This window comes from Eublepharis macularius, chromosome 11, assembly GCF_028583425.1.
Source record: "Eublepharis macularius isolate TG4126 chromosome 11, MPM_Emac_v1.0, whole genome shotgun sequence".
NCBI classification, from domain to species: domain Eukaryota; kingdom Metazoa; phylum Chordata; class Lepidosauria; order Squamata; family Eublepharidae; genus Eublepharis; species Eublepharis macularius.
The window spans coordinates 35998549-36120444 of record NC_072800.1 but is presented as its reverse complement, the minus strand read 5'-3'; the positions used below and the strand labels follow the sequence as shown (position 1 = coordinate 36120444).

Genomic DNA, 121896 nt, shown 5'->3' with positions numbered 1-121896 from the left:
AGTGACATCTAGAGGTCTACAAGAAATTCTGCCACAAAAGTCACCAAAGGAGAAGCCATCTCATTCAAACAAAAACAAGGGTTCTTCCGTGACCCCTTAAATATGTAACAATTTTACTCCAGCATAAATTTTTATTAGTGTCACACACATACTACTGCTCTCTTTCACCTTGTGACCTTTTAAGCCTAATGGATACACAATGTTGTTTCTTTGTACTTATGTGCATACATGTGGGGATCTTATTTGGCTGGAAAGGCAGTATAGAAATATAACAAACAAACAAACCTGCCAATGTTTCAGGCATCTTACAAACTGGGTTTTTGGTCCAAAAACTTGATGTCAACAAAGTTGTTTGACTTTAAGTTATTGTACAATTCTTCATTGTTGTTGTTTTTTCCCCATATTCTAATAATCACTATGAAGCAGTAGTTCTCAAAGTTTATGGACTTGTCAAGAGTGAGCTTAGGAAAAAAAATCAGGTACTTTTGGTATTGTATCCTTCCTGTTTTAATTTTTCCCGCTTAGCCTTCCTCTCCTATTTGGTCATGCCCTTTCATAAGGTCACAGAGCTTATGGCCGTTTCCACACATGTTGGATAATGCACTTTCAATGCACTTTAGCTATCCTTTGGAAGTGGATCTTTTGTTTCACACATGAAAATCCAGTTCCAAATGATCACTAAAGAAGAGCATTGAAAGTGCATTATCCAATGTGTGTGGAAGCAGCCCTAGAGAGTGAGAGAAACTCAGCTTTTCACCCACATTCCTTGAAAGGCCTGTGTGCCCTGAGGAGAAGGCTGGAGAATTCCAAGCCAGTAAGCTCCCGAGGAGACCACTAAGAGCCTGAATGAATTAAGATGTAATAGTGTTCTGAGTTTTAAACCTTTTCAGTAATTTAAAATTCATTATGCTAGCGGAAAAGCAGCACATCAGTGTAACAAACAAATAAGCAATTTGCTGAAATAAATCTGTATGAGGTACAATAAACACCTGACCCTCACTTCATTGACAATGCATACACTTCCAGTCTGGAGAAAATGGAGATCTGACGTTGTTCAGTGGAGCTGGGCAATCAGGGGCTCTGTTAGGCGGGTCAGGTACATACAGATACCTGCTGCCACTCTTCTGCAGGTAGAAGAAGAGCTGGGACGCTACAAGCCCTGGAGAGTGAGTGATTTCGAAGGGGGGGTCCTGAATAAAGGACTTTTCCCACATCTTGAGATCCTCTCTGAGACGGGGGAGCTTCAATCACTGCAGAGCCCTTTTTGAGCCAGGATCTGGCATAAGATCTTCATAATCCAGGGTTCTTTAAAAGAATTTGAACTACATTGAACGTAAGAAGCAGCACTGAAACCCACAAGGAGCAAAGCAAGGTAAAGATGGCTATCTGACCTTTTGGGACTAAATTAACAAGAAAGAATGTTAAAAAGTGGAAGTAACTTACTGATATTGCTGTAAACTGCTTGCTTGAAGAATTGTATGGAGAAAGAGTGGAGATTTTGCATGGAAATTGGAGGTTTTGAAGAGAAAAACAAGATTGTTTATGCGTGCTTGTGGTTTCTGAGTGCCGATAAGAACTGTGCTGGCTGGGAGGGGCACTGTGGAGAGAGCAACTAGAAGAGACATTGGTTGTTGGGGGTTTTCCGGGCTGTATTGCCGTGGTCTTGGCATTGTAGTTCCTGACGTTTCGCCAGCAGCTGTGGCTGGCATCTTCAGAGGTGTAGCACCAAAAGACAGAGATCTCTCAGTGTCACAGTGTGGAAAAGATGTAGGTCATTTGTATCTACTCAGGAGGGGTGGGGTTGAGCTGAGTCATTCTGTAAGAGTTTCCCAGGGTGTGGAATGCTAATGGCGGGAGGCTTCACTGTAACCTGAGGAGGTTCTTTTGCATATGGATTGGTGCTTGATGTGCTAATCTTCTCTGCAGGGCTATTGTCGGGTGTGGAGTGTTTTGTTGGCCTGGTGTTTTTCAGAACTGGAGCCCATGCTCTGTTCATTCTTAAGGTTTCTTCTTTCCTGTTGAAGTTTTGCTTATGCTTGTGAATTTCAATGGCTTCCCTGTGCAGTCTGACAAAGTAGTTGGAAGTGTTGTCCAGTATTTTGGTGTCCTGGAATAAGATACTGTGCCCTGTTTGAGTTAGGCTATGTTCAGCCACTGCTGATTTTTCAGGCTGTCCAAGTCTGCAGTGTCTTTCATGTTCTTTTATTCTTGTCTGGATGCTACGCTTTGTGGTCCCGATGTAAACTTGTCCACAGCTGCAGGGTATACGGTATACTCCTGCAGAGGTGAGGGGGTCTCTGCTGTCTTTTGCTGATCGTAGCATCTGTTGTATTTTTCGGGTGGGTCTGAATACTGCTTGAAGGTTATGCTTTTCCATAAGGGGAGGAAGAATTGAGGGAGTTTTTGAATCATCTCAACAACATCCACCTGAACATACAATTCACAATGGAGAAAGAAAGTGAGGGAAAACTCTCATTCCTGGATACCTTGGTCATCCGCAAAGCAAACTTTCAGTTAGGTCACAAGGTCTACAGGAAACCAACTCACACTGATCGGTACTTACACAAAAACTCCAATCACCACCCCCGACAGAAAAGAGGCATAATGAAAACATTAGTGGATCGTGCAAGACGGATATGTGAGCCGCGCTTTCTCAATGAGGAAATTAATCATCTAAACCACGCACTTCAGGCAAATGGCTACTCCAGAAATGAAATCCGAAGAGCAATCAAACCCAGGATGAATCAAACAACCAAGGAAAAACAGTCACCTACAGGAAAAGTGTTTTTGCCATATATCAAAGGAATTACTGATCAGATGGGAAAGCTTATGGAAAAGCATAACCTTCAAGCAGTATTCAGACCCACCCGAAAAATACAACAGATGCTACGATCAGCAAAAGACAGCAGAGACCCCCTCACCTCTGCAGGAGTATACCGTATACCCTGCAGCTGTGGACAAGTTTACATCGGGACCACAAAGCGTAGCATCCAGACAAGAATAAAAGAACATGAAAGACACTGCAGACTTGGACAGCCTGAAAAATCAGCAGTGGCTGAACATAGCCTAACTCAAACAGGGCACAGTATCTTATTCCAGGACACCAAAATACTGGACAACACTTCCAACTACTTTGTCAGACTGCACAGGGAAGCCATTGAAATTCACAAGCATAAGCAAAACTTCAACAGGAAAAAAGAAACCTTAAGAATGAACAGAGCATGGGCTCCAGTTCTGAAAAACACCAGGCCAACAAAACACTCCACACCCGACAATAGCCCTGCAGAGAAGATTAGCACATCAAGCACCAATCCATATGCAAAAGAACCTCCTCAGGTTACAGTGAAGCCTCCCGCCATTAGCATTCCACACCCTGGGAAACTCTTACAGAATGACTCAGCTCAACCCCACCCCTCCTGAGTAGATACAAATGACCTACATCTTTTCCACACTGTGACACTGAGAGATCTCTGTCTTTTGGTGCTACACCTCTGAAGATGCCAGCCACAGCTGCTGGCGAAACGTCAGGAACTACAATGCCAAGACCACGGCAATACAGCCCGGAAAACCCCCAACAACCATCGTTCTCCGGCCGTGAAAGCCTTCGACAATAGAAGAGACATTGACTGCATGCAGAGTTCTTTGCTTTCATCTGTATTTAGCCGTGTGTCTTTCCAGTCCATTCAACCAAGTAAGAAGACTTCTTCCATCCCAAGGAATCTTCCTCTGTTGGGAATGGCTTATCCTCCGATGGAAGAATCACTTCTGCTGCTCCACTGGGGGAAGGCTCCTTGAGCTTGAGCCGGCAGAGGGCTTCTGACTTGCTTGAGTTAACTGGTAGAATACAAGTTGTTGTTTGTTTTTTCCATAATTAATGGTTGAGGGAAGCATAACCATGCCACAGAACATCAGGTAAGCCCATTAGTGGCAAGCAGGGCTTTTTTTCAGCAGGAACGCGGTGGAAGGGAGTTCCGGCACCTCTTGAAAATGGTCACATGGCTGGTGGCCCCACCCCCTGATCTCCAGACAGAGGGGAGTTTAGATTGTCCTCCGTGCCACTGGAGTGGCATGGAGGGCAATCTAAACTCCCCTCTGTCTGGAGATCGGGGGTGGGGCCACCAGCCATGTGACCATTTTTGCCAAGGACAATTTAAACTTTAAAAAACTCCCCCCTTGTTCCAGCTGACCCAAAGTGACATCATTGTGCGGTCTTGAGTTCCACCACTGAGTTCCACCACCTCTTTCCCAGAAAAAAAGTCCTGGTGGCAAGTATGATCTAAATCTACATTTTTGGATTTCATGCCCAGGTATTGGGAGAAGGCAGTATGAGCAGGGTTAAAAGGGACATTTTTTTTTTGGAGAGGGCAATCTATGTCACAGTAGCTGTGTAGTAACAGACACACAGACTTTCTAGCAAGAAATCAGAAAAGCCACCCATCAACATACAGAAGCAAAGTGTTTTTTGACTGGCAAACAGCTGAGTTTTTGAAAGAGTGTTGTGTTGCTTTTGCCATATCATTGAGCTTGGGTCAGATCCTACATCAGTGATCGCCACCTTGCTTTCCCCCACAGAGTATCTCATTCTCAAAGCAAAAAGCCAATCCTGGCTTTCCTCCATCTCATCAGAGCAGAAACTGTTATGAAGAAGACATCCCTGCTATGTTCCAAAAGAGCACCCATTTGGAAACAGCCACCTCCCCATTTTTTGCAGAGCAACAAATGCCATTTGTGGCCCGTCCCAGATTAGCTTTGGCATGTTTTTTAAAATACAAAAACAGGTGATAGAGTGCAAAAGACTCACACAATAACAGTCGAAAGAATAGAAGCAGACCTTTTCTTATAATGCGCAACAGGCAGATGTCTCATATGCCTTGTATCAACACAATTATACGATACATTTCAGAGCATTTGGCTGTTTCTGTCTGAAATGGCAGGTTTTGCTTTGCAAGCCGTAGATGACTAGACTCCCTCTCTCTCTGAGGGTCAGTTCATAAATGCTTTTGCTTTACACATGAAGCAGTCCTGACTCTGAGTTGTTTTCAGAACACACCTCACTTAGATCTCGTTTACACATGCATGAGTGTTACTTGTCTGCAACATCAGGAAGGTGGCTTAATGTGTACGAATGAGCCATTTCAGAGTCAGGACAGATACATCTTTTGTGTCTCCTCAGCTGAAATGATTGCTTTTTAGTGGAGTCAGTTTATGCATTGTTGCTAGTCTTCAGAGGTCCTGAAATCAAGAGAAAGGACAATGATGGATGTGCATATGTTAAAGTGTGGTCCATGCAGGGCTTTTTTTTCAGCTGGAACGCGGTGGGACGGAGTTCTGGAACCTCTTGAAAATGGTCACGTGGCTGGTGGCCCCGCCCCCTGATCTCCAGACAGAGGGGAGTTTAGAACTCCCCTCTGTCTGGAGATCAGGGGACGGGGCCACCAGCCATGTGACCATTTTCTCTGAGGGCAACCCATTGAGTTCCATCACCTCTTTTCCCAGGAAAAAAAGCCCTGGGTCTATGAACAGAGCTACATTTGTGTGGGAGTCAGAGAAGCGTGGCCTATGAAAGCAGTTGCAGCAATTCCCGTAACCATGACCTTAAAAAAACCCCAACTATTGCCATGATTTCCCAGTCTCTGCCTGCTGCCTCTACTGAATCCAGATACCTCTGTGTACCATCAGGAGCATCCTCTTGGGTGTGGATAGCTTAGGACTGATGCTGCCACACGGGATTGGATCTGTGCAAACCAGCCCTTTGTTAAAATGAGTCAAGGTTTCACACAGAGCCTGTAAATCTCCTTACAGCACCGCATTTGAGAACTGTGGTTCTCCCCATGCACGCATCTGTATATAAGTTAATTTAAAATAATGCTAAGTAGCACTGGAACTCTCAAAAAACAGCTCTTTCTTATTCTCCCCAGAATATAATCGGTGCAGCCAGTCCAGCCTTAGGTGGCATCTCTTTGGCCATTGGTATCTCTACTGTTGCAATGGATGTGTAAGAGCGCTTGGATAGAAAAGCAAGGGAGGCTCAAAGAATAATCAGGTTTGTGAGGAATTTGAGCTCAAGTGATAAATATTGAGTTCAGAGGCTCCTATGGAAATAGGTTCAGCATCAAATTTTTCATTGCACACTCGTGGCTTCTCTTTGTAAGCAACAGGAAAAGAATGCAAAACTGCACAGAGCTTGCTGGAACTTGGCCAGTCCTGTTGACCCAGAAATCTATCCAGGGTGTGGGAGTCCAGTTCAAGTGCACACCCGGAGTCCCTGCCTGGAATGACATGAATGCAGACCATAATTTGCTTACGACTAATTGCCAGGGAGTCTGCTTCTGAAAAGAGGCTCCCTGTTTGTACAGGGAAGTGCTGTGCAGTGGCCTTGTGGCTGTTTACAGACTGAACAGATGGCATTACTTTGGAATTCTCCTTGAAGCAGGTCACGCCAAATGTGCACAACAGTCCAATGTGAGTCAGGAGACAGCTGTGTGCACATCCATTTCTGATTCATTTTAACAGTTGCTGTAGGTTGTCCATTTTCCACAATAAGGGCTTGGGTCACCAGATATGGCCCCTGACCCAACCTTACTGTAACAAATGGCTGAAAAGTGGGGGTGGCTCAGTGACAAACTAATTGCCTTTTTGCACACTGAAGCCTTCTCCTCAGCATACTGGCTAGCAATCTGTCAGTCTTGGTCTGGAGATCAGAGTCAGGGCCTTGGGCTGATAGACAGCCATCCCTTGTACACCCCCTCTTGTTTGTCCCATTTGTGCTACGGGCTAGAGGTAAATGATGGTGACACAGAGCCCATTCCACCAGAAACTTCCCCTGTCCCAGTGAACTATGCGGAAGGCATGCCAAAGCACATCCGGTCCCAAGGATGGCCACAAGGCATGTCATGCCGAAGCTAAGCAAGACTGGGTCCGTAACTGCTTGGATGCAAGACTGACTGGGGACCACACAGATAAACTTCCCTGAGCCTTCCAGAAGAAGTGTAACAATAAATGAGCATTTTTCTGCTGGAGCTTCAGCCCTCGCCAACAAACCCCTAGCATTCACAAGCACACTGGGGGCAGCTGATCCATTGAGGTAATTCAGGGCTCATTTTTAAAGCATGCATGATCATCAATCATCTTTAGGTGATCTATTATATAGTAAAAGATGGTTGGCTCCTCAATCCATCAGTGGAAAGCATTGAGTGCTGCCAGTCTTTCTGGCTCTTCTGTCCTATGAAGGTGGAACAGCAGCCATATGGGGTTGGCAGGGTGCCAAAGCACACCCTCCTGCCACTTGTATAAGGGGACTGTGCTGACCCAAGATCCAGAAAGAACAATTCTGCTCCCTTCCCCACTGCAGTTCCCCAACTTGTATGGCTATGACTCCACACAGGCCTTGCAAGTGCAGGAATAAACCATCGCAGAGTCAGAAATGGTTGCTAGGGGATGGGAGAGCCAGAAAGATTGGGGATCTTTGTGCTGTCCTCCCCCTTGTGCTTGCTTCAACCCAAAATTTACAGAACAACATAAGCACATTGTAGGTCCTGCCCCACTGGAACCTGCCTTTTACTGGATCTGGCTCTTGATCTAGCAAGGTCAGCAATGTGTACTCTGACAACAACTCTCTCGTAGATGGCTTTTACTACTTCCTGATCCCTTTTTATTAACGAGATGCCACATATTGAACCTGCAGCCCTCTGCATGCAAAACAAATGCTCTATTGCTGAACTGCAATCCCCTCCCAGGGGTCTTTCTGAGGTTTAATAGGAGAAGGGAGTCGTGTAGAACAGGAGGCAAGGATATTTTTGGCAGGGATACATGGCCGCTGCATTCTGTTTGCCCATCAAAATTTTGCATGAGGAATGATGCAAATTAAACAAAAAATATCACATACATTTGCTCAATTCATTTTGCTGCTGAGCACTTAAAAGAATGGGAAGGAGATAAAGGAGGCCAAAGAGGTACAGGAGGAAAGAACATGGTGTATAGGGGAAAGCAGGATCCTGAGAACCACAGAATGTACGCAATGTAGGTGTGGGGGGGGCAGTGAAAGAAATCTGCAAAAAGTCTGTGAGACAGCTAACACATCTATCCCTCCAGAATCCTAGCCAATAAAAACTCCTACTGAAATGTTCATGAGTATGGGTTAGATCCCACCTTAATTCCATGCATGACCCCCCCTTCCCCCACAAAGCTGCCTGAACTGCCCCCTAAAGTGCTGCCCCGGGGATAAGGACCCCCAGAAATAACGTAAGGGCGGAGTTCGCGTTTACCTCCATAATGCATGTGGATCTTTTGGACGAGATCCTAACCAATGCCATTTTAGTCGGTATGTTCCAAGTGGCTTTGCTATGTGTGTCTCTTTGTGCAGAGCTTTACACAGACCTTGCTTGTTATGATCTGTACTTTCTTTAGGGTGGATTTTGCTTTAAATCTCCCCCTTACACCCTCTGGGTAGTTTGCTGCCACCAGGAATATATTATTCCAAAATGTTTTATTTAAATTTTCCCTTTTGTAACGTGTTTGAGCGTCAGGCTCCTTCGTGGTTCTATGTGGCCCTGAGGATAGGAATGGGAAATAACTCTGGGATATAACAAAACAAAATAAAAGTTTATTTTTTTAAGAAGCGTATTGGTTACATAAAAGTAGTTCTTAGTTCTTCTAGTTGCTTCATCCAAACTCATTCACACAGATCCCTTGTAAGGCTTCACACACAGCCTCTTTCTCTAGGCTCTGTATTTCTCTCACAGAGAACTCCTCAGGCAGCACACAGCTAGCCTATTTCCTTTTCACTCTCAATCCTTTCTCTCTCAGGCGCACACACAGTTTGCCTGCTTCGAATAGAATGAATATATAGTCTCACAGACACACTCAGTTCAGGCTTCCACTCAGGTTGCCTTTCCCTCACAAATACATGAACACCCTCAGGCTGCACACAGCTCGCCTCTCTTGCCCTAACTGAATCTTTTTCTCTCCCTCAATAACTGAAAACCGCCTTCACTCCACCCACTCTGTCATCAACCAATCATATCACTCACTCATCTCTCTCTTTCACCCCCACTCTTCACCTATCTCACCAAACATTTAAAGACACATGCACCCATTTCTTGAAATCATTACATTGCTCCTCACTCTATTGTGGAATCGGTCCATAAGAGCTCAATAGGACAGTAGCATTCACAAGGACACTTGTATTTTTCTCCACAGAAGTTAATGGCAACTATCCATTTATGAAGGCAAAGCCAAAGGAATAGGGTTACAACCTGCTCCCTTTCCATTCCCCTGCACAACCCCACAGTTCAGCTTGGTCTCAGGCGGGTGTGACTGAATGTTGAAAACATGTGCATGTGTGTGCCTTGGCAGTGGGCACTCCTGTAACTAACTACACATAATCAACAAAAGTCACAAGAGCACAAGTCTGCAAGACGTGGCAGATCTGCAACGGTGGTGGAAGGCCAGCTGATACAGCACATAAGGTAAGGCTTTGCTTGCTGAAGACACACGGCATGAATGCTCAAGGGTTTGCCTGTCATTCAGAGCTCATCAAAATGCCACCAACAGTTGCACAGTACAGCATGACTTATACCTTTACAGTATGTGACAACAATCTTTACACGCAGGAACTAACTCAGTTGCAGCAAATTGCCTGTTTCTGTACTGCTTCTATTCTTGTACACTTCCCTATTTACAGTTCTTATCTAAGCAAAGGCATTTTCTACTTCAGGCCCTGCTATAGGAATCAAGAACATCTAACCAGTGGCAAAGCTGCAATTTTCATGGAGCTTTGTTTTTTTACCTTTTAAGTGCTTTGTCTAGACAAGAAACACTCCTACAGGAAGTGCAGGCTCTGCAGCCACGGTCTATGTATCCTAGAAATGATAATGATTCTTAAATGAATGCAGAAACATACAGCACCGGATTGGGATGCTGGTAAAGATGGTACCCGCAGGTTCTGTCCACCTAGACAGGCCTCCATATCTGAAAAGTTCCTTCCAAATCGCAAGAACTCAGAGAAAAGCAGTGGCGGGGGATCAAACAGCTTCTTGGCATTCAGTACGGTTAGCGGGAAAAGCAAATTAATTTCTGTAAGGAACAAACAGCATGAGAGTAATGTAATTATTGTGGAATCAGTCCTCCAATAAACACAGGAGCGCAGTCCAATATGTTGCATCAATGATTTGAAGCTTGTTCTTCAAAAGCTCATTTCTTGCATGCCTCTCAAATAGGATTTACCAAGTCCCATGGGCTCTTGTGCTTTCTGCTGGCCACAGCTGATACAGTAAGGGAACTGGAGACCCCTTGGCCGTCTTCCGATCCTTTTTTAGACCACTTCAGTCTGGTTTCCCATGAGAAAGGTGACAAGATTCTGCGGCTGTGAGTCCCACCACATGCTCCCTGGACCCCTGCCCTTTGTGGCTGATGAAGGCCAGTGCGGATGGGTTGGGGGCCCAACTGGAGGTTATTATTAATCGATCGCTGAACTCCAGGGTTTTTTCTGGAGAGTTGAAGGAAGCCATGGTGAAGTCTCTTCTGAAAAAACCCTACCGATCCATCGGACCCTACCGATCCATCAAATTACCGATCAGTCTCGAACTTCCCGTTTCTGGGTAAGGTGATTGAGCAGGCGGTGGTGGAACAGCTGCAGGTTTTCCTGAAGGATTCTTCTGTCCTGGACCCATTCCAGTCTGGCTTCTGCCCATGCCATGGGACGGAGACGGTTCTGGTTGCCCTCATGGATGAGCTTTGCAGGCATCTGGATCAAGGTGGGTTGATGGTGCTGGTTCTGTTGGATCTTTCATTAGCGTTTGACATGATCACCTATGAACTGTTGACCCACCACCTCATCGATGTGGGAATTCAAGGGACTGCCTTGCAGTGGCTTGTCTCCTTTCTCCACGGTCAGGGACAGAGGATGGTGCTTGGGGAGAGCTTATCCACACACCAACCATTGGTGTGCAGCGTCCCACAAGGGGCGACACTCTACCCTCTTTTATTCAATCTTTATGTGCACCTCCTTGCCCAATTGGTGCAAAGTTTCAGACTGGGTTGTCATCAATATGCGGATGACACCCAGTTGTATTTGTTGATTGGCAGCCAGCCTGACTTTGCCCCAGATGTCCTAGTGAGAGCTTTGGAGGCCGTAGCAGGATGGGTAAAGCAAAGCCGGCTGAAGTTGAATCTGGCAAAGATGAAGGCCCTGTACTTGGGCCAGGGGCTGCCAGATTTGGGAATCTGGTTCCTAGCCTTTGATGGGGCACCAATGGTGCCTGTCTCAGCAGTCCGGAGTCTCGGATACTGGACTCCTCCTTATCGATGGAAGGCCAGGTCACAGCAGTTGCCCAGTCTGCGTTTTTCCATCTTCGACAGGCCTGGCAGCTTGCGCCCTATCTATCAGTCCATGACTTAGCTACAGTGATCCATGCAACGGTCATCTCCAGGATAGACTAACTTGCTCTATGCAGGGCTTCCCTTGGGCTTGACCCGGAAATTACAGCGGGTCCAGAATGCTGCTGCATGCGTCCTGATGGGTACACCACACAGGGCACATATTACTCCAATCTTGCAGCAGCTGCACTGGCTTCCCATGGAGTTCCAGATCAAGTTCAAGGTTTTGGTGTTACCCATTAAAGCCCTAAACAGACTGGGACGAGCATACCTGAGGTTCCACCTCTCCCTGTATGTACCCTGGAGACCACTAATACAGGCAAACTTACTGGTGGTCCCTAGCCCCAAGGAGGCTGGCCTCGACCAGGGCCAAGGCCTTTTCAGTCCTGGCCGCAACGTGGTGGAGCTCTCTGTTGGAGGACAGCCGGGCCTGCCAAGATCTTACATCTTTTTGGCTGACCTGTAAAACAGAGATGTTCCGCCAGGCATATGGTCGAGGCCTGTCCTTGGTTACCTTGGGAGCCTCCCTACTGGTCTCTGCTGGGGGGCTATGACACCATCTGACCCCCTACAAGCGCAGTCACTGGAATGTTATAAACTGTGGCCCCCACTCTCCCCTCTTTTGTTTTTACATTATGTTTGGGAATTGGAGGAAAATTGGAGGGGGGCACCATCTGAGATGTTGACCGTATATGTATCATGGTTCTTGGATTTTTAATAGCATTTTAGTGTTTTAATGTGTATTAAGCATTTTATTGTACCCCACCCTGAGACTGTTCACGGGGAGGGAAGGCTAAACATTGAATTAAAAAAAGTTATACCAAAGTAGTACAGATCTCCCCCACCCTATTAACATAAGGTAATAGGAGCTCCATCCCAAATCTGTGTCTGTGAATCTGTCTGAAGAATCTGGAAATTCACAGTCAGCAGATGGGAAGCAGAGGCAGAAAGAACATTATTCTGGCCCATAATGCCTATTAGCATGAACATGCGGTCTGTCACCTGTTGCATGATGGTGATTGCTACGTGGTTGCAAATCAGTGTGCAGCCAGTGTCCAATGGAACCCACAGCTCTGTACAGTCAGACTCTTGCAGCAATCTCAGAAAGAAGACTCTACTTGTTCCTCCCTAGCAGGTTCTAATTCAGATATGAACGCACCACACGACACAAAACTGACTTTAGTTCATCCTGGCAAGAATGATCTTGGCTCTAATTTTGCAATTTGAAACAGCAAAATCAAAGTAAGAATGTCAGCAGGGCAGTAATTAGTTGATCACATTCACTCCCTTAAACATCTGCACAGTTGAAGGAGAACGAGAAATGCAACGAAACGTAACTCCACATAGTGCCTTCTTTTAATTTGACAGGAAGCAGATGACACAGGGAATCCGTTTACATGACTTAAGTAGTTTATGGATCAAGGTATGCTCCCCCTCCCCCGTCCAGCTTGTTCTATCCTTTATTTAAAATGATCATTTAGTCTACTTTAGGGCGTAGAAAGGAAATATAAGCATGAGAATTGAACGGAGGAGGAGTAAAAAATGGCATTACATGTTATTCCAATAAGCAAAAAGCCTGTTAGAGCACACAGTTCTAAAATGAATCCCACAATTTTTATGCCACTGGTCCATACGGTGCTTGCAAATGGCTACATATAGAAGTTTTGCTTAATTTTTGGGAATCTGAAATTCTAGGCTTTTACAATATTGCAATATTTACATCCCACCTATAGACAATAGGACCTTTGAGCACTTCCATGACAAACCCATCAAGAAATGTTAAGTCATGAAGAAAAGATTCCCTTTTAAGATGTTATTTGCAGGAAAGGTAAGATTCCAACGAAGTTACTGTCAACAAGAGTGTTTTGCAGAAAACAGTACCGGTTAGTATAGTGATAATTGCCAGCACTTTTCCTTTGTTCTGTTAAATCTACAGGACCTCTATGAAAGGTCTTTTGAGATTTAAGGCTTTCACGTTGCCTTGTTTTTAAAAAGCCAGGAATTGTTTATGAAAAAAATGAATTCAAAAGAATTATTTTTCTTCTTTAAGATGACAGAAGAAAGAAGTCTTATGGGGAAAAAACTGGTTTGATCTGCTCATCTCAGGCACCTGATGTGAGTATTTATACCTGGAAAAAGAGGAGACTGCCAGTTCCATCCCAAGCTGAGTTACACCATTCCACGGCCAATGATTTCAAGGGGACTTAGACGGGTGTAAGGCTGTTCAAGTCAGCGCTGTTAAATTAAAGTCTGGGACGTAAAGAGATGGTGGCCAATTCTTGACAGTCCTACCAAAGTCTGATCAAGGGGTGAGCATATTACTGCCCACTATTCTACCTTTAATGAAAAGGGGTATCAAAGATTGAGAAAACCATTAAATACAAGATCACAGCAGTTGACACATTAAAATGCGGAAGACCTCTAAATGAAATAGCTGTTCAGCATATCAGTGTTGCATCTCATATGTAAGCATTTGTGCTCTATTATTGTGCAGCCCTCCAGCCTGACTGTAGAGTGTGACTGCCCAAGAAGAGCAGCATTTGTACAGCAAATGGCCTCGAGACCACCACTGGAGAACGGAGTGGCTTGAAAATATAGCAATTAGGATAGAGCTTTTCAAATGTAGCTCCCACTGATGGCCGACTGCATGCTCTGATCAGAAGTTACCATCTATGGTGACTGATCCTATCAGACTGATGATGGCATGATCTACCAAGCAGTAACGGCCCATATCAAGTGAAGAATGGAAATTTATCCCCCAAGTATGACACACCCTTGTCCTGACTTGGTAGCATATTACAGGCATTTTGTGCAAAGTAACAAGACTTTGGAGAATGGAGCACTGGACACTCACTCTTCCCAAACAGACAGGTGCTGGTTTATCTCCCATGGGCCCCTTTTGTACTTATGGTTTAAACCGCCATTTATGAGCATTCGCCCCCATCGCACTGGCTTCGACATGGCACTTCCATGTTCCACACTGTCCGAGGTAGTTTCGATTTGGGCACTGGTTTTTCATTTTAGACTGGCTTTGAAGCCTCGGTGCAGTTGCAGGATTTCGGGGCTTTGCAATTCACATCACTCATTTTTTTAAAAAACTTTGAGCATGCGTAGTAACGTTGCAATGTTAGAACCCATCACCTACCTGTATTTTCTGATTGGGTTGTCCTATGCCCACTAGGGCTGTGCAATTCGGTATTCTGATTAGGTTAAAATACCGAATCAGGGCCATTTCGGGTTTTTTCAGTATTACTGAAACTTTTTCTGAATACTGAAAAATTTCGGTAATACTGAAACAGAGATTACCGAAACGATTCAGCCATTGTTTTTAATGAGAAAAACTTCTCCCAGCTTTCCGGGAATCTGGGGCAGGGCATTTTCTGTCCAAATCACACCAAACTTGGTGGAGACCTTCTGCTAACTCTCCTCTAACTACCCCCCAAGTTACAGAAAGATTGGACTTTGGGGGGCCATGTTATGCCCCCCCCCAAACAAGGTGCCCCATCCTCCTACAATCTCCATGGTTCTCTATGGGGAAAAACAAGTCATCTTTCTAGGTGGCTTGGGGTGGCATTTTACAAGCAAAATGCACCGAAATTTCAGGGGACCAGCTCCCCCCAGTCCTCCCACCCTCCACCAAGTTTCAGGTGGATTCCACCTTGGGGGGCCATTTTATGGCCTCCCAAAGGAGGTGCCCCTATCCACCTCCACTCCACTATTCCCTACGGGGGGAATAAGAGAGGCTTGTGTGGCTAGGGGTGGCATTTTGCATGCAAAGTGCCCCCAAACTTCAGGGGCCCATCTCCCACCTGTCCTCCCACCCTCTACCAAGGCCCAAGCTGATCCCACTTTGGGGGGCCATTTTATGGCCTCCCAAAGATGCTGCTCTTAGCCCCCCTTTCTCCATTATTTCCTATGAGGGAAATAAGACAGGCTTGTCTGGCTAGGGGTGGTATTTTGCATGCAAAATGCCCCCAACCTTCAGGATCCCATCTCCTACCTGTCCTCCCACCCTCCACCAAGGCCCAAGCTGATCCCACTTTGGGGGGCAATTTTATGCCCGCCACAAAGGTGGTTCTCCTGCCACACCACTTTGTCTTTCTACTGTGAGGAAGACTTCCACACCGCAGAAACACATGGGATTGGGGCTGCCAATGGCCACAGCCACAGTCCACCTGCACCCAAACTGCCAAATACCACACACCCCTCCCCAAAACCTAACCTCCCCTCTCCTGTGGCTAGCCACTTTCTATTGATTCCTGTTATGGGAAAATCTCCCACAGCAGGAACCCACGGAATGTGGCATCTGTGGCCACAGGTACAGTCCCCCTTTTAAATCCACCCTCCCACAGCCCCACAGTGACCCAAAGACACCCTCCCCAACATTCCCACACCGGCCCCTACCCCAGGAGCAGGGGGGGTCACACCAAAGGGAATGCCAACAGTATCTTACACAAAAATAACACAACTCACTTCACATAAGAGAATCACCCAAACACAACTGCTGTCAAAAACGGTGATGTGAGTTGTGTTATTTTGTGTAGTAGACTGCTTTCATGCCTTTTGGTGTGCCCTCCTACTGTGTAACCTAAAGCAGGTGAAGAAATAGTGTTTTTGAAAGCAATTGTGTTTTGGGTGATTCTTTAATGTGAAGTGAGTTTTTTTTTTGTAAGATACTGCTGGCATGCCCTTTGGTGTCCCCCCTGCTGTGCAACCTAAAGCTGTTCAAGAAATAAAGTGTTTTTGACAGGAATTGTGTTTTTGTGCTTCTTTAATGTGAAGTGAGATGTGTTATTTTTGTGTAAGATACTGCTGGCATGCCCTTTGGTGTGCCCCCCTGCTGTATAACCTACAGCTGTTAAAGAAATAAAGTGTTTTTGACAGGAATTGTCTTTTTGTGATTCTCTGATGTTAAGTGAGTTGTGTTATTTTTCTGTGTGGGGGACTGCTGGTGTAATGTGTCACAATGCTTTGCCTACTTGAACTTTGAAAGTGAGAAAATATTTTTTAAAAAAACTTTATTCAGTGTGTGTTTTATTCTTTGTTGTGCAGTTGGTTCCCATCATAGGGAACAATGGGGCTGGCTGGCCAGCCATCTCTGTAGGTGGTGTGGGAATTTGGGCGAGGGTGTCTGTGGTTCAGGTGCTCTTTCACAGGGACAAGCTCGCACTCCGGAGTGTGCCCACCATTGTGGCACCCCTGGGCTGTGCATAATTGCCCTGGGAAAGAGAGTTTAAAAGTTCCCGTCACAAAGAACAATGGGGGACGGCTGGCCAGCCTGCTCCAGGGGTAGTGGCCGGTGTGGGAATGTTGGGGAGGGTATCTTTGGGTCACTGTGGGGCTGTGGGAGGGTGGATTTAAAGGGGGGACTGTACCTGTGGCCACAGATGCCACATTCCATGGGTTCCTGCTGTGGGAGATTTTCCCATAACAGGAATCAATAGAAAGTGGCTAGCCACAGGAGAGGGGAGGTTAGGTTTTGGGGAGGGGTGTGTGGTATTTGGCAGTTTGGGTGCAGGTGGACTGTGGCTGTGGCCATTGGCAGCCCCAATCCCATGTGTTTCTGCGGTGTGGAAGTCTTCCTCACAGTAGAAAGACAAAGTGGTGTGGCAGGAGAACCACCTTTGTGGCGGGCATAAAATTGCCCCCCAAAGTGGGATCAGCTTGGGCCTTGGTGGAGGGTGGGAGGACAGGTAGGAGATGGGATCCTGAAGGTTGGGGGCATTTTGCATGCAAAATGCCACTCCTAGCCACACAAGCCTGTCTTATTTCCCCAACAGGAAATAATGGAGAAAGGGGGGCTAAGAGCAGCATCTTTGGGAGGCCATAAAATGGCCCCCCAAAGTGAGATCTGCTTGAGCCTTGGTGGAGGGTGGGAGGACAGGTAGGAGGAGGTCCTCTGAAGTTTGGGGGCATTTTGCATGCAAAATGCCACCCCTAGCCACACAAGCCTCTCTTATTCCCCCCATAGGGATTAGTGGAGTGGAGGTGGATAGGGGCACCTCCTTTGGGAGGCCATAAAATGGCCCCCCAAAGTGGGATCTGCCTGAAACTTGGTAGAGGGTGGGAGGACAGGTGGGAGCTGGTCCCCTGAAAGTTGGGTGCATTTTGCTTGCAAAATGCCACCCCACGCCACCTAGAAAGATGACTTGTTTTTCCCCATAGAGAACCATGGAGATTGTAGGAGGATGGGGCACCTTGTTTGGGGGGGCATAACATGCCCCCCCAAAGTCCAATCTTTCTGTAACTTGGGGGGTAGTTATAGGAGAGTTAGCAGAAGGTCTCCACCAAGTTTGGTGTGATTTGGACAGAAAATGCCCCGCCCCAGATTCCCGGAAAGCTGGGAGGTTTTCTCATTGAAAACAATGGCCGAAATCAAGCCGAAAAGTGAATACCGAATCGGCTTGCTGTTTCGGTATTCCCTGAATACCAAAACGGTTTCCTGATTCAGTTAAATCTGAATCAGGTTTAATGAAACAGGCAGGCCTTGCACACCCCTAATGCCCACTGGAGAGGCAATTGGTGGCAGAGTTCTGGGGGAAAATATGTACTTTTCCTGTTTGTTCCATTCTCATTTTTTTAAAAGCTAAGTCAGGAAAGAGTTAAAATGCAGCTGGTTCATTCCCTCCCTGCAGCTTCCCTGCTGCTTTGTTTTGCAGGGAGGGAAAAGCAGCCATTTAACCCTTTCCTGGCTTTTAAAGCCAGGAGGAAAGGGCAGTAACATGACAGCGCTTTCCTAGCTTTAAAAAAAAAATAAAAGAGTGAGCTCATAACGCTGAGGGAGTAAAGGAAAAGCAGCCATGTAACCCTTTCCTGGCTTTTAAAGCCAGGAGGGAATCAGCAGCAGCTTTACAAACCATTCCTGGTTTTAAAAAGAAAAGAGTGTGCGCATACCCTAGGAGGAGGAAGGGAAAAGCAGCCTTTTAACCCTTTCCTGACTTTTAAAGCCAGCAGGGAATAAGCAGCAAGGTTATGAATGGTTCCTGGCTTTGAAAAAAAAATTAAGAGAGTGCATGCAAACCCAGGAGGAAGGAAGCCAGTGGAGAAGCAGCCTTATGACCTTTACCTCGCTTTACTGATAAAAATGGCGGACAAGGAGATCAGAGAGCTGAGGAGGGTGGGAGTGGTTAATTTCACACAGACCAATCAGCTCCCAAGGAAAAGGGGGGAAGAGAAGGAAAAAAGGGGACAAAAGAGTTCACACTGACATAAATTGGGCCAGCTGCAACTTGGCAGCAGCTTCAAAAATAACATTGTGGTATGCTCGCAGGGAGAAAAATCAGGGATGTTGCGGACAAAGAGCGGTACTGCATCCCATGATTACCTTTCAAGCGTGAAATCCCTGCAAACATGGGACATGGGGCAGATACTGAAATGCTTTAAAGTCCCAGTGTGAAAGGCACTATAGATTCAAAGCACCTTTACATTTGCATGTGGACAAAATACTAACGTTATACATTTGATCAAAAAGAATAAGGAAGAAATGTTCAGGAAGGATATTCAAAACAATCTATTGGATGCTCTTTGTATACAATATTTATGACTAAGACACTATAAGCAAAACTGGTAACCATTTCCTATGCATGGCAATAGCTAAGGCTATTTACTTCTTGCACAGATATAAATGGTTTTGTGCCACTGTGCCCGGCTATTCTGTTGATTCAGTTTAACACAGTATTTGATCCTACATTTGTTGACAACAAAATTGTTAGATCTATTCTGCCCAGCATCTGTAAAGTTAGCGCTTTCAGTTTACAAAAAACGTTATGTAAATAACGAGTGTTCTTATTATTCAAATACTATTTGATTATACTGAAATGTGTTGCATGAAATTTCCCTCAGTCAAATGCAATGAGTTTTGCTCAATCTTTTGGAACACTTTGGAACACTACCAAAGGAATGAGTATGTTTGGGCATGATTCAGCCAAAGTTAAGCACTTTTAAGTTGCCACTTCAGACTGAACATTCCTGATCTTCTCATTATGGCCTGGAGAAGGAGGCTGTACAGCAGGCACACCTGGGCTCTTTGCCCCTCTTGTAAATTCCCCTTCTCATGTAAGCCTTTACTGTGGTACAGCATGACTCCAGCTGTGGAATTAGCTATGGCAAGGGTAACCAGGGTCATTGTTAACCAGCTTCTAACCAACAAGCACATGTGCGGCTGTAACATTACATCACTATTAAACTAAACTATAGGAAGGAAAAGGGAGTTTAAATAGGAGAGGAGAGAGGGAATAAATGCTGGTATCCCAAGCTTGCTTAGGGCTGCTTCCACAGGGGGATGATTTCCAATGCAGCAGCTATGGAATGTCTGCAGTGGGTGATTCTCTGTTTTTTCCTCCCTCTTCCCTTGGCCCATCCCCACTTCCAGCCTCCAGCGGGATTTTGCCAGCTTTTAAAAGAACTGATAGTACGTATGTCACTATCAACTGTCTTTTAAGCAGCAAAAAGCACATCAGTGGCAGGGAAGGAAAATGGTGTCCGATGTGAGTGAGGAGATTTGGAAATCCACAGCTTCCTATATACATGTGGACAAATCCAGTTTGACTCTGATCTTTCTGGAAAGACTGCAGTAAAACAGGCTGGGAAACATCAGGGAAAAACCTCTGGAAACCACACAACATGATGAAAGGAGCATGCTGGAGTATGACATCGTGAGTGTGATCTGAAAAAAACCCACTCCAGTTTGACATCTGCACTGGGCCTCACTGACCTCAGTGACAGAGTTAAACACGTTCTTCAGTCTTGTCTACTGAAATCAATATGATTTAGAAGTGCTTCTCTTTGACCGGACCACACTTTGCATTAGGACACTCATCATTTGCTATCTTACCATGTAAACCTTGTGTTGTTTTTTTTTTTAAAGAAAGAGATCTAAAACAGAAAGTGCAGATTGCATTTATTCTCTGCATGGATGGTCCTCAGTAAGGTCACGCGAGTACTTAACACACCAACCAAATAATTCCTACATTCAAATCACATTCAGGTCAGTGAAATGTTAATTCTTCTGTACAAACAATAATAATAATAATAATAATAAAAACAACAAAAAGACAAGTCAGCAAGAAAAAACTAGTTCTAAGTTAACATTGGCAGAATGCTACCAAGACAACGCCATAGAAACCTCACTGAAGCAGGAGTGAAATTCAGGCCACTTCATTGCAAAGCTCATCACAGATTTTTGAAAAATATTGTTGCTTTCTTTCTTTTTCTTATCTTTTTAAACGTTGGGTTTAGGAGCCAGATTTTCCAGTGTGATGTGCTAATTTTAAAAAAAAATGCTAATGCAGAAGCATAAGACCCCACCTGGTAGGATAAAATATATATTTAATTTCCTTTGAAAATTACTGCTGACTGACACCCATTTGCTGGTGATCGGCTTCTGCCTCCTCTTCTTCCACATCTGCGTTATATTCTTCAAATGCATCATCATCTACATCTGGAAGCCCCAATAGCTATTGGAAAAGAAGAAGGAAATATACAAGGTGTAATGCAAAATAGCATAATTAGGCAAAATATCTAAGATGAGTTACAGTTTGTGTGTTATATTTGTAGCACTATGTAAGTTAATTTAAACCCAGGGAAGGGTGGCAGTAAGTTAGTGGCTTATAGCAGCGAGGACTAAGTCATACTTCATGCAGCAATTAACCTGGCCATTTTACGTTATGTTACAGCCAATCCTAGTTCTTTAGAAATATAAAAGGCCATAGAAAAGTAACCCATGATCTGTGGCACAATGTATCTTCAGGCCCTACTCCCATATTCCACGCCAATGCTGTCAGTAATATCGTACACTGGCATAATACCCTATATTATACAGTTTAGTATATAGTGCTCAAAGATGGCTGAAATGGGAATGCTACAGACTACATAGTGGAAATTACGACCCACTGTTGGAAATAGGATATCTTAAAGTATGTATAAGAATGGCAATTCAAGACCATCTGCTTTGACACCAGCTTGCCCACCAGCTGAAGGGTTTTTCCTTTGAGGCCCCTGTTGCACCAATACAGATAAAAGCACATGACAATAATCAATACTAAGCAATACTATGCCATGTACTTGTATTCTAGATGAACTTTCAAACTTTGCATGAACCGTCTGTGTGTTTTTTTCTAAGTGTTAGGTAATTCTAACAGGTTGTGCTTTAATCTTTTGACAGTTAATTAAAATAGTGGTCTCTATCGAGATTAATGTTCCTCTATCAGATTCAACCAATAGTGATCTCTTAACTTTTTCTGACATTTCTCAGAGATTTATAGTTTTGTTTTGCAAGTTTGAGTATAATGTCATTTTTTACCATTTGGAAGGTTATACAATAGAAACTAAATATTCAATGAAGCATCAGATCAATTATCGTTTGTTTGTGGTATCACGTGATCTTAGATATTTGCATATGATGACTTATAAAGATGCAAATTCAGATAGAATGGCAGAGCTCTGATGGAAGGAATCTCTTGAGAGAATTTAGGTGAGAATTTATCTTTACCTATGCATTTCCTAGAAACTCTGATTATGTTAAACTTGGAATTTATTAAGAAATGTTAGCAAACTTATTTTGTATTGCCTTTCTGTGTTCTGTTTTTATAGGATTTATATTAATAACCATTTATATTTTAATTACTTGCTTCATTAAAAAACTAGGGTGTATTTTCAATAAAGTGCAATAAACTCTAGACAGGTGATAAGGAGTTGTAAAGCAATATCGAACCCTATATAAAATAAATGTACTGATAAACAGGTGGTTTAAAGAACTTAGCTGTTTGACAGGTCTGAAAACTAATTGCTGAAAGCTTTCCAAGAGAAAGATACATCTTTCTTTTGGCTAGTGGAAGCTTGGTTCAGACACAGGCAAAAGCTCGTTACAGCCCCCATCTCTCCGCACAACTCCATGTGAAATTTCCCAACAGCTGTGCCAGGAAGCGACTCCACCACAAAAGTTCCTGTATGGCCAAACTCTCCGTGGTATTTGACAAATATATCAAACACCACATCATTCCTCATACGGGTGGAGAACCATTTTGGTTTGTCTCCTGTCCCAGCTGGGAATCTCCATTTGGAGAAAACAGAAATTGGAGGAGGGGAAGCAAAGCCATTTACCAGAACTATGCCATTTACACAAGATAAACTAGACTTTCTGAGAACTCATAATGAAAGCATTTTGAATGTCTGGAAGATTAGACCCGAACTGCTGGTATAAATAAGGTGAAGGCAAACAATCGCTTACAGGTCTGAATGATTTGAAGACTTTTTCCAGGATTTCATGGAGCGTCTTTTTGCCACAAGAAGAGATGTAGTCCTGAGCCAACTGCAGGAAAGGCAGACAATCTTCACTTTCACTCCACACGTGCTGAAAGATAAAAATGAGTTGAGGTAGTGGGGGGAGGGGGGGGAGTTTCAACTTACGCAAGACTGTTTCCAGATTCTGAAAAGGGGGGAGGAAGGAGACATTTTGTCCTGACCAGGATAGCCCAGGCAAGCCCAATCTCATCAGATCTTGGAAGCTAAGCAGGGTTGGCCTGGGTTATGGATGGGAGACCTCCAACAAAACTGCAGAGCCAGGCAATGGCAAACCACCTCTGTTAGTATCTTGCCATGAATACTCCATCTGGGGTTGCCATAAATCAGCTATGACTTGACAGCACTCTCCACACTCCACCACAGTTAGGCCCTAAGAAAAGCTCTGGGGAGAAGAACAAGTTCAATCCGTGTCTCAGATCCAGGTAAACGGAGGCACAAATCCATGATTCTAATTTCAGTTGATATGTGGCTGTATTAAGGTCCTGTCTCTGTTATGGAGTCAGGGCTGTTCACAAATTATAGGAAATTTCCCAAAGCTATTTTATCCTTTTTGGGTTGTACGCAAAGAGGAAATGGAAACATCTTCCTTGCTCAATGCACAAGCACAGCCATGCTCACTCTTTGGGTCTGTTCTATGTCCTTTCGAGTTATTGGAAAACTGGTCTCAAGATAGGGATACAAACAAGTGGGAGTAGCGCAGCTACCCCCCCCCCCCCCACACACACACTGTATGCAAACAAGTTAAATCTTCATCCTGGCGTCAGGGTTAGGAAACAATCTCCCTACTTGTAGATATATATTTTCAAAATATTTATGTTAAAGGACATGGCACATGAAAAAACAATTTTCAGTGTCTCCGTGGCATATCTAGCCCATCAGGTTATATGTGCTTGAAATGCTACTTAATTGGGTAAGTGCAATTACCATCTAGCCATTGTACCCTCTCTTTTATTCTCAATACTCCTCTATCTTGGATAGATTTCATACCCAGTGTGTCTGAGACAACACATAGCTACAATATTGATCCAGCTATGTCTGCAGTCTTTTGAACAAAGAAGCAAGATGTTCTTTAATGGGGACACTTAATTAAATTACAAATTGTAAGGATTCAAGATACACGAAGTCCCTACAAAGACAGAGCAATGTATGAAATATAGATGTTCCATTTGGAGACAGAAGAACTTAGAAATATGTCTGCATTTCCAGTACCATTTGTGTCTCAAGCAGCTCCTGGAAAAGGCAACCTAACGTGATCATCATGATGCAGGCAAAAAAGGAGATTACTTGGCTATAATGCTGTACACCTCATCCTCCAAAAGCAGCTATTTTCTCCAGGAGAACTGATCTCTATAGTCTGGAAATCAGTTGTAATTCTGGAAGATCTCCAGGCTACACCTGGAAGTTGGCAACCCTAGTGGGAACACATTTAAGGTAAATTCGCTTAAGCTGTTTTAAAACTGTTCCTGGACTGTTTCCTTTTAGACCAAGTATGTGGAAATTGCATGACTGAATGTATCTTAAAAAAGGAAGTTCTGCATACCGAAAAATTAGATGTACCCCAGAATCCATTTCATAGGAAAACATGTAATTTCCCATCAGCAGTGTGAAGAGGTACAGTCCAGTAACAGTTTTACCATCTTATTTGTGAGTGTGTACAAGGCAGGGAGAGAGAAACCTAGGCCATGTTTTTCCACATTAGCACAGACCAAAGACAAAGCAAAGACATGCTGCAATTATCAAATCGAGTTCTCTGGATTAATCCCCTTGGAGTCCAAGGACATTTTTCATGCAGGACAGCAAAGGCACATTTCAGCTTCTTCCAAGCTATTTATGAACATACTTGAAACTTATTAACGTGGTCCAGAAAAAGAAAAAGCCACTCTTAAATCTAATATATATCCTGGCCAAATGTGGTGGGACAATGTATGAAGTCTATTTAGTGTCATATGTGAACATTAATCATTTATTGAAATCTACCGAGGCTGCTTCTGGAGGCTAATGATTACTTTATCCTGCAGATTCAGTTTTTTACTGTAATTCTTGCATATATAACACTGCATAAAGACATTACATACAAAGAAAGGAAAAAGAAAAAAAGAAAAGGTGTTTTACAATTCATATCAAACTAAATGATATATTTTTTCTCTAACTTATTCATCATATTACATAATAAAAATTACCTGCTGTTCACAAATCTTGTCCATATACTGTGAATTATTTCAGTAACTTCTGGCAGTACATTAATTTGGTTAATAAAGATACATTCCACATATGATTTTATAGAAGGGGGTTCTGGTTTTTCTCCCATTAAGCCACAATAACCATCTCTGTAAACAGAGCTGAGTAACTAACACTGTAATCTTAAGCAGAGTTACTCTATTGATTTCAATGGACTTATATTGGAGTCCATCTCCAGAGCTACCTCCCTGTTTGACTGGGTAGGGAAAATAGTTACTCTATTGATTTCAATGGACTTATATTGTAGTAACACTGCTTACAACTGAACTGTAAATATCCTATCAGAACAAGTAGTGGACCATTTTCCCTTATATTTTCTCTTTCCCTCAGGGGGCTGAGCTCAGGGGGCATTCCTTTCTTAAGGCTACAGACGTTGTTTTTATTTCAGGGAGTTTTAAACTCCCTCCCCTTTTAAGAATTTAGATTTTTCTGCGAATTGGATGTTCCCTCAGGCTTGTAGAAAACCCCCTTCCCATCTGTTCCCCATACCATTTTGTGGATTTTTTTTTAATCCATACTCTAAGGCCTGGTTCAGAGCTAGATATAACTGGTGGCATATTACTGCATATCAGTTATTTTGCTTTTCACATTTATACTTTTCTGCCACCAGGGAACTCAAGGTGGCATTGATGGGGTCCCACAAAATCTCCTGCCTAGTACTGACCAGACCCAGACCAGCTTAGCTTTAGCAAGGTCGATGTATCATGTGACTTCCAACCATCCCTTGGGATAAGCAGTTTAATCCTGACAACTCTTCTTACATGATGGACATACGGCAAAACCAGTTCTACCTGACATTTGCGGGGAGGGGGTTGGCCATCCGCATTAGGAAGATTCCAGGGCATGCTTGTTAAGGATAGTCTCTTTGCCCCAACCATATTTCCTAAGTCCCTTGAAGATGTCGTAAACTGTGATCAGTATATGACCATCATGTCAAAAATTTCAACAGGTGGTAGCTGCATCACATATTCACCACATTCCTGTGGTCAATGTATTTTCCATGGACAACATTAAAACTCAGGTCTGTTACTTTAGGTCAGCAGTAGGATGCTATATATTTGCCAAGCTCAGCTAAGGGAGCTGAAAGACATTGCCTGCACATAACAAGATTGCAAGTCCTCCACTTAAAAAAACAACAACAACCCTGAACATTTCCTCTAAAAGTAGGTAAATATAAAAAGGATTAATTCCAAAGTCATTTCTGAAAGTTTTGTTATATAAGCACATGCATAATGAAATTCCTAATGATACAATGTATAGATAAAAATAACCACAGCTTTCTCCAAACAGCTCCAATCTCTTTCCTCTGCTAATGTCAACTGAGAGTCCAGACAATCAGCATTAAAAAAAAAAATCCAGCTTTTCCTGGAAAGTACCATTTCAGGCTGGAGATTGGGATCTTAATGCTTGCAAGTTCTCTCTACCAGGAAACTTCTTATCCAAGTAACTCCCTAGAAAAACAGCGTATCATCGAGAGAAGGCTAGTCTATTTTACTATTTGCAAGTAAGCTTCCTAAAAAGAGAAAGAACAAAACCAAAAAAGAAAACCCTCAAACCCTAAACTCAATGCACATATGTAGCCAAGGAAAAGCTTACCGCTTAAATTTGCTGTTTGCAAACTGGTGCTAAAAAGGAAAGCAAAATCACCAAACCCTGTTTTGAACAAATTTGAGAAATTCAGTGTTACAGATCAATGCAGCCCGATACAGCTTCAGAGCACACACCCTGGCTTTTAATATTTCAAAGCAGGACAAACCAGATAATATCTCCTCTTGTAAGTGAACAAGGAAATTTAATCTTACTCATGTGCACATGAAACACACTACCTTTCCAAAACAAAAAAATGGATGTCAAACTATGCAATGAATGTTTTATTTTGAATATTAGGGATCTTAGCTAAGATCAAAAAAGTAAAGCCAGTTTCACATCTCACAATTAAATTCACAAGCAAATTTAAACTAGCAAGAAACAATATTACATAAGAAGCACATAAATATCTCAATGAAATCACAACAGTTTCATTTCACAAGACCATGCAAAACCTTGTTCAGTGTAATACACAAAGCAATTTATCAAGCCCGACCACCTACTGGAGGAAACCAAAGCCATGAAGAATGAATATTGGCATAGTGCTGCCCAGTTTTCTAATGACGACTAGGTGATAATCAATGGGCTTAGACTGGAATAACTCTGCTTAGCAGTTCACTTTAAGAAAGCTATGCAGGCTCATGCCGTTCTCTCCCCCTTCTCTTTTATTTGTGTATTCCACCTCACTTCCATTTACAAAGGTAAGCAAACCATAACTGTGTTACATCTGTGAGAGTGGGCAGGATCCTATCTTAGGCGTGAGAAAGTGCCTCCAGCATAAGGAGCCTACTCCCTTACATCGGAGCAAGGCTTTTCTTAGTAGGATCCAGACGTGTGTTTCTGTTAGCCAAAGACAAGTCTTTGCAAACTGTGTTCTGCTAACCATAGTTAGCCAAAATGCTGCTTCAGACATAATGCTGTACTGTGGATAGCGCAGAAAAGGGAAGAGACTGGGGAATCCACTTGTAAGGGAGGAGGGGAAAGGGGGAGGAGAATATGAATCCACAAGACACGCCTGATCTCCTAACCATGGGTAGGTTACTGGGCAGCATTACATCTGCATCAGCTTAGCTTTGTTTCTATATATATATATATATATAAAGACCAGAAATAGAGCACGGCGTCTACTATACAGAAAGTTTATGAACAACCTTAATCATAACACTGACTCATACTATGCACATTTCAATTAAATATAACCATTTTGCTAGAACAACTTACACAAAACAATCTTCTCATACCGAGTTTCTTTGAAGAAATTTGACAGATAAGAGCCAATGTGGAACTCATGTGGTGTAGTGGTTAGAGTTGGATTAAGATCTGGGAGATCCCGGTTTGAACCCCTACTCTGTCATAGGAGCTCACCAGATAAATTTGGCCCAGTCTCATTCTCTCAGCCTAACCTACCTCACAAGGTTGTTGTGAGTATAAAAGGGAGACCGATTTAAGCCACTTAGGGTCTCAATTGGGGAGAAAGGCACGGTATAAAAGAAGTAAATAGATAATTAAAGAACTACTATCTGACCATCCAAAACCACACGTAGTTTGGTGGCTTGTAACCAAATGCCAAACATTTAAGTTCCTATATAATTAATAACCAGGTGTTCTCTAGCACAAAAGGAACAGATTTCTTTCAGGAGACATCTTCAGCCTAATTGAGCATATGACAGCAAAGCTCTGCCATTAGTATATAATCATGCAGCGTACATCATAAGACAGAGAAAAATATTGATCACCTTGCAGTTCAGAGGCCGTACCGCATCTACATATTATCCCTGAACTCCCACTCCCTTCCAACAACAAGTAATGAGATGCTATGGGACTTGCATGGAATAGCGCTGAATACTGTGCTTTAATATGCATGAGGCACTTCACATATATTGGGTAGCATCCTACCACTCCTACATTCCCCTCCACCCCTGCAGCTCCCTCTGGCCCACAGAAGATCGCTCCTGGCATCACAAGATCCACAGCGGAACAGCAATGAAGGTCTGCGGGCTGCAGAGAGGAGGGGCGAGAGGGTGATCTTGCCCTCTCTCCTCAGTGAAGCTGTGAATGTAGGAGGAGGAGTGGTTTCAAGTCCCTGTTGCTCACTGCTCATAGCTATCCCTACACAGAGATCCTTCAGTTCTAGGACTGCTCTCTCCAGGGGTTTGAAGGAGCGATAAAGAGTAATGCAGGAAAACAACATCTCCCGCATGCAGAGTGGTAGGATACTACCCATCATCGCAGTACTGTTCCGGCAGGTCCTGGGCCCAGCCAGCACAATCCTGCACAGAACTGGATTAGGGCTGCCAGATTCAGTGCTGTGTGAGGGCTCATCTTCAGCAGCTGCACAAATCACAGAGAGCTCCAGAAGGCACCTCTTGCCATTGTTGTGCTACAGGGATGAGCAGGGTTGCCGGTGTTCTTTCTTAGGACTCTACACAGATGTTCAAACTGCAGAACCTTTTCCCTCCAAGGAGGTGCAGGTGTGGGGGGGGAAGCTTCATCTGCTGGACATGGCTGGTTATGCCACTGCCAAGGGCACAGGTGCTCACCCAGAAAAGAGTTGGAGAGCCAGGTGAGAAGAGATGCTCCTCTTGCTGCTGTTTCCTCTTGGATGCAGGTGTTAAGGACCCAGGATCCTAGTGAGAGAACCCTTGGTGCATCGGGAAGTCTTTTCCAATCTATGGAACAGACTAGGCATCTGCTTCTCTGGCTCATTTATTTTCAGAGCGATGCATGTGAGGGGCTTTGTTTCATTCCCAGCAAAAACACAAAGACAACTATAGAGCCAGCTTCACATTGGGAAGTATTAGGGAGATCATTTTGTGAAGGAACTCACTGAACCTGAGTGAAACTGCAACAGGAACGTTGGCTGTGAGCAAAGAGAAAAGAGAACAGATGTGACAGGACAGTAAGAAAAATAAAACCCTCTATCCTTTGGAGCGGTATTGTTTTCTTGCCTGAACCAAGCCAGCTCTATTTACCCTGTAAGGTCACACTGCTCCATCTTTAACTTCAGCTGACCTAAGGTGGAATTTGAAATAATCAATGATGGATGCTTGTATTCAGCTGAAAAACTTCTCTGAAAACAAGGCCAGGACAATTTGCTAGTTACTGAAAGGTTGTTCCTTTGCTGGTTCAGTGCCTGTGGGAACTGATAGCTTCCTTCCTTTAAAAATCAAAAAGAGTCCAGTGGCACCTTTAAGACTAACCAATTTTATTGTAGCATAAGCTTTCGAGAATCAAGTTCTCTTCATCAGATGCATGATACAAACTGGTCAAATACAGAAGAGGAGGAGGGAGAGGGGAGAGAAGGGACATATATCAGAAGGGGACAAGATGCAATTAGCGGGGAAGCAACCAAAACATTCCTTTGCTAGTAAATGTAAACATCTCCTTTTGGTGTGGAGTCAGTTTGCCGTGTTAGTTGGAGCAGTAAAAGCATCCAATTCCTATGTAGTATAAGCCTTCGATAACCACAGCTCTCCCTGCCAGATGCATCTGACAAAGAGAACTGTGGTCCCCAAAAGCCCATACCAGGTGCCACTGGGCTCCCCCAGACCACGCCGCTGTAAAGGAAATGGATGACATCTTCATCATTTGGACCCATGGGACGCCCAATTGTTTCAGGAAAATGCACTATCACAGTAGGAGTCTCGGGATACATGGACTCTATCCTCAGGCCCTATGCCACCAGCACACCCAGCTATTTACGGGACACCACTGACTTCCTCCTCCTCTTCTGTATTTGACCAGTTTGTACCATGCATCTGATGAAGAGAACTTGATTCTCGAAAGCTTATGCTACAATAAAATTGGTTAGTCTTAAAGGTGCTACTGGACTCTTTTTGATTTTGCTACTACAGACTAACACGGCTAACTCCTCTGGATCTTCCTTCCTTTAAGTCTACCGTCCCAATATGTTGACACTGGCTAACATCATTACTCTTAAATTGTCTGCCTTAGCGGTAGTGGATTCTGCAGATATAATAAGCAAATGAAATGCTGTAATCAGGTGTATAACTGAGCATTTGCATGATCGTTCAGCATGAATGCTTTAATCCATCTTTCTAAAGATCATTCCAAATACTACCTGCCTGTGAAATACAGAATCTTTCCATGCACTGGGTTGGATCGAGTCAGCTTCTTCACTAATTTGCCCCATTCCCCTCCTCACTACAGCACCGATTCCACATGGAGGCCTCATTATCCCCAGCATAGCTTTTCTTAGTGGTCAAAGAGGACCTCTTCCTTCCTTTTCACTAGTAGAGAATCTGGTCGGATTCAACTCATACAATCCAGGATCTGTTTTTATTTGTAAGGAAGCACCTCTACTTCTACATTAATAACCAAGTAATGTTTTTACATGATGCATATGGGTGTCACATAAGCTAGAAAAATTGATAATGGGTGGGGGAGGTGTTTTACCCACTCTTGCCACCAATGTGTACAAAACAGCATTTAGCTGCTAGTTTTCTGAAGAACTTAGTCCAGCTTCATGTGCAGCTTCATGTGTCATAGACATTACCATCATGATCACGATGAGAGAACAGAGATCATCGGAACAGCTATGTTTCACAAGATCACATGATCCAATATGGTGTAGATTAAAAACTGACCTCTGCTTGCCACTTATAAGTTACCACTGACTGCTGTGATGACACAGAATGTTCATCAATGTTCAAGGGAAAGCTGTCAAAAAGGTGACAAATACTGTAGCTACTGAGAGAAGAAAAAAGTCAGTATTGCTGAAGGAAAAAATCTAACACAGCACAGGAAAGCAATACAATGTGATTGGAGAATGGGAATGAACAGGCATAAGTGCTTTGGACCTGTGGGCCGAGGACTAGAGGTGGGCACGAACTGGAGAAAAAACAAACCATGCGGTTCGTGGTTCGTCCTGTGCTACAAAGCAGCACGGAAAGGAGCATTTCACCCTGGCTGGTTTGGATCAGCTGCTTGTTGGGGATCTCCCCGCCAAGCAGCTGATCGGGGCAGTGGTAAGGAAAGGGGTATTGGCAGAGTTTAACACAAACCAAACGAACTGGCAGACCAAGTCGTGGAAGTTTGTGGAAAATGGGCTTCCACAAACTGCTGGTTCGTGAAGCACGAACCGGCTCAGTTCGTGATGCACTTTAGTTTGTCTTGCGGTTTGTGCCCAACTCTACTGGGGACACAAAACATATAGACTGAAAGTCCCATTAATCTATCAAGAGCCAGTATACCTCAGTCTAAGATTTACCTGTGAGGTAAGTTAGGATGAGAGGGTGTGACTGACCCAAGACCACCCAGCAAACTTCTATGGCAGTGTGGGGATTCGAACCTGGGTCTTCCAAATCCTAGTGTCACCAATACATCATTCTGGCTCCCAGGGCTGATATCCTTCATGCATGCTGCCCTTAGGTCTTTGGTAAAAATGTGGGAAGGGACTTGAGATTTGGTACACATTTAAAGTTGCCTTATATAGCACAGTCAGTCCACAGGCCTAAAACTCAATACTGTCTGCTCTGACTGGCAGTGATTCTCCAAAATCTCAGGTCCTTCAGGATTTCCAAGGACTCAGGTCTTTCCCAACACTGCAACACGTGTGCTCTCAATCCTTTCTTACCTTGCTGCAGCATTTTTTTACAACTATTGAACAATTATGATATCAAAAACCTCAGATACAAAGAAAAATATCAGAGTGGAAAATTCACTGAGAAGAGAACACTAAGCCATGTCGCAGCTATCACCAAGCAATGCCGTAAATGGGCAATGACGCAAATCTCACCACTATCCAAGTGCTGGTAAGGAAAAGACCTTTGCAGATACCTGCTGGGACAGATTCTCAAACCTGCTAATACTCATCATTTGAGATGGAGACTCAGCTAGCAGCTATAGGAAGACCATGAATATTACCAGGAGAAATAACTGATCAAGCAGAGGTGAAGGAACAGGACAGTACAATAAAAGAATGGTCAGAATGTGGGGCGGGGGAGAGGGAGACATTTCAGTGGGTCCAGTATATATAGACAGGTGTATATTTGCCTGTCAGGCTTCACAGTGCCTTGTAATACATTCTTTCCAGGGGATTTGGTGGGTGGTTGGGGGTGGTCTGATGAGTGGCTACTCCTTTGTTCCAGCTCTGCAGCCACCCATGAAAATCAGGGCATCAACCCTGATAAACAATGTTACTTAACCACAGGTTTATACAAAAGTACACTTGCACAATCTGGTCGCAGTCCAAAACACACTTCATTCAGCAAGCTGCAGCATCAAAATCAACAGAACTCACTTCCAAACAACAAGTTTAGTATAGGGAATCTCAAGCTTAATATAGGTTTGGCCACTAGGGCAATTTAAATGCTGTTTGTTCATTGGCCAGCTTTTAAAGCAGGGGTCCTTAGGATGCAAACCAACACTGCTTTTCAGTGGCTATATGAAAACTCATGGCAGTCACTCCAAGGGTTCATTATTCCAATGAATACAAAGAACAACTTAAAACATAATACTTGTCAGTGAAAAGTTTTTATACACTCAGGGTGTTTCTAGATGACAACAAAGTGATTTCTTTCCCGGTTCTAGCCACACTAGTTCTAGCCCTGCCTGTGACAAATTGCACATTATCAATCCCCATGCGTTTTTTAAAAAAGCACCCTGTTTTACTATAGTTGTTTTTGGGGAAGCACTTGTTGCTTAAATATGAGGTATCAAAGTAACAGCCCAGGACAAGCATTTGCAGATATTGCTGGGGGCAATATCTTCTCTAATATGGCTGGAAAAACAACTCTGAATGGCTTGAGCCCTGAGGACTAAAAAGTCCACCCATTCATACATATTTACCCATCAGTTAAGAACTTTGTCTAAGGTTCTACTCCATCTCCTTTCCTTAGCATGGGTGAAATGAGTAACAATAGGGTCTTCTGTGATTGTGGCAGCCCAATTATGGAATGCCCTCCCCGTATCTATTCATCGTCTATTGAGCTTGATAAACTTTTGCAACTGGTAAAGAATTATTTATTTACCCTGGCTTTTTGTAGAGCTTGTACTTTGAGGGGGAGGGGGGGGAGAGTTGCTTTTTGCAGACTGGTTGGTTTCTAATGTATATATTTTTAATGTTTTTCTTGCACATGATGCTTTCTGATTTGTAAGCTGCTTTTAGAAGAAGTGTGGGATATATGCAGATAAACAGAAAGCATTGTACTGTAACAGAGATACCTAAAAGGGAAAACAGAAACACAAGCACAGATGACCCACTGGCGAGGGATGGGAGAGGATTAAAAGTAATTAGCACTGAACTGGGTTGCTTCTGCTTTCACTGTTCCTACCCACTTCAAACTGTATTATGTCCCCTTTCCTGCCAGGGCACTGGAAAACAGCTTCATACAGACACACATACACAAGAGTGTGTGTGTGTGCTCTGCACAGAGTCTAGAGATGCTATGGGGAGAAAGCCGATTATTTGGCCTGCAAGTCATGTCCTTTTATTTGGGGGAGCCCAGAAAGCTTTATTTTCTATGAATATCACACATGAAGGCAGACTGCTTTGCAATCTCTCTGTGTCGAGGGAAAAAAGTACTTGGCACATGCTCAAATGACTGTAGATCCTGAAACAGAAGGAGCTCCCTGCTGTTGTGAGGGTTTTTTCCTTCAAAAAGGGCACATGTGCATGAGTGGACTGGGATGTTTAAACAGCCTTGGAGCAAGCTGAACTAAGTGGGTGAACCATTGTTGACACTGCCCTGACCCACAAGGCAGGCTGACACCTCACCTTTTTCAGGCTGCTCCTGGCTATCAGCAGCCCTCTAAGGCAGTGGCCCACCAGGAAACTTCCCAGTGGGTTAAAAGGCTAGCCAGCCCCTGTACCCGTCTGTACCAATGCTGGTTTTCAAATTATATTTCAAAAGGAAATGGACAAAGTAGAGGGGAAATTGGCCAGTTGTACCTGTCTCAATCCTGTTTCACTGGTCAGTTTCAACAGAGAGAAGAGAAAGGGGAAGGCAGGTCTGGGAATGAGGAAAGGCAGACACAAAGATCACTCACAATGTAACTGACCTCTCCTCCATACAAGGTAAGACAACAGCTTTAGTCAGTTTGCACTAGAAAAGGCTTGTGCTGAAACTGCATGAGAACATAAAAAATTGTGATAAGCCAGCACATGTGTGCGTGCGTGCGTGCGTGGTGGCAACAGGGAAAACTTAGAAATGCTACGCTTTGAGGGGAATGTCATCTGGGTTCTTAAGAATCAATATGCAACTTGGGTCAGTAGCAAAGAAACTGTCTAGGCTGGAAACACTCTCAGGCATGATTCACACCAGCAGAAGACATCCAGCGAGGAGGTATCGAGAGGTGAATACGCAAGTGCGAAGCAGGCCTAACTCCACCACACGAATGGAATGCTTAGAAGAGCTATCCTGGTTTCGTAGCATTCTGGGCAGATGTAGAACACTTCACAGGACTAGTTCAACACATGCAAAGCCTCAGAGGGGGAAAGTGGTGGTATGAATCAGCTCTGAGACATGGGTATCAAAATGCAAATTCCTAAGAAGTACCACAGGAAGCGCATGTAGATTTAAATCATCAGCTAGCTAAATTCTGAGTTGCTGACCAATCCAAGTGCTCAGAAAAGCAAGGGGTCAACCAGGTTTTACTAACGCCGTATCTAGTTATTTAAAATGCCTACTTTCCCCACAGATCAAGGGAGCGTATAATTATTTGATAACAGCACTAGAGAAACAAGAGACATTGCTAAAACACTCAAGCAAGAGACAATAAATAACAATGCTAAGCTCAGCTATAATTAAATACAAACACTATCTAAAAGCTCTGGGATGCAGCACAGCTTAATAAACCTGTGAGGAGGTCTTCTACACCTCCCTGGACATCCCACTCCAAGGAACAGGAGCCGCCACTGAAAAAGACCTCGCTGTCAGTATTTTATTTATTTATTACATATTTATATTCTGCTCTCCATGAAAACTAGACTCAGAGTGATCATCTCAACCTGACAGGTAGTCAGCACTCCTCATGAGGTCTGCTGCGTGGATCTTAACTGGCATGTTAAAGTGAAATGTTAAAAGGGAAAAGGCAAATTCTGTATTGGATCTCCTGGATGTACAGACTTGCTAGGCCAGTCAAAAACCTCTGGACTCTGCCTCCACAACCAGAAAAAACTCATGTCTCCCAACCTGTACCCAAACATGACCCGTGCCCTGCCTCGGACTCCTAAGGATTCCATCCACATACCCTCTCGGGTCCCAGAAGCTTTGTTTTCAAGAACTGGCAACCTTAACATGAATGCAAAGTCAGCTCCTTACAAATCAATTGAGGTTTGTTTTCCATTAACTAGATCTATATTTTTAACTGTCCGTTACAAAACATAACCTATTAGATACAACCGCATTGCAATGGTATTGTCAGCACAGTAGCAGCTCTACCTACTCTCGGCTATTATCCTGTGACAGCTCTGGCAAACTGCCTGCTGTCATTGAAAATATTGTCCCAGGACTATTTTTTTTAAAGCTATTATCTAATTCCATATATGAGTACCTTCTCTCTTTGGGAATTATGACAAGGTTTATGAACTAGATTGGGATAATTGGCAAGACCTAAAATAATACTAAAAATAAGGACAAGATGTGGAAGAAACTTTGGCTATTTTTGGCAGAACTACCATAGTTATAAGAACTGCCACAATATTGCAGTAGTATACACATTTTTTCCCATAGCATTTCCTTCTTTGCTTAATGTATTGTTTATCTCATGACAAGATAGATGTAGCCTGGTGAGCTGGGAGGAGGTCACCTAATAAGCATCACAGATGGGGGTGAATGTTCAGCTGGCAAAGCAGTCCTCAGCAGAGACCACTGGCTTCAACCGGCTTAGAAGGGTGCAACTGTGCTCAGAATTGTACTGTGAGTGTTCCAGATCCAAGTCCAATGCTCTGCCCTCTACATTACACTAAGGGTCGAATCACACAAGACAAAATACACTTGAATTACACTCGAATTACACTCAAATACACTTGAATTACAAAATATGCTTGAATTACCCGTGTAATTCAAGTGTATTTTGTCTCATGTGGTGAGACCCTGATTCTGTTTCTCGTATTCAGTGTATTAATTACTTTGGGATCATCATATAGGCGCTTTCCATATACACTTTAGTGAACAGCTAGAAGTTGCAGGAAACAGCCAGGTGAAAATAAAGTGCAATATGATGCAGGCTCTCTTTTAACATGCACTGCCTCTTCCTGTGTGTGGACTGGCTACTCCGTGCCATGCTGGCTCCCCAATGGTAGGCTTAGTTATTCAGATCCAAGCACTGGGGTGGATCCATCCAGCTTTCCTGCTGATAAAAAAAGAAGGAAAGGTCCCCATTGACCACCCACAAATGTTATGTTGGGGATCATGAGACCTGCATGGACAAGAGCCATGGGCGACAGGGGCTATATAGTAAAGGAGAGAGTTTGACCATACCAGGACAGTAGAAAAGCTGCCTGGATCTGCATATGCAATGCTTTTGTAGTGAAATTGATGAAATGCTAATCAAGTGCCATTAATTGTTGTAAAGCAAATCATTAAACTGGTATCAGTTTCTTCTGTTTTAAAGCATATCATTAAATTGGTATCTGCTTCTTTTCATCTGTTTTAAAACTGGGTGTGTTGTTGCATAAGGGAAAGGGTTGGATTTGACCTCATCCATTTCCCCTCCTTAGTATAGTTCCCATCCTACGTGGCTTTTGTATCTGCAGGTCCCACAATCCCTCAGCATAACACAGTGGTCAAAGAGGATGCTTCCTTCCTCTTTCAACAGTAGTCAAGTGTTTATAATAGGTAAGTGAATGCTTGTTTCAGAAGCCCAACTTTCAAACTGTATGATAAATCAGATTTGGAAAGGCCCATTATTTTCTTATTTTGAAGTTCTAATTAGCACCAAGCTATCCAATCTGGAAAAAGGGGGAATATTCACTTGTTAATAATAGCAGCATTTCTGTTGTTATTATCAAAGAAAGCAGGGTGGGAAGGTGGGCAAATCTTGCTACTTCAGCAGACCAGCATGTACAGGCAGTGGCTGCTTCTTCTGCTGTTAGTAAAAGCCTAAGAAACCACCACCTGCTTGGATTATGCTGTAACCAAATGGCAAAGAAGACTGCCTCTTCCCCAAACAGCTTTCAAATAAAATATTCATCTTAGTCCAACTCCTGAAGGAGCTGAACTGGTATAGGGAAGGAATCTGTTGGGTGTGAGGGAAATAATCATTCTGACTCCATTTTATTCATATGCATTCTCCATTTTCTGGGACAGCCAGAAGAAGCCCACCATGTATTCAAGGAAAGAGCGGGTGACGTGGGGGGCAATTCCCTGTGGAATACACAAGCTATTAGCAAAACTAACAGACAAGGAAGGGACACCAAGGCTACCCCTCCTTCATGGTATCTGCATTCAGATAAGCTGACCCCAGCAAAAGGATGGCAGCTTTTCCCTACCTATAGGTTTCCTTAAAGGGGCAGCTCCTGGTCTCTAACTATCACCTGATGAAGAACTAGTCCCTCCTCACAGCATTTCTTTAAAGGCTGGTCTACCAGTGACCACAGACAACAGGCTCCATTTTGCAGTTCTGGATATATGCTAGAAATGATTGCTCCCAGCAAGAGAGATGGTGAGCAGAGTATTTTCTGTTCCTCCCAAATATTCCTCCCATTCCCCAATAAAACATCTCCAAATGTGTCTATCTTCTGCTCTAACTGCTTGGCTGAAGCAAGTGATCCTGTCCTTGCTCCTTTTCCCTCAGGTAAACTCCAAGATCCCTTGTCATTAGTGTGCCATGTGAACAATCTGGACAGACCACTCCCCACCCTCTGGAACTACAAGACAGTAACAAGAAGTCATCTGCTGCGCATTAGGGCACCTGCCAGAAAGCATACAAAACAAGACCCAGCATGGGAAAGGGTGGTCTCCAACCCAATATTTCCAAAAGAATAGAGAATCCTGGAGCTTCCCTATCAGTTCTGTGAAACAGTAGGTTTTGGAAAGATGGGGGTTCCATCATACCCATAGGCCTGAACCATTTGGGAGCCTTCAAGCTCTATGCAGCCCACCAGGGGCTCAGTAAAACCTTTTTGTGTTTGCTGCATGCCTTGAATGGAAGGGAATGACCAACTGGTGGTGGTCTGCATTCAGCTTGGTTGCTTCCAAGCTATGGGTCAAAAGTGATCCATAATGTTTCATAATGCCTGACATGTGAAGAGGATGCCGCTGTGGAAACCTCCTTCTTAACCATGAGTGGTGAGGGGAAAACACTCTGCACATGCTCAGAGGCACTCAGCTTTTGGTACTGGTGGTTAAGTGGTTGAACTGGGAATCAGCACTTTGTTGGTTTGAATCCCACGACTGCCATGAGCTCAGCAGGTGGTCTTGGGTAAGCCACTCCTCTTAGCCCCAGTTTCCCAGATGTATGGTGGGGATAATAACACTAACTTTGCCCATTGCTCTGAGTGAGGCACTAATCTGTCTAAAAGAGCGATATATGAGCACTGTTAGTATTATTATTACTCCACATTCCTTTCCCCCAATCCTGCCTCTAAAGATGCCTGAGGAGCCCTTCCCAGGGCCGGGAAAGGCAGCAAACAAGCAGGCTAGTCCTTCTAAAATCTGGAGGGGGCCCTCAGTCATTCCCTGGCAAATGGCTATTGTTAAGCCCCCCCCCCACGCACACCAGGCCCCGGTGGCCCAACAAAGCAGGTGCCCGTCCCAGAGGACTTGGGGGCGGGAGGCTGCTGGCCTTCCACCGCCCTTGGCAAAGGGGCGGGTGGGCCCTCGCTGGGGAAACGGGGTGGGGTGGAGGGCTCTCTCTCCCCCAGCCACACCACAAGGGGCTCCCCCTCCAGAAAGGGGCAGAAGCGGCCCCCGAGGAAGCCCTCTGTCGCCCCCCACCCAAGAGCGGCTTCCCTCAGGCTCGCCCTCCCCCAGCTCCTTACTCACAAAATTGTCCCCGCAGCCGTTGTCAGGACAGAGGACGTAAAAGGACACGCCCGGGTCGGCGTAGAAATCCATCCTCCTCTCGGTCTCCTCGGTGGCGATGAGCTCGAAGGGGGTGTTGGAGCACCATTTCTCCGCAACGTCAGCCAGCTGCTGGAAATCCATCCTCTCCTCCTGCCCTGGCTGCCTTCAGCCTCCTCCCTCCCGCTCTCCCGCCTCCTCCTCCTCCTCCTCCCCGGCGTGTGACTGTATCCGACTCCGCTCCCCTCTCCCTCTAGGCGCTGGGCACTCGGCCCTTCGCGGGAGGGGGATGGAGGGGGGATGCTGCAGGCGCCCCGGCGGCGCTTCGGGCTACTGTGGCGGCTCCCCGCCTCGGCATTACTCGCCAACTTCCAGGTATTGTTTACATGCCGGGTGCCGCAGGCAGGCAGGCTGGCTCCCTTCGCCCGCCTCGCTTCCTCCCCTCAGCCGCTCTTCAGCAGCCCGACCGGGCTCAGCGCGGCTGCGTTCCCTTCCGTGTGGGGCACCCGGCGGGTGTGGGGGAAAGCTGGCTTCGGCCGGATCTTGCTGGATTCGAGGCGACCCACCCGCTTCTCCCCGGGGCCGAGGCTCCCCCTCCGGCGCGGGGGCTGGAGCCACCTGCTGCGAAAGGGCCCCTCCTGCCCTCTCGCCGGGACGGAACCCACGCCCAGCTCTTGGCTCAGAAAGGCCCCGTTCCCTGTTGATGTTTTTTTGTGGGGGTTTCCTCACTCGAGCGTCCGGCGGGCCTTGCCAAGGTTTGTGTCGAACTCCCTTTCCCTTGCCTCGAATTGGCCTACAGACACACAGGCCCAGCTGGGCCTCTCCCACTTCGCCCAAAATCAGGCGATGCAAAGAGCGCAGCCCCCGTTCTGAAACTGCATCCTCGAACCTGCCAATCCGACCGATTTGGATGGTCACACTCCTCAATTCCAGGAAGACTACAGAGGCCTCATCTTGGTGCATCTAAAAAAATCCAGGTGCAGGAATGTTCCACTACATCACTACACAATATTAGGCCCAGACCGTTTTCTGACTACAAAGTGTAAAAGTTGTATTAAAAAAATAGCGATTTTATGCATATTTATGCAGTAGTAAGTCCCACTAAGTGGAATGGGATTTGCTTTCAGTTCATTGCCCACAGAGTTGCAGCCCTAATTTGCAAATGGTGAGAGTATTCTGACACAAAAGCACTGGATACCTCCATTTTCCAGGAGGGGATATATTATTGTGTTATTCATAGCAAGATAGTAAACTTACCATTGGAAAAATAGTGTTTTAAAATGAGGAATCTACTATATTGGTTGGGCAGGATGATTGTGTGTGAACTACATAATCACATTTTTATTCCACCTTTCCTCCAAGGAGCTCAGGACAGTGAATGTTTTTCCACTCCTATATTTTATCCTTACAACATCCCTGGGATTGAGCTAATAAATTCTTATTTATTTAGTTATTTATATGGAAGATTTTTACCATGTCTTTCTGTTTGAAAATACAATTGAAAGAATCTTGTAACACCTATCCAAGAAAAGGTTATCCTAGCAACCAATCAGCACGTTTTCTGGCTGAGGTGAACTGGAAACTAGGAGGTGGATCCAGACTAACTTTTCCATAGGAGCAAAGAGCTCACAGAGTTCCACTTTCTTTCTGCCCTTCCCACAGCAGCCCAAAGTGCCCCAAAACACTTCCTGGGGTAGGGTGACCAAGTTAGGGTTGGGAAATTCCTGGTGGTTTGGGCGTGGAGCCTGGGGAAGGTGGGGTTTTGGAAGGGGAAAGACCTCAGCAGGGCACAATGTATGGTTGCCAGACCTCAGATATCTGAGCAGCAGGGAAAAAATCACCAGCTCTCTCATGCAGCATGACATCACTTCTGGTGAAAACCTGGAAGTGACTGCATAATCCAGCACTCCCCCATGTCCCCTCTTCGCAGGCTCCTACTGGTTGTCAGCCATAGCCTGGCAACCGAGCAAAATGCCATAGAGTCCACTCTCCAAAGTTGCAATTTTCTCCAATGGAGCTGATCTCTGTTGTCTGGAGATCAGTTGTTATTCCAGGAAATCTCCAGGCTCCACCTAGAGGTTGCCAATCCTATCCTGGAGGAATGGGTGCCGCCGTCCCGTCCCCCCCCCCCCCCCGAATTTCAGAGGGATTTCAGGCTGCTGCAGGAGGGAGGAAGCAAGAAAATTTACTCCATGAACAAATGTCGAGTTAGTCTGTATAAATGTTCGTCTGGATTGAAACGTAGGTAACTATGAATAGTGGCTACTACACAATCTCCTTCCCTTTGAAAGGGAGGGGGGGGAGCCATTTCTGTCCATTCCCTGAAGTATAGTCTGAGTCCTCATTTTGAAAAATCGAAGAGGTCTCTATTTTCACATTAGCCAGATGGGAACAAGAAAGAGCTCACTCTGTCCTTATGAAGGACCTCAATGGTCTTCTGGACCCCAGCTGGAGAAATGCTAGCCTACAGCTACCTATAGTTTAAAAGCATTTCTTCTTGTCCTGCCTTCAGTATATTGAATGCTTACATGTTCCCCCCTTCTTCTGAGGTACTTGTATGTGGCAGCGTATCCTCCCAGTCTTATCTCTAGCAAAACAGATTCAGTTCCTTCAAGCTATCCGACTTTGCATTCTAGGCATGTGAAAGCTCATTCAGCAAAGTTACCAAATACTTTTTTTATCTCTGTGTTAAAAAAAATCTGAATGGCATTGCTTTGAGTCTTTTATGGCATTTGTCTTAGAGGACAAAGACGGTCCAATATCCAAAGGCCTGCTGCAGTCTGAAACTGCATTTGATAACACTGTAGCTGGTATAAAGAGCAGTTGGGTCTGAGTGTGTTATTTTCTGAAAATAATTTTGAAATCCAGCTCTCCAATGTGTAAGATTCATGCATGAATCCTCTCAACTCTAAGGGTACTCCTGCCTTCATCTTACTTTTGTGACAAGGGTTGCCAACATCACATAATTACCTACCTGTCTGGCATTTTGGCTTTAGAGCACAAGCTGCTGTTCAGTAAAGCAGATGGCTTTTTTTCAGGGGGAACGTGGGGGAACGGAGTTTTGGAACCTCTTGAAAGTGGTCACATGGCTGGTGGGCCCGCCCCCTGATCTCCAGACAGAGGGGAGTTTAGATTGCCCTCCACGCCAGTAGTGCAGAGGGTGATCTAAACTCCTCTCTGTCTGGAGATCAGGGGGCGGGGCCACCAGCCATGTGACCATTTTCTCCGAGGGCAACCCACTGAGTTCCCAGAAAAAAAGCCCTGAAAGCAGATATAAACCTACTTCACAGCCTATGCTATTTCACTGGGTGGTTATTGGGTTCAGATTAGGGAAGGGAGAACTGTGAACACCAAGGGTGTCAAACATAGCCCGCAGGCCACATCCGGCTCCTCCAGGGCTGTTATCTGGCCTGTGAGCAAGCGGAGAAAAAAGCTGGAGGCTGCTCCGGGGTGCAAGCAGGGCATGCATGGTGACACTCTGCTTGGAATGGCAGCAACCTCGAAGGATTAATGATGTTGATGGGAGGAACTGCAAAACGTAAGGGAGTCGGGTGCTGGAATGCAATTTCCCTTGCTAAAACAAATGGAGGGTTGTATGTAGGATGAAGTGAAAAGGGGACCAGACTTTTCTTTCTCTGCTGAAATGTTTACCTGTTCCACCTAGCACTTTATGTACAGATGTGTGGCCCTGCAGGAGGCTTGGTGCCACTACTGAGATATATGTTCACTTGGAAGTTGCTGTACCCAGTCTGTAAGATCGCAGTCGTTTAGAGGTTCCCTCACTGTGATCTCAGTACAGGCGAACAAAAACGATTTCTTTGTACATTTGTTACAATTTTAGCAATTTAAAATAAGTAAGTACATATCTAATTTAATTTCTCAGTACTCTCATACACATGCAGATTATTTATGGGCTGTAATTATTTCTCAGGTGGGTTTTTCCTCTAATGTAAAATACATTTTCATAATATCTCTAACTGAGTTGATTGCTTAGAGTGTCAGAATAAGTAATGCATTAATTGTTTTTTTAAATATGCAAATGACCTTGTTATTTCTTTTTTCAGCTGTGCAGATATTTTGAATAAGATTCCACTTCTTTTTGAGATGCAGATGAATCCTGATGCTTAATTCTTCGTATGTAAATTTGGTTCAAGTGTACTGCTTTTTAGCCCTGGTTGGCAACTACTTTTTAAATCAAAAACAAGTCATGTAAAACCTCTTATTAGGATCTACCAGGGCTTTTTTTCTGGGAAAAGAGGTGGTGGAACTCAGTGGGTTGCCCTAGGAGAAAATGGTCACATGGGCTAGTGGCCCCACCCCCTGATCTCCAGACAGAGGGGAGTTGAGATGGGCAATCTCAACTCCCCTCTGTCTGGAGATCAGGGGGCGGGGCCATCAGCCCATGTGACCATTTTCAAGAGGTTCCGGAACTCCGTTCCACCACGTTCCAGCTGAAAAAAAGCCCTGGGATCTACCATATAAGTATGGCAATGTGCAGCCCTTTCATTTCTACAGAACTCTTCATCAGGCAGGATGGAGGATGAGAGGGGTTGGGAGTTATTTCAGGGCACTCTGGTCAGCGTTTGATAGGATAAGTTGTAGAATTAATTAGATTTCTTTGTGCTGGTTTCAGGGGCAATGCCTTGGGGGGAAATGGCAGCATCCATTTGAAAATAGAAGAACCTGCTTTGAATATCTAGCAACGAGCAAAATGCACAGATCATTTGAAAGGCCTACAGCAGAATTAAAATGTGGTCGTCTTTTTATTAATACAATAGGAGAAATTGGCTCCTCTCACTAGAGGATACATCCTGGATGGCTTACATGCATAATCTCTTCCCTGACTGCACCATTGCCCCAGTCCAAAAGGGACCCGTGCTGTGCTGGTGGCACCATTGGAGCTTGTCTTGCTCCAAGTTGCTGGTGGCCAGGGGTTTTTTTCAGCTGGAATGCGGTGGAACGGAGTTCCGGAACCTCTTGAAAATGGTCACATGGCCGGTGGCCGCACCCTTTGATCTCCAGACAGAGGGGAGTTTAGATCACCCTCTGCACTACTGGCACAGACTGCAATTTAAACTCCCCTCTGTCTGGAGATCGGGGTGGGGCCACCGGCCATGTGACCATTTTCACCAAGGGCGATTTAAACTTTAAAAAACTCCCCCGTTATTCCAGCTAACCCAAAGTGACGTCATTGTGCGGTCCTGAGTTCCTCCACTGAGTTCCACCATCTCTTTTCCCAGAAAAAAAGCCCTGCTGGAGGCAATGGCAGGAGGAAAAGGGCACAGTATGGGAGATATGTGAGGCTGTTAAGAGAGCAGCTGGCAACACTGAAGGAACAGCAGCTTACATGGAACTAGTCAAAATTCAAGCAACAGGAGTTTTTTGGAGGGGATGGTCATGGTAGAAATCCTCCATTTAGCTCACAGAAAAATAAATGGAATTTGTTCTACAGGGTTCGTTATTTTGCTAGAGAAGTCTCTTGTTATTCTATGAACAGCAATCTGAAGTTGATCAGGAGCTGATTTTTATCTCTTCCACTAATTGAACCAGGTGAGGTTTCTTCACAAAATTAGCCAAGGATGGGCATTTGGTAGGGAAGAATAGAAATCTAAACCAGCAGTATTTTTATTCTATCCAGCTGCAACATAAATAAGAATACTCAAAGTACATTTTCCAGACCCCTTTGCTTGTACCTCCTTGAAATGTAATTGTCTGAAATTGATCTGACTTTAACTTGGGACCAACTGGTGCCATGTATGTCAGTTGTGATGATGTACAGTTATAGAACATAATACAAGAAAAGGGGGAAGGGGGAACAGAGCAGTAAGCTGTATAACTGTTTTTACCTGCAGATAACAAGTATCTGATTTGCAAAAAACTGTCCTCAGATGCATTTATTGTGTTGTGTGTTATAAAAGGACATCTTTCACCCTTCAAATAGGTGCAGCTTTATTTTGGCTGTTACAAATCAGATAATATTTGTATGCATTGCAAATTGGCACAGAACACAATTGTAAAAGCCTTACTCTGCAACAAACCAGAGGTGTAAGGGGGGCATTCTCTTGCCAATTTTTAAAAATTCTATTGATCTTCCTAGTCACCAATATATCTGATTGTGAACATGCACAAATCTGTAGACACTTAAATACAGACACTGGGGCCATGGACAGACATGACATATTTCTACAAACCTGAGAAAAGCCCATAGTTTGCAGGAAAATCTGAAATGTTTAAATGGAGCAGTACATCCCAAAATGATAAAAGAAGTGCTATAGCTTTAAGAAGCAGATCTCCTCAGTAGCTCTTGCTAGGCAACCACAACAGTATTATCAGCCTTCAGCTCTTGGTTTCAGTTAGTAAAAGGTGGAGGGAGAGGCCCTTTCCAGGGCTATTTTGGCCTTGGAGGGAGGACTCATCACAGTCAGGCCTGGCAGTAACCACTGGGTGACTTGCTACCACACAGCTTTCATGACTCATCCATGCCTGGCTGGTTGCTACTGATCAATGATAGCCACCCCACGAAAGCCAATGTAATGTGTTGTGGTTAGAGTTTCAGATTAGGATCTGGGAAACCAGTCACACACACTCAGCCTAACCTACCTCACAGGGTTGTTGTGAGGATACAATGGAGAAGAGAATGATTCACCTTTGGGTCCCCATTGTACAGAAAGGTGAGATATAAATGAAAGAAATAAGATGCGGGGAGGAGTTGGTTGATATATGGGAAGGAGAGATGGAAGCAGGGAAAGGTGAGAATATGAAGGCTATCAGAAGGCTTGAAAGAGGAAGTATTGTGGGGAGGGGATACAGGGGGAAATGAACTCCCCTCCCACATGTCTGTGCAGATTCCCCATTGTCCAAATGGGCCTGGTTCAGCCAGCACTACGCAACTTGGCCAGAGTTTTTCTGGAGAGAGACTACCAGAGGAAGGAAGGAGGAAAAGGAAGCAAGGAAAAGGGAGGGACGGGGGGATGTCAGGGAAGGGAAAGAGGAAATACTGGTGCGAGAGAAAATGAGATACTCCCCTCAAGTACGTGTAGGTCCTCCATTTACCTTCTAGCATGTGAACTGCATAAACAAGCCCTATTTCAGAGGCGCCTTTTGTGCCCAGGAGCTCTGATAACTACAAGGAAGATCCTGCAGGAGAACGGTCTCTCACTTGTACTTGTTTGGGCAGAATTGTCTCTGATGCTGCAATAGCTGGAGAAGCCCCTGCTCACACGGGAACTACTCCTTTGCACATCAGAACTCACGGTTGACAATCTGGCTAAATAATTGTAAATGAAATAATCCTTGAATTTTGATATAAAGTCCAGTTGAATCACTCATAGGAACATAAGGAAAGTCCTGCTGTATCAGACCAAGATCCTATCTACCCAGGGGGCTTATTTCCAACATTTACCATATCATTAGTAAGCTAAGTAAGGTATACCACCTGTTTACATAGATGTTTTTCTTGGCCATCATGAATTTTCTAAAGATTGAAAAAGCTATCCAAACTAGTACCCATCATTGGACCTTGTGATATTGGATTCTTTGTGCAGGAATTATGTGCTGACAAGTGAGTTCTGACCTATGGTGACCTTATGAATGAAAGACCACCAAAACATCCTATTATTAACAGACTTGCTCAGTTCTTGTAAGCTGGAGAATGTAGCTTCCTTTATTGCATCAAGCCATCTCATTTTGGGTCTTCCTTTCCCCCCACTTCTTGTCAGCTCTTCACTGTCCCACTTTCACATCCATACATAGTAATGGGGAGATACCATAGTTTGGATTATCTTGATCTTGGTCCCCAGAGAAATATCCTTAAGGATCTTTTCTAGTTCCCTCACAGCCGCTTTTCCAAGTCTCAATCTTCTTCTGATTTCTTCATTGCAGTCTCCCTTTTGATGATTAAGCCAAGAAATAGAAAATATTCAACAATGTCTTGTCATCTTTAAAATTGTGAACACTCCTCAGTAATTATTTTGTCTTCTTGATGTTCAGCTGCTTTGACACTTTCTCCTTTAACCTTCATCAGTAGCCATTTCACTATTTTCTGTCAGTTACATCGTGTCATCATTGAATTTTTGCAGTCTTGTAAAATAATACTTCCTTTTGTTTTTTTCCGAACCTAGTATCAATTTAACTGCATGATGCCACATTCTAATATTATGAGGAAGAAAAAATATCCAGCGGAAATAAAGTTTGCTAAAGCTTTTATTTAAATAATTTTTTAAAAAGAAAATACCTACAAATTTTTACAAGTAATATATATCTACATATACTTTACATAAAAGTAAACATATATATGCCTGGGCTATAACAATGCAAATAAATCTGAGGCACAATTGCTCCAAAATAGTGTATCATAATCTGAATTCTGTGTTACTCCTATCTAATTTTTAATTCTTTGACAGTTTTCAGTGGTCACAATGCCTTTTGACTTGGGTGGTACGTCACTTATAAAAACTCATGGCATGTTCCTTGTAGCAATATCGCTGATACACTTCCTTACCCCAAGTTGTAGACTGTAAAATGCTGAGAATGCCCAAGTCTTTCTCCTGCCTTTTTGCGTATCGATTTTTGTAGGTATATACTGTTGTACGGAAGTATATATATTGTGAGTATACACACACACACACACACACACACACACACTGTTGCAGGGCAAACCAAGATCCAAGACAATCTAGACATACATAATTTTTTTCTTAATTTACATTGTATTTGTTCACTTTGTCTTCTGCTAGTCATGAAGAAGGGCAGGAAGCTTGGCAAGATACTGAATCCCCATCCTTTCACCAGTGAAAATCCAGCACTCGAGATTCCCCCCAGTAGCAGCCACATGCTTTCAGTCCTATCTTTAAGATGCTGAATATCCAATATCACATTTTTGCAGAATCATGAGACTTACACAGTCCTGTATATATGTCTAACTAGCCTAAAATTCAGAATATATAGAAAAATCCTTTCAGCATTTTATTAGAAAGGAACAGGTGATTAGTGTTCACTGTATTCTCTTTCCTGATGATGTAGTTGAAAACCACCAGTTTATTTCTCATTTGTGTGTTCATCTCATAAAGCATTATTTTAAAACTGAGCAATTTTAAAATGTAGATGTATAATAAAGCGAAGCTGCATATAGACCTATTTTAATAAATTTGATCTAGAAAAATAATTTGTATTTTATAACCCTTTGCAGAGGTCTCTCTTTTCCTTAAGAAAACATCCATGTACTTATGAAGCAAACAAAAAACCCTAGACCACCCCCATGACAAACACTTTGATGGGATGAGAGAAGATTCCTCCTTCTTTGCTTTCTATGTAGCCTTGAAAATGTTTTAATGTTTGATTGGGGTGCAAAAACTTTTGCAAAGGAGAAACCTACTTTCTAACCTCCACAGCTGATCAGGTGACAGGCACCAGGACCTGATTTGTAGGTACCTAGATTATTTGCACCTCAACCTTTTATTTGCACTTCAACTTTTTAATAAAGTTTTAATTGGTTTAAGAAGATTTCTACATTAGCATTCTGTTTCTTACTTTAACCGCTGCATAACCCACTGCATGAATTTGGCACAATGCAACTTATAAAACGTGTTGGCTTGTGTCCTTTAAAGAACAGCACTGGGTAAAACTTAACTGTGTGGAAGCTAGGTTTTGTTCTGGCACACTGTATAGAGAAATATCTTTCTTATTTGGTAGAACTCAGCATTCCATTGTCACCTTTACTAGAGTTTAAAGAAAGTAAGATGGATTTCCAACACAGGTGTCACGTTTGTGAATAATTTGACATATCCCACTTGTCTATCATTGTGTGCCCAGGTATCTATGCAACACAAAGCACTCACTGGCATAAGTTTCTGTAATACATATTAGCAGCAGATGTGTGTGCTTGTCATATGTGAAAGTGCACACAAGAAGTATGTAGAATTTCCTATCTAAAAGTAATAAACGGAATGTTATGATTTTGATTTGAACCATCGTATGAACAAAACCCCAGTGTTGTCCTGTCTTAAACCAAACTTCATAAATAAGGATAAAAGCAGACTAGATGTTGTTGGGCAATACATCATCAGATGTTTTTCATGTCAGTTCTGACTGGTGTCAGGTGGAGAGGGGGGGGGATTAACTTTTTAACTTCCACATACTTGAGCTGGCTATGCTATTATAATTTTTTAAAGGGAAAAAAAAAAGATCCGCAAAATATAGTTACCTATCCTTCTCTATGTTGTATTCTGAAAGGCAAAACCCTGTGGGAGTAGAAGAGTTAAAGCCAGTCTCCCCCTTCCTGCACAGCCCAAGTCCATATCAGGCCCCTGTATGGCTCTAGTTTCCCTTCCAAAGAATTATGAAGATCCATGATACCTATCATGTTTATTTTGACTCTTAAGTCCATAAAAGTTTCAAGACTATGAAAAACTTTACTGGCCTGCTTGCCCTTGCAAAGTAATAGTCTGAAAGAAGAAAAAAAACCTCACATTACTTAGTTTTTAAAAAGCTTCCTTGCCTACAGGCAATTCTTACTTGCCACAGGTGACCAGGCATGTGGCTATTCACAAGTCTGTCTTAAATTAAATAGAACCCCACACAGCAAAATAGATTAGCCTTATGCCCCTTTCAGATTTGCACTTAAGTGCCCGTTTTAGACCGGGCTCAAACACTCTACAGACAACTTTCCCCTTAAATTATATTGTCAAAGACTTTCACGGCTGGAGAATGATGGTTGTTGTGGATTTTCCGGGCTGTATAGCCGTGGTCTTGGCATTGTAGTTCCTGACGTTTCGCCAGCAGCTGTGACTGGCATCTTCAGAGATGTAGCACCAAAAGACAGAGATCTCTGACACTGAGAGATCTCTTTTGGTGCTACACCTCTGAAGATGCCAGTCACAGCTACTGGCGAAACGTCAGGAACTACAATGCCAAGACCACGGCTATACAGCCTGGATAATCCACAACAACCATCTTTTCCCTTAAATCGTTAGGACAATGGACCTCTCCTAAAATCAGGCATGGCTCATACTTGCAGAAAAAGTGAGTGCTACAATCTTGCGATGACATTGTAAACTGTACTACTTCAGAAAGCATATTGGGAGAGAAGAACATTTGTACATATTCTACATAAAAAACCCTTCATGCGGTAAGAAAACCAAAACCTCAGGGACAGAAAACCAGCTCATCCCTCTCCATGCTATGCTATTTCATATTTGCGGGGATTTTTGTTTTTTTTTTAACACAGGAAAAGCATTCAAAAATTGCAATACCCCACCTTCTGCCAACACTCCCTTCTAAAATAACATACTCTATTCTACTCTCTCATCTCAGCCCTCACTTCTGCAGATCCAGCTTCATACTGCAGAATATTGTGATAATAATCCTTAATGCTTTACAAAATATCAGCATGTAAGAACACAGATTACTGTATTAGAATACTATATCCATATCTATTTAAAACTTTAAAAGAATATACACAACATACACAATTTATACACATGAAAATAGAGTATAAGCCATTCTTTCGGAACATTTTTAAAAGGTCACGTTCGTTGAGGCTGTACTCATACAGCCATGTCTCGAGCCAGTTTCTTCATTAACATTCTTGCTGCTTAGTAATATCTGCCTCTTTAGACATCTGTAACAGGAAACCAATGGAGAAACCTTGTTCTAATCATCACTGTCACTCCCAGATTCACTCAACTGCAAGTCATTTCCTGTTTTAAAAAAAGAAGTTAAGTTACTTTTTGGTGTATTCTACATTGAAGAATTTCTTTTAAGAAGAACGTGCTGTCAAGTTACAACTCACTCATGGCAATCTCATCTAAAGGACATTCTAGGAAAGAGACAAGCAGAGGTGGTTTGCTATTGCCTCCCTCTGCTTAGCAACCCCCTTCTGTGGCAGTCTCCTATACAAGTATTAACTGGGGCCAATTCTGCTTAACTTCCAAGTTCTGATGAACTGGGATAAGCTAGGTTATTCAGGTTGTTGAAAATTTTATTTTAACTGAAACCAAGTAAAAGAAAAGTTTGGGCATGATGCAGGTTGGAGCATTTTCATGCCTCATTTCCCCGTGTATTTGCCTTTAAAAAGACCATATTTGATTCTTTTCAGACTTGGCCTAGCAAAAGTTTGATAGGGACAGCAGCTTCAGCAGTGCTCACTATTGGTATCAGCCTCATTTAGAGCTAGAACAAGTTGGACTGAACCTGCTCTGTGTTCATAGTAGGCTAGAAGGAGAAAGGCTTGCAGGACAAATGATGCAACTGCATCCCTGTACCTGCATCCTAGTGCCTGCAGAAAGGGGCCACAAAAGCTGTTTGGCATATGAAGCACTTTCTCAGGAGAGGATGCTGGCCAGGTCAACTGACCATGCGTCTCAATGGTGATGTTACCGAAACGTCTACAATAAGACTCTTTACAACATACATGAATGAATGCATCACAACAAGTATGTTTTTGTTTTCCTAAAAAAAGTAACCTATGCACACTTGACAAGTCAACTTATTGAAGCATATGCCCAGATAAGGGGTTGAATACATATTACACCCAAAAACATGTCACTGAACCTAAAACCATTAAGGAAAAGAAAAAGGATTTAGAACAAGGGGAATTCAGACTAGAGAAACAGCAGGTGGTTAAGAGAATTCTGCACACTCTCATTGCCCTCTGCCCTAAATTCTCCTCTTCCAAATTGACTATTTAGTTTCATGTTCTCATTTCCACTGGTTGGTGTATAATGCAGGGTCACCAACTTTTTTTTGATTGCAGCTATTTCTGAGTAAGGAAAATATCCTGAGCTACCCCCTCCCACATTATCAAGTCCTACTATGTTCTAGAAACAGAATATGGCCTAGGTGGAGCACCAGAAACGAAGCTACCAGTTAAACATTACAGAGGATAGTTTCAGGTGGACAGCCATATTGGTCTGCACTCAAAGAGCAGGATTTGAGTCCAGCAGCACCTTAAGACCACAAGATTTAGAGGATATAAGCACCCTTCATCAAAAGAATATACCTCCAAAATCTTGTTAGTCTTTAAGGTACTACTGGACTTGAATTTTACAGCACGCAAGAAAATCCTATGAAATAAAAGTTTAAAGAAAAAAATCCCAGACCGAGTCTTTTCCTGGGTCTTCTAGTGATGCACAAGTTGCTCTGCAGCAGACAGTGAGCTACCAGTGGCTTGCAAGTTATCTATTAGAGACCCGTCTACTTAGGCCCTTGAAAATCCCTGCCCCACAAAAGCTTTCCACAGGAGTGAAGATAACCCCTCACTTACTTAGAGTGTTTATGAGCTGATTGCTTCCTTGTGACCTACTGGTTCCGTTGACAACAGGATTTTTGTTATTGTACTGCTGCGAAGGGGAAGGGTGCGCAGCCTCATCGCCATCACTGCTAGAGGTTTCATCATCACTCCCAGAGGAGCTCTCTGAATCTGACGAGCTGCTGCCGCTACTGCTGCTCATCTGCTCAATAATTTCAACTTCAGCTCTTAGCTCTGGAATGAAAGGATGTTTGGGGGAAGGGGTTAGAAAGTTAGTAAGCCTCGATGCAATGCAGAATTTTGTACACCATATATATGTACAATATATGTACATATAATGAGAATCTTCACAACTCTGGGGTTGGTTTGCAGATCCTGAAAAATCTAGGCTGCACAGTATAAATTGGTTTCATTGTGACTACCTAATATCAACTAGAGTAATATAGGACTATATTAGAGTAATTGGAGTAATATAGGAATGTACTATGCAGGACAATTGTCCCTATGATGCAAATAGATGTATTTGGAGCTGAGTATCTGCTTACCTACTTTGTTACAAACACTGTTAAGTGGCTGCAGAATTTCCACATACTGAATATTCATATTAGGAAATCTACTGGGAAATCTAAAATGTTATATATACTGTTCCAGCATATACACTTCAGGTGAATGCAGGCTGGATTTTATTCTCCTTCAAGCATCTTCAACAGGATTACTAAGAAAAGCAAAACCTTTGGAAAAAGTAAAAACCTAACCATCCATCCTTCACAATTTTATTCATTTCCTTCATTTATAGCCCACCTTTCTTATTGAGGCTCAATGTGGATTATTGAATTAGAAACAATGCAAACGTCACACTATAAGACATGCAACAAACAATGCCACATTAAAAACTTTAGTATTTACTGCCAGAAGGAAGACAGGAGCAAGTTAATAGAAGCACAAGTTTGCAGCAACTGATTGGGGTTTGGGGAGGGGGGGAGACAACATGACAGCTACTTAGAACTTAGCAGTTTTTATTTAAAATTCCTGCAGGAATTCTTGAACAGAATTCTTTTTGGAAGCTATGCACAATTGGTCTATTATTTTTGGTCTATGCACAATTTTATGCGATTAATTCATAGTAGTCTATAATTTTGCCTCCTACAAGACATTTTGCAACTTATGAGTTAAGTTGTGATGGAAATGTAGCAGCTTCTTAAACTATATGCCAAATTTACTTTTCTTAAGTGCTTTACAATATATTTTTTAAATCATTTTTATTTCTAATGAAAATATCAAAATCACCCACGACAGTGTTTTACCTTGTGATATAATTTTAATAAGTATCAAACTTTAATACAGAAAAATAAATCTGCATTTACAGACTACAACTGTTACTCAAATTCACGTATCAGTAAATTTATACTAGAAAAAGAAAACAGCCAAAATCTGGTTACACTGCTTGATCAATAAAGCAGATGAAAGGGAACATTGGTCTCAATCAGTGAAGATTTAGAAGTGACAGTTCTTGAGTCTCCATGGATGGCTACAGTAATTGAAAGGAAGGAATGTTCTTCATGGGAAAGAGATGAGCTATGTGAGTTTCATTGAGACATAGTGGCAGTTTGTGCAGATCATGCAGAAGGTGAATTTCTTGTTCTAACAATTTATTTGTGTTAAGCATCATAACTATGGTCAATAGTTTCTATTAAAATAGATTGCAGTTATAGTTTCCAAACTGTAAGGCCCAAAACTACATAGATTTTGATAGCTTATTGCTACCTGGAAAGGAAACTTATAAACTGGGGCCATGTGTGTGTGTGTTGTGTGTGTGTGTGAGAGAGAGAGAGAACTATTGGACTGAATGATTGTTAAATATTTGTCAAATTGTTCTGTGGATGATTGTAAGAAACATTACTGAACTAAGTGCTAGCAGCTTCATTTTCATTCTTACTGGGACTTTTAGGTTATAAACTATGAAATGCAACTTTGACATGACAATTTTTGTAGAGATTTTTTTTTTTAGCTAAATAGGACTAAGGCAAGCTTTAATGTGAATGATGCCACATTATACTGAGGAACCAACATAAATGTCACAATTCTTTCTAAACTCAAGATCCAAATAATAATTTAAAAACAAATAGGATTCATGGAAGAAACTGCACAAATGCTGCAACTTTAAAATTAATCAATTAAGCATTTATATCATAAACTTACAAAACAGCAAATCAATGAACCGTATGATTTTACCTCTTTTAATGTCATCCAGCTGAGGCTCAGGTGAAGGGTTGTCTTTCAGCGGGGAAGTTTTGGGACCAGCTACTGGCTTTGGAGGAGTTCTGAACTGAGTGGTAGCCTGTGAGCCTCGGGCAGATTGCTGTTCTATACGAGCCTGGATTTTACTACTGCCTTCAGCTCTGAAACAAACAGGTTGACAATAATGTCTTTCACATACACTTCTTCCTCACTGCATCTTTTTTATTCTTTCCAAAATTTCAGATTCCAGAATTATGCAAACTAACCATATTGGTCTACTTTTGTATAATTTATTCTGGAAGCAAAGTTTAGACAGATGGAGATGAGATAGCTGGGGGATTGTCAGGAAGATGGTACGGATGATCCGCCGTGGGAGCTTTAACAGAAAATTTAAGATTTATGTAAAGCCTTTCTAGCCTGCTACTCTAGTAAACTCATGTGTGCATTGTCAGCACCCCTAGGCAGAGCTACAACCTTTTACCTCCATTGAATAACAACAACGACAACATTTGATTTATATATCACCGTTCAGGACAACTTAATGCCCACCCAGAGCAGTTTACAAAATATGTCATTATTATCCCCACAACAAAACACCCTGTGAGGTGGGTGGAGCTGAGAGAGCTCCCGAGAACTGTGACTAGCCCAAGGTCACCCAGCTGGCTTCAAGTGGAGGAGTCGGGGATCAAACCCGGCTCTCCAGATTAGAGTCCCGCGCTCTTAACCACTACACCAAACAGGCTCTCAAACTGAAGTTAATGGGCTGAGAAAAATATAACTGTGCTTAGGATGGAACTGTTAGACCATATGAAAAATCAATGAGTACAATCCAGAAACATAAACATTTTAAATCCCACTGATTCTAATGACAGTGCAAGAACTAAACACTTGCTCAACTCTTCCAATGTAAGTCACTGAGGACTATGCCTCAAGTAATTTTAAAAATCTACACCATCTGTGGTATGATTCAATTTCCAAATATGCAGAAATAGCACATGGCACAGCCCTTTCCTGTCTGAATCACTTCAGACTGCAGATGAAACACTGCAGGCCTGACATCTTCCCCACATAAAATCACCTTGCATGTGGAAAGCTAGCATATCAAGGATATAAAACCAGTCTTCTTTCTGATACCTTAATATTTCATATGTAGGGAGTTTAAAAAAAAACACATGGAATTAAAGATGTGTTGTCTGCTGCCTGCAATCTGAAGCAATCTAGGAAGGGCTGTTTTCCAGTTTTAATTGGCCTCATGCCTTCCTGTTAGCTATTTTTACCTTGTCTTTTTGACTTGAATGCTGCTGCTTAGTTTTTCAAGCACATATTCCCCAGTATCATGATTGATGATCAATACACAGTCCTTTTGATATGGTCTTTTGTTTCCTTTGAACACAGTCATTGGAGGAGTAGAACCCTGATGGAGAAAGGCACAGATAACTTTTTAAGTCTAAATAGGTCCACATATGCTTACATCAGGAAAGTGACTTCTTTATTTCAGTGGGGTAAACTGTGTTAGTCTACGCAAGCTAAAACAACCATAAGGGGCATCTTAAAGATTAACAAGCATATTTTTGTGGTATAAGCTTTTGTGAAATTTTTTAGTCTTTGGGTTACCAGAAGCCTCTTTGTTATTTTGACTTCTCAATGAAAATATTCATTTAAAGAAGCATAAATATTTATTAAATGTATATTAAACATCTCCAATTGTTTTACGCTATAACAGGTTTCTCGTTAATACAATTTACTCTTCTACTTTTTAATGCAATGTAATGTATATTTCAGCAGTTTACCTATAGAGAACTTTCATTAACATTCTCATATGTTATGCAATCTCATAACATTAACATAGACAGAGAATTTTGATGTTAATTCACATAAATAAGAAAAAAAACTGGCAGATTCTTAAATTTTAAATTTCAAAATAATGTTTGGTATTTTAATAAGAACTGATAGAAAACGTAGTTGTAACTATTTCTATACCTAAAGAAACCTATGATTATTTTATCATTTATAGGACAATCTTAAAACCAAATATCCCAAGTACTTTTATATGAAAACATTACTTGAAAATCAATGAGATGAGTTTTATATTTAGGTTTCAAAGAATGCTAGTAAAGTCTGCTTAAGGCCAAAATAAGTATATGCTATGAAAGAAAGTCAAAAACTAACGTCTGTATAATAAGGGGTAGACAGCCAGAAGGAAGCTATTTGAAAAGAATTATATAAGTATACCACACTGTTGACTCTACAGAATGGCTGCATTCAGATTTCATGATAAACCATGGGGTGTACAATAAATGGTTCCGTCTACCACACACAAGTAACACATCCTGGCTTGCCCACTCCTTGCATTCTCTCTGCCTCTCAGCACAGAAAACATCCTTCTTTTTCTGTGGCCAGAGAGCCACGAGAAATAAAGTTACTCAACAAACTGTGTTTTAAAATTCAGATGTTTCATCAAACTACATTCAGTGCATACTGAGATTTGCTGCCCTGCGCTTTTGAAGCATATAATAATTTTTCGGGCCACAGATTTAAAAATTCAGAGTGAAAGTCATAATAAGTAGCAGAACTTAAATGCAGAAAAGTAGAGTCTGCATCTTGACTTAAAATAAACTTACTGGGATATGTGGTAACGTAATTGTAACTTCATCGCCTTTACCGACTTGCAGCTCTCCCTCACAAGAGGTGTCTATTGATGCTGGCTTAAAATCATCTATAGAGAATGTTAACAAGAATTAAATATGTTCATAAACTATTGACATGTATTTGACCAAGCTCACCACCCCTTAATTTACCACAGTGAATGCAAGGAAGAGTCAGTGTGATAAAGTGGCTGGAATGTCCAACTAGGACCACTGAGACCTTGATCAAACACCACACAAACTGAACAGCACTGGGTGCCACAGGCCAGTCACTCCCAGCCAAATTTGCTTTGCAGGGTTGTTGTGAGGATAAAATGAGAAGGGAAGACCTGAATTCTTTGGAACAACATCGACATCAAAATGCAACAGATAAAAATAAAAGGAAGAGTTAACTATGAAATCGGGAACCAGGCCCTAACTTCAGAGGGAGGAGAGGATTGAAGCTTTTGCTACACAGATCTGGAAAGGCAAACTGCTCCTGATAATGCTCAGTTTACTTTAATGAAATCTGGCCCCAGCTACAAGTAGATTCAACTTTTTGTTAACTGCTGCTCTATCTTCAGCAAAACCTGATATACAAAAATTTGGCACGTAAATACAGCCTCCTCAACAAACTTTTTGGAGGTCAGTGGGTATTAAACAGAGCCTAAGCCATGGCTTTTCCTTGGAAGAATACCCCCCCCCCCTTTACCTGAGTGTCAATAAATGCTTCAACTGCTGTATTTTATGAATAAGAGAGCTATTGTCAAAAACACAGGCGCTTGTACATCTAACTTCCATTTTTGTGCCATCTTTTTTCTTACGAGTTCCGGGTGGGATAGCGATCCTCTCCGCCATTTCATGTTCACAACAACCCTGTGGGTTATGTTAGGCTAAAAAAAGGGCACCGGAACACGCAAGCGAGGTCAACGGCGCAGCGCAGAAGTGGAGCCAGGCCTCCCCAACTCCTCATCTCACACGGCGTGTCCGTTTAACAAACAAACACAACTCCGGCAACCCACTAAAGAAGGGACCGGGACCGCTTCGTGCTCCTGAAGAGGCGGGAAGAGGCCGCTCTTTGGCGGCCGCCAGCCGGCAGCAGGTCAGGTCGCTGGCCGGGCCCGAAGCGCGGCCCGTGCGAGTCACTCACAGCGGATGGTGTGGAAGGAGGCCTTGGGGTGCCGCTCGAAGCTCTCGCCCAGCTGCAGCGGATGCTCCTCCTTGTCCAGCAGCGGGTTCGCCGAGCCGTTCATGGCCCCGGCGTCGCCCGCAAACCGCCACAATAACCCGGGCCCGCTGGAGCCGCTGCCCCCCGGCCCGCCTTCCTCCGCTTTTCCTTCCGGCCTCGGGCCGGCGTGTCACCGCGTAAGCGTTCCGCATCGAGAAGGCCTCGCAGCCCGTGGAAGTGCGGCGGTCGCGGGGCGGAGGATAGGAGCAAAGGGAGGCCACCCCTGCCCTGAACTCGTATTAGTAACTGGGGGAAGGAAACGAGTCGGCAGCTGCCGACTTCTCTGGCTAGCGGTCGCTCGGCAGCCTTTTCCGTCCACCGAAGTCCTGTGAGTGGAGATGGCGGGGATCAAACCGGCGACCTTCTATGTGAGAAGCATCCTGAGAGGCCTCCGCCGAGTTCAACAACTGCCTCTTGACAGAAATTCCACGTAAGTAAAAGTTGAGGAGCCGGGTAGGTTATAGAGACGCGTAGCAGCGTTACGGCCGTCTTTTACCGTTCATACATTTTTGGCCTCCCAAACTTCCCTTTCCCAGTAAACACATGTGTTTAATTCTCTCTCAGTATATACCTGTAATCAGTATTAGGGATGCCTTATTATTTATTTATTTATAGTCTCACGGGGTCTCAGGGTAGATTACACAGTGCAAGTGAATACAATTTAATTAACTTCTAGGAAATTCATTGGGCAAAATACAATATGATCGGCAGTTAGGACACTCAGTGGACAGATACAGGATAGGGTAGCAGAACATTTGGAAACAAGCATAAATCTGAACACAGAGATGAAATCTTTCTGAAACAAAGCATAACTAATAAACATAAAATCTATTAGAAATGTGGAAGCTATCCAGTAGGAATATATTTACATCATTGGACAGTTCCCAATGTTTATAGTCCCTTTCCCTTACCAAGGCATCTCTCTCAGCTATTTCTTATGACCCAGCCTTATAATCTGAGTTGATTTAAGTAATCATGTCTCATTCATGCAGTATAATCCTGTGCACATTTATGCAGAAGGCAGTCCCGCTTGTCCCATGAGCTCATTGAATTAAGTTATGTTTGCATTAAGTCATGTTTGTATGAATTTGAATGTGAATATAGTGAAGATGATAACATAGGTTACCAGTATTTAAATGAGGCATGCGCTAAGGGGAGTTATCAAGCACTAAAGAGAGTTATGCTTGACAATTGTAATTCGATCTTCCATTCTGTTTTTGGATTCTATAATCCTAAAAAGATAACCTTTCTAAGGCCAATGATGTCAAATGACTCAGAAGGATGTAACTTTACTAACATTGCACTGAAAGTAGCTACAGGAGACATGATTCAGTCATGGGGCTGGGCAAGAAGTAGTTTAACCCCCCCCCCCCATTTACCTGTTTGAAACTGCCACCCCACTTTCATTTGACCCTGACAGAGAAAGAAGATGGGCTCCCTTTCTCTACATTGGCTCCTTGTGGGAAGGAAATCAATCAAGTAAGCAACATGGTGTGTTGGAGGGTTGCTGAGCAGTGTAACCCTGGTCTGAATAAAACACACACACGCTCGATTTTTTTAATATCAAAAATGCATTGGAAAATGCAGCCGTGGTTATCACCAGTGTAACATGCAGTTTAAACCCAAGAAGAGGCATGTATGAGAGAAAGTATGTCTATAGTTTAATCAGTGCCACAGACACTGCATGCAAATCCATTCTAGTAGGGTGACATAGTTGTTTCTCCTTATATTTGAGGGCATTCTTAAACTATGTTTTGTCTGTCTTCAGATTAATTCAAATACATTTTGAAAAAATAAAGAGGAATGGAGGGGGGGAAATGCTGGCTTTCCCCCTGTTGTAAAACACACATTGAATGGCCTAGAACACTAATCTTTTCCTTATTGTCACTTTAGATCTAGATCTCATCTGATAAGTGTGCTGGAGATAAATAAGGAGTAAAGCAGTTCTGAAATTGTGGTATCAATGTTAGTTAATATGGATGAATCCAGGCCTTTGGAAGAGGACTCATCTGTTGTTCAGCTTGACGTAAGAATACCAGTTTATGATACTGTCACTTTCCAGAAGACTGGGCACAAAGCAAGAACACTTAGCCCTGAAGAAGCAGAAAAGTTGGCAAAAGATCAGGTCTTAGTATCTGACTTCAAACAACTGAAGCTAGAAAAAGAAGCTCAAAAGAACTGGGATCTGTTTTACAAAAGGAACCACACCAACTTTTTCAAGGACAGGCACTGGACAACTAGAGAATTTGAAGAATTAAAAGCTTGCCGTGAAGTAAGTTTCATTCACTAAAGCAGCAGAGGGCAAGTCAAGGCTACTGTAGAAAGCAGGAAATGTGCAGTCAATCCTTGTTTTATCTTTAGTTACATAACTTTTGTTTGTGTGTGATGGGCTTCAGCCTATGTGTTCCATTTTTTCTATGATGTTGCTTTTGCAGTCTTCCTGGGAAGACTTAATATAGCAATTTGTATGATATTTTTGAAGATACGTGCTTTCAAAGTAGTAGCAATTAGTCCATAGCAGCAGAAAAGCAAATAGGAATATTGTGGCACTGTAAAGACTAACAACATTTTATTCCTTCATAAGCTTTTTGTGAACAAGAACCCCACTTCTTAGGATAGAAATATACAGTGAACAGGGAGTATCTGATGTCTAAGCTATGCAGGGATGGACCTGATCAGTATCTGAATGGGAGATCAGTAGAAACAGCCTGTATGCACTCAGATCTTTCCCAGGGATCATAATGGGTCACATGTTTACTATCAACCAGAAAAATTACTGTAAGAACTTCTATCTTCATTGACTTTGGTCTGTTTTCTTTATTTAAAACATATTTGTTCCATCTTTCTTCTGAAAGACCTGAGATGGGTTACAATTTTTAAAAAAGAAACATTTAAAACATATGAGCCAAAGTTAGAAACAAACTAAAATACAGGTGACAATCTTAAGACCATGCAGGTTGATTTGCCCTTTTAACAGTCCAATCTTAGACATAATTACTGGAGTGTGAAATCAGTGGGCTTAGGTTGGAGTAACTCTCGCTAGGATTGCTCTATAAATCAGTCTTGCAGTGGCACCAGAAGGCCATTGAAGTAGAGGTGTTCCTCACTTCCTCAGGAAGGCCACTGTGCAATACCAACCGGCACCTAGCTCTAGAATCTCATCACTTCTGAGCATGTGTAAAAGGGCTCAGTCATAGAGCATTCAGTTTGCATGTTGTAGAAGGTCTCAGGTTCAGTCCCTGGAATCTTCCATTTAAAAGGCCAGGTAGTAGGTGATATGAAAGGCCTGAGACCCTGAAGAACCACTGCCAGTCTGAGTAGACAGTAATGGCCATAATGGAACAATGGACTGATTGAGCGTAAGCAGGGCTTTTTTTCTAGGAAAAGAGGTGGTGGAACTCAGTGGGTTGCCCTGGGTGAAAATGGTCACATGGCCGGTGGCCCCGCTGTGGAGGGCAATCTAAACTCCCCTCTGTCTGGAGATCAGGGGGCGGGGCCGCCGGCCATGTGACCATTTTCAAGAGGTTCCGGAACTCCGTTCCCCCCGTGTTCCCCCTGAAAAAAAGCCCTGAGCATAAGACAGCTTCATGTGGTCTGAAAACGTCGCTTTATGCTGCTGGTATTTAATGACTGGGGATTTGGTTTGCTTTAGAAGGAAGTAATAAATGATCTGTTTTCTCCTTTGTAGTTTGAATACCAGAAATTAACGATTCTTGAAGCAGGCTGCGGTGTTGGTAACTGTTTGTTTCCACTTCTAGAAGAGGATTTGAATATCTTTGCTTACGCATGTGATTTCTCCCCCCGAGCTGTGGAATATGTAAAGGTTGGTAAGATTCAACTCTAAACAAATCAACAAGAAAGAAATGGGACTCAGTGGACTTTTAAGGGTAAAACTCTGCTTAAGATTCTACTGCGTTAAATCATGGGGGAAGAGATCTTGCTCAATTTTTAAAAACAGGTGATGAAACCGACCAGGAAAAGGACGAGCTGGGGAGTTTGGGTGATTCAAGCTGTTTGGTGTCTAATGCTCTGTTCTTGTTGTCACAATCAGTGAGCCTAAAATAGCCATCCCTTAACTCATTTTAGCCCTCCACTTGATTGAAAAGTTCATTGATTAAATTTTGAGACTGAAACTAAACTGTATGAAAACGAGCCTTAGATAACCAGGACATCTTTTCACCTCTCTTTCAAGATGTGATAACAGGAATAAAAATGTGCTGAGGGTCTTTCCCCATATTGCATTGTTTATATTGTGTATAAACAAATTCAGCATGGTACAGTGAACAGCTAATGGAGATAGGCGTCCTGTCCTATACATGCTTACTTGGCAAGTCTGTGCTTAATGGGGCTTGCTCCAAAGAAAATGTAAAAGTAACTCAGTCTGAAACATAGGTGTAAGTAGCAAATGTTAGGAAAGTATCTCCAAAGGCCCGTCAGAAAAAATGTTGTTCATTTCCTAGAGCTCAGATGATTTTGAAGAATCTTGTTTAATTCTAGGCCAGATTCTTTAATATGAGCTGGCTTTGCATAACGGAAGAGAGGTTTTTCCACCTGTGGCCATCACTAAAACCGATTTGTGTCTGTAAACCCTGAGCGCTGGCTGCAATTCAAATAGGCTATTTATGCAGGCGGTGAGAAAACTAGATGCATAGCAGAGGCACAGTGTGCTCTCCTCTCTGCAGAAGCACTGGCAGCTGACAACACTAGCCATTGCGGAGTCCAAAAAGCAGCTTGTCTTGTCAGTTGTCAGATCTGTTGCTGCCACCAAAACTATAAATCAAGCTCCAGCTGCATTTTGGCAGGCTTGCATGTTTGTAAATAGTTCCTTGGGATCAAATTGTATTTCTAATTGCTTTATAAAAAAAATCTTTGGCAGTTCCTTCTAATTCAATTTGTTACAATCATAGATCAACAATAAGTTCCTTCTAATACAACATTAAGAAAGACGGTAAAAGCTTTGTTATCCGGCCCTTGATTATCCAAAAGCCTCAGTTAACCAGCATTGCCATGGGGCAGGCTTCTCCTCCTCCACCACCATAGCCTTCCATCTTTGGTTGCTCATGTGCCCTGCTCCTCCCTCTCCAACCAGTCAGCTTGATACCCCCGTAAGTTGTTTGACTTCTGGCAGCTAGTGCTGCCAGCTGAAATCATCTGTGGGTGCTTCCTTCCCACTCAGCCTGTCTCCTCAAGCTGCCAGAGGGCTCCCAAGCAGCTGGCCTACTTGCCTTCCAGTTGCAGTGGATAGCTCCAGGGGAAGGAGAAAGGTTCTGCCAGGCACTCCCAACAGGGTGAGGTTTCGACTCTTTGGATTCCTGTAGGTAGGGGGCAAGGCAGACCAAATAAGCTCCAATATCTGGCACGTTAGATTAACTGGCAGCCACCATTTCTGATTAGTGCTGGATAACAAGGCCTGTACCAAACTTTGTAATCTACATTGCCCCAGCTCATTAACCACAAGTTGTTTATGGTACATCTGTATCTCAGCTGATGGAAGAAAAACTATTGTATTGGCAGAAAAACGTAAGACTTCGAGCAAATTAGGAACTCGCTAAGTTTAAAGCTAGAAACAATTATATTCTTTCTTAGGTGTTTCCTGCACAATTCAAATTCTTTACTTTAGAAAGCAAACATCAGTTGGTTGGTGGCAAATCTTTAAGGAAAAATATTTCCACTTCATAGCGAAACCCTTTGTATGATGCCCAGAGATGCAAAGCGTTCCAGTGTGACCTTACCAAAGAGGACCTTCTGGAAAATGTACCACCTGGTTCTGTGGATGTTGTGTTGTTAATATTTGTACTTTCTGCTGTTCATCCTGAGAAGATGCACCTTGTCTTAAGCAACATTTACAAGGTGAGTGAGCTTATATTAAACAACAGCTGTCTTTTCCTGGTCTGAACAGTTGCCATTCATATGATATTTCTGGGGCTCCTTCACACAGTACATTTCTTGCCTGTGTGAGCAGCTCTGGATGCCTATCATGTGGGCAAAGGGAATATGTTTTGATGAAGAAAGATACGTGAGAGATAGCTGGTAGCAACTTCCATGGTCAAGACAGCTGGCAAAATATCACTGAAATGATCATGGAAGTCGTGGCTGGTAATGGCCATGCTGCTCATACTTTGTGAGCCTGGGAAAAACCAGGGTTTGCTGCCCCAGTTGGAATGAAGAGGCAGACGCCAGAATTGAGATATAAAGGGCCGTTTTTATTGAATAACGACAACATAACTTGCAACCATGCAAGGGCGGAGCGGCCTTATGAGGCCTCTGTCTCCGTCCACTCCAGCATACCCAGATGCCCGGGAAGCCTTGTCTGCCTCTGCGCCAAATCCCGGCCCCCCAGCCCAGCGGCTGCTGCCACGGCTGGGGAGTGCTGCATATTCGTGAGATTACAAAATAGCCTTGTCAGGGCAATTTATGTTAAAGACAAAAAAACCCAGGCAATTCAAACTATATGCAAAAAAAATCTGAATTATCTTACCTGTATCAAGTATATAATTAGAGCATACATGCATAATTTTCCTTACTTTGCATTATTCTGCCATTTTCATAGTGGAGGTATAATGAATTAAAGGCCATTACTGAAGCCCTTTCCCCAACTATTGAAAAATCATATGTTAATTAGCTTGATGAAAATGCAAATTTGATGATTAAACCTGTTGTTTGTTGAAATGTTTTTTCTGATGTAATTGATCCCATCTTTTGGGACCTAGAAAATGTCATACATGGGAAATGTTTCTCCTTACATTTAAAGTTTCATCAGTTTCATGCATGTATCTGTCAGGTGTTGAAGCCGGGCAAGTGTGTGCTATTCAGAGACTATGGCCTCTATGATCATGCAATGCTGAGGTTTAAGTCTGCAAACAAACTTGGAGAAAACTTCTATGTTAGACAAGATGGAACAAGAGCATACTTTTTCACAGATGGTGAGACATTTAATGCAAACTGCTTTACTTATATTCTGCTTTTGAATTGCCATGTACCTTGTGGGCTTTCTACTAAGTATGAATCATGCAATTCAGTAGTCATGTGTTTATCTAAAGATCAATTTCTCCTATATATTAGTACTGGGGCACCAAAAGTGGTTTTTAAAAGCAGTACAAAATCAAAGGTTTCCTTTTACGTGTCTGAAAGGCCTTCAATCAAAGCCTATCAAGATTAAGGGGATACTTAATGGCCATATTTGAGCTAGGGACTGTGTGTGCTTGACATGATAACAAAATGTGATTGCATATTTTACATGTAGCTCTTTACCTCTACAGTCTGCACAGGAGAGGAAGGGACAGATTTCAGATTAAAACTCTCTTGTTTAATAATAACAACAACAATTGCGCTTATATACCACCCTTCTAGACATATTAGTGCCTCACTCAGAGTGGTGAACAAGTTAGTGTCATTATTATCCCCACAATACAGCTGGGGAGCTGGAGCTGAGAGGACTGGCTTACCCAAGGCGACCTGAGCTCATGGCACAAGTGGGATTCGAACCAGTAGAGTGCTGATTCACAGCCGAACCACTTAACCACTGTGCTACAGCTCTGTATTAGATGACACTACCTGTTTCATGGAGGGTTTGCATATACATGATCCTAAAAACAGTACCATTCAAATATAAATGGAAATTTTCTTTTAGAATAAGCATATGCTAAAGCTGGGTCATTCCCACCACCTGGTCAAACGATCTCCTGTATGTAGCAGAGTTTGTTTGAAAAGAGCAGCCTGCATTAAGACGTCTCTCTTCTCGTGTTTCCATTTAAACTTGATCTTTTTTCCCTTCAGACTTCTTGGCTCGACTCTTCCTGTCTGTGGGGTATGAGCAAGTGATCAATGAATATGTGCTGAGAGAAACTGTGAACAAGAAGGAAGGCTTGTGCGTGCCAAGGGTGTTTCTCCAAAGCAAGTTTCGAAAGCCTCCAAGGGAAGCCTGACTTTTCCTTAAAACAATCCAGCAAATGTGAACGTTCCCTCTCTTCTGCTGTCATGACGACTGAGATGCGAGCATGATGAAGTTTTCAGAGACGGCTGCCTGTTGCTTTGTCAGATGAATGACCCTTAAAATAGAGAGACTGAATAGGCATCATGTCTGGGCCATTGCTGGAGTGTTTGACTTGCACCATGGAAACCTCCGTTCAAGTCCCACTCATCTATGAAGGTCGTTCTGTGGCCTTGGGGCCAGTCATCTCTCAGACTACTTTATACAAAAGCCTGCATGCTGTATTTTTAAAATCAAATCTGTTCCATATTTAATTGCTTCTTTGGGAACAGAAGGAAGAATTTGTAGGAAGTTCTAAATGCCTTTATTGAAATTTAATCGTCTGCTGTAACTGGATCTTGTGAACTATAGTTATCCATGTTTCTATTTAAAATGGCTTTGTTTACCTTTGGACCATTCTTATTTACAATCTTTCAGCAAGCTTAAATTAACTGACATTTGTCTGTAGATTTCCAGTGTTTGGGGGGAAGTGCCACACAACCTTATGCATAACCATCGTTCCTGCTATCATCATACCTCCTAGGGCAGCTGTTAGGCCTGATCTGGAGGAGAGGGAATGAAAGAACTACTTTGAACTAGTTCAGAACTAGTTTTTTTCCTCTAAGAAACTAGGTACATACGGGTATTTTAGGGGCCAATATTTGACTTGGACTGAGGACTCCTCAGTTCAAGAACCTATAATAATAGTGTGCTTTTATACTGCCCTTCTGAACAGATGAGTTCCCCGCTCAGAGCAGTGAACAAAGTCAGTGTTGTTGTTATTCCCACAATACAGCTGGGGAGCTGGGGCTGAGACGAGTGGCTTACCCAAGGCCACCTATTGAGCTTATGACAGTAGTGGGAGGCGAACCAGCAGAGTACTGATTTGCCACCCAAACATTGAACCACTATGCTGCAGCAGCTTCCTACTCAGCCATGAGAGTCACTAGGTAGGCCAGTCACTCTCTTGGATTAATCTATTGTACAGGGCTTTTGTAAGTATACAGTGTGGGGGGGGGGCGGGGGGGGGGAAACAATCCATACATCATCTTGAGCTGTGAGTAAATGTGTAATATAAATAAGTTAGCTATGGGTGCTGCAAGTGATTGACTTGCTCTCCCCACATACTTCCCCTGCAAGTGATTGACTTGCTCTCCCCGCATACTTCCCCTGCAAGTGATTGACTTGCTCTCCCCGCATACTTCCCCTGCAAGTGATTGACTTGCTCTCCCCGCATACTTCCCCTGCAAGTGATTGACTAGCTTCACAAAAATGAATGGGATATTGAGAAGAAGAACCTTTGACATTGGGGGAGGAACTGCACTAGGAAGCGGGACTACACAATGGCGATGTTTTCATGCTTCCTGAAGGCCAAGCAAGAGCAGAGAGCAACAGAGACAGATCCCCAAGATTTCTTGCTACAGCTGCAGTGTATTTTGTGATACGACACCAGTCATACTCAAAGTATGTAAAAAGGTAGATACGTTCTTCCAGTGTGTCCTTATGGATGAAATAGAGGCTAAATATCCAATGTTTGGATCCAAAAACCTTATAATTCCTTTTATTAGGACCAGTCCTAACAATATTAAATTATGCGTAAGCTTTTGGCTTCTCCAGAACTCCTCATCATGCTGGGTGTTATAAAGGAGGAAGGGGCTGTTTCAGGCCTCCCATTCTCTACATCCTGTATAATATCAGGAAGGTTTGAATCATTTGATGCTGGGCTGGTGTCTGTGAAGCAGAAGGGAGAACTGAAAGTATAAAAAGCAGGTGCTAATCAAATGTCTCACTGACATGCATCAGATGGAGCACACAGATCCTTTAAAAGTCTGAGGACAGAAGAAATGTGTTACATTAACTATGCTGAAGATTGAATTATACATGACAATTCAGGGCAGAGTTGGTGGAAACCAAGCTATATAGTTTTACCTAGTATTGGGGGCGAGAAACTGTGAGCAGTGTTCTTGTCTCTTGATGGAGTCAATGTATAGGATTTATATCAAATGAAAAAATTGACATTACATAACATATTTTCAGTCTTTCAGTCAGCCTCAACATGACTGAAAACAAGGTATTGCATATGAATTTTAAATGATCAAGATTTTTTCCACCAGGTGGCACCATGCACCCTTCATCATGCTGCAATAGTCGAAAGCCAGGAGGTCTAATGAACTGTTAGAACTGCCTCTTTCTTTAAATTCTGACACTTAAAAAGTGATTAAGATTAGGAGCTGCTGGAAAAGAGTGTTAATTAAAGACAAGATTGTTAGTAAGATCCTTAGGAAATAAGTGATGTCTCTGTTCCTAACTTTTTGCGTTAGCTTTGAAGCAGTAATGCTATAGGATGGAATGCCTGAAGCTTAATTAGGTTCGTGGGATATTTTTATCTGAAAAATAGTTTTAACTAAAGGGAAGACGTTTTGTTTGTCTCTGGACTTCACAATTTGCAACTACATGAACAAACCTTGGTGAGACTGGTTTATTTACTTACTTGTTTACTTCATCTACACACCACCTTTCTCCCTAATGGAGTCCCAAAGCAGCTTATATTGTTCGTCTCTCCTCCATTTTATTTTTATTTTTATAACACCCTGTGAGGTAGGCTTTATTGAGTGTGTGTGACTGTCCCGAGGTCACCCAGCAAACTTCCACAGCAGTGTAGAGATGCTAACCTGGATCTCCTAGATCCTAGTTTGACACCACTTATACTACATGGAATGGTTTGTATGCTTTTGGCTCTTCACACAGAACCAGTTAATTTGTTTTTGTGATAAACCACTATTTGTGTCTAAACTGGCAAACTGGTTTGGGCTTTATCAGCAAACAAGGATTTCAACTAGTGGTTGTCTGGGGATGGCAAACTGTAGTTCACTAGTTGGGATGGAAATTGTAACATGAACTAAGGCTTGCTGCAGAATCAGAAATTGCATGTGCAAACTAATGGAGTGCATGAGCCCAAAGATCCTTCAGGTTCATTATTGGCAAACCATGGTTAGCCAATGTGTTTGAACCATACCCAGCACAATATCAGAGAAGGGTACTTGAATAAAGAAGTACCATAGTGCTGGGAAGGCTGCTTCCCTTCCTCCTAATTCTGAGTGCTGATCACGGCCACTACTGCAATCAGGCAGATGGGACGCATTCCCTTCAGTTTGTGAGACCAAAAGCTCTCCCTTTCCCAAAGGCCTTGGCTTTCTAATCTCTGGGTTTGTTCTGGGGTGTACTGACACCCAAGTCATTAATGCCAGACTCAGCTTAAATAAAAGTTTATTAGCTTAAAGAGTGTTTGCAAAAAGCATAAAGGACACACAGGCAACAGACATTAAAATAAGAAAATTTATTTTTGCTACATAAAATCTGCTTATCAAAGAACTTGAGACCTAACTACCTAGGCATTTCTGTTTGGCATCCATTTGTTGCTTATCTCACCCGTCCATTACAATGTAAGCCCTCTCCCGTCTAGCTGGCTTTGCATAGGGAACTGGGTGTGCTGAGAAGACCTCTTTTTCAGGACTCAGTGCATTACCCAGCAACTCATGAGCCAATCAGGGCTGAGCTGTTAATTAGCATTTCAGGTGTGTGAAAACCTTGGGAGTGAACAAAGATCCTCTCTGAGAACAGTCTCCCAACTCACTGGGGAACTCAGACTGCTCCACAAGTGTTACTAATCGGCCTGGCAACCACATATCTGAGCTAGGCTAAAGCCTGACAACACTTATAATTCTGAACCTGAGTCTGGTCACTTTTACTAAAAACTTGGTTTTGGGTGGATGAATTCCTGACACACAGCTTCTGGGTTTGAGTGTCCCCATGCCAATTGTAAAACAGCCTTGCTTTCCTCTCAACATACTAATTTTTTTGTCTCAGAGAGTTTGTGATATGAGTGGGGGATAGGAAGCATTCACTGGTACTTCCAAAATTAGCACTGTAAAATGGTATAGTCCCAGGAAAGCTGTAGCCTGTGGTTTTTCCGAATGTATAGATGAGTTCTTATTTAAAGGATTGGACAGGATGGTTCTCTACAAGTTTACCTTCTATTGCTAGGTGTTATGAACTTGAAATGGGTACCACTGCCTTTTCAGTTTCACCATGGTGGGAAAAACTCTATTTTCAACAAACACATCCTGTATTCCCATGGCTGGGATACAGCGCTGTGTTAAGACCGTGGGAAAGGAGTGTTTAGATAAGCTAAAGGCCCTGTATATTTCATGCTTTTAAAAAGTAAAAATTCTTCACTGAGAAAAGCTGAATGTTGTAAACAGAATAAATTAGGATAACTGAAGCTGAGAAGAAAGAGGCTGACCCCTTGCTCTTCCTTTACCACATATTACGGAATACTCAGGTTGAGTCCCCACCTTGTGTAAGATGTGTGACACAATCTCATGTGAGTTGCAGGTTCTCATGTACCATGGCACATGTAGGGAAGGAATTTCAGCCTTCCTCCCTGTGTCCTTTTTCCAACATGAAACAGTATCAGGAGCACTATTAGGAGAAACCTGCATATACCCTGGGATATATGTGGGGTTTACTTAACATGTCCAATAGCTCATCCCCCTTCCCTCAGCCGTGATTGTTTTGGGCTAGGAATATAACATAGAGGGAAAGGGTGACGGTCCATCTTCATGTGTATCATGGCCCTGATCCTCAGCCAGGGACTGCATTCACAGGAATTGAAGAGAAGCCCCACAATACACGTGTTTGTGCTACATCTGGCACAGGGAAGGGATTCCTTCACATATAACCTCCTTCACATATATGATGATTCAGCTACCTCTCTGGTTTGGAGTCTAGCAGCATCGGAGTATAAAGTGTCATCAAGTCGTAGCTGATTTAATGGCGACTTCTGGGGTTTTCAAGACATGAGACTTCAGTGATGGTTTGCCATTGCCTGTCTCTGCATAGCAACCTTGGACTTCCTTAGCTGTCCCTCATTCAAGTACTCATTACCCATGCATTTTGAAGTATATCTTTCCAGTCATAGAAGTAAGCAGGGCTTTTTTTCAGCTGGAATGTGGTGGAACGGAGTTCTGGAACCTCTTGAAAATAGTCACATGGCTGGTGGCCCCACCCCCTGATCTTCAGACAGAGGGGTGTTTAGATTGCCCTCCGTGCCATTGGCGGGAGGCCCTCTGCGCCGCTGGTGGGAGATCAGGGGGCGGGGCCACCAGCCATGTGACCATTTTCTCCACGGGCAACCCACTGAGTTCCACCACCTCTTTCCCCAGAAAAAAGGCCCTGGGAGTAAGGGATTCATTTACAAAGCTGAGGTTCTTTGGAAGCTGAATTTTGCAGCGCACACACAGTCCTCGATTATGTCCTTCTGCAGAGCATGCAACATCCATTTTAAGTAACTGAAAAATGGTACTTAGAACAGCCCAATGGTACAGGCCAATGGTACAGGACCTGGCGACTCTGTGGGAGGAAGAGTTTCTTTTAGAGAGGGGCTGTGCTTCAGTGAGGGAGCATAGGCAGAAAGGCCTGGGTTTAGTCTCCAGCATCCCTCGTTAAAGGGACTTTTGTTGCAGGAAAATCCATGCTAGGACTCCAGGGAGCCACACCAGTGCCAGTCAAGATTTATTCTTCTGAGATTGGTGGACTGATGGTATATGGCAGTTTCATATATCTGGCAGAACCTTTTGGCAAATTGAGGTAGTCAGCTAGCAAAACTGGGGCAGCAAATTCCTGTTATTTCATTATTAAATTACACCATGTGGGAGGTGCCATGTGACAGTTTTGAGCTCAGATGCCAAAATGGGACTGACAATTATTGGAGGGAGGCATGTATGCTGGCACTCAGAGCTGTGTGAAATACAAGTTTCTGTTCACAAGCTGGAAGAACTCTCAACCCCCTTTTGGTTTGCAGTAGAAGCAAACCAAGAATGTTTCCCATTCTTTCTTCCCAGCTCTCAGGAAAGGACACCCAAGTTTCAGGCAAAACCACTCGATTATTAGTATCAACACAGCTCTTTTTTTTAAAAAAACCCTACAATTTAGTCATGCAAAATTCTATAATTGTTCATCTATGTTGATTTCTTAAAAAGGCCACATTCACAATGTTATTTCTAAACTGCTATAGACAACATATATCCCCACTCACAGCAATTAGATTAAAGCATAATTATAGTCATTTGGAAAATTAATTCCCCCCCCCCCCCCCTGAACTCTGCAGTATCTAATATTGCCAGGGCAGAAAACTGTCCTCAATGCTTGATGAACAACTAAGCTTGCTGTGCACACCTGTACCAATTAGGGACGAATCTTCAGTGTGAGAGCAACCAAGGAAGAAGTGCGAATGAATGAAGGGGCAAGACAGTCCATTCAGTCTACACAACCATCCTAAGTCATGCAAAAGGAAGTAATATGGCAAGGGAAGGTTTCTGTCATTGTGAGATATGGGAAGACTTGGGGCTGTATGCCATCAAAAAACAAAGGGATCTCTGGGTAGGGCTGCATGGAGGTGGAAATGCACATACTGGTGCTTTTACACCTGATACATACAACCAAAACAATGCCACTGTATTCTAGATGCAGAGGAGTTAGCTGTGTTAGTCTGTGGTAGCAAAATCAAAAAGAGTCCAGTAGCACCTTTAAGACTAACCAATTTTATTGTAGCATAAGCTTTCGAGAATCAAGTTCTCTTCGTCAGATGCATGGTACAGTTTCTGTACCATGCATCTGACGAAGAGAACTTGATTCTCGAAAGCTTATGCTACAATATAATTGGTTAGTCTTAAAGGTGCTTCTGGACTCATTTTGATTTGACTGTATTCTAGGTTGTAGCCTTTCAAAAATGGCCCTCAGCAACAAACTCTAGAGGGTGAAAAATTGCAGCCCTGTGGAATCTGCTGCCTGAAGTGATTGGCTTTGGGCACTATTTGAAAACAAAAGCTGGTGTCTGGGCTTCCTGGAGGCTGGGTGGCAGTACCTGGAGTGGGTGAAGTTTGGGAAGGGGCAGGAGTTCAGTGAGGATGTGATGCCACAGAGTTTTTTGTGCCATCCAAAGCTGACATTTTCTAAGGGGAAAAGCAGGATCTGTAATCTGGAGATTGTTTGTAATTCCAGGATAACTTGACTTTGGAGGTTGGTAACCCATGGTAGTAGGGAACAGCTTGAACAACCACAGTATGGTAGTAGGGACTTGCTTGGTGGGAGTAGACAGAGAATGAGTTCACTGTCATTGCAGCTACTTGTTCAAGTTGGTGCAGTCTCCTTGAGAGGGGCAGAGGCTGATTTGGTGGTGAGTACATGCTTTGGATGCAGAAAATACCCTATTCAGTTTCCAGCATCGCAGGTAGCATATGTTAGGAAAGGTCTTTCCATGCCTGAGCCACAGCCAGTCATTGTGTCACCAATACTGAGCTAGACTGACCTAATGTAAGGTGGCTTCATGCGCGGGAAGGACACCATAGGTCTGTCTCTCCAAGGAAGTGTGCAATATCATGGAAAAGGTAATACCATTTAAACTGAAGGGGAACGCCTGCATGTTAAGGCTGTGCCAGTCTAGCACTGTATTGCTGAATTAGAAATGTGCTGGTTCCCCAAAGACAGAACCTGTTAGCATATAGAAATTGCTATTTTGGTCTCTGCCTCTTGTGTCGATCCCTCTCAACGCTAGTTGGGTAACCAGCAATCAACTGGCCTCAGTACAGCCCCTTGTACCTTGAGAAGGTCAGAGGTACCGATTTCAGTTTATTTGATTTGACACATGAAAGGCTTTCGGCTTGGAAGACCTTGTCCAAACCAAGAAGTGGAGAACTAAGCAGAACAAGAGAATGCAGGAGTGCGCCAGTTTTCACAGTATATGGATTATTCAAAACACCAGGTTGTAGGCACGTTGTAGGTATTTTTGTTGGTTTATTGGTTTGTTTAGGGCATTTCTATGCTGCATTTCCTCCCAAAGGGTCCCAAAACAAATTATGTAAATTCCAAAATACTGCAACAACTAAATTTAAACAATACAACTGAAATAAACGAACAAAGGAAACACCAACATAACCTGGGCATATGGTTGCCAGCTCTAGGTTGGAAAATCCTGGAGATTTTAGGAGTGGCGCCTGGGGAGTGTGGGATTTGGGGAGGGGCCTCAGCAGGGTATAAAGTCATAGAGTCCATCCTCCAAAGGGGCCATTTTCTCTCTGTACCCTGGAGATCAATTGTAACTGTGGGAGATCTCCAGCCACCACCTGGAGATTGGCAACAGGCCCAGGCTGCAAGCCACATACGAAGAGCCCATGGGCCGTGGCTGGAGGTGTGAGCCTAAGAACCTGCAAGTAAAGAAGAAACAAGCTCAGCCCAGGTGGTATGCAGCTGCTGCCAGCTCGCTAGCAGGATCTCCCCTACCAGAACTGCCTCTGGCCTTGTTCAGGTTAAGTACTTGCAAACAGAGTAAAAGAGAATGTTGCATTTAAAAGAACCAGGTTTTGTATGTTTATGTTACAGTTTTATTAATCTCCACTACAACTAAAGCTTCACGGTATAGAAATAGGCTCCCTACTCCCCGGCCCCCACCTGCCACCCCCCAGCCCTGCTCACTTTGCCCAGTGAGGGGGGAGGCATGGGGTGAGGAGAAGCACATGCACACTCCCATGCTCCCCCATTGCACTGGTGAAGGAGAAATCGCAGTGTGCACTGAAGTGGAGGCGGTTTTCACTCAGCTCCACTTTGGCACTCACAGCAACTCCTCCCTCCTCTGTCGCACTCATTTTCCAACCTGATGAAGGAGACAAGGTGTGCTGAGTGAAAGCTGCCTCCAAAGGGACATTTTTTACTCAGCTCCACTTCAGCGCATGCTGGAATTCCTCCATCATACCAGAAAATGACATCATTTTCTGGCACAACAGGGAGCACAGGAGTTTTACCATGGAGTTTCCAGTAATAACTAGGGAGGTGTGTAGGGTTCTCAGCTCCTTTTTGCCCTCCTGGTAGGAGGGGCAGACCCAGGACTTACCTGATTTATCTCTTCACACTTGTGCAAACTACACACTTCTAGGAACTGACATCTTCATGCCAACCACAAGCGGGCTCCTGGGTTTTGCATGGGGCTAATTCTGGTCTGTTTGGGACCAAAATTGGCCCCAGCAAAGTGCAGTAGCACATCCATGGCTGGCGCAATGACATCACTTCAGGAAATGACATTGTTGTGCCCTGCCAGGAGTGTGCCTGGTGCATGCTTTCCTGCTTTACCTGCCAGTGCCAGGTGATTGCCAGGGGTTTGTCACCTCCCACTGATCACCAGTGATCAGCGGGCAATGGGGCAAACCCCCAAGGAGATTGCCTGCCACCAGTAGGCAATTGGTAAACCTAGAGATGTGACATCATTTCTGAGTTTCCTTGCTGCCCCCGCCCCCAGTCTCCCACCTAACAAGCCTAGATTCACAAGGTATTAATATTAAAGGGGTGGGATGAAAACAAAGCAACATTAATGTGAATTCTTGGTAATCCTTTTCAGGCTGTAACTCAAGAATACCAAGGAATTAATATGATGGTCATATGAATATCTATACCTATAAAAGAGGAACTGTGTTCCAAAGGACTCACTGCTTATCCCAGAGCACAGGTGTACTAGTGCGCCCCTAGCAGGGATAAGAGGGGAGTCACTCCCCACTTGCCGCAACCCGATCCAGCGCCAACAGGGCGAGCACAAGCCACTGCTGGGCTCAGGAGCTCACTAGGGCATTTGGTCCTGTTCCCCACCTGTGGTGGCACAATCCAGCCCCAACGGGGCCAGAACAGGTCGCTGTTGGGTGTGGGAGCCTGCCAGGGTGCCTGGTACCACCTCCCCAGCAGCGCTCCCCACCTGGGGTGGCCCAATACAGCCCCGATGGGGCAAGAATGGGCCACTGTTGGGTGCAGGTGCCCACCAGGACACCGTCCCCCCCAACATGGCACTGGGGAGGGGGCTGTGCCAGGCCTGGCCACCCTGCCCTGATTGGGGTGCTGGGGAGGCAGCAATGCCAGGCCCAGCCGCCCTGCCTTCCCTCTGCCCGGATCGGGGCACGAGGAGGTGACAATGCCAGTTCTGGCTATCCTGCTCACCCCCTGCCCAGATCTGGACACTGGAGAGGGGGCAATGTCAGGCCTGGCCACCTTGCCCTCCCACCAACCAAATTGGAGCATGGCAGAGGCAGCAATGCCTGGCCAGCCTGCCCTACCCTTTCTAGAACTTGTTGTATTTTTTCTCCACAACAGGCTTTGTTACTAGTTGCACAATAATTAGGGACTTTGGCACTAACAGTACATGAGTCTCCTCTGCACAGCTTGCGCTGCAAGTTACAGTTCTTCTTCCATTTGCTGCCAATTTGGTCCTGACTTTGTTGAGTGTGCTCAGGGTCCAGTTCCAGACAGTTGGCTGATATGTAGCTAAATAAAGGCTGTCCATTGCCTCCCCTGCTTTCCTGTGGCCATAACCTTGGCTCTCAACCTTTCCATTCTGAACTGAGGCTTAATTATAGAGAGGCTACTGAAAAATAACATAGTAACTGAAGTCAAAAGAGAAGGATAATTACACAGTGGCTCCCATTCCTGCAGTTAAGCTCTCTCTTAATAACATCGTAATGGGTGCCTTTCACAATTTAGAGCTGCCTTGATGAAGTGGGAGCATTTATTTCTATAACGTTTTGCGCATCCTCGCTGTATTCTGTTTCACACAATTAGGAACGGATGCTTACACAACACTGCATTGTCTGCTGGCCCTGAGCCAAGGCTTCATAAAACTTTAGGGTTGTTCCCTCGGGGACTGGGCCCTCCGTTCCCTTACCTACAATACAAAGAGGATTTGATCTCTTTAGTGTTTTTTCTGTGAAAGTGTGTGTGTGTGTGTGTGTGTGTGTGTTAGGCAAATCTTTTGCATATTCTAGAGGTGATAAAAATAGTTCATAAGGTAGAGCCCTGGTGAACCGTGGCTCAAGTTAAGTTCCACTGCAAATTCCCCCATTTTGTTTTTCTTCTAGAAAGACAAAACCAGAGGATCACAGGTTAGTGTGGCAGGAATATGTTCTCTGGGCAAAAGGTAGGGCAATCAGACTACAGTGAGTTGAGTTAAAACGTCTACATAAATATTTTAATACAAACAAGGGATACAGAAGGAATTATGAGGAACAGCTCATTTCCTGTCCCCCAGTATTTCCTCTTTCCCTTCCTTAAAAGCTCTTATACCCTCTTTTCCTGCTTCCTTTTCCTCTTCCCACCCACCAGCCGACATAAATTTATCTGCCACCGCTATCTGCAGCTTTTCATCTCCCCACCCCTCGCCCTATAGCCCCTCCCTGGGAAAACTCTTGCACGGTTCCAGGTGCTAGGCTGAGCTCAGTTGAGCTGTGCTGGCTACGGTGTTGGGCCCAGTTGCATGGTGGGGAACCAGCAAAGATTTGTGGGTGGCGCCTTACTTTTGTCTTATCTCCTTCCCCACATTATTTGCTCTTTTTTTCCCCTGATGAGCTGCCAAATCCTCCTTTTTCTCCTTCCCTCCCATACACCCACCTTATATTTATTATTTATTTGCTTCATTTATACTGTGCTTTTCTCCACAAGGAGAAAAGCAGTTTACATTGTTCTCCTCCATTTTATTCTCACCACAACCTGTGAGATAGGTTAGGCTGAGTGCCTGTGACTGGTCCAAGGCCACCCAGCGAACTTCCATGGCAGAACGGGGATTTGTACCTGTGTCTTCCAGATTTTAGTGTGGAATAGAGGTGGGCACGGTCCGCATTACGGACCTAATTTCGTCATGAACTTACCCAGTTCATGCTTCGCGAACACGCGGGCCGTGGGCTTGTGTTTTTCTCACGAAAGTGCCGAACATTGGGGCTTTCTGTCCATGTGTCCGTTGGCCCGTCATGCCAGGATTCCCGCTCAAACAATTTCCTAGGCAACGGTGGAACCACCTTCCCCGTTTGGAACACACCAATCGTAGCCCAGGAAACCTTGATTGGCAGCTCTGTCAGCCAAACAGAGATCACCCTTTCTGTATAAAAGACAACGCGCGCAAAGCGTCGGCTCCATTCTCCTGGCGTGGGGACGCGAGTTAGTTCTAGCTTAGCAACTGCTTGCTGTGGGGAATTTTTGTGTGTGCATGTGTGAGAGCGTGGCTTGTGCCTTGGGGCTTTGGGGCTTCAGCTGCAAGAGAGCTTTCTCTTTTCTCCATTTCTCCTCCTTTCTATTCTAGAACACTTTAAAAAAAACCCTTTTACTGTACTATCGGGTTACTCTGATTTCTTTCTGCGTTTTGAGTCCTTGGGTTCTTCTCGGGCTTAATCCCCCCTCCCCCCCAATCTCTTCCTTTTATCTGGGTTGCCGGTGGGTTCTATTGTGCTGTGACGCCACCCTGCTCATAGACCCACAGTGGGTGCAAGGCAGCTTTGGGCGTTGCCTGCTTGAGTTCTTGCCTTCATTCCCCCCCCTTTTTTTTGGCTGCTGATGAGATGCAAGGGGAGGAAGACTGCTATTAGGCTCTGTGAAACACCTACTCTCTGATGACCGGCAGCACGTTTTGGGGGGCTCTCTCTGCTTCACTCCTTTCACAGCCTTTTTAGTGGGTGACTTGTGGGGACATTTCCAGCCTGGCTTTTGAGGTGCATGGGGGAGTCTGCTCCTGGCCTCTACTCTCTGGTGACCGGCAGCTCGCTTTGGGGGGGCTCTCTGCTTCACTCCTTTCAAAGCCTTTCACTCCCTCAATAGTGTGTGACTTGGGGGGAAATTTCCAGCCTGGCTTTTGCGGTGCAGGGGGAAGACTGCTGCTGGCCTCTGTAAAACACCCACCCTAGGACCACCGGCAGCATGTTTGGGGGGGCTCTCTCCGCTTCACTCCTTTCAAAGCCTTTTTCACTCCATAAATAGTGGGTGACTTGGGGGGGGGCATTTCCAGCCAAGTCCTGTCCCTGGTATCCTCCTCCTGACGACAAGCCCTGTCCCTGGCACCTTCTAAGTACCTCCTCTTATTCTTTATAAACTCTACTACTTCCATTAGAATTTGTATGTTGCAGAAGCAGTCTAAGGCATGACTGTTGTCCCTTTCTGGCAAGGCAGGAAGGTGGGTGAGGACGGCTGCCGCTCAGTTTACGCTAAGCCGGAACTTCAGGTGTGGTCACCTGGTAGGTGTGGGATCAGGCTTCCCCTGGGTGAATGTGGCCTCTTTTTCCACCCTCGGTGAGAATACCAGTGCACTCTATTTTGGCCTGTCGGGAACGGGGGGAACCTCCGCCTCCTCCTGACGACACATCCTGTCCCTGGTATCCTCCTCCTGACGACACGTCCTGTCCCTGGTATCCTCCTCCTCCTGACGACACGTCCTGTCCCTGGTATCCCCCTCCTGACAACAAGCCCTGTCCCTGGTATCCTCCTCCTGACGACAAGCCCTGTCCCTGGCATCCTCCTCCTGACAACACATCCTGTCCCTGGTATCCTCCTCCTGACGACAAGCCCTGTCCTGGTATCCTCCTCCTGATGTCACGTCCTGTCCCTGGTATCCCCCTCCTCCTGACGACAAGCCCTGTTCTGGTATCCTCCTCCTGATGACAAAGTCCTGTCCGTCTATGGTGGTCCCCACATTGCAGGGGCAGGTCTGGTTGGCAGGCGGTCTTCCTTGTGGCCAGAGGAATATGCACTTGTCTGGGGTCTGAAGGCTTGCGCTTCCAGAGACCCTGTGGGGAAATATACTCGTATGGTGGTCAACACATCGTTGAGGTGGGATTCCGGATGCCTGTGGCACCCCCTCGGTTTTTCATTTTGGCTTCTCAAAGTAAAACTGGAGTTTGATGGGAGAAGGCCTTCCCTGGCAGATTCCCATCGGACAAGGGTTTTTCAGCTGTCACTTTCTCATCCATCCTCTGCCCTGTTCCTTTCTGCTCCGTTGTGGAGGTGAGTTGTTCGGACAGTTGATGAAAGCACTGTCCTGGTGGTGCTTTGAGGACGGCAGGCTCCTCCATTCCATGTTCCATGCCTCACATCCCTGTGTGTGTCAGGGTGATGGATGCTGTGCCAATGAATCATGGTATCGGAAATGCAAGCTTTCCTGTCACCACTCCATCTGGTCACGAGGGATGTTCTTGGGCTGGGCACACTCAGGCCCACAGTACACATACCATGTCAGACAGGTGCGTTCCAGCTGCGGTCCACTGTGGACAACATTGATGGCAATGCTCTCATCGAGCGGGGCTGTGCTTTCCTTCTTCTGCCTTTTCGCCCCCTCCTCCAGCAGGGAGGCCACTTTTACAGAGGGAATATTTGTGCCACCTAGTCTTCTAGGCAAGTCTCTTTGGCTGCTTCCTGATCTATCTCCTCTGACAGGACCGTTTTTGGCATGACACCGGTGACCTGCATTTCCCTGTGGCCACCACATCAGTGAGGTGTGTTTCGGTCAGATGAAGATAGGCGTAAGGGGTTGTTGTTCCTACATGGTGTTCTGGGGAGGTTGAGCTTTCGGAAGGACATGTATTTTCCTTGCCCCCACCATGCAGGCACCTTCCCACCCAAGAAACCACATTGGCGAGGTGTCTTCTGTCTGTCACACTTGCTCCATGGCTCCTTTAATCCATGTGCCTTTCCATGGGGACAAATGCATCAATCTGGGCCCTGAAGGCTTGAGCTGTCAGAGACCGTATAATCTGGATGCTGCATGAACCCCGGGCGAAGAGGTGGGCTTTGTCAACAGGTAGCGCTCCTAGAAAGGGGAGACAGCTAGCAGTAGGTAGGCCATCTCTGACTGAACGCAGCTGTAGAGGGGTTGCAGAGACGCAAGGCGTCAGCTACTATTTGGATCACCACCACCACCACCACCTTCCCTCCATTCCTCCATCCACATCCCTTTCTGTGTGGGAGGTGTTCTCCCAAAAGTGGAGTTCTAGTAGCCTTCCCCGAAGATGGGGAAGGCATGTGTTCCTGTCCATTCAGATGCATCTGGCCCGTTGAGGAGGTGGGTTCTGACTCTGACAGTGGACTTATCTCTCAACCGGGGGGGGGGGCATCTTCTCGTCAAAGTGGGATTACACATGTCCAACATGTGGTTGTTATGTCTTCCTTTTCTGGATGTTCTGCTGCAGCTGCCACCACATTGTAGACGTGGGAAACGGTTGCGTCTTCTTGCTGTCCTTCCCCTTGCTTGTGCTGGAGACACCATGGGAGTGGTGACTTTTCTTGGTGACCGCCCAGATACTTGCCTCCCTTTTATCCTCAACTCAACTTTTAGAAGTATGTTTTTCAGGGGCACTCTTCCATTCTGTCGCAGCTGTCACGTCAGAGAAGTGTGTTGCTGCTCTCTGGTTGACAGGTGGAAGGGAAGGCACTTTGTTGGTGAGACTGTCCTTTCCCCCGAGGATGTGAGAGGGTCCTTCAAGGAGGGGCGCTAGAACTTTTCTTCCCCCAACGTGTGAGGGAAGGCAGGTGGGGGTTGACCCTAGTACCTTCCCATCCTGGACACGACGTTGTAGAGGTGGGATTCCTGATAGCTGTGGCAACCCAACAGCCATTTCCCCCCAAAATAAATGGCTATTCCATGCAAAATAAAACTGGAGTTTAATAGGAGAAGGCCTCCCTGTGGAGGGGTTTTCTCAGCTGTCATTTTCTTCTGAATAACATTCTCCAATGTTTTCTCTTTGGCCAGCCTCTTTTGCTGCATCTTATTCCATCTCTTCTTTTCATGCTCTCTCTGTCTCATCATGACACCATACAATCTCCTCTTTTCTCTCGCTCCCCGCGTCGGTGAGGTGGGTTTTCGGTTGACTGGAGGTGACACAGCCTTCTGGGGAGGTTGACCTATATGAAGGCCATAGTCCTGCGCCAATCAAGCAGGCACCTTTCCAACTGGCACACCACATTGGAGAGGTGGGTTCCAGGCAAGCTGCCTTCAATGGGTGCACTACCCATCACAATCATGTGTTGCAGGAAGATGCCTGCTAATTCCCCTATGCTAGGCACTCCCTCATTGTCTCTGGCACTCCCTCCAGTGCTTGGCAACGGAAGTTGGGGAACGCTTTGGTCACGGCCACCAAGTCTGTGAGGTGGGTTCCTCGTGCTGTTCTGGGCTGGCAACTGCACCCCAGGATTTCCCACCCTTCACATTAGTGGGCTTCAACTTCTTTCCATGGTACCTGTCATGTCACCCCCCCCCCCCATTGGGAGGAAGAAGTTCCATTGGTTATGTCCAACCGTGGGGAAGGGGGGGGTGGCAAGCACATGAGTTGCCTGTGTAGACTGCACCACGTTTGGTGAAGTGGGTGTTGTCGGCAACCATCCTGCTCCTGCGAACACAGGGGCCCCTCCAAGTGGTGAGGCTGATTCCGCTCGCTTCCTCCAGGTGTGGGGAGGAGTGACTGTTGCAAAAGCATGAGCTTCATTGCCGACTACGTTCGGTGAAGTGGGTATCGTCAGCAACCATCCTGCTCCTGCAAGCGCAGCCCCCCCCCCCGAGTGCGGAGGCCAGTTTCAGCAGACTGCAGGGCATGTGCAAGGAGAGGTGAGGCCAGGCCACCGCCAGCACCCACCTCCCTGTCTTGGCGGCCACCCTCTCGGCCAGCCACTCGAACCCCAACCAGGCCCATTGAAGGGGGCCCCCGCAGGGAGCGGCGGCCGCCGTCAAAGCCCACCTCTCCGACGTGGTGGCTGCCCTCTGGGCTGGCCACTCGAAGACCAACTGGGGCCATTGAAGGGGGCCCCCGCAGGGAGGGGATGGCCACCGTCGAAACTCACCTCTCCGATGTGGTGGCCGCCCTCTGGGCTGGCCAATGGAAGCTCGACTGGGGCCAGTGAAGGGGGCCCCTGCAGGGAGGGGGTGGCCACCGTCAAGACCCACCTCTCCAACGTGGTGGCCGCCCTCTGGGCCAGCCACTCGAAGCTCAACCGGGGCCATTGAAGGGGGCCCCCGCAGGGAGGGGGCGGTCGCCGTCGAAACCCACCTCTCCGACGTGGTGGCTGCCCTCTCGGCCGGCCACTTGAAGCTCAACCGGGGCCATTGAAGGGGGCCCCTGCAGGGAGGGGGCGGCTGCTGTCGAAACCCACGTCTCCGATGTGGTGGCCGCCCTCTCAGCCGGCCACTTGAAGCCCAACAGGGGCCATTGAAGGGGGCCCCTGCAGGGAGGGAGCGGCCGCCGTCCTCACCCACCTTCCTTCCTTTACGGGGATTCTGCCCCGCTCTCCTTTGGCCCGGCGGCCAGGCACGTGGGGGGTACTGCCGGCGAGTGGCCAGAATCCCCGCCCCCTCAGGGGAGGTGGCTAGGCCCCGCCTCCCCGGGCCTGCCGGGCCCATTCCGCCCCGCTCTCCTTTGGCCCGGCGGCCGGGCACATGGGGGGTGCCACCAGCAAGTGGCCAAACCCCCCACCCCCTCAGAGGAGGTGGCTGGGCCCCCCCCTCCCCAGGCTTGCCGGGCCCGGCGGCCGCCGTCCTCACCCACCTCCCTTCCTTTGCGGGGATTCCATCCCGCTCTCCTTTGACCCGGCGGCTGGGCACATGGGGGGTGCCACCGGCGAGCGACCACACACCCCGCCCCCTCAGGGGAGGTGGCTGGGCCCTGCCTCCCCGGGCCTGCCGGGCCCGGCGGCTGCTGTCCTCACCCACCTCCCTTCCTTTGCGGGGATTCCGCCCCGCTCTCCTTTGGCCCGGCAGCCAGGCACATGGGGGTGCCACCAGCAAGTGGGCAGACCCCCCCACCCCCTCAGGGGAGGTGGCTGGGCCCCCACCTCCCCGGGCTTGCCGGGCCTGGCGGCCGCCATCCTCACCCACCTCCCTTCCTTTGCGGGGATTCCGCCACGCTCTCCATTGGCCCGGCGGCCGGGCACATGGGAGGTGCTGCCGGTGAGCGGCCAGACCCCCCGCCCCCTCAGGAGAGGCAGCTGGGTGCCGCCTCACTGGGCCTGCCGGGCCCAACAGCCGCTGCCAGCAGACACCTTCCTTCCTGGCGGGGAATACCGCCCTGCTCCCCTCTTGTCAGCCACTCGAAGCCCAACCAGGGCCAGTGAAGGGGGCCCCCACAGGGAGGGCTTGGCCCCCATCGAAACCCACCTCTCCCACATGGTGGCCGCCGGCCACTCGAACCCCAACCAGCATATCCTTCCTTTGCCAACGCCGCCACGTTCGGTGAAGTGGGTTTCGTCGGTGACCGTACTGCTCCCGTGAGCGCAAGAGCCCCTCTGAGGGTCAATCCCCAAAGTCCGGTGACAAGGAGGACAGTGGTCCAGGTCAGCTTGCTTGAAAGCAAGCAAGCTGACACACCACGTCACTGAAATGGGACTCATTGTCCACTGCCCAAAGAGGCTCCTTCTGAACAGGGTAGCATGAGTTTCCTTCCCTGAAGGTGTGGAAGACATCCTTTCCCTCCCTCACGTGCCTTCCATTCCAGCAAGGGGCCTTTGAATTGCTGCATGATCTCCTGTTGCGGAGTTGGCTTTCACTCAAGTCCATCCATTCATTTCCCATCATGGAGAGTTGGTCTCCCCGCCCCCATGGAGGGCATCTCTTGTTGATGCAGCCCCATGTAGGTGGGTTTTGTGGGCAGCCACCTCTCCTGGACAGGAGCACAAGTCTCCCTCCTTCCCCAAAGGGTGGGTAAGGGTCAGTGAGAATAGGGGAGGGGAAATTGTTGTTTGTCTCTTTGGAAAAGTGCTAATCAAGGAGCGTTACATGAGAACCTTTGGTGGGGAAAGTCGACTGAAGTGAAAATCTGTGGGAAAACCCAGGCTTTCCTTACCCGAACCGGTTCGTGAACCGGTTCTCAAACCGGGCCTGGTCCGTTAAAAGTTCATGGACCGTGGTCCGTGGAAGCCCACGAACCCCGAACCGGCGGCCCGTGGGAAAATGCCGGTCCGTGCCCACCTCTACTGACAACCATCTACAAAACAAAACCTTCTTCGCCTTAAGCCAGAAGGAGACTCCTCCTTTCTTTGATCCATAAGCAACTCTTTTACGGCATGAAGCCCAAAAGATAGTTTGACTTGTTCTCGATCTAAGAAACGTAGCTCCAGCAGGCAGCTACAGCAGCAGTGAGGAGGAATATAACTAGTCATGGTTAAGGCTAGCTGCAAGCATCTGGTCTCTTTTACAGAAACAGAAGCCAGAGAGTCAGGCTTGGAGGCTCCAACAGACTCTGTTTTCACTCCCACTCAATAAAGTCTCCTCGGGCATGAAGCCACAAGGATGCGCCTTCCATGACGGAAAATCTTGTTAGACTCTGAAAGCCTCTCCAAGATTGCTGCTTCTGTTGTGTGGATTGAAATTTGTCAACCGTAAAGACTGACAACCATCTACACAACAAAACCTTCTTCGCCTTAAGCCAGAGGAGACTCCTCCTTTCTTTGACCCACAAGCAACTCTTTTTTGGCATGGAGCCCAAAAGATACTTTGACTTGTTCTCGATCTAAAAAATGTAGCTCCAGCAGGAAGTTACAGCAGCAGTGAGGAGGAATATAACTAGTCGTGGTTAAGGCTAGCTGAAAGCATCTGGTCTCTTTTACAGAAACAGAAGTCAGAGAGTCAGCCTTGGAGGCTCCAACAGACTATGTTTTCACTCCTATTCAATAGTCTCCTCGGGCATGAAGCCACAAGGATGCACCTTCCATGACGGAAAATCTTGTTAGACTCTGAAAGCCTCTCCAAGATTGCTGCTTCTGTTGTGTGGATTGAAATTTGTCAACCGTAAAGACTGACAACCATCTACACAACAAAACCTTCTTCGCCTTAAGCCAGAAGGAGACTCCTCCTTTCTTTGACCCATAAGCAACTCTTTTTCGGCATGAAGCCCAAAAGATAGTTTGACTTGTTCTTGATCTAAGAAACGTAGCTCCAGCAGGCAGCTACAGCAGCAGTGAGGAGGAATATAACTAGTCATGGTTAAAGCTCGCTCAGGTATTTGGAGCCTTCTACAGAACCAGAAGCCAGAGAGTCAGCCTTGGAGGCTCCAACAGGCTCCGTTTTCACTCCTGCTCAATAAAGTCTCCTCGGGCGTGAAGCCACAAGGATGCACCTTCCATGACGGAAAATCTTGTTAGACTCTGAAAGCCTCTCCAAGATTGCTGCTTCTGTTGTGTGGATTGAAATTTGTCAACCGTAAAGACTGACAACCATCTAGACAACAAAACCTTCTTCGCCTTAAGCCAGAAGGAGACTCCTCCTTTCTTTGACCCATAAGCAACTCTTTTTCGGCATGAAGCCCAAAAGATAGTTTGACTTGTTCTTGATCTAAGAAACGTAGCTCCAGCAGGCAGCTACAGCAGCAGTGAGGAGGAATATAACTAGTCATGGTTAAAGCTCGCTCAGGTATTTGGAGCCTTCTACAGAACCAGAAGCCAGAGAGTCAGCCTTGGAGGCTCCAACAGGCTCCGTTTTCACTCCTGCTCAATAAAGTCTCCTCGGGCGTGAAGCCACAAGGATGCGCCTTCCATGACGGAAAATCTTGTTAGACTCTGAAAGCCTCTCCAAGATTGCTGCTTCTGTTGTGTGGATTGAAATTTGTCAACCGTAAAGACTGACAACCATCTACACAACAAAACCTTCTTCGCCTTAAGCCAGAAGGAGACTCCTCCTTTCTTTGACCCATAAGCAACTCTTTTTCGGCATGAAGCCCAAAGGATAGTTTGACTTGTTCTTGATCTAAGAAACGTAGCTCCAGCAGGAATCTACAGCAGCAGAAACAAGGCGTATAACTTGTCATGGTTAAAGCTCGCTCAGGTATTTGGAGCCTTCTACAGAACCAGAAGCCAGAGAGTCAGCCTTGAAGGCTCCAACTGGCTCCGTTTTTTCTTCTACTCAATAAAGTCTCCTCGGGCGTGAAGCCGCAAGGACGTGCCTTCCATGATGGAAAATTAACTTAGCCTCTGAAATACAGAGTATGTCTCTTTAAGGTTAAAGCCAAGTCAAGCCTCCTGGTTCTTTTAGATGCAAGAAATTCTTCTTCACGCATGCCATGGGAGGTCTCACCATTCCAGTTCTTCACTAAAATAATCCAGAAAGAAAGGACTCAGCTTCTTCAGTCTTAGTCACTTAATCCGTTCTCTCTATGGTTCATGTGCCCCTCTTGTGAATGGTTTGCTTTACTGTTAAGGGGCCAACGCCAAGGGTCCTCATTCTTTAGGTGCCACAATGGCCTTGCTTCCCCACTGCAGATCGCTTTAATATTAGGAGAGGAGTAGACAAAGTTACATCATTTTTTTAAAGTGGCATTATACTTTTGAAATCTTCTGATACTGCTTCCAGTCAAGAATTAAAGCCCCTCTATTGGGAAAATGGACTGAAAAGCTTACCTTTTGGCCGACGTTTCTTCACACTGCAGCCTCCAACCTCCCCTCACAGCTGCGCCCTAACCTCACGGATAAAGCGGGCGGCCAGACTCTATTTGGACAGAAACATGGAACAAACAAGAACACGTTAAAATACACACACAAGATAAAAACAACAATTTCCACGGGAAGGTCCTCTCCCAGGCTGCCACCCTCCTCAGTTCGGAAGGCCAGAGCACCCGAAGACAGGGCCTCCGAAGAGGACTCCAGCGGGCGGGGAGGTTCAATGCCGCAAGGTGGTCCTTAGGGGATATTGGTCCAAAACCAGCCAGGGCAAACACAATTAACAAGGACCTCACTTTTCAAAAGTGGCCTAACAATTATTAATCGTTCTGGTCATTCATTCCAACAAAGAAATGAAGTCCCTCTCTCTGAAATAGTCAGAAAAGCAGCTCACCCGACTGGAACGCCGTTCTTCCCCACGCGAATCCCTTCGCGCCACTTTCAAATGCTGACAGCAGGTCACAGGCCCAGAGGACTCCTCCAGAGGTGTTGCCCAGGCGGTGGGAGGAGCTGGCCAGGCTGTAGCCCCAAAGAGACTCCCTGCTTAGATACACTTCATTCGTGCCTGTGAGGCTTTACGCCACCACAGCACTCCTTGCTGCTCTTACATTTGGCCAAAAAGTAATCAGGCGCCACAAACATCTCACTGGCTTTCTATCTAAGCTGAGACGAGCAGGGGTCAAGCAGCCAGGGGACACCGGCTTCTTTTGACGGGGAACAACAGGTCGCTTAGCCATTAAAGTGTTGTTCTCCTAGGGGTCACCCTGACGGACCACACCCCTGCTTCAGTCACAATTTGGAAAATTCTGCAGCTAGGACCCAGGTAAGAAACTCTCCTCCCTCCAGACGTGCTGGCTGGGACTGCGACGCCACAAAACATGCTCATGTGGGTTTCTAAGTAAGTTAAAGAACTTTAGTTATTTATTAAGTATTTTAAGGAGATCTAAAAGTTATTATTGCGTGTGGTTATAATCATCTATTTAAACATTCCTTAATATATAACATTTATTTATTTAGTTAGTTATTTATTTGAAACATTTCTATCTTTATCTATTTAATGAAAAAATTACTAGGCAACTTTCTCTGTTACTGGTAAGTTGCCCCTTTTGTGGGTGCGCCTGTCATGTCTTTGAGGCGGGCTGCCCAAGGCACAGCAATGCCCCGTTCACCAGAAACAAGGGCTGCAGGAATGAAATTCTGAAGGAGAGGAAACTTTCCCATCTGCTGTCCAGCTCCTGAAGTCTCCAAACTGCGGCTCTCAGCAAGAGCAAAGTCCGTCCGTGTGATCCATTCAGGGACTAGAGAAAACTATGAGACGAGGAGTCCATTGTGGCCTTAAAGGCCATCTACACAAAGAAACCTTCTTCGCCTTAAGCCAGAAGGAGACTCCTCCTTTCTTTGACCCATAAGCAACTCTTTTTCGGCATGGAGCCCAAAAAATACTTTGACTTGTTCTCGATCTAAGAAACGTAGCTCCAGCAGGCAGCTACAGCAGCAGTGAGGAGGAATATAACTAGTCGTGGTTAAGGCTAGCTGAAAGCATCTGGTCTCTTTTACAGAAACAGAAGCCAGAGAGTCAGCCTTGGAGGCTCCAACAGGCTCCGTTTTCACTCCCACTCAATAAAGTCTCCTCGGGCATGAAGCCACAAGGATGCGCCTTCCATGACGGAAAATCTTGTTAGACTCTGAAAGCCTCTCCAAGATTGCTGCTTCTGTTGTGTGGATTGAAATTTGTCAACCGTAAAGACTGACAACCATCTACACAACAAAACCTTCTTCGCCTTAAGCCAGAAGGAGACTCCTCCTTTCTTTGACCCATAAGCAACTCTTTTTCGGCATGAAGCCCAAAAGATAGTTTGACTTGTTCCTGATCTAAGAAACGTAGCTCCAGCAGGCAGCTACAGCAGCAGTGAGGAGGAATATAACTAGTCATGGTTAAGGCTAGCTGAAAGCATCTGGTCTCTTTTAAAGAAACAGAAGCCAGAGAGTCAGCCTTGGAGGCTCCAACAGGCTCCGTTTTCACTCCCACTCAATAAAGTCTCCTCGGGCGTGAAGCCACAAGGATGCGCCTTCCATGACGGAAAATCTTGTTAGACTCTGAAAGCCTCTCCAAGATTGCTGCTTCTGTTGTGTGGATTGAAATTTGAAAACCGTAAAGACTGACAACCATCTACACAACAAAACCTTCTTCGCCTTAAGCCAGAAGGAGACTCCTCCTTTCTTTGACCCATAAGCAACTCTTTTTCGGCATGAAGCCCAAAAGATAGTTTGACTTGTTCTTGATCTAAGAAACGTGGCTCCAGCAGGAAGCTACAGCAGCAGAAACAAGGCGTATAACTTGTCATGGTTAAAGCTCGCTCAGGTATTTGGAGCCTTCCACAGAACCAGAAGCCAGAGAGTCAGCCTTGAAGGCTCCAACTGCCTCCGTTTTTTCTTCTACTCAATAAAGTCTCCTCAGGCGTGAAGCCGCAAGGACGTGCCTTCCATGATGGAAAATTAACTTAGCCTCTGAAATACAGAGTATGTCTCTTTAAGGTTAAAGCCAAGTCAAGCCTCCTGGTTCCTTTAGATGCAAGAAATTCTTCTTCACGCATGCCATGGGAGGTCTCACCATTCCAGTTCTTCACTAAAATAATCCAGAAAGAAAGGACTCAGCTTCTTCAGTCTTAGTCACTTAATCCGTTCTCTCTATGGTTCATGTGCCCCTCTTGTGAATGGTTTGCTTTACTGTTAAGGGGCCAACGCCAAGGGTCCTCATTCTTTAGGTGCCACAATGGCCTTGCTTCCCCACTGCAGATCGCTTTAATATTAGGAGAGGAGTAGACACAGTTACATCATGTTTTTAAAGTGGCATTATACTTTTGAAATCTTCTGATACTGCTTCCAGTCAAGAATTAAAGTCCCTCTATTGGGAAAATGGACTGAAAAGCTTACCTTTCGGCCGACGTTTCTTCACACTGCAGCCTCCAACCTCCCCTCACAGCTGCGCCCTAACCTCACGGATAAAGCGGGCGGCCAGTCTCTATTTGGACAGAAACATGGAACAAACAAGAACACGTTAAAATACACACACAAGATAAAAACAACAATTTCCACGGGAAGGTCCTCTCCCAGGCTGCCACCCTCCTCAGTTCGGAAGGCCAGAGCACCCGAAGACAGGGCCTCCGAAGAGGACTCCAGCGGGCGGGGAGGTTCAATGCCGCAAGGTGGTCCTTCGGGGATATTGGTCCAAAACCAGCCAGGGCAAACACAATTAACAAGGACCTCACTTTTCAAAAGTGGCCTAACAATTATTAATCGTTCTGGTCATTCATTCCAACAAAGAAATGAAGTCCCTCTCTCTGAAATAGTCAGAAAAGCAGCTCACCCGACTGGAACGCCGTTCTTCCCCACGCGAATCCCTTCGCGCCACTTTCAAATGCTGACAGCAGGTCACAGGCCCAGAGGACTCCTCCAGAGGTGTTGCCCAGGCGGTGGGAGGAGCTGGCCAGGCTGTAGCCCCAAAGAGACTCCCTGCTTAGATACACTTCATTCGTGCCTGTGAGGCTTTACGCCACCACAGCACTCCTTGCTGCTCTTACATTTGGCCAAAAAGTAATCAGGCGCCACAAACATCTCACTGGCTTTCTATCTAAGCTGAGACGAGCAGGGGTCAAGCAGCCAGGGGACACCGGCTTCTTTTGACGGGGAACAACAGGTCGCTTAGCCATTAAAGTGTTGTTCTCCTAGGGGTCACCCTGACGGACCACACCCCTGCTTCAGTCACAATTTGGAAAATTCTGCAGCTAGGACCCAGGTAAGAAACTCTCCTCCCTCCAGATGTGCTGGCTGGGACTGCGACGCCACAAAACATGCTCATGTGGGTTTCTAGGTAAGTTAAAGAACTTTAGTTGTTTATTAAGTATTTTAAGGAGATCTAAAAGTTATTATTGCGTGTGGTTATAATCATCTATTTAAACATTCCTTAATATATGACATTTATTTATTTAGTTAGTTATTTATTTTAAACATTTCTATCTTTATCTATTTAATGAAAAAATTACTAGGCAACTTTCTCTGTTACTGGTAAGTTGCCCCTTTTGTGGGTGCGCCTGTCATGTCTTTGAGGCGGGCTGCCCAAGGAACAGCAATGCCCCGTTCACCAGAAACAAGGGCTGCAGGAATGAAATTCTGAAGGAGAGGAAACTTTCCCATCTGCTGTCCAGCTCCTGAAGTCTCCAAACTGCGGATCTCAGCAAGAGCAAAGTCCTTCCGTGTGATCCACTCAGGGACTAGAGAAAACTATGAGACGAGGAGTCCATTGTGGCCTTAAAGGCCATCTACACAAAGAAACCTTCTTCGCCTTAAGCCAGAAGGAGACTCCTCCTTTCTTTGACCCACAAGCAACTCTTTTTCGGCATGGAGCCCAAAAGATAGTTTGACTTGTTCTCGATCTAAGAAACGTAGCTCCAGCAGGCAGCTACAGCAGCAGCGATGAGGAATATAACTAGTCATGGTTAAGGCTAGCTGCAAGCATCTGGTCTCTTTTACAGAAACAGAAGCCAGAGAGTCAGCCTTGGAGGCTCCAACAGGCTCCGTTTTCACTCCCACTCAATAAAGTCTCCTCGGGCATGAAGCCACAAGGATGCGCCTTCCATGACGGAAAATCTTGTTAGACTCTGAAAGCCTCTCCAAGATTGCTGCTTCTGTTGTGTGGATTGAAATTTGTCAACCGTAAAGACTGACAACCATCTACACAACAAAACCTTCTTCGCCTTAAGCCAGAAGGAAACTCCTCCTTTCTTTGACCCATAAGCAACTCTTTTTCGCCATGAAGCCCAAAAGATAGTTTGACTTGTTCTCGATCTAAGAAACGTGGCTCCAGCAGGAAGCTACAGAAGCACAAACAAGGCGTATAACTTGTCATGGTTAAAGCTCGCTCAGGTATTCGGAGCCTTCTACAGAACCAGAAGCCAGAGAGTCAGCCTTGAAGGCTCCAACTGGCTCCGTTTTTTCTTCTACTCAATAAAGTCTCCTCGGGCGTGAAGCCGCAAGGACGTGCCTTCCATGATGGAAAATTAACTTAGCCTCTGAAATACAGAGTATGTCTCTTTAAGGTTAAAGCCAAGTCAAGCCTCCTGGTTCCTTTAGATGCAAGAAATTCTTCTTCACGCATGCCATGGGAGGTCTCACCATTCCAGTTCTTCACTAAAATAATCCAGAAAGAAAGGACTCAGCTTCTTCAGTCTTAGTCACTTAATCCGTTCTCTCTATGGTTCATGTGCCCCTCTTGTGAATGGTTTGCTTTACTGTTAAGGGGCCAACGCCAAGGGTCCTCATTCTTTAGGTGCCACAATGGCCTTGCTTCCCCACTGCAGATCGCTTTAATATTAGGAGAGGAGTAGACACAGTTACATCATTTTTTTAAAGTGGCATTATACTTTTGAAATCTTCTGATACTGCTTCCAGTCAAGAATTAAAGCCCCTCTATTGGGAAAATGGACTGAAAAGCTTACCTTTTGGCCGACGTTTCTTCACACTGCAGCCTCCAACCTCCCCTCACAGCTGCGCCCTAACCTCACGGATAAAGCGGGCGGCCAGACTCTATTTGGACAGAAACATGGAACAAACAAGAACACGTTAAAATACACACACAAGATAAAAACAACAATTTCCACGGGAAGGTCCTCTCCCAGGCTGCCACCCTCCTCAGTTCGGAAGGCCAGAGCACCCGAAGACAGGGCCTCCGAAGAGGACTCCAGCGGGCGGGGAGGTTCAACACCGCAAGGTGGTCCTTCGGGGATATTGGTCCAAAACCAGCCAGGGCAAACACAATTAACAAGGACCTCACTTTTCAAAAGTGGCCTAACAATTATTAATCGTTCTGGTCATTCATTCCAACAAAGAAATGAAGTCCCTCTCTCTGAAATAGTCAGAAAAGCAGCTCACCCGACTGGAACGCCGTTCTTCCCCACGCGAATCCCTTCGCGCCACTTTCAAATGCTGACAGCAGGTCACAGGCCCAGAGGACTCCTCCAGAGGTGTTGCCCAGGCGGTGGGAGGAGCTGGCCAGGCTGTAGCCCCAAAGAGACTCCCTGCTTAGATACACTTCATTCGTGCCTGTGAGGCTTTACGCCACCACAGCACTCCTTGCTGCTCTTACATTTGGCCAAAAAGTAATCAGGCGCCACAAACATCTCACTGGCTTTCTATCTAAGCTGAGACGAGCCGGGGTCAAGCAGCCAGGGGACACCGGCTTCTTTTGACGGGGAACAACAGGTCGCTTAGCCATTAAAGTGTTGTTCTCCTAGGGGTCACCCTGACGGACCACACCCCTGCTTCAGTCACAATTTGGAAAATTCTGCAGCTAGGACCCAGGTAAGAAACTCTCCTCCCTCCAGATGTGCTGGCTGGGACTGCGACGCCACAAAACATGCTCATGTGGGTTTCTAGGTAAGTTAAAGAACTTTAGTTGTTTATTAAGTATTTTAAGGAGATCTAAAAGTTATTATTGCGTGTGGTTATAATCATCTATTTAAACATTCCTTAATATATAACATTTATTTATTTATTTAGTTAGTTATTTTAAACATTTCTATCTTTATCTATTTAATGAAAAAATTACTAGGCAACTTTCTCTGTTACTGGTAAGTTGCCCCTTTTGTGGGTGCGCCTGTCATGTCTTTGAGGCGGGCTGCCCAAGGCACAGCAATGCCCCGTTCACCAGAAACAAGGGCTGCAGGAATGAAATTCTGAAGGAGAGGAAACTTTCCCATCTGCTGTCCAGCTCCTGAAGTCTCCAAACTGCGGCTCTCAGCAAGAGCAAAGTCCGTCCGTGTGATCCATTCAGGGACTAGAGAAAACTATGAGACGAGGAGTCCATTGTGGCCTTAAAGGCCATCTACACAAAGAAACCTTCTTCGCCTTAAGCCAGAAGGAGACTCCTCCTTTCTTTGACCCACAAGCAACTCTTTTTCGGCATGGAGCCCAAAAGATACTTTGACTTGTTCTCGATCTAAGAAACGTAGCTCCAGCAGGCAGCTACAGCAGCAGTGAGGAGGAATATAACTAGTCATGGTTAAAGCTCGCTCAGGTATTTGGAGCCTTCTACAGAACCAGAAGCCAGAGAGTCAGCCTTGGAGGCTCCAACAGGCTCCGTTTTCACTCCTGCTCAATAAAGTCTCCTCGGGCGTGAAGCCACAAGGATGCGCCTTCCATGACGGAAAATCTTGTTAGACTCTGAAAGCCTCTCCAAGATTGCTGCTTCTGTTGTGTGGATTGAAATTTGTCAACCGTAAAGACTGACAACCATCTACACAACAAAACCTTCTTCGCCTTAAGCCAGAAGGAGACTCCTCCTTTCTTTGACCCATAAGCAACTCTTTTTCGGCATGAAGCCCAAAAGATAGTTTGACTTGTTCTTGATCTAAGAAACGTGGCTCCAGCAGGAAGCTACAGCAGCAGAAACAAGGCGTATAACTTGTCATGGTTAAAGCTCGCTCAGGTATTCGGAGCCTTCTACAGAACCACAAGCCAGAGAGTCAGCCTTGGAGGCTCCAACAGGCTCCGTTTTCACTCCTGCTCAATAAAGTCTCCTCGGGCGTGAAGCCACAAGGATGCGCCTTCCATGACGGAAAATCTTGTTAGACCCTGAAAGCCTCTCCAAGATTGCTGCTTCTGTTGTGTGGATTGAAATTTGTCAACCGTAAAGACTGACAACCATCTACACAACAAAACCTTCTTCGCCTTAAGCCAGAAGGAAACTCCTCCTTTCTTTGACCCATAAGCAACTCTTTTTCGGCATGAAGCCCAAAAGATAGTTTGACTTGTTCTCGATCTAAGAAACGTGGCTCCAGCAGGAAGCTACAGCAGCAGAAACAAGGCGTATAACTTGTCATGGTTAAAGCTCGCTCAGGTATTCGGAGCCTTCTACAGAACCACAAGCCAGAGAGTCAGCCTTGGAGGCTCCAACAGGCTCCGTTTTCACTCCTGCTCAATAAAGTCTCCTCGGGCGTGAAGCCACAAGGATGCGCCTTCCATGACGGAAAATCTTGTTAGACTCTGAAAGCCTCTCCAAGATTGCTGCTTCTGTTGTGTGGATTGAAATTTGTCAACCGTAAAGACTGACAACCATCTACACAACAAAACCTTCTTCGCCTTAAGCCAGAAGGAGACTCCTCCTTTCTTTGACCCATAAGCAACTCTTTTTCGGCATGAAGCCCAAAAGATAGTTTGACTTGTTCTTGATCTAAGAAACGTAGCTCCAGCAGGCAGCTACAGCAGCAGTGAGGAGGAATATAACTAGTCATGGTTAAAGCTAGCTAAAAGCATCTGGTCTCTTTTACAGAAACAGAAGCCAGAGAGTCAGCCTTGGAGGCTCCAACAGACTCTGTTTTCACTCCTATTCAATAAAGTCTCCTCGGGCATGAAGCCACAAGGATGCGCCTTCCATGACGGAAAATCTTGTTAGACTCTGAAAGCCTCTCCAAGATTGCTGCTTCTGTTGTGTGGATTGAAATTTGTCAACCGTAAAGACTGACAACCATCTACACAACAAAACCTTCTTCGCCTTAAGCCAGAAGGAAACTCCTCCTTTCTTTGACCCATAAGCAACTCTTTTTCGGCATGAAGCCCAAAAGATAGTTTGACTTGTTCTTGATCTAAGAAACGTGGCTCCAGCAGGAAGCTACAGCAGCAGAAACAAGGCGTATATCTTGTCATGGTTAAAGCTCGCTCAGGTATTCGGAGCCTTCTACAGAACCAGAAGCCAGAGAGTTAGCCTTGAAGGCTCTAACTGGCTCCGTTTTTTCTTCTACTCAATAAAGTCTCCTCGGGCGTGAAGCCGCAAGGACGTGCCTTCCATGATGGAAAATTAACTTAGCCTCTGAAATACAGAGTATGTCTCTTTAAGGTTAAAGCCAAGTCAAGCCTCCTGGTTCCTTTAGATGCAAGAAATTCTTCTTCACGCATGCCATGGGAGGTCTCACCATTCCAGTTCTTCACTAAAATAATCCAGAAAGAAAGGACTCAGCTTCTTCAGTCTTAGTCACTTAATCCGTTCTCTCTATGGTTCATGTGCCCCTCTTGTGAATGGTTTGCTTTACTGTTAAGGGGCCAACGCCAAGGGTCCTCATTCTTTAGGTGCCACAATGGCCTTGCTTCCCCACTGCAGATCGCTTTAATATTAGGAGAGGAGTAGACACAGTTACATCATGTTTTTAAAGTGGCATTATACTTTTGAAATCTTCTGATACTGCTTCCAGTCAAGAATTAAAGTCCCTCTATTGGGAAAATGGACTGAAAAGCTTACCTTTCGGCCGACGTTTCTTCACACTGCAGCCTCCAACCTCCCCTCACAGCTGCGCCCTAACCTCACGGATAAAGCGGGCGGCCAGTCTCTATTTGGACAGAAACATGGAACAAACAAGAACACGTTAAAATACACACACAAGATAAAAACAACAATTTCCACGGGAAGGTCCTCTCCCAGGCTGCCACCCTCCTCAGTTCGGAAGGCCAGAGCACCCGAAGACAGGGCCTCCGAAGAGGACTCCAGCGGGCGGGGAGGTTCAATGCCGCAAGGTGGTCCTTCGGGGATATTGGTCCAAAACCAGCCAGGGCAAACACAATTAACAAGGACCTCACTTTTCAAAAGTGGCCTAACAATTATTAATCGTTCTGGTCATTCATTCCAACAAAGAAATGAAGTCCCTCTCTCTGAAATAGTCAGAAAAGCAGCTCACCCGACTGGAACGCCGTTCTTCCCCACGCGAATCCCTTCGCGCCACTTTCAAATGCTGACAGCAGGTCACAGGCCCAGAGGACTCCTCCAGAGGTGTTGCCCAGGCGGTGGGAGGAGCTGGCCAGGCTGTAGCCCCAAAGAGACTCCCTGCTTAGATACACTTCATTCGTGCCTGTGAGGCTTTACGCCACCACAGCACTCCTTGCTGCTCTTACATTTGGCCAAAAAGTAATCAGGCGCCACAAACATCTCACTGGCTTTCTATCTAAGCTGAGACGAGCCGGGGTCAAGCAGCCAGGGGACACCGGCTTCTTTTGACGGGGAACAACAGGTCGCTTAGCCATTAAAGTGTTGTTCTCCTAGGGGTCACCCTGACGGACCACACCCCTGCTTCAGTCACAATTTGGAAAATTCTGCAGCTAGGACCCAGGTAAGAAACTCTCCTCCCTCCAGATGTGCTGGCTGGGACTGCGACGCCACAAAACATGCTCATGTGGGTTTCTAGGTAAGTTAAAGAACTTTAGTTGTTTATTAAGTATTTTAAGGAGATCTAAAAGTTATTATTGCGTGTGGTTATAATCATCTATTTAAACATTCCTTAATATATAACATTTATTTATTTATTTAGTTAGTTATTTTAAACATTTCTATCTTTATCTATTTAATGAAAAAATTACTAGGCAACTTTCTCTGTTACTGGTAAGTTGCCCCTTTTGTGGGTGCGCCTGTCATGTCTTTGAGGCGGGCTGCCCAAGGCACAGCAATGCCCCGTTCACCAGAAACAAGGGCTGCAGGAATGAAATTCTGAAGGAGAGGAAACTTTCCCATCTGCTGTCCAGCTCCTGAAGTCTCCAAACTGCGGCTCTCAGCAAGAGCAAAGTCCGTCCGTGTGATCCATTCAGGGACTAGAGAAAACTATGAGACGAGGAGTCCATTGTGGCCTTAAAGGCCATCTACACAAAGAAACCTTCTTCGCCTTAAGCCAGAAGGAGACTCCTCCTTTCTTTGACCCACAAGCAACTCTTTTTCGGCATGGAGCCCAAAAGATACTTTGACTTGTTCTCGATCTAAGAAACGTAGCTCCAGCAGGCAGCTACAGCAGCAGTGAGGAGGAATATAACTAGTCATGGTTAAAGCTCGCTCAGGTATTTGGAGCCTTCTACAGAACCAGAAGCCAGAGAGTCAGCCTTGGAGGCTCCAACAGGCTCCGTTTTCACTCCTGCTCAATAAAGTCTCCTCGGGCGTGAAGCCACAAGGATGCGCCTTCCATGACGGAAAATCTTGTTAGACTCTGAAAGCCTCTCCAAGATTGCTGCTTCTGTTGTGTGGATTGAAATTTGTCAACCGTAAAGACTGACAACCATCTACACAACAAAACCTTCTTCGCCTTAAGCCAGAAGGAGACTCCTCCTTTCTTTGACCCATAAGCAACTCTTTTTCGCCATGAAGCCCAAAAGATAGTTTGACTTGTTCTTGATCTAAGAAACGTGGCTCCAGCAGGAAGCTACAGCAGCAGAAACAAGGCGTATAACTTGTCATGGTTAAAGCTCGCTCAGGTATTCGGAGCCTTCTACAGAACCACAAGCCAGAGAGTCAGCCTTGGAGGCTCCAACAGGCTCCGTTTTCACTCCTGCTCAATAAAGTCTCCTCGGGCGTGAAGCCACAAGGATGCGCCTTCCATGACGGAAAATCTTGTTAGACCCTGAAAGCCTCTCCAAGATTGCTGCTTCTGTTGTGTGGATTGAAATTTGTCAACCGTAAAGACTGACAACCATCTACACAACAAAACCTTCTTCGCCTTAAGCCAGAAGGAAACTCCTCCTTTCTTTGACCCATAAGCAACTCTTTTTCGGCATGAAGCCCAAAAGATAGTTTGACTTGTTCTCGATCTAAGAAACGTGGCTCCAGCAGGAAGCTACAGCAGCAGAAACAAGGCGTATAACTTGTCATGGTTAAAGCTCGCTCAGGTATTCGGAGCCTTCTACAGAACCACAAGCCAGAGAGTCAGCCTTGGAGGCTCCAACAGGCTCCGTTTTCACTCCTGCTCAATAAAGTCTCCTCGGGCGTGAAGCCACAAGGATGCGCCTTCCATGACGGAAAATCTTGTTAGACTCTGAAAGCCTCTCCAAGATTGCTGCTTCTGTTGTGTGGATTGAAATTTGTCAACCGTAAAGACTGACAACCATCTACACAACAAAACCTTCTTCGCCTTAAGCCAGAAGGAGACTCCTCCTTTCTTTGACCCATAAGCAACTCTTTTTCGGCATGAAGCCCAAAAGATAGTTTGACTTGTTCTTGATCTAAGAAACGTAGCTCCAGCAGGCAGCTACAGCAGCAGTGAGGAGGAATATAACTAGTCATGGTTAAAGCTAGCTAAAAGCATCTGGTCTCTTTTACAGAAACAGAAGCCAGAGAGTCAGCCTTGGAGGCTCCAACAGACTCTGTTTTCACTCCTATTCAATAAAGTCTCCTCGGGCATGAAGCCACAAGGATGCGCCTTCCATGACGGAAAATCTTGTTAGACTCTGAAAGCCTCTCCAAGATTGCTGCTTCTGTTGTGTGGATTGAAATTTGTCAACCGTAAAGACTGACAACCATCTACACAACAAAACCTTCTTCGCCTTAAGCCAGAAGGAAACTCCTCCTTTCTTTGACCCATAAGCAACTCTTTTTCGGCATGAAGCCCAAAAGATAGTTTGACTTGTTCTTGATCTAAGAAACGTGGCTCCAGCAGGAAGCTACAGCAGCAGAAACAAGGCGTATATCTTGTCATGGTTAAAGCTCGCTCAGGTATTCGGAGCCTTCTACAGAACCAGAAGCCAGAGAGTTAGCCTTGAAGGCTCTAACTGGCTCCGTTTTTTCTTCTACTCAATAAAGTCTCCTCGGGCGTGAAGCCGCAAGGACGTGCCTTCCATGATGGAAAATTAACTTAGCCTCTGAAATACAGAGTATGTCTCTTTAAGGTTAAAGCCAAGTCAAGCCTCCTGGTTCCTTTAGATGCAAGAAATTCTTCTTCACGCATGCCATGGGAGGTCTCACCATTCCAGTTCTTCACTAAAATAATCCAGAAAGAAAGGACTCAGCTTCTTCAGTCTTAGTCACTTAATCCGTTCTCTCTATGGTTCATGTGCCCCTCTTGTGAATGGTTTGCTTTACTGTTAAGGGGCCAACGCCAAGGGTCCTCATTCTTTAGGTGCCACAATGGCCTTGCTTCCCCACTGCAGATCGCTTTAATATTAGGAGAGGAGTAGACACAGTTACATCATGTTTTTAAAGTGGCATTATACTTTTGAAATCTTCTGATACTGCTTCCAGTCAAGAATTAAAGTCCCTCTATTGGGAAAATGGACTGAAAAGCTTACCTTTTGGCCGACGTTTCTTCACACTGCAGCCTCCAACCTCCCCTCACAGCTGCGCCCTAACCTCACGGATAAAGCGGGCGGCCAGTCTCTATTTGGACAGAAACATGGAACAAACAAGAACACGTTAAAATACACACACAAGATAAAAACAACAATTTCCACGGGAAGGTCCTCTCCCAGGCTGCCACCCTCCTCAGTTCGGAAGGCCAGAGCACCCGAAGACAGGGCCTCTGAAGAGGACTCCAGCAGGCGGGGAGGTTCAATGCCGCAAGGTGGTCCTTCGGGGATATTGGTCCAAAACCAGCCAGGGCAAACACAATTAACAAGGACCTCACTTTTCAAAAGTGGCCTAACAATTATTAATCGTTCTGGTCATTCATTCCAACAAAGAAATGAAGTCCCTCTCTCTGAAATAGTCAGAAAAGCAGCTCACCCGACTGGAACGCCGTTCTTCCCCACGCGAATCCCTTCGCGCCACTTTCAAATGCTGACAGCAGGTCACAGGCCCAGAGGACTCCTCCAGAGGTGTTGCCCAGGCGGTGAGAGGAGCTGGCCAGGCTGTAGCCCCAAAGAGACTCCCTGCTTAGATACACTTCATTCGTGCCTGTGAGGCTTTACGCCACCACAGCACTCCTTGCTGCTCTTACATTTGGCCAAAAAGTAATCAGGCGCCACAAACATCTCACTGGCTTTCTATCTAAGCTGAGACGAGCCGCGGTCAAGCAGCCAGGGGACACCGGCTTCTTTTGACGGGGAACAACAGGTCGCTTAGCCATTAAAGTGTTGTTCTCCTAGGGGTCACCCTGACGGACCACACCCCTGCTTCAGTCACAATTTGGAAAATTCTGCAGCTAGGACCCAGGTAAGAAACTCTCCTCCCTCCAGATGTGCTGGCTGGGACTGCGACGCCACAAAACATGCTCATGTGGGTTTCTAAGTAAGTTAAAGAACTTTAGTTATTTATTAAGTATTTTAAGGAGATCTAAAAGTTATTATTGCGTGTGGTTATAATCATCTATTTAAACATTCCTTAATATATAACATTTATTTATTTATTTAGTTAGTTATTTTAAACATTTCTATCTTTATCTATTTAATGAAAAAATTACTAGGCAACTTTCTCTGTTACTGGTAAGTTGCCCCTTTTGTGGGTGCGCCTGTCATGTCTTTGAGGCGGGCTGCCCAAGGCACAGCAATGCCCCGTTCACCAGAAACAAGGGCTGCAGGAATGAAATTCTGAAGGAGAGGAAACTTTCCCATCTGCTGTCCAGCTCCTGAAGTCTCCAAACTGCGGCTCTCAGCAAGAGCAAAGTCCGTCCGTGTGATCCATTCAGGGACTAGAGAAAACTATGAGACGAGGAGTCCATTGTGGCCTTAAAGGCCATCTACACAAAGAAACCTTCTTCGCCTTAAGCCAGAAGGAGACTCCTCCTTTCTTTGACCCACAAGCAACTCTTTTTCGGCATGGAGCCCAAAAGATACTTTGACTTGTTCTCGATCTAAGAAACGTAGCTCCAGCAGGCAGCTACAGCAGCAGTGAGGAGGAATATAACTAGTCATGGTTAAAGCTCGCTCAGGTATTTGGAGCCTTCTACAGAACCAGAAGCCAGAGAGTCAGCCTTGGAGGCTCCAACAGGCTCCGTTTTCACTCCTGCTCAATAAAGTCTCCTCGGGCGTGAAGCCACAAGGATGCGCCTTCCATGACGGAAAATCTTGTTAGACTCTGAAAGCCTCTCCAAGATTGCTGCTTCTGTTGTGTGGATTGAAATTTGTCAACCGTAAAGACTGACAACCATCTACACAACAAAACCTTCTTCGCCTTAAGCCAGAAGGAGACTCCTCCTTTCTTTGACCCATAAGCAACTCTTTTTCGCCATGAAGCCCAAAAGATAGTTTGACTTGTTCTTGATCTAAGAAACGTGGCTCCAGCAGGAAGCTACAGCAGCAGAAACAAGGCGTATAACTTGTCATGGTTAAAGCTCGCTCAGGTATTCGGAGCCTTCTACAGAACCACAAGCCAGAGAGTCAGCCTTGGAGGCTCCAACAGGCTCCGTTTTCACTCCTGCTCAATAAAGTCTCCTCGGGCGTGAAGCCACAAGGATGCGCCTTCCATGACGGAAAATCTTGTTAGACCCTGAAAGCCTCTCCAAGATTGCTGCTTATGTTGTGTGGATTGAAATTTGTCAACCGTAAAGACTGACAACCATCTACACAACAAAACCTTCTTCGCCTTAAGCCAGAAGGAAACTCCTCCTTTCTTTGACCCATAAGCAACTCTTTTTCGGCATGAAGCCCAAAAGATAGTTTGACTTGTTCTCGATCTAAGAAACGTGGCTCCAGCAGGAAGCTACAGCAGCAGAAACAAGGCGTATAACTTGTCATGGTTAAAGCTCGCTCAGGTATTCGGAGCCTTCTACAGAACCACAAGCCAGAGAGTCAGCCTTGGAGGCTCCAACAGGCTCCGTTTTCACTCCTGCTCAATAAAGTCTCCTCGGGCGTGAAGCCACAAGGATGCGCCTTCCATGACGGAAAATCTTGTTAGACTCTGAAAGCCTCTCCAAGATTGCTGCTTCTGTTGTGTGGATTGAAATTTGTCAACCGTAAAGACTGACAACCATCTACACAACAAAACCTTCTTCGCCTTAAGCCAGAAGGAGACTCCTCCTTTCTTTGACCCATAAGCAACTCTTTTTCGGCATGAAGCCCAAAAGATAGTTTGACTTGTTCTTGATCTAAGAAACGTAGCTCCAGCAGGCAGCTACAGCAGCAGTGAGGAGGAATATAACTAGTCATGGTTAAAGCTAGCTAAAAGCATCTGGTCTCTTTTACAGAAACAGAAGCCAGAGAGTCAGCCTTGGAGGCTCCAACAGACTCTGTTTTCACTCCTATTCAATAAAGTCTCCTCGGGCATGAAGCCACAAGGATGCGCCTTCCATGACGGAAAATCTTGTTAGACTCTGAAAGCCTCTCCAAGATTGCTGCTTCTGTTGTGTGGATTGAAATTTGTCAACCGTAAAGACTGACAACCATCTACACAACAAAACCTTCTTCGCCTTAAGCCAGAAGGAAACTCCTCCTTTCTTTGACCCATAAGCAACTCTTTTTCGGCATGAAGCCCAAAAGATAGTTTGACTTGTTCTTGATCTAAGAAACGTGGCTCCAGCAGGAAGCTACAGCAGCAGAAACAAGGCGTATATCTTGTCATGGTTAAAGCTCGCTCAGGTATTCGGAGCCTTCTACAGAACCAGAAGCCAGAGAGTTAGCCTTGAAGGCTCCAACTGGCTCCGTTTTTTCTTCTACTCAATAAAGTCTCCTCGGGCGTGAAGCCGCAAGGACGTGCCTTCCATGATGGAAAATTAACTTAGCCTCTGAAATACAGAGTATGTCTCTTTAAGGTTAAAGCCAAGTCAAGCCTCCTGGTTCCTTTAGATGCAAGAAATTCTTCTTCACGCATGCCATGGGAGGTCTCACCATTCCAGTTCTTCACTAAAATAATCCAGAAAGAAAGGACTCAGCTTCTTCAGTCTTAGTCACTTAATCCGTTCTCTCTATGGTTCATGTGCCCCTCTTGTGAATGGTTTGCTTTACTGTTAAGGGGCCAACGCCAAGGGTCCTCATTCTTTAGGTGCCACAATGGCCTTGCTTCCCCACTGCAGATCGCTTTAATATTAGGAGAGGAGTAGACACAGTTACATCATGTTTTTAAAGTGGCATTATACTTTTGAAATCTTCTGATACTGCTTCCAGTCAAGAATTAAAGTCCCTCTATTGGGAAAATGGACTGAAAAGCTTACCTTTTGGCCGACGTTTCTTCACACTGCAGCCTCCAACCTCCCCTCACAGCTGCGCCCTAACCTCACGGATAAAGCGGGCGGCCAGTCTCTATTTGGACAGAAACATGGAACAAACAAGAACACGTTAAAATACACACACAAGATAAAAACAACAATTTCCACGGGAAGGTCCTCTCCCAGGCTGCCACCCTCCTCAGTTCGGAAGGCCAGAGCACCCGAAGACAGGGCCTCTGAAGAGGACTCCAGCAGGCGGGGAGGTTCAATGCCGCAAGGTGGTCCTTCGGGGATATTGGTCCAAAACCAGCCAGGGCAAACACAATTAACAAGGACCTCACTTTTCAAAAGTGGCCTAACAATTATTAATCGTTCTGGTCATTCATTCCAACAAAGAAATGAAGTCCCTCTCTCTGAAATAGTCAGAAAAGCAGCTCACCCGACTGGAACGCCGTTCTTCCCCACGCGAATCCCTTCGCGCCACTTTCAAATGCTGACAGCAGGTCACAGGCCCAGAGGACTCCTCCAGAGGTGTTGCCCAGGCGGTGGGAGGAGCTGGCCAGGCTGTAGCCCCAAAGAGACTCCCTGCTTAGATACACTTCATTCGTGCCTGTGAGGCTTTACGCCACCACAGCACTCCTTGCTGCTCTTACATTTGGCCAAAAAGTAATCAGGCGCCACAAACATCTCACTGGCTTTCTATCTAAGCTGAGACGAGCCGCGGTCAAGCAGCCAGGGGACACCGGCTTCTTTTGACGGGGAACAACAGGTCGCTTAGCCATTAAAGTGTTGTTCTCCTAGGGGTCACCCTGACGGACCACACCCCTGCTTCAGTCACAATTTGGAAAATTCTGCAGCTAGGACCCAGGTAAGAAACTCTCCTCCCTCCAGATGTGCTGGCTGGGACTGCGACGCCACAAAACATGCTCATGTGGGTTTCTAAGTAAGTTAAAGAACTTTAGTTATTTATTAAGTATTTTAAGGAGATCTAAAAGTTATTATTGCGTGTGGTTATAATCATCTATTTAAACATTCCTTAATATATAACATTTATTTATTTAGTTAGTTAGTTATTTTAAACATTTCTATCTTTATCTATTTAATGAAAAAATTACTAGGCAACTTTCTCTGTTACTGGTAAGTTGCCCCTTTTGTGGGTGCGCCTGTCATGTCTTTGAGGCGGGCTGCCCAAGGCACAGCAATGCCCCGTTCACCAGAAACAAGGGCTGCAGGAATGAAATTCTGAAGGAGAGGAAACTTTCCCATCTGCTGTCCAGCTCCTGAAGTCTCCAAACTGCGGCTCTCAGCAAGAGCAAAGTCCGTCCGTGTGATCCACTCAGGGACTAGAGAAAACTATGAGACGAGGAGTCCATTGTGGCCTTAAAGGCCATCTACACAAAGAAACCTTCTTCGCCTTAAGCCAGAAGGAGACTCCTCCTTTCTTTGACCCATAAGCAATTCTTTTTCGGCATGGAGCCCAAAAGATACTTTGACTTGTTCTCGATCTAAGAAACGTAGCTCCAGCAGGCAGCTACAGCAGCAGTGAGGAGGAATATAACTAGTCATGGTTAAAGCTCGCTCAGGTATTTGGAGCCTTCTACAGAACCAGAAGCCAGAGAGTCAGCCTTGGAGGCTCCAACAGGCTCCGTTTTCACTCCTGCTCAATAAAGTCTCCTCGGGCGTGAAGCCACAAGGATGCGCCTTCCATGACGGAAAATCTTGTTAGACTCTGAAAGCCTCTCCAAGATTGCTGCTTCTGTTGTGTGGATTGAAATTTGTCAACCGTAAAGACTGACAACCATCTACACAACAAAACCTTCTTCGCCTTAAGCCAGAAGGAGACTCCTCCTTTCTTTGACCCATAAGCAACTCTTTTTCGGCATGAAGCCCAAAAGATAGTTTGACTTGTTCTCGATCTAAGAAACGTAGCTCCAGCAGGCAGCTACAGCAGCAGAAACAAGGCGTATAACTTGTCATGGTTAAAGCTCGCTCAGGTATTCGGAGCCTTCTACAGAACCACAAGCCAGAGAGTCAGCCTTGGAGGCTCCAACAGGCTCCGTTTTCACTCCTGCTCAATAAAGTCTCCTCGGGCGTGAAGCCACAAGGATGCGCCTTCCATGACGGAAAATCTTGTTAGACTCTGAAAGCCTCTCCAAGATTGCTGCTTCTGTTGTGTGGATTGAAATTTGTCAACCGTAAAGACTGACAACCATCTACACAACAAAACCTTCTTCGCCTTAAGCCAGAAGGAGACTCCTCCTTTCTTTGACCCATAAGCAACTCTTTTTCGGCATGAAGCCCAAAAGATAGTTTGACTTGTTCTCGATCTAAGAAACGTGGCTCCAGCAGGCAGCTACAGCAGCAGTGAGGAGGAATATAACTAGTCATGGTTAAAGCTAGCTAAAAGCATCTGGTCTCTTTTACAGAAACAGAAGCCAGAGAGTCAGCCTTGGAGGCTCCAACAGGCTCCGTTTTCACTCCTGCTCAATAAAGTCTCCTCGGGCGTGAAGCCACAAGGATGCGCCTTCCATGACGGAAAATCTTGTTAGACTCTGAAAGCCTCTCCAAGATTGCTGCTTCTGTTGTGTGGATTGAAATTTGTCAACCGTAAAGACTGACAACCATCTACACAACAAAACTTTCTTCGCCTTAAGCCAGAAGGAGACTCCTCCTTTCTTTGACCCATAAGCAACTCTTTTTCGGCATGAAGCCCAAAAGATAGTTTGACTTGTTCTTGATCTAAGAAACGTGGCTCCAGCAGGAAGCTACAGCAGCAGAAACAAGGCGTATATCTTGTCATGGTTAAAGCTCGCTCAGGTATTTGGAGCCTTCTACAGAACCAGAAGCCAGAGAGTTAGCCTTGAAGGCTCTAACTGGCTCCGTTTTTTCTTCTACTCAATAAAGTCTCCTCGGGCGTGAAGCCGCAAGGACGTGCCTTCCATGATGGAAAATTAACTTAGCCTCTGAAATACAGAGTATGTCTCTTTAAGGTTAAAGCCAAGTCAAGCCTCCTGGTTCCTTTAGATGCAAGAAATTCTTCTTCACGCATGCCATGGGAGGTCTCACCATTCCAGTTCTTCACTAAAATAATCCAGAAAGAAAGGACTCAGCTTCTTCAGTCTTAGTCACTTAATCCGTTCTCTCTATGGTTCATGTGCCCCTCTTGTGAATGGTTTGCTTTACTGTTAAGGGGCCAACGCCAAGGGTCCTCATTCTTTAGGTGCCACAATGGCCTTGCTTCCCCACTGCAGATCGCTTTAATATTAGGAGAGGAGTAGACACAGTTACATCATGTTTTTAAAGTGGCATTATACTTTTGAAATCTTCTGATACTGCTTCCAGTCAAGAATTAAAGTCCCTCTATTGGGAAAATGGACTGAAAAGCTTACCTTTTGGCCGACGTTTCTTCACACTGCAGCCTCCAACCTCCCCTCACAGCTGCGCCCTAACCTCACGGATAAAGCGGGCGGCCAGTCTCTATTTGGACAGAAACATGGAACAAACAAGAACACGTTAAAATACACACACAAGATAAAAACAACAATTTCCACGGGAAGGTCCTCTCCCAGGCTGCCACCCTCCTCAGTTCGGAAGGCCAGAGCACCCGAAGACAGGGCCTCTGAAGAGGACTCCAGCAGGCGGGGAGGTTCAATGCCGCAAGGTGGTCCTTCGGGGATATTGGTCCAAAACCAGCCAGGGCAAACACAATTAACAAGGACCTCACTTTTCAAAAGTGGCCTAACAATTATTAATCGTTCTGGTCATTCATTCCAACAAAGAAATGAAGTCCCTCTCTCTGAAATAGTCAGAAAAGCAGCTCACCCGACTGGAACGCCGTTCTTCCCCACGCGAATCCCTTCGCGCCACTTTCAAATGCTGACAGCAGGTCACAGGCCCAGAGGACTCCTCCAGAGGTGTTGCCCAGGCGGTGGGAGGAGCTGGCCAGGCTGTAGCCCCAAAGAGACTCCCTGCTTAGATACACTTCATTCGTGCCTGTGAGGCTTTACGCCACCACAGCACTCCTTGCTGCTCTTACATTTGGCCAAAAAGTAATCAGGCGCCACAAACATCTCACTGGCTTTCTATCTAAGCTGAGACGAGCAGGGGTCAAGCAGCCAGGGGACACCGGCTTCTTTTGACGGGGAACAACAGGTCGCTTAGCCATTAAAGTGTTGTTCTCCTAGGGGTCACCCTGACGGACCACACCCCTTCTTCAGTCACAATTTGGAAAATTCTGCAGCTAGGACCCAGGTAAGAAACTCTCCTCCCTCCTGACGTGCTGGCTGGGACTGCGACGCCACAAAACATGCTCATGTGGGTTTCTAAGTAAGTTAAAGAACTTTAGTTATTTATTAAGTATTTTAAGGAGATCTAAAAGTTATTATTGCGTGTGGTTATAATCATCTATTTAAACATTCCTTAATATATAACATTTATTTATTTAGTTATTTATTTATTTGAAACATTTCTATCTTTATCTATTTAATGAAAAAATTACTAGGCAACTTTCTCTGTTACTGGTAAGTTGCCCCTTTTGTGGGTGCGCCTGTCATGTCTTTGAGGCGGGCTGCCAAGGCACAGCAATGCCCCGTTCACCAGAAACAAGGGCTGCAGGAATGAAATTCTGAAGGAGAGGAAACTTTCCCATCTGCTGTCCAGCTCCTGAAGTCTCCAAACTGCGGCTCTCAGCAAGAGCAAAGTCCGTCCGTGTGATCCACTCAGGGACTAGAGAAAACTATGAGACGAGGAGTCCGTTGTGGCCTTAAAGGCCATCTACACAAAGAAACCTTCTTCGCCTTAAGCCAGAAGGAAACTCCTCCTTTCTTTAACCCATAAGCAACTCTTTTTCGGCATGGAGCCGAAAAGATACTTTGACTTGTTCTCGATCTAAAAAATGTAGCTCCAGCAGGAAGTTACAGCAGCAGTGAGGAGGAATATAACAAGTCATGGTTAAGGCTAGCTGCAAGCATCTGGTCTCTTTTACAGAACCAGAAGCCAGAGAGTCAGCCTTGGAGGCTCCAACAGGCTCCGTTTTCACTCCTACTCAATAAAGTCTCCTCGGGCATGAAGCCACAAGGATGCGCCTTCCATGACGGAAAATCTTGTTAGACTCTGAAAGCCACTCCAAGATTGCTGCTTCTGTTGTGTGGATTGAAATTTGTCAACCGTAAAGACTGACAACCATCTACACAACAAAACTTTCTTCGCCTTAAGCCAGAAGGAAACTCCTCCTTTCTTTGACCCATAAGCAACTCTTTTTCGGCATGAAGCCCAAAAGATAGTTTGACTTGTTCTCGATCTAAGAAACGTGGCTCCAGCAGGAAGCTACAGCAGCAGAAACAAGGCGTATATCTTGTCATGGTTAAAGCTCGCTCAGGTATTCGGAGCCTTCTACAGAACCAGAAGCCAGAGAGTCAGCCTTGAAGGCTCCAACTGGCTCCGTTTTTTCTTCTACTCAATAAAGTCTCCTCGGGCGTGAAGTCGCAAGGACGTGCCTTCCATGATGGAAAATTAACTTAGCCTCTGAAATACAGAGTATGTCTCTTTAAGGTTAAAGCCAAGTCAAGCCTCCTGGTTCCTTTAGATGCAAGAAATTCTTCTTCACGCATGCCATGGGAGGTCTCACCATTCCAGTTCTTCACTAAAATAATCCAGAAAGAAAGGACTCAGCTTCTTCAGTCTTAGTCACTTAATCCGTTCTCTCTATGGTTCATGTGCCCCTCTTGTGAATGGTTTGCTTTACTGTTAAGGGGCCAACGCCAAGGGTCCTCATTCTTTAGGTGCCACAATGGCCTTGCTTCCCCACTGCAGATCGCTTTAATATTAGGAGAGGAGTAGACACAGTTACATCATGTTTTTAAAGTGGCATTATACTTTTGAAATCTTCTGATACTGCTTCCAGTCAAGAATTAAAGTCCCTCTATTGGGAAAATGGACTGAAAAGCTTACCTTTTGGCCGACGTTTCTTCACACTGCAGCCTCCAACCTCCCCTCACAGCTGCGCCCTAACCTCACGGATAAAGCGGGCGGCCAGTCTCCTTTTGGACAGAAACATGGAACAAACAAGAACACGTTAAAATACACACACAAGATAAAAACAACAATTTCCACGGGAAGGTCCTCTCCCAGGCTGCCACCCTCCTCAGTTCGGAAGGCCAGAGCACCCGAAGACAGGGCCTCCGAAGAGGACTCCAGCGGGCGGGGAGGTTCAACGCTGCAAGGTGGTCCTTCGGGGATATTGGTCCAAAACCAGCCAGGGCAAACACAATTAACAAGGACCTCACTTTTCAAAAGTGGCCTAACAATTATTAATCGTTCTGGTCATTCATTCCAACAAAGAAATGAAGTCCCTCTCTCTGAAATAGTCAGAAAAGCAGCTCACCCGACTGGAACGCCGTTCTTCCCCACGCGAATCCCTTCGCGCCACTTTCAAATGCTGACAGCAGGTCACAGGCCCAGAGGACTCCTCCAGAGGTGTTGCCCAGGCGGTGGGAGGAGCTGGCCAGGCTGTAGCCCCAAAGAGACTCCCTGCTTAGATACACTTCATTCGTGCCTGTGAGGCTTTACGCCACTACAGCACTCCTTGCTGCTCTTACATTTGGCCAAAAAGTAATCAGGCGCCACAAACATCTCACTGGCTTTCTATCTAAGCTGAGACGAGCAGGGGTCAAGCAGCCAGGGGACACCGGCTTCTTTTGACGGGGAACAACAGGTCGCTTAGCCATTAAAGTGTTGTTCTCCTAGGGGTCACCCTGACGGACCACACCCCTTCTTCAGTCACAATTTGGAAAATTCTGCAGCTAGGACCCAGGTAAGAAACTCTCCTCCCTCCTGACGTGCTGGCTGGGACTGCGACGCCACAAAACATGCTCATGTGGGTTTCTAAGTAAGTTAAAGAACTTTAGTTATTTATTAAGTATTTTAAGGAGATCTAAAAGTTATTATTGCGTGTGGTTATAATCATCTATTTAAACATTCCTTAATATATAACATTTATTTATTTATTTAGTTATTTATTTTAAACATTTCTATCTTTATCTATTTAATGAAAAAATTACTAGGCAACTTTCTCTGTTACTGGTAAGTTGCCCCTTTTGTGGGTGCGCCTGTCATGTCTTTGAGGCGGGCTGCCCAAGGCACAGCAATGCCCCGTTCACCAGAAACAAGGGCTGCAGGAATGAAATTCTGAAGGAGAGGAAACTTTCCCATCTGCTGTCCAGCTCCTGAAGTCTCCAAACTGCGGCTCTCAGCAAGAGCAAAGTCCGTCTGTGTGATCCACTCAGGGACTAGAGAAAACTATGAGACGAGGAGTCCATTGTGGCCTTAAAGGCCATCTACACAAAGAAACCTTCTTCGCCTTAAGCCAGAAGGAAACTCCTCCTTTCTTTAACCCATAAGCAACTCTTTTTCGGCATGGAGCCGAAAAGATACTTTGACTTGTTCTCGATCTAAAAAATGTAGCTCCAGCAGGAAGTTACAGCAGCAGTGAGGAGGAATATAACAAGTCATGGTTAAGGCTAGCTGCAAGCATCTGGTCTCTTTTACAGAAACAGAAGCCAGAGAGTCAGCCTTGGAGGCTCCAACAGGCTCCGTTTTCACTCCTACTCAATAAAGTCTCCTCGGGCATGAAGCAACAAGGATGCGCCTTCCATGACGGAAAATCTTGTTAGACTCTGAAAGCCTCTCCAAGATTGCTGCTTCTGTTGTTTGGATTGAAATTTGTCAACCGTAAAGACTGACAACCATCTACACAACAAAACCTTCTTCGCCTTAAGCCAGAAGGAGACTCCTCCTTTCTTTGACCCATAAGCAACTCTTTTTCGGCATGAAGCCCAAAAGATAGTTTGACTTGTTCTTGATCTAAGAAACGTAGCTCCAGCAGGCAGCTACAGCAGCAGTGAGGAGGAATATAACTAGTCATGGTTAAGGCTAGCTGAAAGCATCTGGTCTCTTTTACAGAAACAGAAGTCAGAGAGTCAGCCTTGGAGGCTCCAACAGACTCTGTTTTCACTCCTACTCAATAAAGTCTCCTCGGGCATGAAGCCACAAGGATGCGCCTTCCATGACGGAAAATCTTGTTAGACTCTGAAAGCCTCTCCAAGATTGCTGATTCTGTTGTGTGGATTGAAATTTGTCAACCGTAAAGACTGACCACCATCTACACAACAAAACCTTCTTCGCCTTAAGCCAGAAGGAAACTCCTCCTTTCTTTGACCCATAAGCAACTCTTTTTCGCCATGAAGCCCAAAAGATAGTTTGACTTGTTCTTGATCTAAGAAACGTAGCTCCAGCAGGAATCTACAGCAGCAGAAACCAGGCGTATAACTTGTCATGGTTAAAGCTCGCTCAGGTATTCGGAGCCTTCTACAGAACCAGAAGCCAGAGAGTCAGCCTTGAAGGCTCCAACTGGCTCCGTTTTTTCTTCTACTCAATAAAGTCTCCTCGGGCGTGAAGCCGCAAGGACGTGCCTTCCATGATGGAAAATTAACTTAGCCTCTGAAATACAGAGTATGTCTCTTTAAGGTTAAAGCCAAGTCAAGCCTCCTGGTTCCTTTAGATGCAAGAAATTCTTCTTCACGCATGCCATGGGAGGTCTCACCATTCCAGTTCTTCACTAAAATAATCCAGAAAGAAAGGACTCAGCTTCTTCAGTCTTAGTCACTTAATCCGTTCTCTCTATGGTTCATGTGCCCCTCTTGTGAATGGTTTGCTTTACTGTTAAGGGGCCAACGCCAAGGGTCCTCATTCTTTAGGTGCCACAATGGCCTTGCTTCCCCACTGCAGATCGCTTTAATATTAGGAGAGGAGTAGACACAGTTACATCATGTTTTTAAAGTGGCATTATACTTTTGAAATCTTCTGATACTGCTTCCAGTCAAGAATTAAAGTCCCTCTATTGGGAAAATGGACTGAAAAGCTTACCTTTTGGCCGACGTTTCTTCACACTGCAGCCTCCAACCTCCCCTCACAGCTGCGCCCTAACCTCACGGATAAAGCGGGCGGCCAGTCTCTATTTGGACAGAAACATGGAACAAACAAGAACACGTTAAAATACACACACAAGATAAAAACAACAATTTCCACGGGAAGGTCCTCTCCCAGGCTGCCACCCTCCTCAGTTCGGAAGGCCAGAGCACCCGAAGACAGGGCCTCCGAAGAGGACTCCAGCGGGCGGGGAGGTTGAATGCCGCAAGGTGGTCCTTCGGGGATATTGGTCCAAAACCAGCCAGGGCAAACACAATTAACAAGGACCTCACTTTTCAAAAGTGGCCTAACAATTATTAATCGTTCTGGTCATTCATTCCAACAAAGAAATGAAGTCCCTCTCTCTGAAATAGTCAGAAAAGCAGCTCACCCGACTGGAACGCCGTTCTTCCCCACGCGAATCCCTTCGCGCCACTTTCAAATGCTGACAGCAGGTCACAGGCCCAGAGGACTCCTCCAGAGGTGTTGCCCAGGCGGTGAGAGGAGCTGGCCAGGCTGTAGCCCCAAAGAGACTCCCTGCTTAGATACACTTCATTCGTGCCTGTGAGGCTTTACGCCACCACAGCACTCCTTGCTGCTCTTACATTTGGCCAAAAAGTAATCAGGCGCCACAAACATCTCACTGGCTTTCTATCTAAGCTGAGACGAGCAGGGGTCAAGCAGCCAGGGGACACCGGCTTCTTTTGACGGGGAACAACAGGTCGCTTAGCCATTAAAGTGTTGTTCTCCTAGGGGTCACCCTGACGGACCACACCCCTGCTTCAGTCACAATTTGGAAAATTCTGCAGCTAGGACCCAGGTAAGAAACTCTCCTCCCTCCTGACGTGCTGGCTGGGACTGCGACGCCACAAAACATGCTCATGTGGGTTTCTAAGTAAGTTAAAGAACTTTAGTTATTTATTAAGTATTTTAAGGAGATCTAAAAGTTATTATTGCGTGTGGTTATAATCATCTATTTAAACATTCCTTAATATATAACATTTATTTATTTATTTAGTTATTTATTTTAAACATTTCTATCTTTATCTATTTAATGAAAAAATTACTAGGCAACTTTCTCTGTTACTGGTAAGTTGCCCCTTTTGTGGGTGCGCCTGTCATGTCTTTGAGGCGGGCTGCCCAAGGCACAGCAATGCCCCGTTCACCAGAAACAAGGGCTGCAGGAATGAAATTCTGAAGGAGAGGAAACTTTCCCATCTGCTGTCCAGCTCCTGAAGTCTCCAAACTGCGGCTCTCAGCAAGAGCAAAGTCCGTCCGTGTGATCCACTCAGGGACTAGAGAAAACTATGAGACGAGGAGTCCATTGTGGCCTTAAAGGCCATCTACACAAAGAAACCTTCTTCGCCTTAAGCCAGAAGGAAACTCCTCCTTTCTTTGACCCACAAGCAACACTTTTTCGGCATGGAGCCCAAAAGATACTTTAACTTGTTCTCGATCTAAAAAATGTAGCTCCAGCAGGAAGTTACAGCAGCAGTGAGGAGGAATATAACTAGTCGTGGTTAAGGCTAGCTGCAAGCATCTGGTCTCTTTTACAGAAACAGAAGCCAGAGAGTCAGCCTTGGAGGCTCCAACAGGCTCCGTTTTCACTCCTACTCAATAAAGTCTCCTCGGGCGTGAAGCCGCAAGGATGCGCCTTCCATGACGGAAAATCTTGTTAGACTCTGAAAGCCTCTCCAAGATTGCTGCTTCTGTTGTGTGGATTGAAATTTGTCAACCGTAAAGACTGACAACCATCTACACAACAAAACCTTCTTCGCCTTAAGCCAGAAGGAGACTCCTCCTTTCTTTGACCCATAAGCAACTCTTTTTCGGCATAAAGCCCAAAAGATAGTTTGACTTATTCTTGATCTAAGAAACCTAGCTCCAGCAGGCAGCTACAGCAGCAGTGAGGAGGAATATAACTAGTCATGGTTAAGGCTAGCTGAAAGCATCTGGTCTCTTTTACAGAAACAGAAGCCAGAGAGTCAGCCTTGGAGGCTCCAACAGACTCTGTTTTCACTCCTATTCAATAAAGTCTCCTTGGGCATGAAGCCGCAAGGATGCGCCTTCCATGACGGAAAATCTTGTTAGACTCTGAAAGCCTCTCCAAGATTGCTGCTTCTGTTGTGTGGATTGAAATTTGTCAACCGCAAAGACTGACAACCATCTACACAACAAAACCTTCTTCGCCTTAAGCCAGAAGGAGACTCCTCCTTTCTTTGACCCATAAGCAACTCTTTTTCGGCATGAAGCCCAAAAGATAGTTTGACTTGTTCTCGATCTAAGAAACGTAGCTCCAGCAGGCAGCTACAGCAGCAGAAACAAGGCGTATAACTTGTCATGGTTAAAGCTCGCTCAGGTATTCGGAGCCTTCTACAGAACCACAAGCCAGAGAGTCAGCCTTGGAGGCTCCAACAGGCTCGGTTTTCACTCCTGCTCAATAAAGTCTCCTCGGGCGTGAAGCCACAAGGATGCGCCTTCCATGACGGAAAATCTTGTTAGACTCTGAAAGCCTCTCCAAGATTGCTGCTTCTGTTGTGTGGATTGAAATTTGTCAACCGTAAAGACTGACAACCATCTACACAACAAAACTTTCTTCGCCTTAAGCCAGAAGGAAACTCCTCCTTTCTTTGACCCATAAGCAACTCTTTTTCGGCATGAAGCCCAAAAGATAGTTTGACTTGTTCTTGATCTAAGAAACGTGGCCCCAGCAGGAAGCTACAGCAGCAGAAACAAGGCGTATATCTTGTCATGGTTAAAGCTCGCTCAGGTATTTGGAGCCTTCTACAGAACCAGAAGCCAGAGAGTTAGCCTTGAAGGCTCTAACTGGCTCCGTTTTTTCTTCTACTCAATAAAGTCTCCTCGGGCGTGAAGCCGCAAGGACGTGCCTTCCATGATGGAAAATTAACTTAGCCTCTGAAATACAGAGTATGTCTCTTTAAGGTTAAAGCCAAGTCAAGCCTCCTGGTTCCTTTAGATGCAAGAAATTCTTCTTCACGCATGCCATGGGAGGTCTCACCATTCCAGTTCTTCACTAAAATAATCCAGAAAGAAAGGACTCAGCTTCTTCAGTCTTAGTCACTTAATCCGTTCTCTCTATGGTTCATGTGCCCCTCTTGTGAATGGTTTGCTTTACTGTTAAGGGGCCAACGCCAAGGGTCCTCATTCTTTAGGTGCCACAATGGCCTTGCTTCCCCACTGCAGATCGCTTTAATATTAGGAGAGGAGTAGACACAGTTACATCATTTTTTTAAAGTGGCATTATACTTTTGAAATCTTCTGATACTGCTTCCAGTCAAGAATTAAAGTCCCTCTATTGGGAAAATGGACTGAAAAGCTTACCTTTTGGCCGACGTTTCTTCACACTGCAGCCTCCAACCTCCCCTCACAGCTGCGCCCTAACCTCACGGATAAAGCGGGCGGCCAGTCTCTATTTGGACAGAAACATGGAACAAACAAGAACACGTTAAAATACACACACAAGATAAAAACAACAATTTCCACGGGAAGGTCCTCTCCCAGGCTGCCACCCTCCTCAGTTCGGAAGGCCAGAGCACCCGAAGACAGGGCCTCCGAAGAGGACTCCAGCGGGCGGGGAGGTTGAATGCCGCAAGGTGGTCCTTCGGGGATATTGGTCCAAAACCAGCCAGGGCAAACACAATTAACAAGGACCTCACTTTTCAAAAGTGGCCTAACAATTATTAATCGTTCTGGTCATTCATTCCAACAAAGAAATGAAGTCCCTCTCTCTGAAATAGTCAGAAAAGCAGCTCACCCGACTGGAACGCCGTTCTTCCCCACGCGAATCCCTTCGCGCCACTTTCAAATGCTGACAGCAGGTCACAGGCCCAGAGGACTCCTCCAGAGGTGTTGCCCAGGCGGTGAGAGGAGCTGGCCAGGCTGTAGCCCCAAAGAGACTCCCTGCTTAGATACACTTCATTCGTGCCTGTGAGGCTTTACGCCACCACAGCACTCCTTGCTGCTCTTACATTTGGCCAAAAAGTAATCAGGCGCCACAAATATCTCACTGGCTTTCTATCTAAGCTGAGACGAGCAGGGGTCAAGCAGCCAGGGGACACCGGCTTCTTTTGACGGGGAACAACAGGTCGCTTAGCCATTAAAGTGTTGTTCTCCTAGGGGTCACCCTGACGGACCACACCCCTGCTTCAGTCACAATTTGGAAAATTCTGCAGCTAGGACCCAGGTAAGAAACTCTCCTCCCTCCTGACGTGCTGGCTGGGACTGCGACGCCACAAAACATGCTCATGTGGGTTTCTAAGTAAGTTAAAGAACTTTAGTTATTTATTAAGTATTTTAAGGAGATCTAAAAGTTATTATTGCGTGTGGTTATAATCATCTATTTAAACATTCCTTAATATATAACATTTATTTATTTAGTTATTTATTTATTTGAAACATTTCTATCTTTATCTATTTAATGAAAAAATTACTAGGCAACTTTCTCTGTTACTGGTAAGTTGCCCCTTTTGTGGGTACGCCTGTCATGTCTTTGAGGCAGGGTGCCCAAGGCACAGCAATGCCCCGTTCACCAGAAACAAGGGCTGCAGGAATGAAATTCTGAAGGAGAGGAAACTTTCCCATCTGCTGTCCAGCTCCTGAAGTCTCCAAACTGCGGCTCTCAGCAAGAGCAAAGTCCCTCCGTGTAATCCACTCAGGGACTAGAGAAAACTATGAGACGAGGAGTCCATTGTGGCCTTAAAGGCCATCTACACAAAGAAACCTTCTTCGCCTTAAGCCAGAAGGAAACTCCTCCTTTCTTTGACCCACAAGCAACTCTTTTTCGGCATGGAGCCCAAAAGATACTTTAAATTGTTCTCGATCTAAAAAATGTAGCTCCAGCAGGAAGTTACAGCAGCAGTGAGGAGGAATATAACTAGTCGTGGTTAAGGCTAGCTGCAAGCATCTGGTCTCTTTTACAGAAACAGAAGCCAGAGAGTCAGCCTTGGAGGCTCCAACAGGCTCCGTTTTCACTCCTATTCAATACAGTCTCCTCGGGCATGAAGCCGCAAGGATGCGCCTTCCATGACGGAAAATCTTGTTAGACTCTGAAAGCCTCTCCAAGATTGCTGCTTCTGTTGTGTGGATTAAAATTTGTCAACCGCAAAGACTGACAACCATCTACACAACAAAACCTTCTTCGCCTTAAGCCAGAAGGAGACTCCTCCTTTCTTTGACCCATAAGCAACTCTTTTTCGGCATAAAGCCCAAAAGATAGTTTGACTTATTCTTGATCTAAGAAACCTAGCTCCAGCAGGCAGCTACAGCAGCAGTGAGGAGGAATATAACTAGTCATGGTTAAGGCTAGCTGAAAGCATCTGGTCTCTTTTACAGAAACAGAAGCCAGAGAGTCAGCCTTGGAGGCTCCAACAGACTCTGTTTTCACTCCTATTCAATACAGTCTCCTCGGGCATGAAGCCGCAAGGATGCGCCTTCCATGACGGAAAATCTTGTTAGACTCTGAAAGCCTCTCCAAGATTGCTGCTTCTGTTGTGTGGATTGAAATTTGTCAACCGCAAAGACTGACAACCATCTACACAACAAAACCTTCTTCGCCTTAAGCCAGAAGGAGACTCCTCCTTTCTTTGACCCATAAGCAACTCTTTTTCGGCATGAAGCCCAAAAGATAGTTTGACTTATTCTTGATCTAAGAAACCTAGCTCCAGCAGGCAGCTACAGCAGCAGTGAGGAGGAATATAACTAGTCATGGTTAAGGCTAGCTGAAAGCATCTGGTCTCTTTTACAGAAACAGAAGCCAGAGAGTCAGCCTTGGAGGCTCCAACAGACTCTGTTTTCACTCCTATTCAATAAAGTCTCCTCGGGCATGAAGCCGCAAGGATGCGCCTTCCATGACGGAAAATCTTGTTAGACTCTGAAAGCCTCTCCAAGATTGCTGCTTCTGTTGTGTGGATTGAAATTTGTCAACCGTAAAGACTGACAACCATCTACACAACAAAACCTTCTTCGCCTTAAGCCAGAAGGAGACTCCTCCTTTCTTTGACCCATAAGCAACTCTTTTTCGCCATGAAGCCCAAAAGATAGTTTGACTTGTTCTCGATCTAAGAGACGTGGCTCCAGCAGGAATCTACAGCAGCAGAAACAAGGCATATAACTTGTCATGGTTAAAGCTCGCTCAGGTATTTGGAGCTTTCTACAGAACCAGGAGCCAGAGAGTCAGCCTTGAAGGCTCCAACTGGCTCCGTTTTTTCTTCTACTCAATAAAGTCTCCTCGGGCGTGTAGCCGCAAGGACGTGCCTTTCATGATGGAAAATTAACTTAGCCTCTGAAATACAGAGTATGTCTCTTTAAGGTTAAAGCCAAGTCAAGCCTCCTGGTTCCTTTAGATGCAAGAAATTCTTCTTCACGCATGCCATGGGAGGTCTCACCATTCCAGTTCTTCACTAAAATAATCCAGAAAGAAAGGACTCAGCTTCTTCAGTCTTAGTCACTTAATCCGTTCTCTCTATGGTTCATTTGCCCCTCTTGTGAATGGTTTGCTTTACTGTTAAGGGGCCAACGCCAAGGGTCCTCATTCTTTAGGTGCCACAATGGCCTTGCTTCCCCACTGCAGATCGCTTTAATATTAGGAGAGGTGTAGACACAGTTACATCATGTTTTTAAAGTGGCATTATACTTTTGAAATCTTCTGATACTGCTTCCAGTCAAGAATTAAAGTCCCTCTATTGGGAAAATGGACTGAAAAGCTTACCTTTTGGCCGACGTTTCTTCACACTGCAGCCTCCAACCTCCCCTCACAGCTGCGCCCTAACCTCACGGATAAAGCGGGCGGCCAGTCTCTATTTGGACAGAAACATGGAACAAACAAGAACACGTTAAAATACACACGCAAGATAAAAACAACAATTTCCACGGGAAGGTCCTCTCCCAGGCTGCCACCCTCCTCAGTTCGGAAGGCCAGAGCACCCGAAGACAGGGCCTCTGAAGAGGACTCCAGCAGGCGGGGAGGTTCAATGCCGCAAGGTGGTCCTTCGGGGATATTGGTCCAAAACCAGCCAGGGCAAACACAATTAACAAGGACCTCACTTTTCAAAAGTGGCCTAACAATTATTAATCGTTCTGGTCATTCATTCCAACAAAGAAATGAAGTCCCTCTCTCTGAAATAGTCAGAAAAGCAGCTCACCCGACTGGAACGCCGTTCTTCCCCACGCGAATCCCTTCGCGCCACTTTCAAATACTGACAGCAGGTCACAGGCCCAGAGGACTCCTCCAGAGGTGTGGCCCAGGCGGTGGGAGGAGCTGGCCAGGCTGTAGCCCCAAAGAGACTCCCTGCTTAGATACACTTCATTCGTGCCTGTGAGGCTTTACGCCACCACAGCACTCCTTGCTGCTCTTACATTTGGCCAAAAAGTAATCAGGCGCCACAAACATCTCACTGGCTTTCTATCTAAGCTGAGACGAGCCGGGGTCAAGCAGCCAGGGGACACCGGCTTCTTTTGACGGGGAACAACAGGTCGCTTAGCCATTAAAGTATTGTTCTCCTAGGGGTCACCCTGACAGACCACACCCCTGCTTCAGTCACAATTTGGAAAATTCTGCAGCTAGGACCCAGGTAAGAAACTCTCCTCCCTCCAGATGTGCTGGCTGGGACTGCGACGCCACAAAACATGCTCATGTGGGTTTCTAAGTAAGTTAAAGAACTTTAGTTATTTATTAAGTATTTTAAGGAGATCTAAAAGTTATTATTGCGTGTGGTTATAATCATCTATTTAAACATTCCTTAATATATAACATTTATTTATTTATTTAGTTAGTTATTTTAAACATTTCTATCTTTATCTATTTAATGAAAAAATTACTAGGCAACTTTCTCTGTTACTGGTAAGTTGCCCCTTTTGTGGGTGCGCCTGTCATGTCTTTGAGGCGGGCTGCCCAAGGCACAGCAATGCCCCGTTCACCAAAAACAAGGGCTGCAGGAATGAAATTCTGAAGGAGAGGAAACTTTCCCATCTGCTGTCCAGCTCCTGAAGTCTCCAAACTGCGGCTCT

The 121896-nt window shown here is 45.2% G+C and overlaps 3 protein-coding genes across 4 annotated transcripts; 1 reads left to right on the top strand and 2 right to left on the bottom strand.

Moving 5' to 3' along the window:
• Positions 1–20258: 20258 nt before the first annotated feature.
• Positions 20259–40096, bottom strand: MTURN (maturin, neural progenitor differentiation regulator homolog). The gene is made up of 3 exons (XM_054991702.1): positions 39453–40096; positions 22604–22726; positions 20259–20831 (listed from the first exon to the last, which is right to left on the bottom strand). Exons 1-3 carry the CDS (start codon positions 39612–39614, stop codon positions 20721–20723), a joined length of 396 nt encoding a protein of 131 aa, XP_054847677.1. The 5' UTR covers positions 39615–40096; the 3' UTR covers positions 20259–20720.
• Positions 40097–50287: 10191 nt separating this feature from the next.
• EAF1 (ELL associated factor 1) lies at positions 50288–58886 on the bottom strand. Its single transcript, XM_054991516.1, has 6 exons — positions 58729–58886; positions 57576–57670; positions 56232–56368; positions 54949–55115; positions 52732–52950; positions 50288–51166 (listed from the first exon to the last, which is right to left on the bottom strand). The coding sequence occupies exons 1-6, from the start codon at positions 58829–58831 to the stop codon at positions 51120–51122; spliced, it is 768 nt and encodes a 255-aa protein (XP_054847491.1). The 5' UTR covers positions 58832–58886; the 3' UTR covers positions 50288–51119.
• A 64-nt stretch (positions 58887–58950) lies between these two features.
• On the top strand, positions 58951–67181 carry METTL6 (methyltransferase 6, methylcytidine). Of its 2 annotated transcripts, XM_054991541.1 has the most exons (6): positions 58951–59236; positions 60700–61078; positions 62495–62629; positions 64486–64656; positions 65588–65729; positions 66583–67181. In XM_054991541.1, exons 2-6 carry the CDS (start codon positions 60770–60772, stop codon positions 66729–66731), a joined length of 906 nt encoding a protein of 301 aa, XP_054847516.1. In that variant the 5' UTR covers positions 58951–59236; positions 60700–60769; the 3' UTR covers positions 66732–67181. The 2 variants fall into 2 exon arrangements, with proteins under 2 accessions (XP_054847516.1, XP_054847517.1); XM_054991542.1 differs by lacking the exon at positions 64486–64656.
• Positions 67182–121896: the final 54715 nt, after the last annotated feature.

Coding starts and splice junctions, on each gene's coding strand:
- MTURN (XM_054991702.1), bottom strand. CDS start 39,614: ATGGATTTCCAGCAGCTGGCTGACGTTGCGGAGAAATGGTGCTCCAAC. Junction 22,727..39,452: donor ACGGCTGCGGGGACAATTTT/GTGAGTAAGGAG, acceptor TTTATCTTTCAG/CACGTGTGGAGTGAAAGTGA. Junction 20,832..22,603: donor TCTTCAAATCATTCAGACCT/GTAAGCGATTGT, acceptor CTTTTCCAATAG/CTATTGGGGCTTCCAGATGT.
- METTL6 (XM_054991541.1), top strand. CDS start 60,770: ATGTTAGTTAATATGGATGAATCCAGGCCTTTGGAAGAGGACTCATCT. Junction 62,630..64,485: donor GAGCTGTGGAATATGTAAAG/GTTGGTAAGATT, acceptor TCCACTTCATAG/CGAAACCCTTTGTATGATGC. Junction 65,730..66,582: donor AGCATACTTTTTCACAGATG/GTGAGACATTTA, acceptor TTTTCCCTTCAG/ACTTCTTGGCTCGACTCTTC.
- EAF1 (XM_054991516.1), bottom strand. CDS start 58,831: ATGAACGGCTCGGCGAACCCGCTGCTGGACAAGGAGGAGCATCCGCTG. Junction 52,951..54,948: donor GCTGGATGACATTAAAAGAG/GTAAAATCATAC, acceptor CTTTCATTCCAG/AGCTAAGAGCTGAAGTTGAA. Junction 51,167..52,731: donor TCAGCTCATAAACACTCTAA/GTAAGTGAGGGG, acceptor TTTTTAAAACAG/GAAATGACTTGCAGTTGAGT.